This window comes from Lissotriton vulgaris, chromosome 10 (assembly GCF_964263255.1).
Source record: "Lissotriton vulgaris chromosome 10, aLisVul1.2, whole genome shotgun sequence".
NCBI classification, from domain to species: domain Eukaryota; kingdom Metazoa; phylum Chordata; class Amphibia; order Caudata; family Salamandridae; genus Lissotriton; species Lissotriton vulgaris.
The window spans coordinates 588,058,898-588,203,076 of record NC_141698.1 but is presented as its reverse complement, the minus strand read 5'-3'; positions in this window follow the sequence as shown (position 1 = coordinate 588,203,076).

The window sequence follows — 144,179 nt, the reverse complement described above, 5'->3', positions numbered from 1 at the left end:
GCCTAAATTAGCTTCGCCACATTGGTCGGATTTCATTGATAATTTCGACATTTGCCTCTTTCAAGAGACTTGGTCTGTTGACCCTGTGTTCAGATTGGGCTACTTGAATTTCTATGTACCAGCTGTGAAAGGGCAAAAGGGTCCCCCAGTAGGTGGACTGGCGATATGGGTTAAGCAGATTCTAAAATGTAATACTCAACTTCTCCCGGTGTCAAACTGCGATATTCTTGCAGTAAGATTTAGCTTCCCGTCTAGTCTAAAAATGTATATTATTAACGTCTATGCCAGGGGCTTACCAGGTGGGAAAAAATATGATGTAATAACAGTACTGGAAGATTTGATTGAGACCCAGCCAATTAATGTACTTCCTTTGATTGCGGGAGATTTTAGCACGACTTTCGAGCTGAGTCTAGCACTTAAATCTAAAGATCCCAGCAAAGTAAAAGTGGCCTGAGGTAATTACAGGAACAAACAGTTTGAAGCACACAAGGCATGGGAAGAGTGTAAGTGGCAGGATCTCAAGTTGGCGTGTGCGTCTAAAAACCCAAAATCATTTTGGGATATTTTCAAATGGGATAGGGGTGGGTGCCTCGCTTGCCCGCAGAACAATGTAGATCAAAGCTCATGGATTGATTACTTCAAGCCACAGTATGCTAAAGGAGAAGAAGGTGGAAGTGAGGGCAATTTTGTCCCCACATTTTATAAAGAGGCCGCCTTCAGTTTAGGAGATGCTGACAGGGCGTTAGACTCAGTAATTGAGGGACGTGCCCCAGGTATGGATTGCGTCCCCGCTGACTTATTTTTAAATTATAAGCAAAGATGGAGATTGTATATTTCTCATTTAGCAAATGTCATAGCCCAAGGGATGGCTGTCCCCCATTCCTGGAAAGGAGTAGAAATTGTGCCTGTATGTAAAAAGAGGGACAAGTCTTTAGCAAGCAATTATAGGCCTATTAGCCCAATAGATTCCATCCAGAAATTTATGGGTCGCTTGGTTTGGGGGAAAATACAGACCTGGATGGAGGAAGGGAACATCTTGAGTCCTCTCCAGGTCGGGTTTCGCCCGAAAACAAGCACGATAGACCAAGTTTTTCGGTCTTTCATTCTTTATTGGCGGACTGTGGTTTTGGAGAAAGGAAAATTGTATGCTGTATTCGTCGACTTGAAGGCGGTTTTTGATCGGGTGCTGCGCAGTAAACTATGGCGAGTCCTGGATGAGCTGGGGATGGCCCCTGAGTTGTTGACCTTGGTCGTCCACTTGCATGAGGACAATTTTGCTCGGGGTCGGTGGGGCCGACAGGGAGAGGTTACGGAAACCTTCCCCGTTGAGCAGGGAGTGCGGCAGGGTTACGTTATGGCACCTACTCTGTTCTCACTCTTCGTGAACAGGGTGGCTCGCACTATATATGGAGCCCCTGGCCCAAAGGATACGCCAAAACCCTAATTCGACGGGAATACGATGGGGAGGTATACCCACACAATTAGCCTCTACGCAGATGACATAATACTAACACTAGCAGATCCAGGGAGGGCACTCCCAGCATGTGTCGCAGAGCTAGAGGCTTTTGCGACTGTCGCAGGAACCAAAATAAATATGGGGAAGTCGGCGGCCCTCGATGTGTCGTTGACCGCTGCCACACGAACTGAACTACAGAACCTCTTCCCCATGCACTGGTCTCAGGACCTGGTGCCTTATCTGGGCATCTTATTGGCACCCACCTTGCCCGCTATGGTGACCGCCAACTATGCTGCCCTGGGAAAGAAAATTAAGGAGGAACTGAGGCGTTGGAGCAGAGGCACACTATCTTGGCTAGGCAGGATAGCCGCGGTTAAGATGACAATCCTACCACAGGTTCTGTACCTGTTCCGCGCTCTGTCACTCCAACCCCCGAAAGGGTGGATCCAGCAGACTCAAGCGGACCTTGCTCGTTTCATCTGGCAGGGCTGCAAACCCAGGCTAAAGAGGGCCTTATCCACGCTAGCCCCTGAAGCAGGGGGACTAGGTATACTGGATTTACGCAAGTATTTCCAGGCAGCACAACTGCGATATTTTGTGGAGTGGAGCAGATGGGAATCAGATAAACACTGGCTTTTCCAAGACCAGGCGGTGGCGGGCCGGCCTCTACAGGAGGTCCCCTTTCTGCATAGGGCTCACCGTCCCCCTAATCTGTACGCGTCTTTCATCACGCGAGTCCCGATAAAAGTATGGGATGCCACTAATGTTGTGCATGATCTCACCACATTCCCCTCGCCGTTCACGCCATTGGTCGAGAACCCAGACTTTAATCCCAGGATGGAACAGGGGGCCTTTACGCACTGGCGGACTGCGGGATGCAGGACGCTATTCCATATGTATACTCCAGATGGCGTCATCCCGTTTCAGGATTTCAGGCGAGACTATCAACTGCCCGAAACGGAGAGAATGGGGTATATGCAAGTGCGCCACTGGGCGCTGCAGCCGCAGGTGCGTGAATCAGCAGACAGGAGGCTCCTACATTATGAGAAGTGGCTGGTCTCGTAGGGGCAGGCAGATTGCAATAGCACTGGGCTCAGCAGTTCAAAACATCCTCATACACTGGCGCACCACCACACTCCCCTCCACCACAGGTTGGCTGCATAGATTATGGCATGTTCTGGGCATGGAGAAGTTGTTGCTCACGGTGGCAGGAGAGGTGGAGCAGTTTAATGACCTGTGGCAGCCGTTTCACTCACTACTGGTTACGGAATTTAAAGAACTCACATGTCCACGATACCTCCGATTGTTAAGATTAACATCACCTGCAGATTCAGCTGATCAATGAGTCCCAGATTGGAACCGGCTGAGACGGGAGGGCGGCATAGGAGGGGTGAAGCGGGAGGGAGAACTTAGCACTGGACAGGGAGGGGAAGGGAGGGGTCCGAGGGGGTGGGAGTGGAAGGGGGAGTTATGAGGGGGGTTGTTTATTTTTGTGTTATTGTCGCAGCATACGCATCAAGCGCCGAACCCTGATGGGCATTTAGATTGAAGAAACTTTGCGCGCTGGATGCGCTCCTACATGGCTGTGCCATGGCACTGATTTCTTGCGGCAACTGTTTTCTATTTTTATAAATGTCTCAATAAAATGCTTTAAACCTAAAATGCATGTGCCCAATGAGGATCCTACCTCAAGGACTTCCCCTGGTTCTATACAATCACTACCAGTTAATGAAGGGGCAAATGAAATAGCATGTGTGGGGGGTGAAGCATTGGTTGATCTGGGGCCATCATTTTGGAAAAGACTGGAATGCACCTTTAAGAAGTTATGTCACCCAATATACGATAGATTGGACTCTATTGAAAATAGACTTGTGTGCCTTGAACTTTCACTTGCCTCAGTCCAGACGCGGGCGGGAAACCGGGGTAGTGCTCTAAATTGCATGCAGATCAATGCGACAGGGCAAAGTGTTGTTGACTCTAATCCTTCTGTTCCATCAAAAGGTAGTGATAGCACCACACAGAAAGATCTTCCAGTGCCTTGTGTCGCATCTTTATCCATTAACTTGACAGGGGCTGAAAAAACAGTTCAGAGGAACAGGTTTCATCAAGAGGATGTTAGTAGATCTGCAATAAAACTCCAAACACTGTCCAAATCACCCCCTGTTCATACTGCAGCCACCTTACCAAATATAGAACTCCCCCCTGAATCAGCCCCTTATGTGGTGGTCTTGGTGGTGGTTCCACCCCTGGTTTAGGGAAAAAGGGAGACATATATGGAACTCAAGAACAAGTGTATCTTTTGGCTTAACGCTAACTGACCACTGCCGAACCACATATCTGCTGAAATTCTATTTGCTAGAAGAGTGAATTGGGTGGGTAGGAGGCCAAAGTCTGTGGTGGGGGACTGCATCATTATTAATTTTAGGGACAGGAGGTGTGTTGAACACATCTGTAATTGGCCCCCAAATTACTTATCGTCCTTGATCCAACCACTACCCTTGTCCTATTTCAATGTATTTCCGCAGCTTTTACAGAGGGGAACTTCTCCAAGGGGTGAGGCGTTGAACCATTGTGCCCTAGGGAATAGAAGGCTTTTCAACAGACTTGATGCCCTATCAGGGTTGGGGGACTGCGATTGACAGCAAGTCCCTGATTGGCGTACCAGGGCTAGTATAGTACCAGAATTTAATGATGATGTAGTCAGGAGTACCGGCCAATTGATTGATAATGAAAGTTCCAAGGGAGGGGCTGTTGGTCCTAGGCCAAACAATGATAGTGTATGTACCGCGCAGAAGAGTAGCAAAGAGTCACTGTTGAATGTGTCGAGTAGGAAAAATCCTGTGCCTTCCCCCGGTTTGGAAAAGGGTCGCCCAGTAGGTGGACTGGCGATATGGGTTAAGCAGATTCTAAAATGTAATACTCAACTTCTCCCGGTGTCAAACTGCGATATTCTTGCAGTAAGATTTAGCTTCCCGTCTAGTCTAAAAATTTATATTATTAACGTCTACGCCAGGGGCTTACCAGGTGGGAAAAATATGATGTAATAACAGTACTGGAAGTTTTGATTGAGACCCAGCCAGTTAATGTACTTCCTTTGATTGCGGGAGATTTTAGTACGACTTTCGAGCTGAGTCTAGCACTTAAATCTAAGGATCCTAGCAAAGTAAAAGTGGCCTGAGGTAATTACAGGAACAAACAGTTTGAAGCACACAAGGCATGGGAAGAGTGTAAGTGGCAGGATCTCAAGTTGGCGTGTGCGTCTAAAAAACAAAATCATTTTGGGATATTTTTAAATGGGATAGGGGTGGGTGCCTCACTTGTGGGCAGAACAATGTAGATCAAAGTTCATGGATTGATTACTTCAAGCCACAGTATGCTAAAGGAGAAGACGGTGGAAGTGAGGGCAATTTTGTCCCCACATTTTATAAAGAGGCCGCCTTCAGTTTAGGTGATGCTGACAGGGCGTTAGACTCAGTAATTGAGGGACGTGCCCCAGGTATGGATTGCGTCCCCGCTGACTTATTTTTAAATTATAAGCAAAGATGGAGATTGTATATTTCTCATTTAGCAAATGTCATAGCCCAAGGGATGGCTGTCCCCCTTTCCTGGAAAGGAGTAGAAATCGTGCCTGTATATAAAAAGATGGACAAGTCTTTAGCAAGCAATTATAGGCCTATTAGCCCAATCGATTCCATCCAGAAAATTATGGGTCGCTTGGTTTGGGGGAAAATACAGACCTGGATGGAGGAAGGGAACATCTTGAGTCCTCTCCAGGTCGGGTTTCGCCTGAAAACAAGCACGATAGACCAAGTTTTTCGGTTTTTCATTCTTTATTGGCGGACTGTGGTTTTGGAGAAAGGAAAATTGTATGCTGTATTCGTCGACTTGAGGGCGGTTTTTGATCTGGTGCCGCGCAGTAAACTATGGCGAGTCCTGGATGAGCTGGGGATGGCCCCTGAGTTGTTGACCTTGGTCGTCCACTTGCATGAGGACAATTTTGCTCGGGTTCGGTGGGGCCGACAGGGAGAGGTTACGGAAACCTTCCCCGTTGAGCAGGGAGTGCGGCAGGGTTGCGTTATGGCACCTACTCTGTTCTCGCTCTTCGTGAACGGGGTGGCAGACTACCTCTCCTTGGTCCGCACTGATGCCCCTGCGATGGCTGGTAATCGAGTTCCAATCCTCATGTTTGCGGACGATACCTTGATAATCTCAAAAACTAATTATTCCCAGTTGGAGTGGGTTGACGCCTTTACCTATTGGGGGTCACCCTGCAGAGGGATATGCGCTGGAATAGCCGATTAGATCTGGCTACACTAAAGCGCCAGCAACAGGCAGGACTTCTTCTGAAAAGGTTTATAGCTTCATCGACAAAACCAATCAGCCCACTTTTAGAGATTTATGGGATGAAGGTGCTAAGTTCAGCCCGTTATGGGTCTGAACTATGGGGGTTTGAAAATCTCAAATGCCTGACACTAGCGGAAAATGAGTTTTTGCGAAAAGCTACTAGTGTCCCGCAAAGTACCCCCTTGACACCATTGCTGTGGGACCTGGGAAGGAAAAGATCTAGCCACTCTACGCCCATTATTGTACTGGCGTAGAATATGGACCACAGAGGAACTTCAGTATTATGCTGTGGGCTAAAGGAAATTATCGAAAAGGATTCCTTCCATAAAATATATTGGTTGAAGGCAATTAGATCCCTGTTGGTAAGAATGGGAATGGGAGAATTGTGGGATGATCCCTCAAATGTGGTATTTCCATCTAAAGAAAGGATGAAGGCCAAATACTGGGAGATGGTTAATTTAACAGCATGTACTAAAGCCCTTTCCTCTCACCTCACAGGTCGATTCCTTGAATTTAAGGCTCAACCAAAGCTGGAATTGTATTGGGATGCCATAGAGAAACCGTATGACCGCAAACTCTATTTTCAACTCAGGGTAGGCACCCTCCAACAAAGTTATTTACAGCTAAATGGGTGGGAGTAATTGATGACAAATGCCCTAGGTGCAGGGACCAACAAGAATCTATAAGTCATCTTTTGTTTTTTGTCCCTTATATGTAGCATCTTGGAAAATGTGGGTGAAACCTATCTGCCAACTAATTGGCACCCGCAGACATGAAGAGGCATTGAGAATCTTATGTACAGATCCCAGTCCCCCAATTGCTATGGCCATGGCTACATTTTTTAAATGGGCTTGGGTAATTCGATCAAAACAGCTAAAATAGTAAAACGAGAATTGATTTATCTAGTCCTCCCGAAATTAAGTAAAAACAAGAAGGGTATACTTTATCATGTTCAATAGAGTTTCGAGCAATTATAGTTAGTCTGCATATATTGTAAATCTGAATTTTTTTTTAAAGATTTTAATTGGTATTTTAAGTGATTAGTATATTCGGCATTAGTCTCATGGAGTTTAATTATGTCTTAAATATTTATACAAATTCATCTTGTCATGTTATTTTATTCTGCAATGATGTATGTTTTTATGCAACACTTTTATGACTTAATTGTGAAATCGGAGTGAGGCAGTTATAGTGACTGAGATTGAGGAAGAGACTTAGAGAAGGATGGATGAAAGGGGAGTGAGGGAGGAAATAAAGGAAGGGGAGTGAGCAAAAGAAAGTGAGAGAATAAGAGAAGGGGGTAACTGAAAGTAAGTGAGGGATGGTGTGAAGGAAAGAGAGTGAGGGGGAAGAGAGAAAAGAGTGAGGGATAGAGCAAAAGAAGGGTAGTGATGGAGGAAGAAAGAAAAGAGAAGTGAGGGACCCAGAGAGGAAAGAGGGAGCAGGAGAAGGTAAGTGAGGGTGAGGGAAGGGTACTGATGGTGAGGGAATGAGTGTTAAGGTGAATTAAGGGGAGTAAAGATTCCTACTATAAAAATATCAAAAAGGCCAGGAAAGTAGGCCTTACAGCCCAAATTGAAGAGGCAGGTAACTCCACAAGAGAGCTTTTTAAAATCATCCAGACTTTCACTAATCCTGAGGTGTGTGAGAGCCCAGACACTTTTACCCAGGCCTTGTGTGATGATATATCTCAGTTCTTTGAGGACAAAATAGAAGGGATATACAAAAAAATCACTGCAGTCTCAGATCCTTTGGCCAACGAGGTCCCTGTAATGTCCCCTATACTGACCCCTGTAATGACCCTTCGGGTAATTCCAGCAATAACTTTTGAGGGCCTGACCATACTCATTCATCAAGTAAAGACTGGCTCCCCCACTGATTTGCTACCTGCCAAACTCATTTCCCCTCTTATTGACATAGTAGGACCTTCCATCCAGAAATTACTTAATCTCTCTTACACTGAGGGCTTGCTTCCATCAGCCTGGAAGGAAGCGGTGGTGAACCCCATACGCAAAAATTCCATCTTGCCCTGGTCTGAACTCTCCAACCTTCGTCCGATTTCTCTCCTTCCTTACATCAGCAAACTGGCAGAGAAGCATGTAAATACCATTCTTTCCAGTTTTATCGAAGCGACAGGGGGCCTGGACCAATCACAATCTGGGTTCAGGCCCAACCACAGCACTGAATCAGCCCTTCTTTCCGTGACTGATCAGATCAAAATGTCACAGGATAGAGGTGGCTCTATGATTCTAGTGCTGTTGGACCTGTCAGCAGCCTTCGATACCGTGGATCATAACATCCTTCTCAGCCGTTTGCAAGGAGCAGGAATCGGAGGCCCTGCACTATCTTGGTTGGAGAGTTTCCTTTCCGGGAGGTCACAATCTGTCAGCCTGGGCCCCTTCCGCTCCACCTCTAGGGGGCTCACAAAGGGGGTGCCACAGGGCTCGTGTCTTAGCCCAACATTGTTTAATGTATACGTGGCCCCCCTAGCTGAGATTGTGCGGAAGTATGGGTTCACACCGATCTCCTACGCTGACGACACCCAGCTCCTCTACCCTTTTAATTCCCTTGACTCTAGAGTCAAAGAGAATTTTGCTGAGGGCATGAGGGCGGTGTCACACTGGATGGCGACGAACTGCCTCCAATGTAATGTCACAAAAACTGAGGTCATGCTCTTTGGTAAAGCAAGCATTCTCTGGTCCCCTGACTGGTGGCCGGTAGATCTTGGCCCTGCACCCATATCTAAACATCATGTAAAGAATCTCGGAGTGAAGCTGGATCAAAAGTTAACCCTGAAGGAGCACACCAACTACATTGCAGGATTGTGCTTTTATACTATTGGTCTACTTAGACGTGTCTTCCCGTATCTCCCTGCCACCTACAGAAAGACACTTGTGCAGGCTTTAGTGACCAGTCGTCTGGACTACTGCAACGGCCTGCTGACACTAGCAAATGCTGATGCAATAGGTCGCTTGCAGGTGGTCCAGAACACGGCAGCAAGACTGGTCATGGGCGCACCAGCTAGAACCCCCTCCAAACCCCTGCTGAAGGAATTACATTGGCTTCCCATACGTCAGCGCATTGATTTTAAGATCTGCTGCACGGTCCATAGGTGCATTTATGGTGTAGGTCCTAAATACCTGTCTCAATCTCTGGTGTTATATCAGCCGAGCAGGTCTCTTCGCTCAAGCAACCAAACGCTCTTAAAACCTCCGGTCACAAAGAAATCCAGACAAGGAGACCGTGCCTTTTCATCGGTTGGACCTGCCTTATGGAACAATTTGCCACCTGATGTTAGATCAATTACTAACTACTTATCTTTCAGGAAAACATTGAAAACCCTTCTTTATCAAGAAGCATTCCTGTCCACTTAATTCCCCCAGATGCACTGACTGAGAACTCTATAGCTGGCTCAGCGCGGAGATACCCTTACGGGATTGATTCCAGCGCTATAAAAGAAATTAAAATTAAATTAAAATTAAAGAGAGTGAGGGAAGGGGAGTAAGATGAGCAAAGAAAGTGGAGTAAGAGACAGAGTGACCAAAGTGAAAAAGGGAGAGAGAAGTAAGAGAGTGATGAGAAAGTATTTTTTGTTTGTCATACTTACCTTATAAGTAATGAACAGTTATTAATATATTTTTTATGAATATAATATCTGTGGAAGAGAAGAAAACATTTAGTTAGAATATTATGGCTGAGATACCCGCCACCCCCTCTCAACACAATCCCCAAGAATGGGAATACGGAAACGGTTCTGAACTTTTGGAAGGCGGGAGGGAGTTACCCTCCCGGCCGTATTTATTAAAATGTGAAACAAAATTAAAACATTAAAATAACAGTTTCATATCATGTACAATTTCATTTCCACATTACGATGTTCTTGGCTGACCTTAACACATCTCTAATACAAAGGTTCTTCTAGCCGATACTAAACATCCTGCAAATGCATTTCTCAAAATTGAAATTGTACATCCTAACATTACGGGCCAACGGCAAGGTCGTAACCGGTGTCAGATCCCTAATACCAGAACTCCCCCCTCACTTGTGAGGGGCGGTCGCACAGAGGACTGTACCTTTGTGCCTACTTCCAATTTCCCTTGTCTTAGCGGGGGCCCCTGTTAACTCAACGCCATCTTAGTGGTCGTCCGAGGACTCGTGTGAGGTGTCTAGAAGGTAGCGTAGACCCCCCTCCCACCCCACACAACTTACCACATCTGCCGTCGCAGATGTCCTGGCCCCGGGAAATTCCCAGGAGGGGCCCGCAGCCCCTCCTCCCCAGTGAGGGGCCTATGGCCGCCTTCCCTTTCGGCGTCCCCATCCTTAGAGGGGACCGCCTCCCCGTTTGAGGGGCCAATGGCCGCCTCCCCCCGGGCGCTCCCATCCATAATGGGTGACGCCCCACCTCTAGGGATCTTCCAATTACTGCTCACCGATCATGACCTTACCGCCCGACCAAAATAAATACGACAATCTAAGACTAAAGAGGAGAAAAGACAATTATACTTAAGCAATTCAAAGTATAAACTCTACAGAACATCACTGTTCAACTCTGGTGCAACTATTTTGCTGAATAAAACATGCTGAAAAAGAAAATGATCAACTTTATTTCATACCAAATCACCAACTTTTATTCAGAACAACCTGTAAGAGAAACAATACCACGTCAAACGACTTTATTCAACCAAATCGCTGTCATCAGGGGCTGGTGGGTGGGTCAAAATTGGCTCTTCGTTCCGTCTCGAGCTCACGTGCAACGGGGAGGTGCAGCTTCAGAGCACAGGAACAAGAGGATGCTTCCTTGGCTTGTCGCTCCTTTTATCCTTCTTCGGGTGGGCGTGGACCCACCTCCAATCCGCCTCTGGGGCGTGGCTAGCGGTGTCGGTGTCTAGGACAACCCACTCTTGGGCGGGAAAAGGCGCGCCCCGGCTACGCCGCTTCGGGCATACCAGCCGAGACTCGCCTCCCGCCCAAAATGGCTTCCCGGGGGGATCGGGGTACTCCACCATACATTCGGGGGGACGAGTGGTCGCCCCTTTCCATATGGCTGAGATACCCGCCACCCCCTCTCAACACAATCCCCAAGAATGGGAATACGGAAACGGTTCTGAACTTTTGGAAGGCGGGAGGGAGTTACCCTCCCGGCCGTATTTATTAAAATATGAAACAAAATTAAAACATTAAAATAACAGTTTCATATCATGTACAATTTCATTTCCACATTACGATGTTCTTGGCTGACCTTAACACATCTCTAATACAAAGGTTCTTCTAGCCGATACTAAACATCCTGCAAATGCATTTCTCAAAATTGAAATTGTACATCCTAACATTACAGGCCAACGGCATGGTCGTAACCGGTGTCAGATCCCTAATACCAGAACTCCCCCCTCACTTGTGAGGGGCGGTCGCACAGAGGACTGTACCTTTGTGCCTACTTCCAATTTCCCTTGTCTTAGTGGGGGCCCCTGTTAACTCGACGCCATCTTAGTGGTCGTCCGAGGACTCGTGTGAGGTGTCTAGAAGGTAGCGTAGACCCCCCTCCCACCCCACACAACTTACCACATCTGCCGTAGCAGATGTCCTGGCCCCGGGAAATTCCCAGGAGGGGCCCGCAGCCCCTCCTCCCCAGGGAGGGGCCTATGGCCGCCTTCCCTTTCGGCGTCCCCATCCTTAGAGGGGACCGCCTCCCCGTTTGAGGGGCCAATGGCCGCCTCCCCCCGGGTGCTCCCATCCATCCATCCATAATGGGTGACGCCCCACCTCTAAGGATCTTCCAATTACTGCTCACCGATCATGACCTTACCGCCACAGGCCGGATAGTTGACCGGCTATCCGGACCCCCCACAAAAACTCCTACTTAAAGGTCATGGCTGCAAACTCTTTAACCAGGCTACGAGGTCTCCTATGAGTAAAGTATTCCCCACCCGGGACAAATGGACCCCATCCTCTAGATACATATGGTCCCCCCTTATACATCCATGAGGAATAGAATGCAATGTACTTGTACGGAACAATCTACCAAGTTTGTTATTCACTTTCTTCACCGAATGATTTACAGCAGACACAGAATTAGCCCCCCGCCACACCTTCCTGGAATCATATGGGACCATGCAATCGTGCACCCCGGAACCCTTCTCGCCAACCAACTTACTGTGGATAGTATCAACTCGAGAAGTACTCGTCGACCAGTGGTCACCAAATCATTGCCCCCAAGATGCACTATGATTACAGATGGCGGTGACCTTGTCCGCCCTAACAAACCCTCCATAAAAGTTTGGAACTGGTCAATACAGAGCCCGCCCCTTCCGTAGAAGGTCACCCTGTACCCGTATTCCCCAGCCATGTGAATCATGTCACCTGCATTGAATACGTCTGCGGCACGCCTCACGTATGAGTGGCCCACGACCCACACCACTCTTTCCTCAGCCGGTGATCTTTGACCGCTGGTTCCCAGGTGTCGGGTCCACTGCACAGTCCGCCCCGCCTCGTAAGCTCGCGAAACTGTAAACCAAACAAAAACAAGAAGCGTGAGTGCATGACATTAGCTTCACAACATGTGCAACCGCACATACCTTTTATAACAATTCGAGGACCAACGCCCCAACTGTTTCACTTTTTCCACACTCAGACCCCTGGCTGTAGCCTCTGTAGCAGCCCCTATCCGGAAGGAATGGGTCCCAAACTCGCACGGGTTCAAGCCCGCAGCTGCGATTGCCATTGCAAGCACCCGCTGGAACTGAAACCTAGTCAGTGGGGTGGCGTCGGCGTGCCTCAGCAAGCTTCCCCCCATGATGCCGCCCTCTGCGCCAAATACTCCTCAACGCATGCTACCGGGCACATGGGAGATCCCGGAATCTGCTGGACTACTACACTGTCCCCGATCGCTCCCTGATCGGTCTTGGACCTGGCAAATGAGACTACCATTGTCTCCCTCTTAATTTGAATGTGCTCTCGGCACAGACCTCCCCCGTATCCTGCTTGTTCCTTGCTACCAGTTCGCTTACCCGCATAGCCCCATGGAATGCTAATGCAAAAGCGGCCCGGAATAGCACTGTCTCTGATTGAGATGAACATGTCGCAGGGAGTACGGATAGCAACAGGGCCAACCTTTCCAGACCTATCGGGTGCCTCTCATCCACTCTGCGACTCTCAAGGCGTTGCCACCCACGCAGCGCTTTTTGTACCAGAAAAGACGCTGTGGGGTCCTGGATACCATGAGCCCGTGCCATGAAAGAAATGGCGGCCCGGTGCCTATTGGCCGTAGCCACTGATTTGCCTGCCTGATGTAATGATAACAGGAATTTCAGGACATACTCCTCTTGGCCCCAAAGCTCCCCCCTAGCTGAACCCAAAAAGGACCAATAGGAACGGAACGCCCCTTCATATGCCTTCCTTGTCCTGGGTGCTAGACTCTCTCCCACGAGGTCTTGTAGTCCGGGGCACCGAGAGACCAGAGAGCTTCGGGAAATGGTGCCGCCACCGGGTCCGCTGTGGGCAGAAAACCCCAGAAGGCCTGCATACGGGAACGAGAAAGCGCATCAGCTGCCTGATTTAACACCCCTGGCACATGTCTTGCCCTAAAGTGGACGTTTAGTCTCATACACAGCAGAACAATTTCCTTCAGCAATCTCAAAATCCATTTGCAGCGTGCTGCCTGACTATTGATACACTCAACCACGGTCATATTATCAGACCAGAACACCACAGAGCGATCACGAAACCCCTCAGGCCATGTTTTTAAGGCCACCAGAATAGGGAACAGTTCGAGAAACCCAATGTAACCTGTGAGCCCACTCTCGTGCCACCATGACGGCCATGTTCGTGCTGACCAGTGATTACCAAATATGGCGCCAAAGCCCACACTCCCTGCCGAGTCTGTCCACAACCCCAGCTCCTCGGAGGAAACCGCTGGTTTGTTCCACACGACACGACCGTTGAAATCCGCCAGTAATGCCAACCATATGCGCATGTCCTGGCGAACCTCTGCCGAGAGCCTTGTGTGGTGGTGCCCTTCCTTAAGGCCAACCATGGCTTGAGCAATAGAGCGGGAAAAAGGGCGAGCCATTGGTATCACTCTAAGGGCAAAATTCAGCTGACCCACAGCCTGCTGCAACTGATGCAAATTTACTTTCGTCTCGCTAATACATGTTTCAAGCGAGGCCTTAAATTTCATTACCTTTTCCTTGGGCAACCGGAAGCACCCCTCTTTGGAATCGAGCTCTATTCCAAGAAACTCGAGCGAAGTAGACGGCCCCACTGTCTTACCTGGTGCCAATGGTACGCCAAAGCGTCTCATGAGATCACAAAATTCATTCAAAGCCTGTGCACATTCCGTGTCCCCGGCTGCCCCCAGGAACAGAAAATCGTCAAGATAATGCATACCATGCGTAAACCCCGTTGTTCTTGTGAACGCCCATTGCAGAAAACTACTGAATCTTTCAAAATACGCACAAGAGATGGAGCAACCCATTGGCATACATTTATCCATGTAATAGCGTCCCTGAAACATGAAACCAAGGAGACGCTGATCATCTGGGTGTACCGGGAGCAACCGGAACGCCGACTCGATGTCTGATTTAGCCATCAGCGCTCCGGGCCCCAGGCGATTCAAAATGGCGACGGCCTCATCAAAAGATGCGTACCGCACCGAACAAACCCCCGGGTCAATCGCATCGTTCACCGAAAGACCCCTTGGAGCTGACAAATTATGTATCAACCTGAATTCCCCTGGATCCTTTTTGGGGACCACTCCCAGAGGCGAACAAACAAAGTTAGCAACTAGCGGCATGTCATAAGGTCCAGCAACCCGACCTTGGGCCACCTCTTTCCCAATCTTTGCTTGTATCACCGCCGTATTCTGCTGAACCGATAGTTGGTTCCTACATTGTGCTTTTCCCTGAAAACCCCCCGCCGGGATGCGGAAACCATACGAAAAACCATCTCGCAACACCCCAGCGGAGACATGACCTGGGTATTCGTTCAGCCAAGGAATCAGTGCCATGATATCAACAGGGGTAGGTAGAGGCGCCCCTCGGACTATTTCAGACCTGTTTGGCGCCTCCTCTACTTCCCGTATCACCAGTCTTGGCTCTGCACATAGTCTCGGGATGCGAGGACTGTCCGCACCCTGCACATTCATGCCTGAACTTGCAAGACCCCTGTGGCCTAGTACATTTGCCTCTGTTAAAGCTCCAGCAGACCCCTTTTTTACCTGTATTGCCATTATTCCTTGCGTTCTGATCATTGCTTGATCCTGCCTGAAAGGGCGCCCCTGACGAATGGCGGGAATACTCGACCATGTTTCCCCCTAAAGCTGGCGACTTCGCCGTGCCTGCCTTCTCCATTTTTTGCCAGGAAATGGAGTTGAAACAATCCCACGTCAGGGATGAGTCGTGCTCCTTGGACTTACGAAATATGCTATCATAACAAAACCATTGACTACCCCCATATGTTTCATAAAATTCCATGATACGAGTCTGATACACGGCTAATTCCACCAATAATTCGGGCCTACGTTCCCCCATAATTGCAGTGAACATTCCAAGCGCTCTGCCCCAATTGCCTATCGATTTGTCAACTCTAAAAGCGGCCATCTTTGCGCGCAATACACCAGGATGCAAAAACTCCTTTTGATTTTTTACATGCTCAATCTCATAGTGATCGGTCAACAAGGAAAACATGTTCACATATTTATCCGCCCATATCCTTTCTTTTACCTCAATCGGGATATGCTGGACAACTTTTTCCCTCCTTGAAGGTACCGATCCCTCCCCCGCCATCGGCAATGGCTGCTTACCTGAACCGGTAGCTGTGACCGTAGTCCCTGCCGAACCAACGCCCGATACTGGTTGTTCCACGGGAGCCTGCGGGGAAACAAAAGGACACGGTGCCTTCGCAGCATCTTTCGATTGCCGCAACTGCTTCATTATCGACCTGGCTTCTTCAGCCGTGGCCCCCTCGTTCTCTTTGCCCAACCATGCCGCCAACTGGGCAGCCAGCTCAGGAGGCATATCCTCCCCGTTCACATGAGTGACCACCACAGGGATTGGTTGTCCCGCGTTCGGGACCGGAGTCGGGGCCTCGATCGGGGTGACCGGGTGCGTTGGAGGTGCTTCGGGAACCGGGGCCTCCCCACCCGACGCTCCCCTCTTGGCCCTTCTACCTCTCCCGTTAGGGACCACTCCCGGCAATGCTGGTCCAATGACTCTCTTTGGTCCCCCCGCACCATTCATTGCCGCCATCTGCTTCTTCATGTCCGCCATGTCCTTCACCAGCATACGAAGCATCTGCTCGGTCCCGACCCTCTTTCCGACCTTCTTGCCAGGCATCGTCCACGGATACTCCTCAAGGTCCTAGGTCAGGAAGCTCTGAACACGCTGAAAGAAGAAACACAAAATTAAATTCTCAAAATTGGCTCTTCGTTCCGTCTCGAGCTCACGTGCAACGGGTAGGTGCAGCTTCAGAGCACAGGAACAAGAGGATGCTTCCTTGGCTTGTCGCTCCTTTTATCCTTCTTCGGGCGGGCGTGGACCCACCTCCAATCCGCCTCCGGGGCGTGGCTAGCGGTGTCGGTGTCTAGGACAACCCACTCTTGGGCGGGAAAAGGCGCGCCCCGGCTACGCCGCTTCGGGCATACCAGCCGAGACTCGCCTCCCGCCCAAAATGGCTTCCCGGGGGGATCGGGGTACTCCGCCATACGTTCGGGGGGACCGAGTGGTCGCCCCTTTCCAATATTTCACAATACAAAATAATTTGTACAATATGTTATGTATTTTATTTTGCTGTTCTCAGAATATATTGAATTTCACTGAAAACAGTGAGTACAATAGTACTCATCATATAACAGCGGGCAAAAAAAAGACAATCAATAAGATTGTGTTTAAAAAAACATTCAACATTTTCATTAAGAAAGTAAAAATTAGAAAAAAACATATCTTAAATGTTTTTTTCGTACAACAATTTCTTACGTAAGTATGGGATATTTCCAACAATCACAAAGTAACAAAACATTATTACTGCTTTTTTATGCACTCTAAATAAAGTTATGTACAAACATATGCTAACAACATTTACCCGAAATAGTAATTTTTTGTTTCAAATACCATTCCTCATGGCCAAATAGTATGTGTGAAATCCTTAGTTTGGAAGATACTTAATAGTACTCTTAAGAGTCCGTTTCCCAACCTTCTGAATTAAAAGCACCAACATCTTTTGTACCATCTAACAATGGTTATACCTCTACCCGATGCTATTTATCATGTACATAGAACCTTAAACAACTAGCATGCTATCAGAATCTCAACATCATCTGGTATGTTGATGACACTCTGTTCATCCTTTATCTTAGCAAGGAGCTGTATACCATTAAAAGAAACCTCTACAAGGGAATAAAAAATGTCACCAACATCTCCAACAACTACAACAAATCTAAAAACACCTCTGCCTCACTGATGATCAACATCTCCTGTGATAGACACATCACCCACCATCTGAAACACTTACACTACCTCTACGTCAACTACAATAATTTTTTTAACCTGATCACCCTCACTCACATAGTACTTTTCAACACCAGACTACTCTTTCTTACCAGCAGTAATTTTCCCAGGCCAATTATTTTCCCTAAAATTTGGGTTGTAAAAACACTAGGTAAGAATTTGGTAAGTCATAAGGCAAACGTTGTTTAAAAATCAATTGAGCATCATTACAATGAGTCCAGCCTTTTGAACATTTTAAATAAGCTGTGTAATGTCTTGATGTTGTAGAAAGACAATCATGGAAAATAATTGCTACAGTTACAAAAGTTCTTCTTGATATTGATAGTTGAGAAGCCACAATTTTTTTTATTAAAGTTGGCAGTTTTCTTCCATCAGGTCTGCATCGTTGCAGCATTAAAATTTGCAGTCTGGTAAAGTCAAATATATAAATCTTTCAGTGTCTATTTTAGTACTACTTGAAAACGAACAATTGTCACAGTCATGTTGCCATTTATAAGAAAGGCCTAAAAGACTTTCAATATCTATACCTTCATCTTGCAATACAACAAGCATATACATTAGAAATTCCTGACAATCTTGCTGAATATTCTGTGAAAGTTGATTTAAACCAGAACATATGTCTAAAACATTTCGAATATCAGAAACACTTTCTATTTTAGTTTTATCACTATTACATTTCTGAAACACAGAATTCAACAAACAACAAAATCTTTTGTCCCAGTTTTCAACAATTTGTTGTAGTAAAGTTTCAAGGAAAAAACAACATTAACCACTACATTAGCATAGCAGTTGACACTAGAACTGTTTTCAAACTGAAAACCAACAACCTCTTCAATAAAATCCTTTTTCTTTTTGGTTACTATCACTGGTTCATCTAGTTTTTTCTTTTCTCTACAACCTTGCTACAATTTTTCTCATATCTTCTTTTTCCACTTACCACATGCTTTTCAAATACTGGATATTGAGGTAAATTGGAAGCATGTTCTCTTCTCAACCTATTATACTCTTTAACACAAATTACATCTGCACTAATCTTTGTGTCATCAAAATCAATCAGGTATAATACAGTACTTCCAATATTCACCAAAGCACAATCTACACTTAAACCTTGAGATTTTTGAATAGTCACCGCATATGCCAAACAAACAGGAAACTGTTTTCGGCGGACATATAAATCTTTTACAAGCAAAAATCGAGCTGAGCAATGACTCAATTGTTGTACTTCTTCAATTTCATCAAATTAGATTTTCAAAAATTCAATGTCATCTCTATTTGGGTAATTAACAAAATCAACAACATTACTTATTGCTCCATTTACTAAACCTCTTTCCACATGTAAATTACGTCGTAAAATTATCTGACAATTTATACATCCATATAGATTCTTTTCTAAACCAGCAGTTTTAGATATTGATTTCTCTAAAGAATCCAATTTTGACTTCCCCTTCTCTGACAAAATAATAGTAGCTCCTTCATGCTTTATTCTATCAAAAGCTTCCAGTTTAATAATTTCTTGATTTTCTAACTTTAACATTTTCTCATTGAATATTGAACATTCTTGCAGAGTTGGCATCAAGCATATCACTGATTTCTTTTCTGCAATTTTTCTATATATATTCTCTGGAACAATATTTTCGTTTGGAAACAAATTTGTAAGTAATCGTGCCTGTAAAGCTTCTTTGCCATGTTCACTCACTTTTCCAATTCTTATATCTTTAAGAATACTTTTATAATCAGCGTCCTTTGCCAGTCGCATATTTGTAATGAGTTCTGAATATTCGAAATATGACCAAATATCAATGCTTCCCAGGCACTTTCTGGTGTCTTCATGTGTAACTGTTTCAAATACTGGCTGTCCTTTCACAGGAGTTAGTTGTAGTAGATCTCCAAAAACCATGACGTGTTTGCCTCCAAATAACACATCATACTCTGTTTTAAGGATTAGTTGCATTCTTAAATGCACAAAGGCAAGCATTAAATTTGATACCATGCTTACCTCATCAATAATGAGAAGTTTCATTTTTTTCAAGACTCTAGAAACTTCACAACAAGCTTCTCCAGATAGCTTGCGGTATTCTAATTTATTTTCATGCTCTACTGGCAGCATCAATAAACAATGTAAAGCAATCCCTTTAATGTTATGTGCTGCCAACCCAGTTGAAGCAGTAACAACACAAGAGAGTGACGATTCAGTTTTTTTCCTTAGATAAGTTGCAATTCCTTTAATTAGAAAACTTTTTCCAGTTCCTGCTTCTCCACTCACGTACAGTCGGACAGGTTTAAATGCCGTACATGAGCACTCTTTTTTCTCATGATAAAAACCATGTTCAATCTGTTCTGTCACTTGATCGTATATTTGTTTTTGCTCAACATTTAGTTGTTTTTCCAATTCTTCTAAGTTTATTACATCATCTTGAGCTTGTTGCATTGCTCTTTCCACCTCATACATGGCAGTTGCTGCTTCATTTAGGATAATTGGTTCTCCTAGTGGATTCTGACTCAACGAAGCAGAACTTTGACTGTCTTGAGAACTGTCTCTAGCAATCTCTGCTGCAATTGTAGCTTCTTGCTGTATTTCGTTGTTCAACATTTTCAGATAATTAGTAAAAACAGGACATTCTATAGTATTGTTAGTTGCGTTGAATGACTGTCAAAATCTCCAAGTAGTTCCAGTGATTGTTCTAGATTTGGAGTATAGACTTGCAGATGATAAGCGATCTGAACATTCATATGCTCCGATTTCTCGATGAGACAACATCTTCAAACTGTAGCTGTACAATTTCTTACTTAGGCTCTTTTCATGAGAAATTTCTTCCCACATTTCCTTTAGTTCAGTTTTTTCAGATTTAGTAATGTAAGACGTTACATATCGAGCCACAGCAATGGAGTTGTCTGCAACATATTGAATATCCATGTTAGCATTCCACATGGATAAAATGACTAGGCTATAGTCATTTATGTATTTTGACTCTACATTTCTTCTTAAGTTGTAGGTATTTTTCGGTGATTTTCTTGTGACAGTATATCGCAAAGATGACATAAAATTGTTCACTCTTCCTTTTGATAAAACTGGACGTGGAAATGCAAATCGACATTTTGTGTAGAACTTATCCTTAGATTTGTACTTTCGACAACAGTATTTTCCACAACGATGGGTTTGAAACCGTAAGACTTGATGTCTTAAATTCTTTTGTTCTGTACTTTTTGGTACAGCACATGTAGAATATTGTTCAATAAAACTCATCACTGTGTCATCTGAATCTGTTCCAAATTTGGGGGCATCTTTGATCCATAGCAGCATATGTATGTGAGAAGCACCTCTTGCTTGATACTCCTTTCTCCAAAAGGAATCCAGAACCTCTCCAAGAGGAAGAATTTTTTTGTTTGTGATAAAAGACATCATAGCTTTAAATCTATGATTTAAATACCTGCATATATTAACTGGATCCAAAGAGCACAGTTCTCCAGGTGTCTTGTATTCTATATTTTCTATGTTTGCATTTGCCTCTCGAAGAAATTGAAGTAAATCTTCCTAAGCATACTCCGCACAGCTTAGAGTAAGGAACCATGTAGGAGTTCCTAAGTTTCTTAGCATACATTTCAATTCCCCATGACGATGGTACCAATACTCATTAGTATCACGCTGACATGCCATGAAACTTATTAGCTGAGATTCCAAAACAGTATCTTTCTGTTGGACTTTATCCATAAAGTCCTTTGCCAAAACTCTTTGCAAATGTTCTCCACTTTTTAGTATATGGTTCACTGCATAAGAAAGTCCAGACAAGTCACTCTCAAACAGAAGATGAAACAAATATGGAATACATTGTTGAAACCTTGGATCTTCTACATATCATCTTGATGTCCGATATTCAGATTCAGGAATCTGCACAGGTCGTTCATCATATCGTCCACTCGACTCATAAGTATTTAAATCCATCAGTTCAGAAGGAATATTTACCAACTCAAGATTCTTATGTACATCTCTAGCAAGCATTTGGTTTTCATTTAATTTTTTATAACAATATTTACAAATACGTTGATCAGAACCCAAATCAAAACAATTCTTTACCAACAAATAAGTTGCAAATTCCTTCCACTCATTATTATTCTCCTTTTCACTTTTTAAATATAGATCAACTAACCTGGTCTGATTTTTATAATGAATTTGTCTACAACAAATACAAGAAAAGTTTGGCTTTTCACCCGAAATGACCTTAAACCTTGTAATTTCTTGCTCAAAATTTTCTGTACTAAAATTCTGTACATTTTCTTCCACATTGCTTGCTATTAATGTATCTGTTTCTGCACTGTCTTCTTCAGGACCAAAGTAACTAACCTCAATTTCTTCACAAATGTTGAATACATCCAATACCGATCCATGCAAAAGAGCACTGTTTAACTGTTTTAGCTTAAGTGCTGGAGTTTTTGCATAATACAACCTTCTAACTAATTTCCTCACTTGAGTATGATGCACTGGTAACATCCTGAAATGGTGAAAAACACTCTGACATGCTTTTTTAGAAAGACAAGCCAGAGAATGACCTTGCAAACCTGTTTTTTCTCTCACTCTGCAAGGGTCTAATTCTTGCAACATCTTTATCTTTTGTTTAAAACTTTTCTTACTATACTTACGTGAGAAATTGCGAAAAAAATCAATTGAATCCTGTCGTACACTACAAATTCTACTACAATTCCAAGTGTACACTGGAGCCTTAGGACGTCTCCCTAAAACTTCATCAGCTAACACCTCTTCTGCGTTTCTAGGGACAATTTTCTCTTTTTGAATCGGACAACCATTCTTAACCTCATAAGCTCGACCACTGGTGTCAACTGCATGCATCAAATCATTACTCTGAAGGAAACTCTCTTCATTAAAAAACGGCTCACAACTTGAACTATGTTTCCATTCTCCAGAAAAAACATTACAAAACGTAGTTCTATTAATTAGTCTTTTCCACTTACTTTTGGCCTTCATAACATTGATTGGCTTATCTAGTGTTCGAATCCTATTGATTACTAAAATAAATATTTATTTTTTTATTCCAAAGCTGTTTTTCTTTTACAATTCTTTATATTTTTCAATAAATTTAAAACAACTCTGTTACAAAACATTCGCTTACGAATTTCAACAAACTGATTTTTTCATCTATTACTATACACTATATCTTTACCACATAGTTTTCCATCATTTTTCTTTTTTGTGTGGTTTTTCTTTGTAGTTACAGATTTTTTTTCCTGATTCTCCACACTTTTTTTAGTTTGTGTTATTTTCCTTATAAAAACCTTTGTTGTCTTACCAGGAGCTTTCTTTGTTTTTACCACACATTGTGGTTTAGATAAATGTTGTACTTCTCATTTCTTGGAAAAGTAAGCCTGTTTATATCTTTTTTTCTCACTCTTCGAAGGCATAATGGTTTTTCTTTCTGAAGATAATTAAAATCTATTGTGAAGAAAAAAACATGTTTTTTTTTCTTTTACAATTATAGACCACTACTAGCATACTACATAGCAATTAGAAGCACTATATGTTGTAAAGTGTGGTTCACTCCATAAGTAAGTTTGAAGCACAGCAGCAGTGTACAGGCAGTGTAGGAGATCATGCAGAGAGTGCTGTTTCAGGGTTTAGGGCAGTGCAGTGGTGTTTCAACATTATAGGGACATTCGCTAAGGATGGTGTTTCTGGGTTTAGAGCAGTGCAATAGTTTTGAAAGAGCTTAGCAGGTTTTGCTAGGGATGGTGTTTCAGGGTTTAGGACAGTGCAGTGGTGTTCAGGCAGTGTAGGGGGTCAAGGTGGGACTGAGAATATAGAAATGAGAATTCACTGAAATGATTACTACATGCTACAGAGAAAGTTGCTATGGCATTTCTACAGCACACCCAGGATCTTTATTACACAGCATGGAGACTATTTGGGTATTAAGAGGCCTGACACACATGCTGCATAGAACTTTCTAGCACTAAATGTCCTAAGGCCTGACTCACTCCATGAGTACATGTAAATCCATATTTTTGAACACATCAACTAAGCAAATTATTCTGCCACAATTTTGTGAAATGAAGACTGACTCACACTGTGATCTTAGACACATGACAGTATGCCTTGCAATTCAGTAAAATGATTACTACAGAGAAAGAGAGGCTTGCTGGGAGTGCTGTTTCATGGTTTAGGACAGTGCAGTGGTGTTCAGGCAGTGTAGGGGGTCAATGTGGGACTGAGAATGTAGAAATGAAAATTCACTGAAATGATTACTACATGCTACAGAGAGAGTTGCTATGGCATTTCTACAGCACACACATGATCTTTATTACACAGCATGGAGACTATTTGGGCATTAAGAGGCCTGACACACATGCTGAATATGACTTTATAGCACTAAATGTCCTAAGGCCTGACTCACTCCATGAGTACATGTATTCCCGTATTTTTAAACACATAAACTAAGCAAATTATTCTGCCACAATTTTCTGAAATGAATACTGACTCACAGTGTGATCTTAGACAAATGACAGTATCCCTTGCAATTCAGTAAAATTAACTAAATGAGTGCAAGAGGAGTGACAGGATGTTTGCTGGAGTGTTTAAATACCGACTGGGGAATTAAAAGTGTGAAACACAAGTGTGTAGGTGGTTAAAGAACTGCATGTGAATGGGAGAGGGGTTTGTAGCAGTCTATGTGTTAAGGCCTGGGTCACTGCATGAGTACTTGGATACTAACTGATTGATTAAAGTACTGCAAGGAGAGTGCCTACTGAATTTTAAATAGCTTAATTTTTTACCACAGTGCATACAAAAAGACAGTCTGTTGAATAGCTCTGTACAATACAACATCAACAATCTCAGAGACTAAGGGGCAGATGTATCAAGAAACCATTTTGCACTTCTCTAATAGCGATTGTTAAGGAATCGCTATTTGAGAAGTGCAAAATGGTATGTATGTAGAATTTCGCTATTTTTTAGCGATTCCTTAAAATTCCTTAATTGCAATTAGCAAATTGCTAATCGCAATTAAGGAATAATTTTCCCATTCATTTCTATGGGCCAGGAGGCCCATAGGAATGATTGTGCAGTAATTCTCAAATTGCGAATTCGCAATTTGCTAATCGCAATTTGAGAATTATTTCAAGGGTGCAGGGGTGTCTCAAAGACACCCTGCTGCACCCCTCAAATCTACATGTGTGTGCATGTGGCACACATACATGCCCTATGGGCATGTATGAGTGTCACATGCCACCCTTACAAATGACAATTAGGGCATTTATGTAAAAAATCGCAATTTACCACCAACTACAAGTTGATGGTAAAATGCGATTTTTTTGCACTAATTCGCACCCCAAAAATGTGTCATACATATCATTTAAGGAATCGCAAAATTTGCGATTCCTTAAATGCTATGCAAAAGAAGGAATCGCAAATAATTGCGATTAAATAAATTGCGATTATTTCATACATGTGAAATATCGCAAAACGGCCGTTTGCGAGTCGCAAAGGCCGAAATTCTGCGATTTTCAGCCTTTGCGAGTCGCAAAAGCCTTGATACATCTGGCCCTAAAAGTCAAAAGTTATACACCTGGAAATAAATACTATGCTGTAAGACTCAGTTTATACCACAATAACTTGGCTACTAGCTCAAAGATTACAATTGTACAAGAAGACTCTCTCAAATCATTTTTAATTTTTGATCATAAATTTATTCTTGTAACATTTCATATTGTAATAGAACATCTAGCATGATTTCATCAGGAATTTCATTAGCTTCTTTCAAAACTTGTGACATTAAACTCAATATAATCTAATGCTTCAATGAAGTCATTGTCCAAACTTCCATCCAAAAAATCACAGGTTATATCTCCTGCGCCAATAGGTTGTTCTTCATTGCTGCTGTCCACAAAAGGTACATTTAAGTCCTCTATCAGTGTGTTAGAAATTTCAAAAGTGACTTCAATGTTCTTCTTCTGACTTTGATCCATAATAAATGTTATTATGTTGCTGTACCTTGCAGAAAAATATAAACACTACATTTTATCATTTTCACAAATAGATAATACAAAACTAGCTTTATCAACTTCATGAGTACATATATTCCCATATTTTTAAACACATCAACTAAGCAAATTATTCTGCCACATTTTTTTTATATGAATACCGACTCACACTGTGATCTTAGACACATGACAGTATCCCTTGCAATTCAGTAAAATTATTACGACAGTGAAAGGGGGTCTTGTTGGGAGTGCTGTTTCAGGGTTTAGAAAACTACAGTAGTATTCACCCAGTGTAGGGGGTATACAAGGGGGTGTTCTTTGAGAGTTTAAGCCACAGCAGCAGTGTTCGGGCAGTGAAGAAGATCACGCAAGGAGTGCTGTTTCAGGGTTTTCTCACCCTTTCACTTTCCCGTTCCCTTTTCCTCACTCCCCCTCGCTCTCCTTCTCTCACTCTATTCCTTACTCCCCTTCTCTCACTTCCCTTTACTAACTCCCTCTATCCCCTCACTCCACTTCTCTCTCCCTCACTCCCCATCGTTCACTTTCCCTTACTCCCCTTTTCTTATCCTCATACCCCTTCCATCACCGTCACTCCACTTCTCTTACCTTCACTCCCTTAACCCTGCTCTACTTCTCCCTCTCCGTCTCTTACTCCCCGTCCTTGCCTCCGTCCCCTGCTCCCCTTTTCTCACTCTTCCTCCCTCACTTTCCTTTCCTTACTGCCCTTCCCTTACTCTTTCACTCCCCTTACCTCACTCCACTACCCTTAGTCCCCTTGTTTCAGCCACTCTTTGACTCCCCTTTCCTCACTCACCATACTACCCTTTCCTCACTCATTCCATGAGCCCCTTCCTCCCCTTCACTCAGTCATTTCAGTCATTCATTTATACACTACACATTCATTCAAAAAAAGTATGACACAGTATATAAGAGATATAGCTCTTCTTGGAGAAGTGAAGTTAGTTCTGAAAAAAACTGTTTTTTTCATCTTTTTGGTTTTGTATTTTTTTGTAGTTTTTTAACAATTTTATATTTTTGGGGGATTTTTTAGACCAAAAGTAAAAAACAGGTAACTAAAAACTTCTCAACAGGAACAAAAATTATTAAATGAAAAAAATTATTGGCGGGAGCATGTATGCTGGGTAATCTTTAGCTCCATTAAGTTAAGACTCTGCTCTCCATAACAAAGAATCTCATTGCAGAAGTTGAAGCGGAGGTGGACATTGTCGAAAAGTGGTCGGATATTTAGAGCAGTCGATGAAGGAGATGCATTTACTTTCTTCTGCCCCTCTGGAAAGGTGAAAAAGTTCCAGATAAAGAACTCCTTGACGTGGCTGCTCTTCAACAAACTCCACATTTGAGTCACATGATGATGTATCCTGTGGCTGCTGTTGCTCTGCCATTTTGCCAAAAAAGCTGGAACAAATCAGCAAAGATCCTTCTCCCAGAAAAGTGAAAGAGATAGTGAGGGAAGAGGGTAGTGTTTTTGAAGATTCTGGAAAAGAAACTAGTATAAACCAATCAAAAGTGTTGTTTTCAAGTCACATGACTTTGTTTTCAAGTCACATGTCTTTACGTGTGCGCACGGGTGCGTGCATGGGCGCGCGCATGTTGCGCGACCGTCGCATATGAATGACGTATTACCTGATTTTCGTAAATACATTTAAAAACGTGAAAAGGTGGCAGGGAAGAGACTCCCTGACCCCCTAGGCCTTCTCATAGGGTCCCTGAAGGACCTCGAAGGGCAAAAAAACATGTTTTTTTTAAAATCACAAGGTGCGCGCACATTGTACACACCCTCGAGGCAGAAGTGAGTGAAAAACAATAGTGGAAAACATGAAAAGAGGGCAGGGTAGAGACTCCCCGACCCCCTAGGCCTTCTCAGGGGGTCCCTGAAGGACCCCGAAGGGCAAAAAAAAATTTTTTTTTTAAATAGCGAGGTGCGCACAGGTTGCGCGCAAGTTGCGCACACGTTAGAAAAAAAAAAGTTAAATGACAAATTTGAGTGCTTACATGTTGATTGAAGATGTAACTATACTGTTCAACTTTATCCAAATCATAAAAAGTAGCTGTGCCGTTGCATATTACAGGATACAGTCAATGTATTACAACATATAAAGGCAGTTTGTGGAAACATAAATATATAAAAAATATAAAAATTGACACAGAAATTAGCATTTTAAAAACCTTTGAAGTTCACTTAAAAAACCATAGGTTTCACACACATCAGAGTTAGGAATTAGCATTTAAAAAACCTTGCAAATTCACTGAAAAAACCACAGGTTTTACACTCGTTATAGTTAGGAATTAGTATTTAAAAATCTTTGTAAAATCACTGAAAAAACCATACATTTCACACACGTTATAGTTAGGAATTAGCATTGAAAAAACCTTTGAAATTCACTGAAAAAACCATAGGTTTCACAAACGTCATAGTTAGGAATTAGCATTTAAAAAACCTTGCAAATTCACTGAAAAAACCATAGGGGTCACACACGTTATAGTTAGGAATTAGCATTTAAAAAACCTTGAAAATTCACTGAAAAAAACATAGGTTTCACACATGTTATAGTTAGCTGGACATTTCACTCATACAAAACCTTTGAAATTCCCCTGTTATAGTTAGTTCAGCTAACTATAACTCGCGCGACCGCAATGCATTTGATGATGTCACATATTACATCACTCATGACATGGTCAGTGACATCACTCATGACATCACTGATGACATGTCAAATGACATCACTGATGATATCATCCTTGTGACAAAGTGGCAGACCTCCTCTCAGCGTTAAATAACCTTTGACACACACATTCAAAAATAGAAACTAACATTTTCCTAAAAATGGAGATACCAATACGAATTACAACAACCTATTAGGTAATTCCAATATCTACATACACATCCACTCATTCACCAACAGTTCTATATACTCACTCATACATGTACTTACTCATCATATGTACTCCAAAACCTATACATCCTGTTACACACTAATACTCATCCATATAGTTTCTCACACACATATTCACACATGCAAAAAAATATCAAAAATCCATTTACTTGATTATACTGCAAAATACACACCACTACACGTACTTCTACAGAAACGTGCACATATTTACTCTCTTAAACAATCAATTATAAAAACACATACTTATTTATATAGGTACTCTTCCAAACTGTCACTCTCACATATACTCAATTATATACATCAATACTCACATATACTAGTTTAAAACATATGTAGTTACTCATGAATACACTATTGAGACAGTCATTCACTCACTAACCCACCCATACACACAATCATCCACCCATACAGTCTTGCACACATGCTGTCTTCAAAATACACTCAAATAGTGTGTCACTCAATCATGCATCTGTGTGCTAAGTAATATCCCACCGAACCATACAGACACTCATACTGATACTCAAAAAAAACAAAAAAAAAACATAAACACACTCATGTAGTTACTCACCAACCCATGCAGCCACTTATACACAAAGTGAGACACTGATAAATATTTTTAAATATTTAAACATTGCTCGCTAATACATGTATTCGCTAAGATACACTTAATAAGTCAGTTAACCAATCATTTAAAAAAACATCCATTTAGACACTGTTTTACCCGTTTATTCTTCCATCGACCTTTAGATATACACATATAAAAAATATTTATTTTTCAGAAAGACACATTCATTGGATGATGTCATCAGTAATGTCATCAGTGATGTCATATGACATGTCATCAGTGATGTCATGAGTGATGTCACTGACCATGTGATGAGTGATCTAATATGTGACATATGTGACATCATCAGCAGTGCATTGCGGTCGCGCAAGTTAGCTGAACAAACTATAATGGGGGAATTTCAAAGGTTTTGTATGAGGAAAATGTCCAGCTAACTATAACATGTGTGAAACCTATGGTTTTTTCAGTGAATTTGCAAGGTTTTTTAAATGCTAATTCCTAACTATAACGTGTTTGAAACCTATGGTTTTTTCAGTGAATATATATATATATATATATATATATATATATATATATATATATATATATATATATATATATATTTATATTACCTACCTATGTGTGTCTATATATATATATATATATATATATATATATTCACTTAAAAAACCATAGGTTTCAGGCCTTATTTAGTTAGGAATTAGCATTTAAAAAAACATTGAAATTGCTCCTACATAGTTAGTTGTACTAACTATATTTTGCGCACCCGCAATCCACTGCTGATGATGTCACATATTACATCATTCATGACATGGTCAGTGACATCACTGATGACATCACTGATGACATCTCAAATGACATCACTGATGACATCACTGATGACATCTCATTTGACATCACTGACGCGTACGGTGAGCGCTTATAGATATATAATTTGCTCAAATTCAACTACTGGAGGGAATTTCACCAAATATAGAAAAGGCACTACTGCATACATGTCCCTACCATTTTGCCAAGTTTGGTGTAATTCCGTTCAGCCGTTCGGGCTGTAGCCCTGTCTAAAGGTCCCATAGAAAATGCTGTTTGAAAAATTTCAAATTCAATTTTCTCAAGAACTACTGGAGGGATTTTCACTAAACATAGCAAAGGCACATGTGCTTACCAGGCCCTACCATTTTGCCAAGTTTGGTGTTTTTCCATTCAGCCGTTCGGGCTGTAGCCGTGTCTAAAGGTCCCTATGGAAATTAACATGGGGAAAACACATTTTGGGACCCCCCTTTCGGCCCCCGTTTGACGAATCATCCCATAAACTTTCAGAGAAGGAGCAGATTCCTCAATTGGCGCCAAAGTTATTCCCAATAAAATGTTGAGCGCATATAGATATATCATTTGCTCAAATTAAATTTTCTCAACAACTACTGGAGGGATTTTCACCAAATAAAGAAAAGGCACTACTGCATACCTGTCCCTACCATTTTGCCAAGTTTGGTGTATTTTCATTCAGCCGTTTGGGCTGTAGCTGTGTCTACAGGTCCCATAGAAAATGCCATTTGAAAAATGTCAAATTCAATTTTCTCAAAAACTACTGGAGGGATTTACACCAAACAAACAAAAGGCACTGGTGCATACCAGTCCCTACCATTTTGCCAAATCTGGTGTAATTCCGTTCAGCCGTTCGAGCTGTAGCCTTGTCAGAATGTCCCTATGGAAATTAACATGGGGAAAACACGTTTTAGGACTCCCCTTTTTTCTCAGCCCCCGCTTGACGAATCCCCCCGAAACTTTCAGGGAAGGAGTGGAGCGCAGCGAGGCAAATTTAAGGAAAAGTACAGGCAGATCCCTCAATCGGCGCCAAAGTTATTCCTAAAAGAATTTCGGGATTTCCTATGGTAACTAGGTCCTAACTATATATATCTACTGGCGACCGCCAGTAGGTAATATATATATATATATATATATATATATATATATATATATATATATATATATATATATATATATATTTATATCTGTGTGTGTGTGTGTATATATATATGTATATATATATATATCCAACCCTGAAGTTGTCATATTGTCCTTCAAAAGACAACAAGTTGAGGCCCTTGTGCATTTACGGTGAAGTTTATTTCACGCTCACACCCAACGCGTTTCGCAGCCGCAGCCGCTTGAACACGAGTGAATTCAAGTGTTTTCCCCATGCAATTTTCCATAGGGACTGTTAATCACAGCTACAACCAGAACTGCTGAACGGAATTACACCAAATTTGGCAGAAAGGTAGACCGTGGTTCAGAGTCGTGCCTTTTGCTTAAATTGTGTAAATCCGTTCAGTAGTTCCTGAGAAAATCAAAATCAATATCACATATATATCTATGGCCGCGTTGGATCCGCACACCCTGAGAGCACCCTGCCGATCACGAGCTGGATTCTAATTGGCTGTCAACACTCCAAATCAGGAAGTGTTGGCAGGCATCTTGTGCCTCGGTTCTACCTAATGAAAAATGCGCAAAACGCAAAAAGGGGGCATGGTAAAAAACACCCTGACCCCCTTGGCCTGCTCAGGGGGTCCCACAAGGACCCCCAAGGCCAAAAACAAAAAGAAAATTCTGTAAAAAATCTACAAAATTGGCGCAGAATGCGCGGATCTTGCTGATAAAAAAAACGAGTCAGTCATCAGTGATGTTATTTGAGATGTCATCAGTGATGTCATCAGTGTTGTCACTGACCATTTCATGAGTGATGTAATATGTGACATCATCAGCAGTGGATTGCGGGTGCGCAAAATATAGTTAGTACAACTAACTATATAGGAGCAATTTCAATGGTTTTTTAAATGCTAATTCCTAACTATATAAGGCACTGACCATGTCATGAGTGATGTAATATGTGACATCATCAGCAGTAGATTGCAGGCGCGTGAGTTATAGTTAGCAGATCTAACTATAACAGAGGAATTTCAATGGTTTTGTGCGATTGAAATGTCCAGCTAATTATAACAACCCTGAAAACCTATGGTTTTTTCAGTGAATTTCTAAGGCTGGTTAAATGCTAATTCCTAACTATAACATGTCTGAAACCTATGGTTTTACTTTTTTCAGTGAATTATATATATATTGTTATATTTATATCCATATACAAATAGAATAAAGCGATCACTCAGAGTAGAGTTGTACTCTCATCAGAAAATGGTTTATTCAGTAATGTGTTTCGCTTGCACAGCAAGCTTGTTCACAATGCATATATATATACATATATATATATATATATATATACATATATATATAATATTTATTTATAGTTAGGTTATATTACATTTAAATTAAAATATTTTATAAAGTTAAACAATCATAACATATATTCTTTTTTTATTAAGGGCCTGACTATGACTTTAGCACAGCTGCGATGGCGCAATGCCCCCTCCGCTGCGCCTCCGCTGCGTAAGCACCGCTGACTGTATTCCGAGCAGCAAAGGTGCAACTCATAATACGGTTGGTGGCTCTTTGCCTTTCCCATTGCTGTGCCTGCAAAACAGGCACCGCAATGGGAACAGCAAAAATTTCCAGTATGGCATGGACTTGGACGTCCATGCCGTGCTGGAATTTGGTAGGGGTACAGCCAGGGGGGAACATCTTGTGCCCCCCCCTGAATGTATATCCATGGCAAGGTGGCATGTGTGCCTGCACCACCAGCCTTTTCATGGCCAAGAAAAGGCTGGCAGTCCAGGAACTCATAATATGCTGAGTAGGACTGAGAAAGTCCCCACTCAAAATATTGCGTTGTGGCGCTCATTCGCCACCGCCAGTGAATGACTGTTCCCTGGTGCAGCCAATGGTCCACCACCACAACAACTTTAGAAGTCGTAGTAGTGTGGACCACCACTGCTCGTCTTCATGAGTCTGGTGATCAGAAGACCACCAGACTCGTAATCAGGCCCTAACCTTTTAACATCTTAATAAAGATGTACAATTATTTTAAATTGATCAAAAACGAGACATACCTAAATTTACTAAATATTAGTTACATATTAAAATGCTGGTGGCTTAGAGATTTTTTTTACAATTATGTTTAGAAATAGATACAAATTAATTAATATATTGTACTTATTAACTTATTTAATGGACATTTCATTTGATGAGCTAGTTTAATTTTATTAGTTCTTGATGAATAGCAATTATTTTAATTGGATTGCACTTCTATTTTAATTTAGAGTTTATTTGTTTTTGCTCAGCTAATTAAAGCCATTACAAATTGATAAAACCTATCAAACAAAAATGGGTAAGTATGACTTCAAATAGCCGTAAAATATAATTCAGTGCAATTTTAAAAATTGTTTTTATAAATTCATGTCACATATAAAAATGTCTGCTTACGATAAAAGGAGCCTTGGGCAGTGACTTTGGACAAGGTATAAAATCAATTACAAAACTGTCAATATCTTGTAAATGAATTAGTAGTAATGCATGTTTGTTTAAATTCTCAGTCACTGCTATGTCACCTGTTATGATGAAATTTGAAATGTCAATGCGTAAATAAAAGTAAGCACATTCCACAAGTGCAAGATTTTGCTCAATTCATGCATGAGATAACTGTCTGATAATCAGACAGACATATAGGGGCCAATTACGATGCCCGCCACAGTAACGGTAAACAGGACGACTGCCAGAGGTGCGGCGGTCCCGCTGTGCCCATTAGGATATGACCGCCACCCTGGCGGTCGCAACCCGCATATTTAACATTTTTGTGGGCGGTGCTGTAAGCAGCACCCGCCACAATGTTAAAAATGCGTGTTGTGCATTGGCATGCAGAACGTGACAGGCACAGCGTGGTGCCTGCCACCTTGTGAATGCCAATGTAGGGGGGGTACCAAGTGGAGTCCCTCACCCCCCGGGGGTCCGCAACGGGCCCCCAAAGTAGACTCTGCATGCCTTTCCATGGCGGAGTCTCCACTGTGGAAATGTATACACACCGCACACATCATAATATGGATGGCGGTGCCTGCAAGGCACCGCCATCATATTATGGGCTTTTCCGCCCGTCAAGCTATTGTGACGATTGCCTGCCCGCAGCAAAGCAGTGGAAGGTCTTTCTGTCCGCTGCGGTACCCCCTGCCATGCAAATGTGGCAGGGGTAAATTGGCGTCTGGTGGGGTGTTTTGGCAGGCGGATCACCACTGCCGGTCCGGCGGTGGCCATCCGCCTGCTATGATAATAGGCCCCTTAGTGAGCATTCTTATTTAATTACCCATGGATCAGTGCTTCATGTATTTATGCAAGAATAAAAGTGTAAATCGTTGGTGGTAGTTTGCACACAACTACATTTTAAATATAAAATCTCATATAGGAAGCAGGATGGGGAATACAGTATATGTTCCATAAGTGTCCGGCAGAGTAGCAGCTCATAACAACTTGTCAGTTTTATTTAGGAATTTGATCTAACCGCAAATAGCTTGAGGGTGAGGGTCACTAAGCAGGAAGTCTATTGCTTCTTTAATTGCATGTGTGTAATCCATATTTGACGCAGGAGTTTCCTATGGTCATTGATTAGAGCTGGGCAAATACGGAGAAGGTGAGATAGATTCTCCTGAGATTGACCACATAGCCGACACTCGGTTCATATTGGGCATATTGACCATGGTGGTAAAAGATCAAGTGATGTGAAGTTTCCCATACTAATAAGACAATACTTAATTTTATAGTGCACAACGAAAGTGTTTGTAAGATATTTTTTTACCTTTTTATGTTGTAACTTCTTTGTAGTAGGTGAGCATGCTTTCGGGTCATAAGGGTCAGACGATCTTGTGCAAATGATGCTTTTTTGGGTTATTCGGTTTAACATTTTTACATTTTACATTAATATATTTAAATAAATATTTATTTTTAGTAAGTAATAATGGGGCATATTAACAAGATGTGCGTTAAAAAACGCACATCGTACATTTCACTATCGCCGGCTATTGCCGGATTTTTTCGCCGTGTTAGCGCGTTATTATCAACCCGCAACACGTTGGCGATAGTAAATCCTGCGATAGCCGGCGATAGTGAACATTAGCGCGTGAAAACAAGTGTTGTTTTCACGCGCTAATGTGTGCCTTGATAATATGGAGGGGTGAATTCAGCTTTATGATCCACACCCCCCATGTTATCAATGCTTAACGCCTTGTCAGAGCAGGCATTGGGAGACCTGCGATAAACGAGTTTATCGCAGGTCTTTTCCTCCCAACGCCTGCCTTGGTGATAGGGTGTTCCCACCTCCAACCACATTTTACATGTGGTTGCACGTGGGAACGCCCACTTTGCATGTCATTAGCGATGTTTCTCGCTGAAATGCAAAGTGGGCTTGAGGCAGGCGTTGCAATGCCCTTGTTAATAGGGCGCTGGAAGTATCCCCGCTTTCTCTGCGAATTTTGCCGAGAAAGCGTTAATACTTCAGCTTCTTAATATGCCCCCAAGTTCAATATTTTTCCCGATATTTTTCATAGACAGATCTCCAGACCAGTGCTGGATATCTCGTCCTATGAGTGAAAAGTTAGTAGTAGCAACTTCACACTCATAACCACTTCCATGCTCATGACAAGGTCAACTCGTCATGGGTTTTACCTGCCCTGTGCTTATGACGAGTTGACCTTGTCATGAACAATGGTAAATCTGAAAATCCAGCACCGGGGGGAAACCCCTTAGCAGCCAAGGTGTTAGATTAAGTCGTACATTTCTATACCCCCTAGTTTCGTTGATGGAGACAGTAAGTCTAAACTTAGGTATAGATCTATCATCGGAAATGTGAATAGCAAAAATGTGTAGGTTTAAACTTGAGTAAATCTACACATATAAACATACCTTTGTGAATGGAACCATTTATGTGCATTTATTGTAACATCACATCATATAGAACAGCAGTTGTATTGTTATAAAGTGGTGTCTGTATGCAAATGTAAATGATTTGCATTTTTTATAATTGCTTTTTTAATGAATTCAAACTTGTGTACCACTTGTACAAATATTCCGATCATCTGATATTTATGTATGCATGGAGTATTTCTACATGTATTCTGCTTGATGCTGAATTGACTATTGCCGTAAAACTGTGCTGATACAAGACACTTTTCCCCATTTACGACACCACCCTAAAAGTAGGCAATAATGTTCTATAGTATAGCGCTGCCGTATAGCCCACTATTTCCCATGCAATTCTATGAATACAAATGTTTAACAGTTTAATTTTCTTGTTATTGATCTTCATATTTCAGTATGAATTCATATTTAAAGAATCAGGAAGCCTACAAATAGAGGTGTACATTTTTACTACAAGCCAAACTATAAAGGTAATATGCCCTTGTCACAAAGTTATTTTTGGTCTTATGCATATGTTTATGAATAAAGGGATTCCTAGTGGGTGTGAATGCTTAAGTTGAAGTTTATTGTTTCAGTTAATTAACACCATAACAATTTCACAGGTTAAACATTGTAATTTATTACACTATGTAAACATCATGAATACATCCAACACAATTCAAAAAGTTATTCAGCTGGTAACTTGCTAGTATGCAATTATTTTAAGCAGATAAGCGAGTTGAAACCGAACATGAACTTGTGCAACATTGGCAAGCATTAAAATTAAACAATCACAGCAAGATAACAACAGTGTTTCAAATTTGAGCTTTAAACACGTCCTGCCACAGAACACTTTGAATGATTTGGCGGTTGGGGGCCGGTTGAGTAAATAGACCTTTCTCCAACGTTGAAAGATTTATTAATAAAACTAGCAGCGCTAAGTTAAATTTGATTAGAGAGATGTTTTCCAAGCAGATGTGGCTTTGTCCAGCCTTAGATTTGGGGACGACCCTGATTGAATGAGGGCTACAATTTTGCTTGTAATGAGACTCAGATGCCTATCAGAATGATGGCTTCTGGTTAAACTGTTGATGGTACCATTTACTAGGGTGACAGTTTCCTATCTAGTCTGGCTTCTGTTTTGCTGATAGTAATTTGTTAACTGGCAGTGGGAACTTGGCGGCCCTGCAGAAGAGCTGAATTGAATGGCTGTTCAGTGATGTCATCAGTACATGGGGACAGGAACTTATCTTGAAGTAATTTCTGTCGAAATTGGTTGACAGCAGGACAAATGCTTAGAACTTTAACTGGTTTTCCTCAAATTGACCACATAAATGGCAAAGGGAATTCAGCTAACCTTGTTTCCAGGGATGGGCCTGATCTTTTGAGGGGGAAAACATTGATATGGATTAGTAGGAGAAAGTGTTGGATGGTTTGAGAAATGCGGCATTTGAGGTATGGTTGGTGGCCTCAGTTGGTGTACAATTATAAAACTGACCAGCCATGCTTTTTCCCAGCCATTTCTGCTTTGTCGAGCATCCAGGATTTTAACTTAGCGGCTTTATTAGCAATTTTTTTAAACATTAAACACCGTAAAACTGATGTTCAACTCCCAGACTTTGGAGAGAGCAAGGGTTGTTGGAGCACTGTTGGCCAATCGCTTTTTTGGGTGTGCTGGCTCTCCAATTCGGGCCAACACAAGGCGGCCAGTGTTTCGGGGGGTGAAGCTCTCATCTTCGAGCACAGCTTTGTTATGGCGGCCATCCTTACTGGAAGTTGGTGGAAAAGCCCATTTTCCAGGCACACTTGTGGCTGAGAAATGTGTTGTGGTAAATGGAGGGTGCGATTGCCTGGAAGGGACTATAATGGGTTTAAGTCTTTGCCCTTTAGCAGCACCGAGCCATTGGTCAATCAGGGTAAAAACTTCACCCCGATAATCTGTAGCAGATATGATTGCGTCAAACTCCCCATCTTTTTTTTTATTTGGTTGAAAGTGAAGTATAGCTCGTTAGCTAGAGCCCTTATTTGTACTAAATGATGTTTGAAATGTAATTTTGTGTCCATTTCCACCCCTAAGTATTTGTGTTTACCAAGTCGAGGCTGTTCCCTGATGCTTTCCACTTGAATTTTATGTTTTGCTGGCTGGTTTTTGATGAGAAACAGATGATTTTTTGTTTTGCAATAATTTAATTTCAGTCCTGATGATTCAGTGAATTTAAGGAGAATTGTAATTTGGCGCTGGAGGCTGATTGGGTTCTCGCTGCATAAAATGATGTTGCCTGCATATTATAGGCTGTGCACCAGTCTCTTTGCTAGTGTTGGTGGGTCACTCAAAGCTTCAGATAGAAGGCCATCCAGGTCTGCTGTATATATATTGAAAAACAGGGAGCAAGAACACATCCTTGTTTTTGTCCGATGAAAGTGGGTATCTTTTTCCATCCTTTCACCCCCTACCTATTTTGACTCGTACCCAGGTATCTGTGTATAAGTTGATTATTACTTTGAGGAGTTTCGGTCATGCACCCCGTCTGGCCATTTTTGGCCAGAGCAGGTCCCTTGGGAGCGTGTCGAATGCAGCTTTTAGGTCAACAAAGCAAGTGTCTAGGTTTGAGGATTTGTGAATGGCTTTTTCAATGAGAAGGCTGAGGGCAAGAAAAATGGTGGTTGTGCTCATGCCTGCCCTGAAACCCATTTGTGTTACTTGGATTATGTTTTTGGCTGATGCCTAAGCTTCCAAATCTCTTAACAGATTGGCAGCATAAAGTTTGGCTCCGACATCTATTAAGGCAATTAATCTGTAGTTTGCTGAGTTTTTCCGTGAGCCTGACTTGAAGATGGGATGGAGGATGCTTCCACCATTTCCCGCTGTGGAAAGGCATATGGTGTTTTCTTTGGGGGCCTGTTGCGGGCCCCCAGGGGTGAAGGGGTGGTGGGGGGGTGCACATGGGGGGTACCTATGGTACCCCCCTGCCTTTGCGTGTTCGTGCATGCAAAGGTAAACATGCATTTTTTAACATTGCGGCGTGTGCTGCTTCAAGCAGCACCCGCCACAATGTTGAAAATACAGGATGTGAACGCCAGGGTGGCAGTCACATCCTAATACGCACGGAGGGACCGCCGCTGCCCCTGCGGATGGTCCCTCCTCCTCTGGGGTGGCGGACGGACGCAGGTCCGTCCGCCATCCTAATAGTCCCCCAGGATGGCCCTTTGGTGGATGGTTTAAGGGGTTGCAAGCAATTGCATGGCCAGGCGGTAGCTAGTGCTGCAGGAAGAGATTCCCATTGAGTCCACTGCGCCTGCTCGATTTCCGATGGATGGGAAGTGAACATGATTATGTAATTCATTATCTCGGCAGAATCTTCAATTCCAGGCTATGCATTTTAGGTTGTAGGCACATGGTGTAACCATCAGATCGTTGGTGTGGGGAACTTTTGCTGTATGAACTTGGAGCTCTACATGCTGGGGGAGGTTGTTGCTCTCTACTCTGGACATTAAGCAATAACTCATGATTTTATCAAATATCTGTGAGTCGACAAATATATAATCCAGTGTTGAATGAGTTTTGTTTGAGGTCCTCTGACAGCTGGTTGATCTTGTCGAAGGCGGCTGTTAAGTGAGCACAGGCCAATTTCTTCAAAGGCGGCTTTGCAGATTAACCAATAGCGGCATGTTTTTTGAAGATGTGCAATTACTGGTGGTAATAGTTTCATAGCTGTCACATTCTGTTGTTGTTTGGGTAGGTGGCTGTTTCTTTGTAGGAGGTGCATGTTGAAATCTCCTGACAGAATGATTTTGTGCTGGGGAACGTTTTTTGCAGTGATATTAAGAGTGTTTTCAATGAAGCAAAAAGGCTGGGTTTGTTCTTCTGGCCAGGATGGATGTAGATGTTGCAGATTAATAAATTGGCGTAACAGGTTTTGGGATTTAATCTTATATCACTGTGCAATAAGAGTTTTATACATTGAGCCCATGCTAGGCTGATATCTATACGTTCTTGTTGCCACCAAATGTGAGTTTGTATGTAATTTGAGAGACCTCCTGCAGTTCTGCCCTCTCTTGATTTTTAACTGCATCCAGTTGATACTCCTTGAAACCTGTGATTGGTGTTGGATTCTTGTCCCAGGTTTCTTGCAGTAAGAGGATGTCGAACATTTGGAGGAAAATGATGAAATCGGTCTCCTCTGCCTTGCTTCGCGGTCCAGGAGCACAGTTTTAAAAGGAGGTTGGTGGGTGATACTACTGTATTCGGTTTTAATCATGCGGTTGTGGGTGTGAATACCTTTAGCACTGCAGATTACGCTGCAACAAGCGAGAGCGGAGACATCAGTGGTAAGTGAGCATTACAAGGAAGGGTTTGCCTTGGAAGTTTGGATGCAGGGAAAGAGCTTCAACACACAAGAACATGGGCAAAATCACATGACATTCCCAGAAAACTGTCTGGAAAAATGTGCCTCACGTAGTTTTCCAGGCACGTTACTAGGAAAGTTTGTACATCACAAAAAAGTGAGATCTAAGGGGCATATTATCAAGCACAGCGATAAAATTATTCTCCGCTTTAGCGCAGGAAAATGACGCTAAAGTGGTCATAATGGGCTTATCGCCGCTTTAGCGGTTGTTTTCTGCCGCTAAAGCAGCGATAATTTAAAGGCCCGTCCTTGATAATATGCTCCTAAACTATACACACAAATTTATGTTTTCCATTCGGAACCGATCCTAACAACTGTAACAGCTGTTACTTCGATACATTTTATATAGTTTACTCAGTTATTTTTCAACTCAAGGCTGTACGCTTCCACTCTGCCAAATGTATATAAGCAGAAATATGCAAAATTTTAATAAAAACAGTTAGTGGTATTTCACAGTTTCCATCAGATAGTCCTAGAAACTCAGTTATAGAGAACTGCACAAGCCAAATTCACTCACTCTTTCGGCAAGTTTCCAAGTGGCTCTTTAGCAAGGTGTGGTGCTACATCACCCAGTATTACCAACACTGGACAGTAATATCCCACCATTGCCCAGTGATTTCATATTTTGCATTAAACGAAAATGGTCAATAACATGAGGAAAGTGGTGTTACTTCATAATTTTCCTCATGAGTTTCCAGAATTAGGGACCAATTATTCAGACGAATCTTGCCCAGAAATACCAGGACATTTGTAATCGCATTTCTACCCAAAACAGTGGTTTTAAGGAGAAAACGGTATGAATTGCCTTTTTGTAATCGATCTCTAAGTACAATAAAGAGTGTAGAGAAACTTTGTGAAATCCATCAATGTAAACCTATTATTTGAGTATAATTTGAATTAAATTTAATTTGAAATCCCAAGTGATTAATGACTGGTTACTGACATGGCCTTGTAAATGCAAATGTTTAAATAAAGGTTCAAAACTACTTTTTTGTAAGTTTAAAAAGCTTTATTTAACAATTGTTAACTTATACAAAACTTCAGCAGAAAATTAATCATAAAATGTGATTGAGAAGGGATCCAAAACTATGAAGTGCAGTGCAACAATAAATCCCTTTGTGGTTCTAGAAAGAAACTAAATATAAATACAATTGTTAAAACAATCCTAAAACTCAAGTTCATTAGAGGCTTAAAAACGTTGTAACTATTTTTGGAAGAAGTAGGACGGCGAGGGGAATATGGAAAGAAGAAAAAAAACATCAAGTGAATAAATCTTATTTTAAATACTGTTTTTTTCTGCAAACTTATTTTAAATTGAAACGATAGATAATCCTAAAGAAGGTTAGTCCTCAATTTGTCACAAACCAGCTTTAATTAGAAGTGTCTCGCCTGGTGACCTTTCACACATCCTCAAAGCTTTCCCTTACCGTGGTTTTTGCAAACATTTAGTTTTGCCTAACTGGGTTGTTGGCTAGAATCAGTTGTTTCAGCTATCTGTACACATACCGCATTCAAGATTTGTATGGTCTGTTGAAGATTCCCCTAGTGACTTATTAGCTGCGGGTTTTCAGCCTGAGAGAGCATGCGGCGTATTTTATCCAGACACATAAAGAAATGCACCTAGAGAATTCCATGATTAAATTCGAATAAGAATAACCCGCAGCATTAACTTTTTTTCCAGCGAAATCAGCATACTCAATATTCAGTCGCATTCAGTCTGGATTTTTTTGTTTCAGACTCTCTCTGGCTTCACACCTCCGGCTGCGCATTTTATACCATATACATAATTCTGTCATTTTTATTTCTTTTCGACTGGAACTCGTGTAGGTATTCAGCATCCCTGAACAGTGCTGCACATGAATACCTGCTTAGTACCCCCGAGTAATGCTGTTTATGTTTATCATCAAACTTTTTATGATCAAGTCTTTTAAAATGCAGTGGGGCATTGCCTGTCAAGGAGACATTGGCCTGGGACGCATCTGCGGTCTGTGCTTTAGTTTGTGAACCACAACGCACCAGACCGGATGTGGAATGGAATATTGTCCTCGAGACAAGCATCTCAACTCTCCCTGGCAGATGCACTTTGATTCACTTGACTGCATTTGTTAATAATAAGGAGGCAAGATGTACTTTATCAAAGGTTGTGATTCATTGCTCTGCTCCAGTCAAATCCACAGTGATTTATCCCCCACCACAAGAATTTGCATCATTTTACAATTGTGTTGGATTTATTTTGGACCAAACGTTTTACTGTATTATACTGCTTGAACGCTGTGAAGCCAAAAACACCCTTTGGGAACTGAGGAAGAAATACAGATTTGTAAATCAGATGAAAACAGACATATAGCACAAGTAAACAAAAATTGGTCTATGTTAGTGGTAGTTTAAGCCAATGAACAATTAGAACGTTCGAACCTTATTTGTCAAACTTTCAGGCAACGCAGCAAGACACCTTGCTGGGCTGCGTGAAAGAGGGAGGGCTGGAAGGAATGCGCCATATCTTTCAAGATATGCCGCATTCCTGTCCTCTGCCTGCGCTGGCGCACAATTAGCGCCCTAGAGCCAAAACAGGCACCCTTGCGTCCTGGTGCAAGGATGCCTGTGTTGTAGACTGGATTGTGTTTGTGCAGAAAACAACACCTTCCTGCACAAAAACAATCCACAGAGGCAATTTCCTCTTTCTATGTGTGCTGCAGAAAGATATTTCTCCTTGTTATGTCTAACTGTTTGGTGCAAAGCCTTTGGACGCATTCGAGGTCTTCCACAAATAGTAAGTCTGGAAATGCGCCACAATCCATGGGTAGATATGTGGGAACACCCATGTTCCACCCATGAAACACCTTCCTGGTCCAGAGTAATGCAAGGCAGCGAGTTGTGCTGCTTTGTAATAATACAGACTCATCAAGCCATGCAGTGCCATGCACGGTGGCCTTGCGTTGCTTGATCAATCTTACTTAGGTTTTGCGTCACCCTTATGACCCTCTTGCCTAGTGCATGGGTGATGCAACGCCTTGATAAATCTGGCCATTAACTTTGCAAAACAACAGTAGCAAGCTGACAGGCAAATGAACATTTCACAGCTACAACAAAGGCCTTCAAGCTATATTCACAGAGCACAACTATTTGATAAGAAAGTTTATTATGAAGAAGGACAGAATGAAAAAAAAACTATTTAGTTTACTGTAACTGCAGTAATCAAACATCAGACCACATAAACTGCAAGTGCTCTACTAAACCATACCACTTATGAAAAGAACACCTCGTGAAGTAGAAAAAGCTGTTCCCTATCAAACATCACACTGACTGATGCAGTTGTAATATGCTTGGAGGGACCGCAGAAGTACCACCAAGCATATTGTGGCCTCAAGACCGCCGCGCCATTGCCAGGGGATCTCTGATCCCTGGCGGTTGCAGCAGTGCAATGGCAGTCGGACCGCCCGACTTGTAATTGGGTGGTCAGGCCGCCAGTGCGGGGATGGCTGGACTGCAACCTCTACGTCACCATGAATCTGGTGGTCCGTGGATCGTCAAACTCATAATCAGGCCCTTAGTGTTTGAATCTGACAGGGAGGATTTTCCCCACTCAACTTCAAAATACTAAGTAACATGGCTTAACTTCCCATGCTTTATAGAGGGAGTGGAGCAGACTGCATTTTAAAAATAAAAAAAATGAATTGGGTTTTGAATAATAACATTCTTTGTGTCTGTTGCACACATTACCATGTTACCCACTTAAAATGTTGCTAGTGTGAGCGAAAGGTCTAGCCCTCTCTTAGCAGAGCTCTCTGGGAATCACAATCAATACCTTTACTTCACATTTAATTATCTTTGTAACAATCTATTGCCCAGTTTAAAAGTCTGTGAGAACTATATTTTCTTGGAAAGAGCTGTTGCCTCAGCCCACATGCCTCATCTGCCAGTAGGTAGGAGCTTAATTTGCTTTCTTGGAGTAGAAATGACCTCTCAACCCCAGCAGAACGCTTCTTAGAAGATATGTCATAAATTGAGAGATTTCTTTGAGCCTCTGCAGATGAAGTTACCTTGTTTTAATTGGAACTTTGTGGGCTAGTGGAGAAGTGTGGCTCACTGGTTAGAGCAGGCAGATCCTGAAGCAGAGGTCAGACCTGGGACCAGGGTTCAATTCCCGACGTGGCAGGGTCTTGAGCTCAAATGTCCATGGACTCGATAATTCTCGCTTCGGTGCCTGACCTAATCACGGGTTCACACTCTGCAACTCTGGGCATTAAGCTTGCTTAATCTCCACAACGGCCCCCCGCGGCGGGATGCCTGGCTTTCACCTTGGGGATGCCCTCTAGGGGCTTTCTCACAGAGAAAAGCCACGACGGGTTCCAAAGGCAAGCGCGGAGATACCCCTTCGGGGGTTGATTCAGGCGCTATATAAGAAATATTATAATAATAATAATAATAACTTGGGTAGAACTGGAAAGAAGTATGGAGAAGGTTAAGCACTTTCATTTGTGTAGCATCTACTAGAAAACGACTGAATTAATGTTATGGTGAAAAACCTTTGTAAGACAGGAATTGGATCACAATATAATAAAACGTAGATGAGAAAACTGTATGGAATTTAGCTTGACTTCACTAGCTGTTGTTGCTAATCTGCAACAACAATTAGAGGAATCAAGCCAATAATGCTCCAATTAAAAATTCTACAAGGTGCTCCCTATGGAAAGAGCTGGTCAAGGCAAATAGGACTGTCTGAGTTGCCTTGAAGAATTCTCATCTGTTTGATAAGGGTCTGTGGACAGACTTGCCTCCAGGTTCACACTCAATCTTTAGGATTGGAATGAAGCTCCAAGAGGTAAGGAGGACAGCTTCTTGCTGACCCGTATGGATAACAGGGTCTGCTCCTGTGTCGAAGGAGTCTGTTTGTCTGTTGCAGCTTCTTTCCTCAAGTAAGAGAGTGTCGAAGAACCAGGAAACAAAAGGAAGTTGTGTCCCAATAAAATACACAAATCAAGAAGACAGAGACAATTGTACATTTTCTTCAGCCAGCCCATGTGCTATTTCGTGTGAAAGTCTGATGGGAGGAGAAGCCCTACAGATGTAGAAGTTGTAGTTGGAGCTGCTTCAAAGGAAATCTGGGAACCGGTTGCAGCTGAATACCTGGCATTTCGAGCAGTCCCAGAGGCCCTAGGTTTGGCTATGGTCACACCTACGCAGCACCAGGGTACCATACTAGTGAAGGTTCACTCTAGATATTTGCATAAAATAACATCGCCCCTAGATTATTCATACAGTTTCCTGCATTGGAAAGCCCCCAGTCAAGAAAGAATCGGAGAAAAAAAATGAGAATAAGAATCTGCACCATTCTTCTTCCTCAGTAACATGCGGGGCAAGAAGCACTGACTACTTGAAATGTATGAGGCTAGAAACGGATAGCAGAGAGGATAGAGAGAAGAGGGAAGCTTTAACTCTAAAGGAAAGAGGGGTATGTCTGTCCCTGTGTACCTTGCCTCAAAAGCAGAGAGTGAGAAAGGTGGAGCTTGATTCCTGGCAAACTCTAACACCCAGCGCTCATGGAAGAAGGGCGAGTTCAGTGAGTGGAACAACAGATCTGGGGGAGCCAAAAGCCTACTTCTCAAATGAGGTTGAACCCCTTGAAACATTGGGTTATTGCATGGTTAGGATCTTTGCAGTAGTGATTTGTGGGTGATTACCTGTCAGAAGGCTGGAAGCTAGTGTGATGTATTCACAAAGCAGAGCACACATTTCAAGTACATGGAGGATGTTTTAAAAGAAGGTCCAGACTGATCTCTGACTGAAATGTCTGGGTATGTATTGGAAAGCATTAAATGACTGGATTAAAGGCAGTAATGTAATAACTTAACATAAATTGGATAATTTGGTTATAAAGGTGCATATTCTCAACAATGTCTTTTCTGTTGGACTCACAGTTCACTGATTCCAGAGAATTTTAAAGAGTGTTGAGTACATGATTCAGCACATGAGTTACTACTATAGCATATAGAAAGTCCCATGGGTGGGATGATCGCAAGTGTGGGTCACCATCCCGGTGATAAACCCATGAAGAGGTTGGTGTCAGGGAATGCTGCTAGTAAATAGAAGAAATTCTCTCTATTTTGGGCCTGATTCTGATGCGGGTCGGAAAGCTTCCCGACTGAATCAGTTTAGAAATGGTTTCCAACACACTCGGATTGGGAGAGTTCGACCGACAGAGTACGATGCGTCCGGATGCTTCCAGATACGATTTGGTTGGACTCCCGTTGACTTCAATGGGAGCATATGTTCCTAACCGCATCATAATTTGGCCCTGGGTCAGGAAGACATGTTCCCGATCCGATTTGGAAGGAGCACATGCCATTAGGAGGCCCTAGGTGGGAATGTTTTCCTAACCGCATCAGAATCAGGCCCTTAGTGTTAAAGTTGAGACAGTCAATTCTGAATGTTGAGGCAAGTACTGCCATGCGCCTTATTCAGAGTATGGTGGGAGACTAGGGTGTTGGCTTTTCCTCCCAGGTGGAGGACCGCTAACTATATTTAGAGATCCCCCACCAGGAATGTGGTGATGTCACTGACTTCAGTGGAGCAGTTACAGTGACAGGTCAACAACAAGCAGTGAAACTTTGCTGAGAGGGCATCATATTTCAAGACTAAACTGCCAAAGTGTGAGTTTATTCTTGAAAATAGAAAATAAGGGGTCATGAAGCACAATAAGTTTGCTTTCTGTGCATGACTGTTATTGAAAGATTTGCCTACCTGGCACCATAGTGGCACAAGTGGTGGTGGTGGTGGGACAGTAGGAATTTTAATTAGGGCTCTAATTAGCCATGTTTAGGCCAGGTCATGCAAAATGACAGGCGTTAATTTTGAAAGAAATGACACTGAACCTTTCTCTTTCATCACCTTGCTCACAGCTGCAATTGGGGAGGAAAATGAACAATGAGGCTTAATTGACCTAACAACGTGGTTGACTACAGTGTGGAATATAGCCTTACAGCATGCATCTAAGGAAAGGGCAGAAGTTGTCCTCCTCCTCATGGATGGCATCTGTAAATAAGAAGAGGTGGGAGTTTAGTGCTTAGAATGCAGCCCAGTGGCGAAATCTTAGTGTGTCCAGTAAAGAAAAACCCCTTTCAAGAGCTATGCCAAACTTAATTGAAGGCCAATGGTACATTCTATTGATTTGGAACGTCACAAGGTGTTCAGAACGTCATGTGTCACCTTAAAAGCAAAAACAACCTTGAGAATACATTTGCAGAACTTGTGCTGGGTGCAGAGATATCAAATCTCAGACGAATGCTTGCGGTCGATGTATATCCCACTTACATCTGGAGAAAAATGCAACATAGGCTTAAAAATTACTTATGCAGCTGCAGAGATTTTCTGGCTGTATTAACAACGGAAGATAGCCTGTTTTTGCAATTAAAATTTCTGATTGAACACATTTGTAGGTCAGCTGTAAATGAGGACCAAAACTTTGATCAGCTTCTTAGCGCAGGATGACACTGTATTGTACACATCTTAAATAGATGTCACTAACTCAAAGTTGTAAAAAAAATTACCACTACATCCCATTTATATGTATATATATATAAAATTGAATAAACCACTACACCAAAAGTTTCTACATCCTATTTTTTTACGTCATAGCTAGTAAACATATCTATAAATATGAGTTTTTTTTCTCAAAACCAGCAGTTTTTATTATATTCTATGGTATTGATTGTTTAAAGAAATTCTATAAGTAAAAACAAAGATGGGTAAGAGGCCATGGAAATACAATTAAAAATATCAAATTAGCAATATTTCCAAAGTGTTATATATGGAATATATAATAAATAGGTTAAATATGTAACTTTATACAATTAAAAAAATATATTTTGAAATGGCAATATAAGGTGATGCTCTGTGAGCTTGAAGTCATCACAACTAAGGAGACCAGTCACGGTAATTGATTAAGTTTTGTCTCAGGAACCCTCTTCTGCCATCTGCATGAATAGATGAGGGAGGCAATCTTATCAATTTCAGAATCTTAAATAAAATCAGCCAATTTTCTACTTTACTATTTTTCCTAAAACATGTATACGAAACTTCAGTGCAGCAGATAACACAAAGTTTAGGGATTTACCATATTAGAAAATTAATCGTTTTTTCAAGAAATCAGTATCGACATTGAAACTTGAATTATGCGTTTCTGTATTCAGAAATAAAACCTATTTTCTAGTTAAAAAAACAACTGGACAACATATATATATACAAGCATTTAAGGAACAATATTAACAAAAAGGTTCTACTAAGAACATTAACATTAATAACTATACACCATTCCGTTAACCTATGTCTTTTACTTTTTATCATACAAAAAGCATAAAAAAAGGAAATGTCACAGTGAACACAGAACAACATCAGACAATGAAGAAGTTAAAAACAACTACAACCAATCCAATCATGTAAAAAAGCAAACCACTTCAAATTTAACAAGAAATGCACACTTCAAATACACCCGTCATCAGCACAACTCACCACATTTAATAACAAGAAAAACTACAAAACCTGTCAGCCAACTACATTACACAGATTCCTGCGTTTACTGAAATCTATTTTATTTTAATTTACAGCATTTTCCTGATGGATCGTACTTTTAAGGCTTGTGCACTACACTTCACACAAATATATACAATTCAGAGCAAGATGTAAATAAGAGCATGGCATGTGGTGAGTGAGTTTTTGTTTGCATGTCTTTTGTGCTAGTTATTAATTGATGTCCTAACAACTATAACTTGCAAATTCCAGTGGTTCCTCAGATTTAATTCTCAAGGAAACATCCACGTTAACTGTGTTTTTGTAACTGAATATGCATACAATGGTGGTCGTACTCTATAGTTATGGTACAGATGATGTGTTTGTGTATAACTTTTGACCCTGTGGACAGAGGTGCATGAATTGGGCCAAACCACTAGCTAAGTAAGCAAAAGTCCAGCAAGCCAAGTCAAAGTGTATGCACATCGATATAGTTGAAAGAAAGTTAAGGAGTTGGGCAGGGTCAAAAAGATGTGTTTCCAGTTTTAGCTTCTAGGGTAAATTTTGCTTGCACCTACAGTTCAAGCCTCTGAATGGATTTGCACCAAACCTGGAATTATAGTAGCACTTTAATAAAAAATTATGCTGTTGTTGGATTGGTATCCATCCATCCAGTAGAGTAAGAGATATTGGCATTTTAAAACGTTGCCTGATGGGGTTGAAAGGGTTAACACTTTTACAGATTTCTACTGTTTAGGCATCCTAAATCACAGTAGAATTTTTCTTCAAATGTGATTGCCTGGAAGAGCCACATATTTTATTGTATGACACAACCATGCATGCCTTAACCACACCATCTTTACAATGACTGCATATTTACCCTGCATGCCTTTTTACACAAATGCCTTTACAACAAATTTCATTGTAAAGGCATGATTGATAAAAGTATATGTGTAGTAAAGATCCCACCCACCCCCTCTGGCCTGAGCCCTAAAATGTAGCCGTCCTGCTTTATAATCTACCTGTCCCAGCCATATTAACTACTCCAATCCCTTACCCTGAACCCTAAAACCTGGCCCCCTAACCCAAAAGGCTAGCCCTGTAAACCGCCCTTTCCCCCCTCCCCTGAGCACTACAACTCACCCCTGCCCTAAAAACTACTCTGACCCCTGCCCCCTGCCCCCTACCCTGAGCCCTAAAACTACCCCACACACCTCAAACCTACTCTCACCCACCCTCCCAGCCCCAGCCCAACTTACCAAGCAGCATCCCAGTCCTTCCTACCACATCCAGTTCCTCACCCCACTCAGACAGCTAGAACACCGACTGCCTTAACCACACATATGCATGGTTAAGGCATAGGCGTGGTTAAGGCAAGCATTGTTCAGCTTCCGGATAAATGGCCCATGTTCTTAGCCCTGCTTTGTAAAGGCTGTTAACCCACATATTTATGTAGCAGCATCCATCCATTTTGTGAAGAGTCTTGATTCAAACATGAATGACGGGACACTCTACGGAGTAGCTGAGCACAATATGAATGTATTTAACATAACATAACATAACTGACAATTGTATACTCAGACACATAATTAGGTGTTCACTGAGTGATCTATATGCTCACCATCCTTGACTCCTTGACAAACTAGTGTAGTGAAAAGCACTGTCAGAGTCACACGCAGGACATGTGTTTGCACAGTGCTCTTAGATGCACATTTAGAGGCACAAAGTTAGAAATTATAGTGCTCACCGTCACTGATCAATGACATACCTGTGAAGGCAATGGCACAGTCACATAGTGCCCGATTATGATCCCACAGATAAGCTGTCGGTCGTGGTCCTTCCGTCATCCGAGGCTGCAGTCTTACCGCCGCATAATGATGTGGTCGGTTAAGCACAGTAGGCGAGGGACCGACCAACGCCTCCGACAGGCTCAAGAAGGCCATCGGAGCGTAATCCCTACAATTGGGGTGGTGCCTGCGGAGGCAGTGCCATAGGGATTACAATGTCCCGTTATCTTCTACCTTTACATGATGGTCCAACCCCCATGTAAAAGAAGGTGGAATGAAACTTTGGGGGCCCCTATCAGGGCCCCTGTCCCCCTTTGGCCTCTGCTATGGGCCAAAGGGGGCACATATTGTGCTTCCCTAAACATCCAAGCACTGTGTGCCGGGGACCACATGGTGCCTGGCACATAGTGCATGGATGCATTTGAACTGCCACTTTCCACTGCAGCTTGTGCTGCAGCCCTTTTCTAGGGCCACACCACACGCCACAATGGAAAAGAGCAGTTTTCTGACCACCTGCACAGTGTGCGCATTGTAATCAGGCAGGATGGGCCGCCAACATATAGTCGGTCAGACACCTGCCCAAGGTACCTCCACTCATTCAAGTGCACATTGAGGTACATACTGATAAGCCTGAGCAAGGGCACCGTCATTGACTTAGTCAGTCACAATGGACTGAAAGGCATAAGGACATAAAGTCACCCACTCAGGGACACAAGTTAGGATAAAAACAAGCTCACTGTCATTGACTTAGGATCATACCAATGGAGTCAAAGTCATAGTTACTAAACATGCTTTATGTAATCCAAAATAACAGGTTTCGAAGATTAAAGGAACATAGATTATCAAAGAATTAAGGTAAAAGAAACAAAAAAAGATAGTAAGATATATATGTTCAAAAGTATGAAATTCAGCATTATACCATATTGAATATGTTCATTTAACCTTCCAATTTGTTTAATTAAAAAACAATGAAAGTTTTAAATTCCCTGAAGAAAAAGCATTTTTTGTGTGTTGCTAATAACTTTGGCTCCCTTTGATAAATCTACTAGAACACTTTAAAAAATGTGCTACATTTTGACTAGTTTGTACATCGAAAGTTTTGGGTGATCAGAAAAAGAAGGGGGTGGTCCGAAAACCAAAATCCCATGCAACCCTTTTTTGCAGGGCTACAGAAAAAACTGCTGAATTGAAATGCACCAAATGTGACAGGAATCCAGATTGTGCCCTTCAGATTGTTCTTTTTAGGATTCTGTGCAAATCTGTGAAGTCGTTTTGAGAAATTAAGGTTAAAAAATAATTGTACATCTGTTCTCATGTTGCTGGCAGCCATTACAGGACTCTGGGATGTAATCCCATGTCCTGAACATGTTTAGAAAAAATATAAGGGGGCAGGGTAGAAATACCCTGAATGCCTAGAGCCCTTTGGGGAATTCAAAGTCCATAAACTGAGAAAAGCAGCTACAATTCCAGTGCTCTCATAGGACTCCCACTGGATTGTAAAACAATAAAATGGTAGTTGGGGCCGCTTTATTTTGATAATGGTAAAGGTGTGTATGGGGCCCCCCTCCCCTAACCTTTACAGGGCCTTGGGAAGCCCACACCAAGGCTGAAGATGAGATATATATGTGAAGGAGGGAAGTGAGGCCTACCTCCCTGAGCAACCAGCAGTCCCAGGGAGCACAACACAGGGGCCAAAAACATTATGTATGAAGGGATGAAAATCCACCCTCCCCGAACCACCATAGACCTCATCCTCTATAACTTTTCTTTATATACAGATCACACCTAAGGAATCTGACATACCTTTTCTCAGTTTTCTGATAAGGCTTCTAGCCTTCACCAATGTCTTGACACTGTACACCACACAGGCCTACTGAAGTGTGCATAAACTGGAAACCATAATGTAAACAGTTGTAAAATTACGGATATGTACCAAATTACAGACAGCAACACAATATGCAACCCCTTTAAGTAGGTCTAACAAGAATCAGCTCAAGAAAATTCTGCTCCCAGAGTTTGTCAGAGTGGGTGACCAACGCTAAAAGCCTTATCTACTATGGTAATTGCTGAGATTACATGTAGCCACATTCCTTTCTACAACCTGTAACATAATGTGACAACAATCCATTGTTAGCTATTGGACGTTGAGAAAGCTTTTGACTGGGTCTCCTGGAACTTCCTGTGGTTTATCTTAGAGAGGGCTGGTCTTGGGGGTGGGTTGGTGAAAGCACTACAAGTATTATATGTAGCCACTACTGCCCGCATACGGGTAAATGCTGAATATACACTCCCATTTCAGATTAAGAGGGGAACGCGACAGGGGTGTCCATGCTCCCCACTCCTGTTTGCGTTATACATGGGCCCCTTTATACGGCGTATGGACTTAAATTACAATATTTCCCCATTAAATACCTATAGGGGACAGTGTAAAATACTGGCGTACGCTGATGAACTCGCGGTCATCACTCCTAACCCTACAGAGGCTATAAGACTGGTGGAGGCAGAAGCGCGATGGTTTGGGGATGTCTCCTGTTATGCCTTGAATGTCTCTAAGACTCAGATTATAAAAAATAGTCAAGTAGAATGTACAGATCCTCGAATGGTGCAGAGTGGAGTATATCTAGGGGTAACATTAACGGCTGAATTGGACACGTTAGTAGAGGCAAACTTAACACGAGTAATAAATAAAGTCAAGAAGGATTTAGATAGACTACATAACATACATTTTTCAGTAGTAGGACGAACCAACATAGTTAAAATGATTTTTCTACCGAAAGTTCTTTATTTATTTAGGGCCATTCCTTTATTGTTTGAGGCGAAGTGGTTTAAAATATTAGAACACATGATAAATTGCTTTGTTTGGTCCCACGGAAAAACCCAAAGAGCTCTGAGGTTTATGGCACTCCCTCGGGAGAGAGGCGGGTGGGCTCTGCCCGATTTAAGACTATACGATTGGGCAGCATTCATACAGTACATGACGGGTTTATTGGGAGGAGCAGAAATGGAAGGACAAGACGAAATAGGAACCTTAGCAATTTATGCTTTGGTGCTAGGGGCGGACGCAGAGAGCATCTTCCTGAAGTTTACTGAACATAGGTATTTTAAAAGGACTACATTTAGGACTGTGATAGCAGCACATAAGATCCGGATGGCGTTTGCAAAGAAATATGGCTTAGGCAGATACAATGCGTACACTAGGTTGGGTAAGAATGCTACACTTCCCTGCAATATATTTGGAGATGCTGTGTTTATAGAATGGGGGAAACATGGGATAAGTAAAATTGGGGATGTGTTGGGAGCACGGGGGTGATGCAGTTCAATGGTATTCAGGCAATATACGGTTTAGATTCAAGCCACTTTTTTAAGTATTTTCAAATTAGAAGTTTTATGTTAACAAAAAAGGGTGGATCAGCGGGATTTGGCACGAATTCCATCTTGGATATATTATTCAGGAGGGTACAGATTGTACAATTTTATGCGGAATTGACAAAAGACAAAACAGATGATCTTGAAAAGTATGAGGATAAATGGGTGCAGAAGATAGGTATAGAAAAGGAGGCTTTTAATAGGTCATTGGAATTGGGGCAGAAAGTTCTATGCTCTGCACCACTTCAGGCGCAACACTATAAAACATTATATTTTCTGTACTACACACCTTCAAGAATAGCCCAATGGGGAGGTACAGCTGGTATTACATGCCCTAGGTGTGATAGCTCTGAGGCGGACTGAGGCGGACTTAGTTCATATGTTCTGTACATGCACCCATTTAAAAACAACACAGAATGAACTAGAGGTATTCCTTAAGAGATCATTAAGGATAGAGATCAATTTAACACCGGCAGCGGTGCTACTTGGAGTACTTGACAATGATAGTCAGACACAGTATGGATTGTTTTTCTTCGTGGCCATGACTATATTAAGGCTGTGCATTGCCACAGCATGGCTGGACCGCATACCACCGGCATTTCTTCAATGGTTAGCCAAATTGTTAACAGCATACAATCTTGAAAAAGCAATTTATGCAAGGAGAGGTAGGAAAGGCAAGAAATGGAATTGAAATACGGGAGCCTATACAAAAATGGAAGGAGGGAGATTCGGGGTAATATGGAAAGGAAATGATCATGAATATGATAATGAGTATAAATAGATAGAGACACTTCTAATCAATTCTTAATTCTAGTTATAATTTATTTATATATAATGTTCTTTCTTTTGTTCTTTTCTTTTTTATTGCCTTTACCTGACATTTTCATTTTTCTATGTATATTGTATATTTTGTTTTTATGGACTGTATGCTTTGTTTTATCCTTGCATATCAAATTTTCTTGTGATTGAATTTATTTGCCCTGTACAAAAAAAGGGGGGGGGGGGGTAAACTCGAATAAAAATATTTTTAAAAAAACAATCCATTGTTAGAGGCCTACTAGATTTACCATCTGCTTTTTACTATAAAATAAAACAAGCCATAAAGCCTTTTTAATAGCGTCTCTTCATACAGAGGCCAGACCTACAGCATCCGGCATAGCATTTCCCTGCACACCAGTCAAGCATATAGCTAATATTATTGGCTAGTCACCATAACCAACTCAAGCCTACTGCACTGAATGCAACCTTTTTTGACAAGGCAACCACCATACAGTCATAAAATTGCAAATGTATAGAAAATTACAGTTATCATAGCAAAATACTATCTCTTCCAACAGAGATTAACAATAATTCTCACAGTGCAAATCTTCTAGACTCATGGTTTGTCCAAGGGGGTAATCAACAGCAAACCCATGCTTACTTAAGTAGTCTGTGAGATTCCATGTAGTAAAACAACTCAGTAGGCTTTAATTCAGTGTAAAAACAACCAACCCTCAAAGGCCTATTGATTTTAACATATGCTTTTCAAAATCAGTATGCCAGACCTAATGCCTTTATCATAACTTTTCATAACAAAAATCAGGCCTATAGCCTGTATCATTGGTTTATCACCAAAACCAACTCACGCCTACTGTACTGAGCACAAGCTTGCTCCATAGCAACCATCAAGGATACATCCATAAAAGTATGAATGTATACAAAATTACAGTTGGCAAAGCAAAATACTATCTCTCCAAAGAGAGTCTAACAAGGATTATTGGAGTGCAAACCTTCTATCCATGCAGTCTGTCGGATGCAAATCACCAGCATCAAACATCTTGCCTCCCATGGTAATCTGTTCATTTACATGTAACAAAATGTCTGCCTGTGGGCTTCAGCACAATGTAAACACAATTCATCTGTAGAAGCCTTTGTGTTCAACACATGCTTTTCAGAATAAATAGGTCAGACCTCCTGACTTTTTTTTAACATTTCATAATGAGCAGATCAAATTTCTGAAATGTGGCAGGACCTTTCCCAATAAAGCGATGAACTCTTCACCCTTTACCATTGGCTCTACACCTCACCCAACACAGGCCTTTAAGTGGACTTAAACTTGCAACTATCATGCATACAGCCATACAATTACAAATATGTAGAAACATGCAGCTTGAAAATAATCTACAGCCCCACTGAATGAGGCCTAACAAGAAACATCACACTGAAAACGCTTGGGGTCTGTGCGAAAGAAAAGTCAATGCCAAAACCCTTTGCTACTGTGGTAAACTGTGAGATTACATGTGATAAAATACTTATCAGTAAACTTATAATTAAATACTAATATAGAGTAATACCTAATTCACACTTAGATGCTTACTGACTTTTGAGATATGCTTTTCGCAATAAATATGTCAGGCCTAGTGTCTTTATCGTAACATCATATAAACAGAATAATGCCTATAGTCACGATCTTTATGTTGTCACCATAAACTACTCAGTTCTGCCGTATCAAGTATAACCTTTATCACAAGCCAAAAAGTGCCATACAAGAGTTGGTTTAGTAACGCGCACACAAATTTGGCCCAATCAAATCCTGTATTGCAGGGAACCAACATGTGGATGGAGCTTGGACCATTTCTCAGTATTTTTCTGAAAATCTGAAAATTATTTTTTTTGTTTACTACATAAGTTTCCAAAGTAGTTGCACTGTTAAGCCAAATGTAAATCCAGTGTACTTTAGTGTAGCCCTGGACATCCAGTACTGCTCTAAATCACAAATCTGCACTCTGAAATCAAAGATTAATGATGGAAGAAGAGGTTGCTGGAACTTCAATACCCTCCTCATGGCTGCCCTTCTCCCTTTTGTGCTGCTGCCAGAGAAAGACAAATTCCATAAATTATCTAGTTATCTAGCACATGTTAACAGCATCACAAAGTCACTTGTGTCACCCTTAAAGTTCACGCTCAGGATGCTGGATAAAAAGGGAAAGAACATGTTTGTGGATGCGCACAATTTCCACCCAATCAAAACATGTACCCCAGCTACCAACATGTGAGTGGCCCCAAAGCCTCTCCTAGGGATTCTAACATAATTGTCTGGCTACAACTGATCTGTCAAGCCAGACCATAAATACTAGGAACGAAATAGAGGGGCATGGAGTTCAGATTTTACAGGATGCCCATTTGAATTAACCCCTTCCATGCGGCCGCGATTCTGCGCCTGTGCGGCAGAATCGCGAGTGGGCAGGTTCATGACGGCCCCCAGCCGTCATCAGCACACGAGCACCGTAGTGCATGACGGCTGGGGGCCGCCATCAGTATGGAAGGGGTTAAGGAAGCTACTTTGTAGTATCGATGTCCATTGGACTGATTCTTTGAGTTAAAGGCAGTGGCAGCCGATACATACTGACAGTGGTGAGGCGGGTGGAGGGAGCGTGGTGGGGACCGTGGGGATGGGCTATGGGGGGAGGGAAAATAAAATAAACTTACTTCATGCTGCTTCTGCCATCTCATGCCTCGGAGCTCCTCTGCTTCCTGGTCCCAGCATACACTGGGACAGCAAGCAGCAGATTTCTCATCCAATCCCTGTGCTGCTCTCATGAGTCTAAGCTGTTTCTCCAACCTGGCTGTGCAATGCGGCCAGGTTAGAGAAACCTAACTGGGCATGTCTGTTTGGCCGGCCTAAAACTGCCGGCTAAACAGACATGCATCGTTAGAAGAGCACATCACTCCGCCCCCTCCCATTGCCCGGCCCGGCGCTGCCCATCCCCACCCACGCTGACTCAGCCAGCAGCTAAAAAATAAAGCAATAATGTTTTATTTTTCGGCTGCTGGCTGAGGCAGTGGGGAGACGCTCTGCCACCATTTCGGAGAAGCCGCCCCTGGTTAAAGACAAAGCTCCCGCTGCACACACACATTGGCAATATTTCCTTGTAAGTACACATAATTTCCAAAAATTGGTTTGCTGTTTCCCCTAGACATATTCTACAACTGTTCTCTTTGTGACTTAGAAACAGGATGTATGTTTCAGCATTTCTTTCTTGAAACACATTCGAAAGAGATATGAAAGCAATGATTTTGTGAAAATATACATACTCAAAGCCATGGGAAGTAATAGTATTCGAGAAGTATTCGAACACCCTTACACACAGCCCCTGTTGAGAAAGTTTAGAGTTATTGATCAAAACTGCACTTCATATAGCTGCTCATTCATTCACCTCTGAAAAGAAATTAACTGTATAATTGTAGTCAAGCATAGTACCCATAAGACTGCACTCAGCAGAGAGAAAGGGGAAACGCTGTGCAGTATCCTCTGATAGCACATTTTCATTAAAAAAGGACAAACGATGTCTGTGTAGCTGAAGCATGAATAATGCTCACCTCCAATTAATTTATCATATTACGCAGATGATAAAAACATTTGACAGGAGGGTTAGATTTTCTGTTTTGGGGGCATATACCAGAAATTGATAAAAGAGAGCTTGTAATTTGTTCTCTGTGCAATTGTACAATTCAATCATGTTTTTATTTAAATTGGGCTGTATACTACACAGTCTATTTACCAGGAGCGCATTAATATTTTGCAAATTGCATTTTTATTATGTTTTACTAGATGATGAATAGTATTATCGGGTTCTATTCTCTTTTCAGTTTTTAGCATTGTCGTGTCTTGGATAATATTATATTCACATTGAAGAACTTAGCGAAAGGCGTGTGGGGCTTTTAAAAGATAAAAAATGAATGGGATACGGTCTCACAGATTCTCGTGCTTTTAACACCAGATAACCTTAATGTTTTTTTGTTTTATAGCCGTCTTATCTGCACATGCAGTATGTGATACACTATGTTGAGTTTCACTTGCAAAATCGCAAATGTATGCCAAATGGATTTCATTAGACACACAGGCTTTATGTGCCCCCTTGTAATGTATGTGGGTACTTCCAGGAACTGAACATAAAACTGAACATAAAACAAACTGTGGAGGGTGTGGGTGACGTCAGCAGCAAATGGAAATGCCTAGCCTAGAAGTAACCGTCAATGAGGTCATGTCCATATAAATAGGGCCTGCTATCTGTATTCATTCCCTCGAAATGCTGAATCTTCCTTAGAAATCTGCCAAAGAGAGGAAACACATCAGTTATTAAACCAGGCTATTCACGGTTTAACTCTGCGGAGTGTCTGGGTGGATGGGGTGACTGTCTGTTCTCTCAGATACCAATCAGGGTCTTTTTGGAATAAAGAGCTAAAGAGAGGTGAGAGGTAAGAGTTCTAAAAAGGATTGTTTAATCAGTCATTCATGCCTTCCTTTAAGAAATGACCAATATTGCCAATAGGATAGTGTGTTTTCTCATGGTGGATATACTTTTGATCTTCATAACTTTTTTCCTCAAAGTTGAGACGGTTTGTACCAATGACAAAAACCGTTCCTCACACCTCATCAATTTTGGGGGTGGAGCATTCCATTCGTTAACTGGAAAAATATACCTCGGCTTGCTTCAATATATGTAAATCCACAACAATAAGTAAGGTGGTCATAGGCTGAGGAAAAGATTGTGAATACTGGCAATCAAGCACCTTTGTGGATAATCTCAGATTATCTGGGAAATGCCTCTGTTCTGGGGTGGTGAGCATCTACTACACTCATTTAGAGTAGTAGATACTGTCTAAGTCCAAATTAACCTCAATATTTTGTTGTACATCCTCTAGGAACTATGGAACGTTTTCATTACTGCTGTGGCATGGTTAGAAACATTATTGATTCCATGTTTTCATTGTTATCACAATGAAATATGTCAGTTATTGTGCAATTTAGCAAGATACATGCATCAATATAATAGGTTGACCCTATGGATATTATTGCCACTACAATATACTGTCTCAGTATTATGGGCATTGTGGTGAGGATGTTAGACTCATTCATTAGCTTAGCCTGTCATCAAATATTTTGTGTTTATAATGATCACGTTTATTAGCCCTAACTTGACTAGGAGAGGACCTGTGCTGAAGTGTTGTAAGCATTCATTCAACTAACACTTACAAACAAAAGCAAACAAAATTAACATATCCAAAGCACTTGGATAACTACACCAGCATCAAAGAAATGAAAAAAATAAATGGTTCTAAATGCGTTCACAAACATTGTAGGTGCAAAGTAAATTGTACACGTATAACCATGATAAAATATAAATCACAGCCAATAATATATTTAATGGACTGCCCCCTAAATAACTATAGAAAGAGTTTCCTCTGAAGCCTTGTGCATCTCTCTCATGCTATGATATAGCTCTCTTTTATGGTTGTTTCCAACAAATGTTCTTTTCTCTCCCCGACATAAAACTCTCTACATATTCTCTCTTTGCCCCAGCTCTTTGTGCCTGCAACCTCCTACTGTAAATCTCTCTTTCAGCTCATATTGTCAGAGCTTTCCCTTCATCTCAAACCTGCTCGTTTCTGTCTATCCCTTTTTTTGGAATTTTCACCTAATTGTTTACATGTCTTAATCCAACCGAGTGTTGGAATTCTGTTTCTGCTGATGTGTTGGCAAAGGAGAGGCAAGACTAACAGGAGTTCATGCATGTTCTCTGGAGAATTCACCCACTCAACATAGAATTTCCTTGAAGTGACTGGTGACCAAGTCCTGTATTGGCCAGGGTCTTTCTAGAAGTACATAAGCCTGAATATGACTGATCAGCTCCTCCAGGTAGCATGAACTTCACTTGTTGTTTGTAGAATCCAACTCAATGTTACCTATGTTACTGTAGTGTTGTGTGATCATGTGCAGTAGGACCCTTGTGGTCCTAGGCAGATGCCTTACAAAGGTATTTAATTAGTTGAGAGGCGGTTGGGTGTGCCAGGGTGTGGTCAATAAAGTCGATGTTCAGTTAACAGTTGTATGCTGAAGAATAAAGATGTGTAACAGGGTGCCATGTGTGGTGTAGTTATTGCGTGCTCCAGCACTGTAATGGAGGCTACAACTAGTGATGAGTAGAGGATAAGTGCCCCTAAGAAACACAGAGAAGCACACTCAGAAAGCCTGCCAGAAGCCTTCTGGTAAGGCTGAAAGATGATATACTGTGCCACACCGTAACACAGAACCATGATCCATACAAAGCGGGAAACATCCTTTACAACGCAACTTTTACCACGCAGTGCTTTTACATCGCAACTTTTACAACTCAAACCATTACAACGCATTGCGCTGGGGGGCGCTCTAGGATAGGGAATAGATTTAATTTACTATCCAACACCTTCCCTACTATCCACGGGGACTGGAGTTGGAATAGTAAATTAAACTATTCACTATCCAGCACCCCTCAACACTATACGTTGTAAAAGCATACGTTGTAAAAGTTGCGATGTAAAATCATGCGTGGTAAAAGCATGCGTTGTAATGTCATACATCCATACAAAGCTGAAATTCTAACAGTAACAAGCACCAGGTATGAAGCACAAAGTTGAGAGTGGTGAAGACCATCTGTGAGAGACAAAACTGTTACTCACCATTGAGAAAGAAGATGGTGCCATACAACTTCAGCCTGGGCACGATGACCCAGATATAAGCATGCGGCTGATGCTTACAGAAGGAACAGGTCGAAGCAAGCACCTGGACAGGATATACTCTCAAGGTCTATGAGTATCAACACCAGTTATGATGCTGCTGTGCATCTGACATCACCACTGCCATTCAATACCGCAAAAAAGCTGAATATTGACACCAGATGGACTGCATGAATCGAAACATTTGATGATGGTATAGATGCTCTAGAATAAGTACATAAGAAAAAAATTCCACAAGTACTTAAAGAACCTGGCAGGTGATGGAGTGAAAAAACTGATAAAGAAAATACTACAAATTGATAAAATATCATACCATCAAATCAAAGAAATATTGGAAGCCAAGTTCAATCCAATGTTGAATGTCGACTATGAAGACAGCAAGCTGGTGAAACTATAGATGAGTTTTTCGAAAGACTTAATACACTCATCAAGCTTTGCAAATTCAGTGAATTCAATGACAAAGAAGCCATGTGTCTCAGGGTCATCAATGGTTGCCTCTCCGATTTGTTCAGATAAGGCATGCTGTCTAGAAAAGCTACTCATGGCTGTGAGAATTGAGGAATGTGCAGATCGACAAGCTGCTGATATAGAAGCTGGAACAGTGCATAATGAATCACATTGATGATGAAAAGTAAGCACAAACACAAAGTGGAGGCCCATAATACAATGCCTCCAAAGAAAAAGAAATTGTGTTTCCGATGTTGATTCTCATTTCCACACTAAGGTAAATGACCCGCCATTGGGCAGATATACAACAGCTGTGGCAAAGAAAACCATGTCACAAAGGTTTGCAAAGCGAAACTATGTGTGTCATGACTAGAAGAGAAAATGGGCACCATAAAGTTTCAGAAAGATTCTATCCATGCCCACATGGCCAAACTGCAACATCAATTGAGTCAAGTAGAGAATAAACAAAGTCGTTCAACATCAAATAAATTTTTCAGTGGCTCTTCAATGTCATCCTTGAGGAGAGTAAAGAAGATGGATGTGCAATGGTGATGTCGACCTCAGAACAATGTGCCCATGTTAGATTGACTGCTTGCAAAGAAGAACACAAGTCAAAGAGAGATCACCATGTAAAGTGACCAAACTCATTTGGTCAATGCACTAAGATCATGCCAAAGGTAAATGTCTGCCCTATAACTTTTATTACAGACAATGGTGCATTGATCAATATCATGCCAGCAGAGCAAAATAACAAATCGTCTTCGGTACCATGACTAATGTCATCAAAAACAAAAGTGTGCGCATGAGCTGCTTCTACACCTGTTTTGGGGTATCACCCTTCATCAGCAAGGATAGCCTGAATCCAGTGGAATGGCTGGAACAGGACCTACGTCTGGGCATACCCGTCCCACTTAGGGTGACAAATGCAAAAATGTCACCCCAAGTGGGGGAAGGGGGATGTAGAATTCAATTTAAAATGATATCTCATGATCTTTGATGACTATTATTTTTTTACCTTATGTTACAATATGTTTGTTATTACTTTATAATATATATTATGTTGTTTTATGCTTTGTTCTATTGTTTTTTCCTAAATGGTGTTTATGTTTTGATTCTTTTTCTTTTTTTTGTCCTCAGAAATGCCACCAGAAAATATCAACTCTAGATGGGCTTTCTCCGGGCCACTAGCACAAACCAATTTATTCCGCCCTGGAGTCTATGGATAGCCTACGGAGGTCACCCAGAGGTAGGTCGTCTCCTAGTCCAACACCCATTATCGATGTACCTTGCCTCTTTGGGAGGACAGGACCACTTAACCTCTGGCATAATCAATGGACTCATTGTGTGTTATCTCTCAGACCATGCTTTTAAAGAAGACCAGATCTTAATGGCACTTTCCCCGCCACACAACATGTCTAAACGACTCACAGCCATGATGTTCCTTAGGCAGTCTGCGAATCTGGGAGGGTTTACGGACTTCCATTCTCTGCATATCTCCCTCCTGGCAATAACAAGAACATAGAAGATAAACTGTGAGGTACTGTTTCTAATATTATAGTCCTGGGGAAGGCCGAAAAGAATCAATCTGGGACTACAAGTGATCGATGTTAGTACTACCTCCTCTAAGAACCCACACACCTGTCTCCAGTAACTCGTAATTTCTGGGCAGTCGACAAGCATATGCCTGTCGTCTGCGGCAGGGAGCCTGCATCTTGGACAATAATATTCTTCTGCTGAGATCTTGGATAATTTCGCTGGAGTCCAGTACACCCTATATGCCGTAAACAGGTGGTTCCTTCTAAGGTTGGATGGCTTTATAATTTTTTGTGAGAGTGTAAATGAGTCTATCCAAACCTTCAACATCTCTTCGGGGTTCTGGATTAAGAGATTGTCCCATAGCTTGGTAATTTCAGCTTCCAAATTATATTTCGTTCCCACTAGTGAATTATAACAAAATGCGATCTCTCCCTTCCACCCTCTCCCCCTACTAACTGATTCCAGGATTAGGGTGTCCTCATCTTTTGCCAGACACTGCCTCCCCCACCAAGAAGACAACTGATAAAATTGAAATCTTGTAATGGAGCCCTCTGTTAGATTTGATAGGGATTCCCAGTCTAAAAGTACTGAGTTATTACACAGGTCCCCCCATTTCGTGAAGCCTGCTGCTCTCAATGGGAGAGCCAGCCGATCTAATAGGCAGTCAGGGGTATCCGGAGAGTCCCATATTGGGGCCTGAGAATGGTAATAGGGGATCTCGAAAAGTTTACGTATTGATTGCCAAATATTAAGTGCTGCCTGTAGAAGCTTCAGACTGACCTTTTGAAAAAACGTCTGGTCCCAAAATTTATATAAAAAAAATCTAAGCCTGGTGGCAGGTCTGATAACAGAGCCTGAAAGAGGCGACCATGCGATGAGGAGTCCAACTTATTTGCCAAAAGTCTAAAATTCTTAAACTAAAAAGCATAACAATAAAAAAGTAAATCAGGGAGAGCCAGCCCACCTAGTTTCAATCCCCTTCTCAATTTCCTCCAGGCAATCCTGGGGGACTATGTGGCCCAAATGAAAGAACCGATCCTCACTTGAAGGTTAGAAATATCCTTTTTATTAAAATTTAGGGGAATGGAGTTAATTAAGAAGGTAATTTTAGGCAGAATTGTCATTATGATAAGGTTCACTCTACCATAGATGTTGAAGGGTAGAGTGTTCCATCTGGTCAACAGCTTCCTTACCTCCTTTACCACCGTTTGCAACTAGTTTTCGAAACATCCTCCAATTTATGGGTGAGGTATATTCCTAGGTATCTGATTTTTAGTGTAGCTTCTGGTATCGGGGCAAGGTTGTTCCGACTCATTATATCAGTTTTATCTTTATTGATTCTGTACCCCGACACTATACCGAAATCTTCAGCCAGTTCAAATAACCTGGGAATAGCCTCAACAGGATTGGTCGTGTAAAGGAGAAGATCGTCAGCGTGTAATGCTGTCTTCAGCACCAAATCCCCCATTTTAAACAATGTAATTATTGGATCTGATCTCAAGGAGCAGACAAAGGGCTCGATATAAATATCAAAGAGGAGGGGAGACAGAGGGCAACCCTGCCTTGTTCCCCTTGAAATATTCAACCATTTAGTCAAACTACCGTTAACTAATACTTTGGCCCAGGGACCCCTATATAGTGTCTCAACCCCTTTAATGAATGTAACTGGGAACCCACATTTCCATAAGAATCGCCAGTTAAGCTGGTCGAATGCCTTTACTGCATCAATCGCAACAATGGCAAGCGGCAGTCCTCTCTCTATCGCTATGTCTTTTGCTCCAACAACTTGAAACGTAAGTTCGGTAAGTTGACGGCCTGGTATGAACCCCCTCTGGTCTGGATGAATTATGGACTTAATTACTTTCACCAATCTAGATGTTAATATGCCGGAATACATTTTTAAATCTGAATTAAGAAGGGAAATAGGTCTGTACGACTCGATTTTTTTAGGATCTTTATTCGGCTTTGCTATCAAGGTGATGGTGGCTTCCGACCAAGAAGCTGGAGTATGCTCTCCCTGCATGAAGATTTTATTAAACATTACCAGTAATGGGGCTAGGATTTCCTCCAGATTGTCCTTATACACCTCCGTCGGCAGTCCATCCGGACCGGGGGCCTTGTTTCTAGACATCTTTTTCAGCTGGGCCTGTATCTCCCCTTCCGTAATCTCGGTGGCTAAAGAAGCTTTATCAGACTTGCTCAACTGGGGCAGATCCCTCGAAGCCCACCACTTCTCCAGCTCTTCCAGCCCATGTCTGCTATTTCTTGATATAATTCCTCCATAAAGTCTCTAGCCTCTCTCCTGATCTCAACATCTTCTTTTAGGAGCAGCCCCGAATCTTAATGAATTAATGAGCTAATATTGTTTCTGCTCCTCTCAGTCCTAGCCTTCCAGGCCAGGAGGGAACCGCACTTCTCTCCATAGTCAAAATTCCGAAGCTTACTAACTTCCCACTTGTCCTTAATTATCTTATCAGCTCGTGCTTTGAAGCCTGTCTGCAAATCTAGAAGCTCTTTTTCGAGTGCCGGAATCCTTCCTCTATCCTCCACAACTGCTAACTGTAGTTGTTGTTCCTTTTTTTTTATCAGATCAAGATCATAAATGTCTTTTTCTTTCCTGAGTTTTCTTTTCAGCACCATCTGTGAGCCAAGAATACCTTATAAGTAAGACTTAAGTGTTTCCCAAACTATTTGTTCTGAAGCTGTACCACTATTAAATAGGAAAAACTCCGACAAACTCCCCTTGATTTTGATTTTGATCTCTTCGTCTAAAAGAATTGTTCTATCTAAGGTCCACCTATACTCTAAAGGGCTAGTCTTAAAATTAATTTTTAGCTCAACCGCAGAATGGTCCGACAGACCTGCTGGGATGTATGAGATTGAAACAATATCAGGCAAGAGCACTTGGTCTAAAAGAAAGAGATCTATTCTGGAGTATTGTCTATACTTTTTACTATAAAAAGAATATTCCCTAAGGGTACCGTGCTTAACTCTCCAGGCATCCTGTAAGGTAAAGTCCTTCATAATATTCTTCAAAGCTAAAAGAGATTTATTTGGGGGGTTATATTTAGTTTTAGAGGTACGATCTAACTGGCTGTCCAATATAAGGTTAAAATTGCCCCCTACTATAACAGGAGCTGTGTGCTGTATCATACACTCCTCTAACTTTCGAAGAAAGCTAGGGTTGTCTTCGTTAGGACCATAATAAACAGTACACGAAAAGGTGGAGCTACCAATGGAGAGGACTGCCACCAACCATCGCCCAGACTGATCAGTACCCCAATTCTGGACCCTGATCCCCTTTTTAGCACGAACAATTATAGCTACTCCCCTAGTGGAACCCTTTTGCTTTGAACAAAGAACTTCCTGCGCCCAGCTAAGTTTTGCAAACACTTGACAACACACTTCAGCTTCTAAATGGGTTTCTTGTAAAAGTTATACATGGGCATCGATATTTTTTAAGAATTCGCACACCCTTAATTGCTTCTTCCGGCTCCCTATACCATTCAGATTCCAGGAAAGGAATTTACTATTGGTTACCATACCAGAAACCATTGCCTAATGCAACCGCACCAGTAGCCAGCAGTGGCCAACTTTCACTTTCTAAACTGGAAACATAAGGATTTATGGCATATGAGGACATTTTTATATTCTCACCCCCTCCCCTGTGACCCCTCCCTCCCTCCCCCGAGGAACCCTCCCATCATGTCAGGCGTGAACACGCCTTAGGGGGCCCGCACTCCTGAAACACCACCCTACGTGAAAAAATGTTTTCCCTACTACCTGACTTATCCTTCTCGTTTATAATATATTATATTTATTTATTGAACCCCTTTACTTTTACATTCACCCTTTTTTTTAAATGTGTTTTATCACCTGTGGTAAAAAGATCTATACCATTCATATATCTTATCTGCTAACTGTAGGTGTATTAGTGTGTGCAACCAGTGTATATTTATATTTAACTGCCTCAATTTCGTGAGAGTGCAATGTACAATTCACCCTTTTATTTTGCGTATTTCTTAATTGCTTGGAACTGGTTATTGCTTGAGACTGGCTATTTCCTCATTTTTAATAGCAACTTGTGGGTGGTTGCAGTTAAACATCTTATTATTCCACATAATCTTAAGTAGAGCGGGGAATTTCATGTGAACTTGAGCCCCTAGAGAACGAATTTCTGGCATCCTAGAGCCCAACTCCCACTGCCTTTGGGCCGTCTTCCCCTCTATATCAGATCTAATTTGATAGGGGTTAGCATGATAGTGGAGAGAAGAACGTGCAAGACATCTGCTGAGAATAAGTTCCTTAACCCTGTAGGTTTGAAAGTAGACCAGAATCTTCCTTGGTGCTGTGAGGTCCGGATGCAACCTAATGGGGTCTCTGTGCACCCTCTGGATCTCGGCCTCTAGGTCAATGTCCAACCGATCCTTCAATACACCTTCCCGTAGTAACCTACAGACAAACCCCTTAATGTCCTCGACTTCCTCTCCTTCTGGTATTTTTAAGGATTCTAAGATTATTCCGCCGACTTTGCGTTTCCAGTCTCTCTATGTCCACCATAAGTGATCGATTTTGTACCTTGAGAGCGTCAATATCTTTAGAGTTCCCTGTGGTTGTTTCTGAGAGCGAGGTAACTTTACTCTCCAACGAACTGGTTCGAGCAGTTATTCCCTCCAGCTTAGCCTCTAGTGCATCAAATCTGTCATGCAGCCCCTTTTGGTTGCTCTCAGAAATCTCAAACTTTCCTAGTAAGTCCTCCCTCAGTGTTTGGAATAGGAAACCAAGTCTATCCCTCTCAACCTCAACCTCAGCGGACACATGATTAATAGGTGAGGCAGGGTTCTGGGTAACAAGATTACTAGGGGGAAAACACTGAAATGGGGATTCGGTTAAAGTTATTTGGGGAATCTGAGGAATGGAGTGGGCCGCAGAGCTCAATGAATCCGGGACAGTAGCAGAAACAGAAGTTGAACTTGCAGAGGCTAACACAGCAGGAGGCCCCTGTGCTACTAATGATGAAGAAGAGGGCACCTGAGAACTGAGCGTACTACCATCATCAGGACCGGAGTGTGGCGTAACCTCTAAACCCTCCTCGTTAGGAGCCGACTCAAGTATGGCATACCTATTCTTCAGGGGCAAGATAGGAGGAGTAGCCACTTTATCTAGTTGAAATGTATTCCCAGTACCTACTGCTCCAACCTCTTCTGCCTCTTCTACCCCTTCTACTGCTGCTTCTGCGTCTGCGTCTACTGCCTTTACTCCTGGCTTTTCACCTGGATTTTCTTTAGAATTTGCCACTTGCTCCATTATTTGGAAGTAGCTTTTAAGCGAGGGAGTGTTCTTTTGTGCTTGGAACTGTTTGATTACATTAGCTGTTCCACCTTTCCTTGTCCCCCCCTTCTTTTTCTGTTTGTATGGGGATAAAGGCGTAGGACCCCCTCTCTCTCCTGTCTCTACTTGGTCCCAGACCCCGTGCCTCCTGAAGTCCTGCTTAGACCTGAGCTGATACCTGTTCCTAATCTCTCCTCCTCTCTCTTTAGGTACAGGGTGCTCAGATTGGTTGGAACCAGCAATAGGACCCCCCCTGGCCTGTCTGTAATGGTAACCCCACCTCTGCACCACTAGCCTTGGTCTCTCTACTCAGTCTGCTGGAACCTATTTGATGAAATACAGATGCAGCTACTGTCAATGTATCTGCCTCCATGCAGACCTCCCCTCTTAGAACCTCCTTACTGCTGTACCGCTCTCTCAAAAGTCTTATGATTGAAAGATGTCCCCAGCACACCGGGCCTCTGAAGCGCTGGAGAAGTGCCCCCCTGGAGCGATGCCAAAGACTCCTTCGACTTTCGAAACCTTGGTCTCGAGGTGTTTCTTGGTTTCGCCTTCCCTCTACAGACCAAAGCAGGGTCCCCTTGTTTGCTGCAACAGCCGCTTCAACTCCCCAGCGGACACAAACACCAACTTGCTCCAGCTCCCCCGTCTTCCGCTTCCTAGTGTAACGCCGCTCGCACATTCCCCCAGGGTCCTAGCGCCCGAGAGTGCATACCACCAACCTCAGAGAAAAACACAAACACGGATGAGAAAACTCAGAAATGCCCTCAATGCAACTCCCAAAACGATGCCCTCCACTCCTCACTGCATATTTTCAGAAAAGTCAGCTCCTTAATAGGGAAAGCTCATACAAAAAACTGCCTGTGGTGCCTCCAGAGCGAGGAGCCCCGCAGCAGCCGTCAGCCTGCCGCCGCCATGTTCCTCCCCTGAAACCCTGGTAGCGCTATGTTTTGCATCTTGATATTTTTTGTTGGTTAAAAGGGGAAGGGAGCAGCGGTGGCTCCTCTGCTTAGGCGGAGAAGCATCACAGTCGTGCCAGCACTTTTAAAAGTGTGAAAAATAAAATAATAATAAAAGGGGTTTGAAACCTGTTATATTTTTCCTTGTGCTGAGGCTTGGGGGCGGGACCAGGGTGGTAACAGGCAGGGTGAGGAGTGCTGGGCACTGCCTTCACTGAGCATGTGGGTTTGGCTAGCCATCTCAAGCTGGCCAAATCCACAAGTGCAGTGACCCGCTTTCCAACCCCATCTGCATTGCTGGGGTTGGAGAGAGCAGGCATAGGCTCCCAGTCTGTCCTGGAGCGTAAATCAATGGTTTTCAGGCCAATCCCGAAGCTGCTCTCTAGATGAGAGCAGCTTCAGGATTGGCCGCAGGCAAGGATGGGTGCCTGTGCCTTCCGGGCAGTGGAAAGGAGAGGTCAGCAGAATAGCGTGACACAAAGCGAGCATGGAGGGTGCAGGTAAGTCATATTTCATTTTTTTCCTATTTGTCTCTGTGGTACCCCATTTTCCACTACCACCCTCTTCCCCGCTCCACCTCTTTTCCCAACACAACAGCTCCTGGAAGATAGCACACTGCCTCACATTTCAGCACTCTGTTCGATTAGAATCATATGGTAAATGCAGTGCATGGTATTGCGTGGGGTGGGGGAGGGGTCCCTGTTCGGGCGCCAGAATAATGGGGGGAGAGGCACTCGTAATACTGAGGCGCTGAGGAAGGAGGAGAACACGCTACACGCTACCTGCCACCAGCCACCAGCTACACGCTTCCTGACAAGGCTCCTGGGTTGCTACCGCTGCAGTCTCGCCGCTCCGCATTGCTCAATCTTGCGGCCCGCGGCTGGAGACTACAGCTCCCAGGGAGCCTAGCGGGGGACTTCCGGTTTCGCCGCTACATCAGCGGGAGGCTTCCTCGGTGGAGCGGGGGAGAGGCACTCGTAATACTGAGGCGCTGAGGAAGGAGGAGAACACGCTACACGCTACCTGCCACCAGCCACCAGCTACACGCTTCCTGACAAGGCTCCTGGGTTGCTTCCGCTGCAGTCTCGCCGCGCCGCATTGCTCAATCTTGCGGCCCGCGACTGGAGACTACAGCTCCCAGGGAGCCTAGCGGGGGACTTCCGGTTTCGCCGCTACATCAGCGGGAGGCTTCCTCGGTGGAGCGGGGGAGAGGCACTCGTAATACTGAGGCGCTGAGGAAGGAGGAGAACACGCTACACGCTACCTGCCACCAGCCACCAGCTACACGCTTCCTGACAAGGCTCCTGGGTTGCTACCGCTGCAGTCTCGCCGCGCCGCATTGCTCAATCTTGCGGCCCGCGGCTGGAGACTACAGCTCCCAGGCAGCCTAGCGGGGGACTTCCGGTTTCGCCGCTACATCAGCGGGAGGCTTCCTCGGTGGAGCGGGGGAGAGGCACTCGTAATACTGAGGCGCTGAGGAAGGAGGAGAACACGCTACACGCTACCTGCCACCAGCCACCAGCTACACGCTTCCTGACAAGGCTCCTGGGTTGCTACCGCTGCAGTCTCGCCGCGCCGCATTGCTCAATCTTGCGGCCGCGGCTGGAGACTACAGCTCCCAGGGAGCCTAGCGGGGGACTTCCGGTTTTGCCGCTACATCAGCGGGAGGCTTCCTCGGTGGAGCGGGGGAGAGGCACTCGTAATACTGAGGCGCTGAGGAAGGAGGAGAACACGCTACACGCTACCTGCCACCAGCCACCAGCTACACGCTTCCTGACAAGGCTCCTGGGTTGCTACCGCTGCAGTCTCGCCGCGCCGCATTGCTCAATCTTGCGGCCCGCGGCTGGAGACTACAGCTCCCAGGGAGCCTAGCGGGGGACTTCCGGTTTCGCCGCTACATCAGCGGGAGGCTTCCTCAGTGGAGCGTGGGAGAGGCACTCGTAATACTGAGGCGCTGAGGAAGGAGGAGAACACGCTACACGCTACCTGCCGCCAGCCACCAGCTACACGCTTCCTGACAAGGCTCCTGGGTTGCTACCGCTGCAGTCTCGCCGCGCCGCATTGCTCAATCTTGCGGCCCGCGGCTGGAGACTACAGCTCCCAGGGAGCCTAGCGGGGGACTTCTGGTTTCGCCGCTACATCAGCGGGAGGCTTCCTCGGTGGAGCGGGGGAGAGGCACTCGTAATACTGAGGCGCTGAGGAAGGAGGAGAACACGCTACACGCTACCTGCCACCAGCCACCAGCTACACGCTTCCTGACAAGGCTCCTGGGTTGCTACCGCTGCAGTCTCGCCGCGCCGCATTGCTCAATCTTGCAGCCCGCGGCTGGAGACTACAGCTCCCAGGGAGCCTAGCGGGGGACTTCCGGTTTCGCCGCTACATCAGCGGGAGGCTTCCTCCGCGTCGCGGGATACACACGGGCGGTGCCGGGCGGAGCCCGGGCAGAGGGCGGGCCGTCTGTGGCCGTCCGTGGACGGTAGAGGACAGGACAGGCCGGATCCCTAACATCTACTACACGAATATGGGTAAGAGAAAACTCCAGACCTCGATTACTGGGGGCACTAGCAAAGTTAAAATAGCCCGAAAAACTAATACTTCTGAAAGCATCTTGACGTATTTAACTTCAGCGGTGGGGAAGCTAAACAAAGAAATCGCCGAGAAAGAACGAGAACTTGGTTTGGAAGGTGCAATTGGTGATTCAAATGAGGCAAGAATACCACTAGAACCAAATGTCATTATCTCCACTGCTTATGATATCGCACCTGATCACCAAAATACGGAGAACCAGGAGGATCCAATAGTGGTTCCCGAGACTCTCGAGTGTACCCAATTACCGGAGGGGGAACTTAAAATCTGTAGAAACAGAAAAAGAGCGAGACCTAACAAGACGCAAACCCTACGGTATAGAGCCAGTACCAAAACACGACAATCTTCAACTAAGCTCGAAGGCTCAATTAAAGACATACTAGAAAGGGTACTTACAGATTCCATCGAACCTATGCTGATAAAGATCTCAAGTGACATAGTAGAAACCCTAAAAGATTGTGTATCTGGTATTCTAAGTAAATGTGAGAGGATGAACTCGCTATTGCTGCAAAAGGTAACGGACCACCTTGCTCTAGACCCACAACAGACTCTGAAACATCAAACCCAACCTATGGAGGGGTCCACCAGTGCAGAGATTATGCCTAATCCAGTACATTTGCCTCTTATCCCTACCACAAGCGCCACAACTCCCTTACCTATTTCTAAATCTGTGGATAAAACCCTGCACTCTATTAGACAGAATATATCTGACCCTACAAATAGCCAAAGACCCGAAGTCAGAGAAGATGTGGCTGCACAAACAGTCTGTCATAGAACGAGCATTGGACAATACCCTAGACCCATGGTAAATCTACCCCCTGAGGCTACACCGTTCGTGGCAGTACTGGTAAATGTACCATGCCTAAAACCAGGAGAATCTGAAACACAGTTAACCCTCATGGAAAATGTAAAGAGATGGTGCGACAATAATTGCTCAGGACCTAATGACATTTCTGCATCTATAAGCTTGGCGAGAAGAGTAACCTGGTTGGGGCCGACCGCAAAACGCTTTTCCGATGACTGTGTTATTATCAACTTCAGAAACCCACATGTCTGCTCAAGGTTATTTTGGGACGCTACAAACATTACTCATGGGCAAATTCGTGCGGTTCCACTAGGTTTCTTCTACCCCCGCCCTGCTCTTCAAATCCCCCTGTTGTCTAAAAACATTAAGATAAATACCCCACGTCCCAATGTGCATTTAGCTAACTGGGCAACTGAACCATTAAGCTCCCAACTGTCCCAAACAAATAACTATCCTGCGACCTTGTCTTCAGGCCTGGAACTAAGAAACAGCTTTGATGTCCTAACTAACCTCGATGCTAACATCTGACTGTCCAAGCAGAAGGGGGTGGAGGATCAGCTCGCTAATAATACTGATACTCGAAATGTGAAACTAATGTCATGGAACATTTCTGGTCTTCAAGCCAAAAGGGAAGACACACTGTGGCTTGAAATAATAAAGCAACATGATGTGGTTTCATTACAAGAAACTTGGGACACTGAATGCAATTTTTGGGTTGAAGGCTACACATCCTTCTTTGTAGCTGCACAAAAATCGTCTAGGGGTAGAAGCAAGGGAGGCCTTGCGCTCCTAATCTCTGTAAACCACATGGGGGTGATGAAAATGTTAAATGTTAACTCCCCCAATTGTTTAATAGTGGAGGTCTTGAAAAATTCAGGGGAAAAAATTCTCTACGTAAATTTTTATAATTCCACAGAGGGTACACAAGGTAGTGAAAATATCATCATGTTGACAGATTTTTTAAATGATTATAAAAGGAGTCAATCTACATTTGTTCATTACATACTTCTAGGTGATTTTAATACACACATATGTAATCTTAATTGTTATTATGATGTTTGTTTGGAAGATGATTATTTGACGCACCCGCACTTTGAACATTCTGCAAAAGGGGGAGCCCTAGAAGAACTGCTGATAAATTTAGACATACCAGAACCCGTGTTTGCGAATACTAAAGACAGAGTAGCAACATATAGTGCCAGGGGTAGCAACACCATCATCGATTTTATCTTTGGGTCTCCCAGCATTCTTAAAAACGTCATTTTTTATAATGCAATGCAAACAGCATTTAGTGACCATAATCCGGTTATTATGGAATTAATTAACTCAAATCCTACCATAATAAACACCGGACCGCATTCAATTTACCCCACCGTGATCCGGGCTCATGATCAAGGCAGAAGAGTTAAATGGTCTAGAATTATTGCCGATGACTTTTTTAATGACCTGTGTGACAAAGTAAATTTAGAATTAAACATCTGCAGGAACCCACTGACATCCGGAGGGAATCTTATTAAAGCCTTTGAAGTAATCTGCACATATGTTGCACAGGCTCTTACGTGCAATCCTAATAACAAGACACGTAAAGCGCAAGGGTGGTTTAACGCCGATTGTTCCAAGGCACATAAAAACTTATTGGAAGCCTTGAAATGTACACCGCGTAACACAACAGAAGTGTCAAAACTCAGGAAGGAATATAAAATAACGACTGAGGCACGCAAAAGAGAAATTAAAGACAAGGCCTGGGAATCACTATATGATAAATTAACACTGAGGGACAGTGCTAAGTTCTGGGCTATAGTGAATTGTCCTCTGTTTAACGGCAGAGACAATGAAATACAGGAGGTTAACATTACCGAGAAACAATGGCTGGACCATTTTGAAACCATCTATGGCAGTAAGATTTTTATAACTCCTTTCACCCCTACTGAACTTATAAATTCAGACACTCCACTAAAAATAACGGTGAAAGAAGTACAAAATGCCATAGAAAACACGGCTGGCTGAAAGGCCCCTGGCCCGGACGGGGTCCCCGCCGATATGTTCAAGACACATTCTCATGTGTGGTCCGTGGTCCTCGCAAATGTTTTTGACTTAGCCTGTATGGATAAATCTAATATTCCTACCTCTTGGTCACACTCGATTATTATACCAATTTTTAAGAAGGGCCAAAGGGGTGACCCAAGGTGTTATAGACCGATATCGTTGCTCGACTCGTCATTTAAGATTCAAGGCAAAGTCATTTTAAACAAAATTAATAAGTGGGAAAAGGAAAACGAAATTTTATGTAATACCCAATATGGATTCAGGGTGGGGAGGGGTACTGAAGAACAGTGTCTTAACTTGTATATGACTATATGCAAATATACTATTGCTGCTAGGGGGTCAATCCATCTAGCATTCATGGACCTGTCCACAGCGTTCGATCTAGTCAATAGGTCGAAACTGTGGACAATACTTTTAGAGATGGGTATGGACCCTGCTTTGGTAAATTTCCTAGCCTATTTGCACAGTGATTTGACCGCATCTGTGCGTATGTCATTAGATGGTAAATGCACCGCTGGCTTTAGATCAGCTAGAGGGGTAAGACAGGGGTGCATTTTAGCGCCCATGTTATTTTCATTGTATATAAATTCATTGTATTCAGTTTTATCTACAGCTACACCTGATATACCTAGTATGGGTGGGTCCCCTCTGCCTGTACTGATGTATGCCGATGATACGGTCCTCATTGCCAGAACCCCCAATGGTCTACAGTTGCTCCTTGACAGTTTCGGGGTCTTTATGCAGAAATTGGATCTGGTTTAAATATGGAAAAGTCTCACGTAATGTCAATTGGGAAAGGTAAAGACAACACAAAAACCTTGAGATGTAACGGTGTGACATTGTCTAAAGTAAAAACATTTACATACCTTGGTGTAATTTTTGACAATTTAGGCTCCTGGACCCCCCAGATTACTAACAAAGCGTTGGCTGTACGAAGATCTTTTGCAGCCATTCTGAGCTTCGCCAAGAGGCTGGGAGGGAAACCAATTGAAGCTATTCTTTCCCTGTATAGAGCCAAAACTCTGGCCCTGGCCAGATATGGGGTCGGGATTTGGGGTCATAAGGATCTAGACCCAATCCAAAAAGAGGAGAATAGGTCTATGCGTTCTCTACTGGGCCTACCACAGTCCACCCCCTCGTTCTCTGTCCTTACGGAACTGGGGCTAGGTCATATTGAGGATGCCCTTAATTTGGCACCATTACTCCTCTGGGTGAAAGTATGGCTGAACCCTAGTCTGTCCTTAAATCGAAAAATTATCACCGACTGTATGGGGAGAGATAGAGTCAAGGATATTAAATGGCTGAAACACATTAAATCCCTAGCTATACTATTGGGCCGCCCAGAACTGTACAGTAACCCGGAAAGGCTTAGTAAAGATGACCTTAAATGGATTAAAGTCCAATTTTTGAACTTTAGAAATACTCATCGGGAAGCCATAGAAATTGAAAAATCTACAGTAAGGGCACATTATACGGTAATTTCTACCATGACCATTCAACCATACCTAACGGTAGTTAATAGGCCATATCACCGTTGGCTATTGACGAAATTCCGTTTTAATCAGATGCATCTTCTTTTAGGTGAATATCTGAAATGGAATAAGCCAAGGGATAATGCCCCGTGTAAATGTGATGCCTTTAATGACCAAGATTTAACGCATTTTGTATTTTTTTGCCCCTTTTTTGTTGAGGGGAGGAAAAAATATATTTTACCACTTCTGAGGGACAAGGGATTCAAGCAAGTAAAACCCGCGCTGTTGCTTTTACAACTCATGGAGACCCCTATTGTTATGTTTGGGGTTGCCAGCTTTTTGGTAGCGGCAATGCGTGCCAAACGGAAAGAATACTGAATTCTACAATGATGGAATGTGTTTTGGATTAGCCAAAACTGGACTGATTAACTTTTGCCATCATGATTAACTTTTGCCATCATGAGTTGTTCATTTTCACCCTGCTGTGTCTAGATTGTCAGTAAGAAGTGATAAGATAATGAAATTAATATACAATCAATCTGATGATTTATAGGGTATTATGTATTTTTCCAAATGCTTAAATTGTCCCTGACTATTGCCCACTCAATTGTTTTAACTGTTTTTATCTGTTTTTTACCTGTTTTTTTAACAATTGCTTGTAAATTAGAAAGTATCATTTGTGAATGTATGTAGTATACTTTTATGATTTTAAAATAATCGAATAAAGTATTTTTGACTCTGACTCACTCTATTGCTGTCCTTTTTCAGTAGAAACCAACAATTGCCACTCACTGAGTGCAGGTGTTTCAACCAGGGCAGGCACTGTGTTACCTTCTCCTTTTGTGATTGGCTCCTATGAGTTTGTTGGGCTGATGAGCTCTAGGATGCTCCTGCACTCTAGGAGTGGTACAGAAACCAGAAAAAACTGTGAGCAGAATTGCCAGCACCCCAAATCTCACCTGTTACTCCTGATTGAAGAAGAACATCCATCCTGAAACACATGTCTAGAGATGCACAGAAATGACTGCACCAACAGTAGTGATTAATAAAGACTTTCAACTAAAGTAAATGTTATTGTGCACTGTATTTACCATGGTGCTTTTTTTTGCTTTTGCAGTTTCTGGGGTGAACGGTGGAAGTCTGACTCTCTGTGTTCAGCCGGTGTGGAAGGACTGGATCCATTCTAGGGCTTTGCCATGGATGCCAGTGTAGCAGAGAAGTGCACAGAGGGTTTGGTGGGAGACGGTGTTGAAGACGGCTGAGAGGTCCAGGAGGATGAGGGCAGCAGTTTTGCCTTGGTTGAGGAGTTTGCGGATGTCGTCTGTAACAGCGAGAAGAATGGTTTTGGTGCTGTGGTTGCTTCTGAAGCCCAATTGGGAGAGGTCTAGGATGTGGTTTGTTTTGATGAGAGTTGGGAGTTGATGGCTTTCTCAATGAATTTGCTGGGAAGCGGAGCTCTGGGAAGCACCTGTGCTCTTGGAGTGGTACAGAAACTGGAGAAGAATGTGAGCTGCATTGCCAGCATCACCGAATATCACTTGCTACTCACTGCTGACAAAAGACAGCCATCCTGAAATGTGTGTCTAGAAATACCCAGAAATGGCTGCACCAAAAATGGTGAATAGTTTAAAATGAAGTGAGTGTTATCATGCATTCCATTTACCACAATGCATCTGGGCTAATTGTGTGCTGTTATGTCAGGTCATGTGTGCCCTCATCCTCTTGTAATTTTGTTGGCATTCATCTGTTTTGTGGCATTTTATGTCTTCTTTCGTTTATGCTATTTCAAGTTTTATTTTTTTATTTTAGGTGTCATGGTCTATGTTATTATGTGTTATATTATTTTAGGTCATTGTATTGATGTTATGTTTATTTTGTTCAGTTTAATATATGTCTATTTTGTTTTATTATATTTTTCTTGCTATAATATACTCTACTATGTTGTACATTGCATCCTATAACATGGTGCATATTCAAAAGTATTTTATGTTCAATCGGTTGCCTTTTTATTCCCTTTAATTTTATGGCATATTTTAGCTCATTCTATTGTGTTTTTATTATAATGTTTTTATATTTTAAGTTTTATTATGTTGCATATTTTATGATGTATGTTGTTATTTTATCTTTTGCTAACATATTTTTCATTATTGATTTGTGCCAATATAATGTGTTTGCAGGTATTTAGCATCATGTTCTTTTAAGTTTAATTTTTTTTTATCTAATTCATATAATGTTTTTCTGTTTTGCTGTTTGGGGGATTTTTTAGTAAAGTGAGATTGGGAAACAATACTGATAACAAGCAATCAGGGTAAAAATTAACGCCAAGAACAAAAAAAGGGGGGCTGGACTAATAAGTGTGAAATGGTTAGTGGACGGAGTATAGTTAAGGAAAAAGAAAAAGTAAGGGTGAGTGTTTAAAAATGAGAAGAGAATATGGAGAGAAAGACTCAATAAAAAAAGCGAGAAAGAGGGATGTACAAGCATTGCCCCATCTTTGAGATGTAATGTAAAGAAATAAAACTGACACTAGGTTAAATCAAAATTAGCGATCAAACTGGAATGGTTCAATTAAAATACAAAGAGGATCAAAAAATGTAATACTCTGAGATTAATATCCCAAGATTATTCACAAGGTGATTATGGGATCCAAAATATTCATGCACAATTGTTTATTATATTATTTTCATTTTGATAATTCTTGTATTAGGCTACTTTATATATTATGTTATGTTATTTTATGTTTTAGTATTATGATAAAATGTAGTATATATTTTAAAGCTATATTATTAATTTAAGGTCTAACAAGGCAATAATTGCAATCACATTATGCAACTCATATTATGTAAAGAAAACAAAGAGCAGTAAAAGAAAATTTGTTTTTTTTATCCTCCTTGGGGTTAACCTCATTGATGGATTGCTGTGAAAGAAACCCTCAAAAGGTTCTTTTTTAAGCATGCGTAACAGCAGGAGATTGAGTACTTGTCTATTCTCAAGCAATGTTACCATACATATGGCAATGGCTAAAAAGATTTGTTTGTAGTGTTGACATCCCTACCAATCTATGAGTGCGTTTTTATAACATTGGGTGGAACTGCACTTGTTATATGGTGAACACGCGTATTTACCCGATTATTGGCATCTGAAAATAATTTCATTTTTGGACAGAATGCAAATATGTGAACGCAATCTGCTTGTGCAGTTGAACATCTCAGACAGCATGAAGTACACATTCTGACCCACTTAAGCATGATCTTTGGAAGTTAGTAAAGATTGAATAACGATAAGTCTTAAAATACTGCAGGTGGTATTTAGCAGCAATATTATTGTCTGTTTGTTTGGTACGTTTCATCAATTTTTCGAATACCTACTTCTTGAGAGGATTCTCCAGAGCCTCCCAGTCCCCAGCAGAACCTAAAGCCCAGGACAGATTATGTGGCAGTTAACAAAATAAAATCCTGTAATTGATCAATTATGTCCTCAAAATATATGAAAGGTTTGTAAAACTGTTTCAAAAAATCCTTTTGGTCACATGACACAGAGCTAAGTAATGATGCTTCTTGAGGAATTTGAAAAACGGCCTGGCTGGAATCTGAAATTCCTGAAGGCATCATACCTCCCTTCCAATGATCTGTCATGGCCAATTCAAACATTTTGAGTTTCATATCTCATTTTATTGTTATATTTGATGTTTTTGTTAGAATAGTATATGCCTTTCTGTGAGGAATTGGGCTGCTGGTCGAGTGGGGTGAAATCCTGCTCAAGCAACAGCAATAATCCCTGTCAGGGTGAACCACTAAAAGTTAGTAAATTAACCTGTGCTTGACTCTCCAGCAGTATGGCGCAAAAGCAGTCAGGCTCCCCTTAGTGCTAATGTGTAAAGCATTTATGCATTAGACAAACTGTAATAGAGTATGTTAGACGGGGACCCGGAGCGTCGGCTGAGTACAGGGGGAGATGCCTCCAGTGAGGGCCGTCTCCGGCGATCGTACAGACAAGTAACTTCCCCCCCACAGATGGACACCACACAAGGATAAGTTCACCACACTTTATATAAGAATCTTGAGGCAAAGTGATAAACGATACAGCGGGGGCAGGACACGAGGATCCTCCCAATTCTAGTCTCTGTAGGGGAAAGGGGTAGCGGGACAGTCTCAGTACCGGTCCGGTACGGGAGCAGCAAGAGGGAAGCTCACAATCCTCGAGCTTGGGGGTCCGTAGAGATGGGCCGCGGCAGCGCCAGCAGGCCAAGACGATGGTTCACGTTGCAGAGGGCCGCGGCAGCGCCAGCAGGCTTCGGAGATGGTTCACAAGAAAGGGCCGCGGCAGCGCCAGCAGGCTATGTAGATGGTGCACGACGAGGAAGGCCGCGGCAGCGCCAGCAGGCCTGGACGAGGGTTCACGATGACGAGGGCCGCGGCAGCTCCAGCAGGCCAAGACGATGGTTCACGTTGCAGAGGGCCGCGGCAGCGCCAGCAGGCCAAGACGATAGTTCACGTTGCAGAGGGCCGCCTGCAGCGCCAGCAGGCTTCGGAGATGGTTCACAAGAAAGGGCCGCGGCAGCGCCAGCAGGCCTCCAAGGATGAGTTCCTCTCAGTGTCTCTCGACTCCAGGATACAACTGCCTTCCTGCTCTGGAGCTGCCCCAGTTATAGGTCTGGTCTCCTTTGATGTCCGGACCCTCGCACTTGGAGGTCGGGAGGTCCGGGATGAGAGAGTCCAGACACCCAGCAGGGGGGGTGGAGCCAGCGCCCGGGGAGGCCGGGGGCGATCGACACCTGGCGGAGGAGAGTCATTGACACTCCTTCTCCCATTGACCTGCCAAGTGGTCTCTTCACCTCCTGGGTGGATGGTGGTGCCTCGATGTCGGGGCCTGGCCAGGCCCAGGGTTGGGGTCGAGCTGAGGCCACGCGGCCTTAGTTATGTAGTGTCCAAAGATGGCGGCTGGGCCGGGGCAGTGGTGCTGACGGGGGCCCAGGCCAGCCGATACTGGGGTGTTCAGGGGCTGGAGTTCCGTTGTGGACGGGTCGGGGGTAGCCCCGGTGGGTTGCCGGGATGGTTCTTGTCGGGGATACAGGGATAGCAGGGTTCCGGGCCCCGTCATACGGGGAGGGAGCAGGCCTTCCACGAGGCCTGTCCAACAGAGTACATTTTTACAAATTATCTGACACCAAAATGACAAAAATTATATTGGTAGAAGCAGAGTTATGAATTGTTATAGGTTTAGGGTGGGAGGTTCCGAGGAGAGATTCGGGGTCGTACGTTGAAGTGCATCTTGCAGCATCGACTCCAATGAGATGCTGCGAGGCAAAGTTTGCATTGAGTTGCATCACGCTGCATGTGTGCCGATTAGGCGCTGCGAGGCTTGCATCGAGCTGGTCATGCTGCGGAAATGCAAAAATGCTTTGAGTTGGATTGCATTGTGCTGCGCTGCGTTGATTCTGATGGGGACCAGAGTTGGGCTAACAGAGAACCTTTATCCACACTTCCAAAGGTCCAAGACTGGGGAGGCACCACTTGGGGGTTAGGGCTCACAGCAGGCAGAGTCCCGGAGCAGGGTTCAAGATGGTTTAAGCCTTTTCTGTCCCTGAGGCTCTGATCAGTAGGCCAGCCAGTTAGAGCTCTTGGAGACACTCTGGTGGTCCTCGGTTCAAGATTCAGGTCCAGTCCTTCTTACTCAAGCAGCAGGGCAGCAGATCAGCAGGGCAGCAGAGCAGTATTTCTTGCAACAAAGCAACAGAGCAGTCCTTCTTTTGAGTCTTCCCAAGGTCCAGAAGCGATTTAAAGAGTGGGTCTGAGGGTCCTATGTTTATACCTGGTGCCTCCTTTGAAGTAAGAGGGGTTGCCAGAGGTTCCCCTTTAAACAGTGTTTGGAATGTCTGCCTCCTTGCAGTGACTCCAGCCTTTCTACAGGCACATAAGGCTAGTGTGAAGCTCAATGTGTGTGAACAGGGCACTTCCTATTTATGTGTAAGTGGGAGTGGGACTATGCACAGCCCGCCCCCCATCGCTCCAGTGATGGTCTATTCAGGCACACCTAGTCCCTTTATTGTGGTGCTGTCTGGGAGGAATATGCAACGGTTAACTGCCACTTACAGGATTTTAAGTTAGAATTTCTCAGACACCAAACATGGCTTCCCTACCTGTTCCCAATCAAACTGTATTGCTTTTTAAATGTCATAAGGTAACTCAATGCTATCCCACAGGACAGGTAGGCCTGACAGTAGCAAAAAACGAATGTGAGAGATTTCCACTACCAGGACATGTAAAACTTAAAAGTACATGTCCAACTTTTAACTTACAATGCACCCTGCCATATGGGCTATTTATGGCCCATCTTAGGGGTGACATATGTATTAAAAATGAATTATTAGACTAGCAAGGGGGTTATTTTGCCGAGTCAAATTGGCAGTTAAAAACTGCTTACAGGCTGCAATGGCAGGCCTGGGAAATGTTTAAAGGGCTACTTAAGTGTGTGGCACAATAGATGATGCAGGTCCACTAGCAGCTTTGGTATATTGTATATTGTATACCACTTTATTAAGGACTTATAAGTAAACTAAATATGCCACTCAGGTGTAAGCCAGTTTTACCATGTTTTAGGGCACAAACACTTTAGCACTGGTTAGCAGTGGTAAAGACCTCACAGCCCTAATTCCAACAAAGATGACTTCAGTAAAACAGGAGGGGTGAAGGCAAGACGTTTAGGGGGTGACCCTGCAGAGAGGTTCAAGTCCAACACTGGGACATGTTGTTATTTTGCTTAGCATATTGCTATTAAAATTTTGTGAATTTGTTGTATGCAATTTTATGTTCCATGTTATAGCATTTTATGTTTTATGTTATCAAAGGGATAATTTATATACATTTATATATGTTTTGGTACAGTTTGTCTTTTTTTCATCTTATGAAATTTTAATATCTGTTAGTACATTTGTATGCCTCTTGAACCTTTGTATATTGTCAGTTCTTGTATTTTGTATGTTATTTCATGTTTTGCAATATTTCACATTTGTTTCCACTTTCTTTTGTTTAATTTAATGTGATGTTTATTTTATGTTCGGTTCAATCATGTTAAGGTGCTTTATGTTTTATGTCTTGACAGATTATATTATTTTATGTTGTAAGTACAAACCACAAACACATTAAATTATTATCCGTCATGTATACTGAATAGTTGTACAGATTAAGACAATGTTGTGAGACAATATTTTAGCCGTGATCAGTAACAAAGAGATCACATATTTTTCAGATAGCCCATCCTACACACAAGGCCTACTTTTATAGAGTACATTTTTGAACCCCAAGAGACATTTCAAGCAAGAGGTTCATTTATTGAAACAATAATAATGATCATAACCACAACCACATCCACCACCACCGCATCCACCACCACCACATCCACCACCACATCCACCTCCACCACCACATCCACCACCATTACATACACCAAATCCACCACAAACATATCCACCACCACATCCACCACCAACACATCCACCACAACCACCACACCCACCACTACTGCATCCACCACCACATCCACCACCACCACATCCACCACCACATTCACCCCCACATCCACCACCACCACATCCACCACTACCACCACATCCACCACCACATCCACCACCACCATGTCCACCACCACCACGTCCACCACCACATCCACACCACCACCACATCCACCACCACATCCACCACCACATCCACCACATCCACCACCACATCAGCCACCACATCCACCACCACCACATCCACCACCACCACATCTACCACCATATCCACCACCACCACCACATCCACCACCACATCCACAACCACATCCACAACCACATCCACAACCACATCCACCGCCACCGCATCCACCACCACCACATCCACCACCACATCCACCACCACATCCACTACCACATCATCCACCACATCCTCCACCACATCCACCACCACATCTACCACATCCACCACCATATCCACCACCAGCACATCCACCACCACATCCACCGCCACATCCACCACCACATCCACCACATCCACCGCGCAAGTCACTCCCAGTCTGGTCCCTTTCTTCTGTCTACAAAACTGGTCCTTATATAGAAAGATGTTATTTTTAAGGATCACAGACATGCATTCAACCACCAAATCCTTGTGCACACCCTCAAGATCTAATTTCTCCAGAACTTCCCATACAACTTCTATTGTTCCCTCCTGGGGTTTATTACTGTATGACACTCAATGTCTAGGGTCACTAGACATTGAGTTGAAGTGTTTATTTTCCAAGAGTGACATGATATGGATGGAGTCTCTTACCTAAGATTTCAAACTGATAAGATCCAGACGTAAAAAACAATCAATGTATTTGCTGAGGGGTATTAAAAGAGAATCTATGCTACTTACAATAGGCCTCATAGGCCAATCTAAGCGATTTTTATGAATCTTTGGTAGTCCATGCAGGGCTGATATTTTTGGTTCTGTATTATTGAGAAACTTAAATTCCTCCTCACAAATCCAATTGTGATCCCTAGCTTCAGTGAGAAGTTTTAGACAGTCATTTGATAAAGCAGTAAGTCGACTTCTTTGTGTTGGTTCATAATGTTCTTTAACTGTCATCATTCTATATATTCTTCTCTCACAGTTCTGTGTGCCAAAGATCACCACCCTGGATGGCCTTCCTTTTTGCTTTTCTTAAATTATGAGTATTATAGTATGTTTCGAATAGAACTTTCTGTACCCCACGTTCCACTGCTCGTTCAAATACCTCTACACTTTTTCCACTCGGGCCGGAGAGGTTGTTAAAGTAGATTTAGGTTTCAAACCAGATACGTTAACAGAATCTCTCGGTGGACGGCCCTCAAACATCCTTTTTAGTCATACCTTCCTGAAGAATAATCTTAGATCTTTCTCAAGTCAAAAATGTGTTCACCTTTGTGGAGGGAACAAAACTGAAACCTTTACCTAATAATGTCTCTTGTGTGTGTTCAATGTTTTACTTGATAGGTTCATAATGGGTGCTCTGTTTGCAGCCAATATCTCTGTTTCCTCATCCTCATGTACTCTTGTGGAAGATGGCCTGTGTATGTTGGCCTCTCCCTTGGTTCCCATTGTATATCTGTCCTCTTTTCGATTTTTGGTCTAAACAAACCCGATATTCCTTGTTAGGGACCCTACTATTATTTGTTCTCCTCTCTGGATAGGTTGTCTTCATCTCTACTAGAGCCTGAGGTATTAGAGAAGGTAACCTGTTTTCTTCACCCTCTATAGTATATAGGTCTATTAATAGGCCTGTTCTAGCCTGGTTCATATCTTGGTTGATAATAATGTACTTTTAGTAAGGGATATGTAGATTCATAGTTGAACCTATTGATATCTACTTTTTAGTTTGTTGGTCTTCCTATTTATGAGTCATTCTCTATAGCCCTAAACATCCCTATTAATCTCATCAGGTTTCTTTTTAGCATCTTCCAGTGCAGTACAATCTCTGAGCTCAGTTTCAAGTTGATCAATGGCTTCTTTTTCTAAAATTATTATCTCTTGTGCTGTTTCTATAATGAACAACATCCAATCTCTGCTGCATCTGTTAGAAATTTGGGTCCAAGTCTAAAAAAATGTCCTGTTTTCTACTGATGGAGCGAGTTTCAGAAATGATTTTATTCTGGCTCGTGATGTTAAACTCTCATAACTTGATTTAATATATTAATGGGTTTTTGCATGTTTTGTATTGCTAAATCAACTTAGAGTAAAATTCCATACACCATTACACGGGACTAACGTTATGTGCTTTATGTTGCATTTGCAAGTATGTTTTATAATACATAACTAATGTTGTTTTGTTTGTCCTATTGTCTTTGTCAACACTAATGCGACTGATTAATTAATGGCATGTGTTTATTTTATATGTGCTTTTGTCTATGTTGTGTCTGTTTATCTTTTTTCAGATATATGAAGAATCCTGCTAGACATTATGAAGAATGGAAGATTTTTATTAAATGCCGCTTTTCTTTGTGCTTTTGCTAGGTGACATATACTAATGGGTTAATATTAGCAATGGTGGTTGGGTAACAGAATGACTTTTATGACCTGAAATTAATTATTCTTTTGTGTTTGTTTGGAGAATTTTGGTTAGCCTGACAGAGATGAGCCAAGCACAGCCACGATGGAAAGCTCTTCCATAAAGACATTTCTTTGAGTAAACTGAAGTCTAAACAAGAACTATTATGCGAGATGTGCTCTGAAAAGTTATTTTTCCAAGGCTAAGGAAGTGACAAGTGGCGGTCCGGCCGAGCTATGGAGGAAACTGTGAACTGTTTTCAGTAAAATGTTACAAACCTCGGAAGCTGGTGTCGCTTCACGTGAAAGGACAATGGCAATGACGTTTTGGTGTTTTGAAAAAGTGGCCTCAAGATGGTCTGACGACTAGCAACCAATCAGGTTGCTGAAAGACATTTTAAAAAATAACATTTTAGTTAGATTAGTGAGTTAGAAAGCTATAAAGACTTAGCTCTTTGAGAGGAGCGGGGCTGACTGTTCCTGAGGGCGAAGTGCTGTCCGATTTCTTGGGACACATAAGATTGATTAATGCATTTAAATGTCTTTCCTTTTTCAGGTCAGAAAGCTTAATTTAGGGAATTAGGTTTATGTTTGCTTTAATTCATGATTTTGAGCAAATTTGAAATGTCAGACTTTTGTGCCTTTAACCTAAATAAAAAGATTCTAATTTAATAAAAATGTTTGCAAATAATAATATGAGCTAATAAAGTGATTTGATATAAAAAGCTTTAACTTTTAAAATAAAAGACTTAAAACGTCAAGCTGGTCTTGATTAATTTAGTTGTTACCATCAGTTGATTCATTGGCCAAAAGTGGCTTAGTTAATTGCTTTCATTATTTATCAATGGTTTGAATGTTATACTGCAGTTGTATATTATGTACATATAAAGTTTAGATAGTTTGATTAATTAGGCCACATGATTCAGCTGCTCAATTTCTGTCTCGGTCATATGGGCCTTGTGTGATATTATAATATGGTGAGTATTAGGTAGTGAATAGTGTAGTTGAGACAGAATTTCTATAGGGGCGCTGGATCAATTTCTCTGGTAGCAGAGTTCGGTTGCTATGGTAACTGACATGTTACATGTTAATTACATAGGATACATGTCTAAAATATGTTGTTAAGTTTGTTCACTTGTTGTATGTAGTCGAAAGGATTTTTCCTGCAGTTTGAAAAATTCTTGGTTATTGCCGGCAAAAGAGTAGTGTGACAGGTGAAGTTACACAGTGCATTTGATCTGTTTCAAAATTGTGGTATATAATATATCACAAGTGTTGCGGACGTACAACACAAGTTTAGGGACCTTAGATGTGACTGGTTAAATGTATAGTGAGGATTGTCTATGAAATTGTAGCATTAAGTATAGGGACCTGGTGAGCCCGTTTTAAAACTTTCTGTGAAAAGAGTAATAGAACTATTCGAGCTTGAGTGAAGGGTAAGGAGGCGTCGTCTATTCTTATTAGCGACTGAGGATTTCTGTGGTTGGTTAAAGTCCTGCCAGGATTTCGTGTGTGCGTGATCGGGGTTTTCCATTTTTGAATGCATGAATGATTTTGTGAAAATAGCGTCATCTATTTTATGCAGGAGGAATTCTGAATGTCTGTAAAAACTATTACTTTACTTAGCGAAACAAGTGGTTTGTTTATTTGTAGTTACTAACTGAGGTTCATTGAAAAGTATTGTTTAAAATTGCGTTGTGAAAGGTTTTCGTGAAGGAGGGGTGAGTTTACAGAGTAACACACAGCGAAGCTGTAGCAGCAGTGTATGTCATTCGGTTCGCACTGTGATTGGCTAACATACGTCACAACAAGCGCACTGATTGGTTCACGTGACAGTGACGAGCTGATTGGTCTGATCTGAATACAGTATTTCTATTGGTTGAGCAAGGTGGTGACGTAGCTTAACTTGATCGGCTTGTTGGTGTCTTTCGCGCACGGATTGGCTGAAGTAGCAGAACATCAAGAAAACATTACGATCTTTTAAGAATAAGCAATTTTGCTTTAAAACATGAGTTATTGGTACGATAGAGAGAAAACGAAACCTTCATGGTTTCAGAACAATGAAAAATGTATTTACTCCTGATAAGAAAATTGAAACGCGTGGTGGAAAATTACTTCATAAGTACAAAACACCCGCAGCCTATATGGAAGGCGAATATGGTTATTATACTGTAATTTGGTTTGAAAATTGGATGCATTATACAAAAAATGACGGCGTATTAGCATGGCCGGAAGATGGATCATTTAATATGAAGATTTTGAGAAACCTGAGAGAAAAAATGATGGCTCTTATGCCAAAGCCTAGATAACACCATTTGAGGCTTTAGTTGAATGGGAAGTTGAGATGATGGAACTTGAACATGAAAGCAAATGTCCAGCACCTAGGAACTCAAAATATATTGTAAATAGAGAAACACATGAAGATAAAGTGAGACGCTGGAGAAAAGCAAACATGTATGATGGTCTGTACCCAGTGAGAATAATGATTACTGAAGATCCAAGTCAAAAGAAAATACAAAAGAAAAGTAGACTTGATGAGAAATAAGATGATGCAGTTTTAGAAGACATTTATTCTACTAAACGCAAACCTCCACCTTATCAGGCCGATTCACAGTCTACCCCGAGAGTTCCTACAGGAAATTCTCCAAGTGCACCTATTAGGGAAACTGATGAATGTTCACCCAGATTTTTAAAATTACCTGAAAGAGTAGGGTCAATAAATAATTCTAGTACACCCAGAGAAAACAGAATTCCTGAACAGAGAAATGATTTTCTGAGAAACCCAGAAAGACTTGCTGATATGCCATAAATTTCAAATTATAATAGAGCAAAAGAAGATTTAATTTAACAATTAACAAAAGGCATGGAAGCAGTGACAGTACCAGTAATGATTAGTGCTGTTGTATCAATTTTTGATCAGGGAGAGAATAGACACTCAGCTTTGACGGTTCCATTAAATGCAGAAATTCAAAAGGTGGCTGAGAAATTTTATTCAGAACTTTCAGAAATTCATAGGGAAAAATCTATGATGCCAAATTTAACTTTTAATCAAAGCTTGACAGGTTGTCAGACACCATCTGTTGCAGAATCTGATTCAGCTACTTCAGAAAGAAGCCTAAATAAAATAGATTTAACGCAAAATGCATTATCTCCAGAATTTCCTGAATTTAAAAAGCTTGATGTTGCAAAATTAAAAGCTGATTAGGCATGGGCGGAAAATCCGTTACGCTCGCGGATTTTGTGGATTTTCGGTAAATTCGCAATCCGCGAACGCTCGCAAATTTACCGAAAATCCGCAAATTCGCACGCAGCGGATTTTTTTTTCTTGGTGATACAATTTTGCGGCGTGCGGTGTAAGTTTGCAATTGCGAACATGTAGGTGCGGCGGGCAGCAACAATCTTGCACTCGCGAAATTACAAAAATTGCAATTCTGCACAAGAAATCCACTAGCAAGCAACATAGACCTTCTGAAAATGATGATTTTTATCAGAATAACTCCTCAGGTTGACATTTGCCTGCACTTTTTTTGGATTTGAGGCCTTTTGACTTTCTTTGGATCAGTTTTGGATTAGAAATCAACTTTCACAAGTAAGCTTGTTTGGGGCATTACAGTTGCTGTAATGCTGTTCTGCAGAAAAACGAGTTTTGCAAAAGTGAAAGCATTCAGCAGGTGCAAAAGTTCAAACTCATCATTAGTAACCATTCCCTGTAGTGCTTCCTGACTGGGGCCCCTCCAGAGTTCAGTTGCTAGTTGCAACAATTGTATGACCCTGCTCTGACCCTCACAGCAGGCTCATAGAATAGCTACAAGTAGGCCCCAAAGGTCCTGGAAAAATAATTGCACTGCAACAGAAAGCAAATTGCAGATAAGGAAGCAGGTGCCAGACTGGAATTTTAAAACAGTGACACATTAATAAATCAACCCCAAATTAATTCATGTCAGTTGAAGCAGGGCAGGTGTGCTTGCTTTTTCCCCCCATAATCTACAGTGATGATGAACCAGAGGGTGGCATTGATGACCCAGAGGGCGGCATGGGTAACACAGAGGGTAGCAGGGGTGAAACAGAGGGTGCTGGGAACCTGTGATGATGAACCAGACGTAGAAACAACATAATCGCGACCGTTGCGAGCTGACATGTAAGTTCGCAATTGCGAACTGGTACAAAACCCTCGCGAACTGGCAGAAATCCTTGCGAGCACAAAAAAAACCATCCGCAAATTCCCAGTTCAGTTGCTAGTTGCAACAATTGTATTACCCTGCTCTGACCCTCACAGCAGGCTCATAGAATAGCTACAAGTAGGCCACAAAGGTCCTGGAAAAAAAATTGCACTGCAACAGAAAGCAAATTACAGATAAAGGAAGCAGGTGCCAGACTGGAATTTTAAAACAGTGACACATTCATTAATAAATCAACTCCAAATTAATTCATGTCAGTTGAAGCAGGGCAGGTGTGCTTGCTTTTTCCCCCCATAATCTACAGTGATGATGAACCAGAGGGTGGCATTGATGTACCAGAGGGTGGTATGGGTGAAACAGAGGGTGGCAGGGGTGAAACAGAGGGTGCTGGGAACCTGTGATGATGAACCAGACGTAGAAACAACATAATCGCGACTGTTGCGACCCGACATGTAAGTTTGCAATTGCGAACTGGTACAAAACCCTCACGAACTGGCAAAAATCCTTGCGAACACAAAAAAAATTCCGCAAATTCGCGAGAATTCGCGGATTTTGCGGATTGCGAGTTCTCAAATTTCTCAAAATTCGCGAACGCCAGATTCCCAAAATTCGCCCATGCTTAAAGCTGCTTTGGAGGAATTAATTATTGACACAATTGGTACTGACAAGTTAAGATTGTATCAGAATGATGAACTTCTTTTTATTTGCAAAAGCATTTAGTGGAAAACGAAAAACAGGTATGAACAACTGGAAGAAATGGCTGCTGAATTAGAAATTGACTTAAGCAAACAGAAACATTTGCAGAAACATTACAGAGTGGATTTTTCTGTGAAAGATATTGATAACCTCAATACTTCTGGAAGAATAACCCATATTGGAGAATTGATAGCTTTTCTCAAAAGATTAGGTGAATTAGGCAAAAGGAGAATAAAATTGTCAAAGAATAAAGAACAGGGCAAAAGAGTTAGAGGTGAAACAGTTTCTGAATTTCCAATGAGGGAAATAGCAGGTGGAGGATATGTGCATGTCCCTTGGTCAAGACAGGATATTCTGTTATTTACTAATGATTTTCCTCGGCTGAGAGAAAAGCCTGTAGAATGGTATCGTCAGGTAGACAGATTCATGAAAGTGTTAAAAAAGTGTTGTGGATCGATCTGGATGGATTCTTTGACATTGTTGTCCCATCAGATCTTTGGATAGAATGTAAAATTTCTGTGAGTTGGCCAAAAGAAGAACCTGCTCGAGACACAATTACAGGTGCCCCATCGAAGGATGTCATGGAAATATACAATAAAGTAATTTATTGGCTGAAAGAAAAAATTCCCCCGAAAGAAGTAGATTGGGTTAAAATTGACAGAACAAACCAAGAGCCAAAAGAGTCAGTACATTCATTCTATGAAAGGCTACTGTTAGTCTTCAAACAATACAGTGGCTATGAAAAATTAAGTGAAAAAGACATGAGCCACTTTATTTACAGATTTGTTTTTGACCTGAAATAAGTGAAATGATTAAACATGGAATTGTGGGATGGCAATCACTTTCAGTTGATGATATTCTGAGAAAAGCAAAATATTGCAGTGATGAGATAGATGCCAAACAGAAAAACCTTAAGGAAAAGGCAATGTGGGCACAAGTGAAGGTAGCTGAGCAGCAGCAGATGGCCTTTGAAAATAAAATAGTGCATCAGAATCAAGGGAAATTTAAAAATAATTTTAATAATAAACCTAAATTTAATGTGAATATTGAAGAGCTAAAACAGAAGCTCCCATGTTTTAATTGCGGCGAAATTGGACACTGGAAGCGCGAGTGTAAAAATCCGCCCAGAAATTTAAAAAATACCTCATTGAATTCACAGATGCAGAGTGAGATAAATCAGCAGCAACAGCTACAGCAGCAGTTAAAAGAATTAAGTCAGCAGCAACAGCTACAGCGAGAGGTAGCGAATCAGCAGAGCCAGATTCCACAAGCACCATTTCCAAACTGTGTAAATGCTCAAAGGTGTACACCAGAAACAGGTTTCTGTGGAGGTAATCAGGTAAACAGTTTGTCAAAAACAAATGTGTCAAATGTTTCTCAACAATTTTGGTTAAAGGATAATGAAGTGAGTGATTCATCAGAAGATTACTCATGACGTTGCATGAGAGAGGAAGAAGAGTGTGTGCTTGGACCCACTCTTCAGGTAGACCAGGCTGGTCCATTTGTTAATGGTAAAGTGAATGATGTTGATGTCACTTTTCTTGTGGACACAGGTGCTACCTGTTCTACTGTTAGATCAGCAGAAATTGAAAATCTTCCTCTCTCTGGTGAGTGCATCCAAGTTGTAGGTGTAGCAAATCAGCAGATAAAAACAAGTCTAACTGAGCCTGTAAAAGTTGAGATTGGGAATTACAAAGATAAACAGGTTTTTAGTTTGTGACAGTAGTCCTGTAAATTTGTTAGGTCGTGATATACTGTGCAAGATGAATTGTAGAATTTATTGCTCACCGGATGGTATTGAGCTACAAACTTCAGAAGTAGATGGTCTTTACAAATTGACAATGTTGATGGTCGAAGAGGAAAGTACATTATTTCCTGCTTTTGACAAAAACAATTTGCCTGAAGAGCTTAAAAAGCCAGTCAATCCTGAAATTTGGGACTAAACTGGAAATGATATGGGCCTCATGAAACATGTGGATCCGGTAAAAATTACTGTAAAGCAAGGAATAGATTTCCCGAATGTTCCTCAGTATAAAATGAAAGCTGAAACAATTGAAGGAGTCATTCCAGTGATTGAGAAATTCATAAGTCAAGGTGTTCTAAAAGAGATTGAAAGCAGCCCATGTAATTCACCGATTATGGGTATCAAAAAGCCAAACGGAATATACAGAATTGTTCAGGATTTAAGGAAAATTAACCAGATTGTTGTTCCATGTTGCCCAATTGTCCCAAACCCTGCGGTAATTCTTTATCAGATTCTGCATGATGCACAATGGTATACGGTCATAGACCTATGTAATGCCTTCTTTACAGTTCCACTGCATCCATAAAGCCAACAAATGTTTGCGTTTAGGTTCCAGAACCGCATTTTAGCATGGTGTTGTATCCCACAGGGGTATACTGAGAGTCCATCTATCTTTAATCAGTTATTAAAGAAATCCCTGGAAGATTTGATTTTACCTGGAAATTCAACATTGGTCCAGTATATTGATGACTTACTTGTAGCTGCAAAGACACAAGAAAATTGTGTAACTGACACCATTACCCTTTTAAATCGATTAGCAGATGAAGGACATGAAGTGTCACCTGCAAAATTACAATTTTGCAAACAAGAGGTAAAATATCTTGGTCACAGGATTGCAAAGGGAATCAGACAAGTGACTATAGAAAGAAATAAAATGATTCGAGCAATACAGCCCCCAACAACACAAATTCAGGTCAGAATGTTTCTGGGAATGGTTGGTTACGGTCGTCAGTGGATTAGTAGATTTTCGGTGATTGCAAAACCACTGCAAAGACTGACAAAGGCAGACATAAAGGATCCGATTAGATTGACAAAAACTGAATTAGAGGTTTTTGAACAGTTAAAAAGAAGTTTGTGTGAAGCTCCAGCCTTGGGAATGCCAGGCTATGAAAAGGAATTTGAGTTGTACTGCAGTGAAAGGGAAGGTTGTGCACTGTCTGTCCTGATCCAGAGACATGGAAAACTGAGAAAGCCAATTGCTTATTTCTCAGCTGTTTTGGACCCTGTTGCAAAAGCTTTGCCAGTTTGCTTAAAAGCAGTGGCTGCAAAAAGTGTAATCCTTGAGCAGAGTGAGGGAATCATTATGGGATTTCCTGTAAAAGTATATGTACCTCATTCGGTTGAAATTCTTCTTACCAGAAGCAAAACTCAGCATTTAACTAGTAACAGACTGACTAAATATGAGAAAACAATTCTGGGATCAGATAATGTTTCTATTGCAAGATGTGTGAATTTAAATCCTTCCACATTGTTGCTGGATGGTGTTGTTACTGAGGTTAATAATGAAATTGACATTGATCATGAGTGTTTGGATGTTGTAGATTACTGCACCAAACCCCTGCAAGATATAAAAGATTTTCTGTTGCCTGAATCTGATTTGGTTTACTTTGTTGATGATTCCTGTCTAAGAACAGACGAGGGCATTCTGAGAGCAGCATATTCAGTATGTACAGTCTCAGATGTTGAAGAGGGTTCATCTCTTGAAGGAATTCGTTCAGCCTAAATTGCAGAATTAGTTGGTCTAATTCGAGCTTGCGAAAGAGCAAAAGGAAAAAAGGTTACCATAGTGACTGATAGTCAATATTGTATGGCGTAGTTCATGAATATGGTCAGCTCTGGTCCCAAGGGAGTTATTTGACTTCTGCGGGAACGCCAATCAGAAATGCAAAATTGATCAAAAGATTGATCGATGGCATTCAGTTACCAGAAAAAATTGTTGTCGTGAAATGTGCAGCTCATAAAAAGGGTGAGGACTATATTACCAAAGGTAATGCTTATGCGGACGAAATTGCAAGGTATTGTGCAAAGAATAATTATTCAATCAATCGGGAAAAGACAAAAGTCCCATTTTGCACTCTCTCATGCTAATATCTGTAGTTGAAACATGGCAGGGAGTAAAAGAATTACAAGATGAAGCAGATGAAGAAGAGAAAAACATATGGTTGAAAGCAGAGTGCAGACAGCGAGAGGAAGATGGAGTTTGGGTTTACAAAGATGACAGACCAGTAATGCCAAATTGTATGATTGCTGACATGGCACGGATGTACCATGGTCCAGGGCATTTAGGAAGAGATTCCATGATCAGATTAGTCAGAGAAACATGGTTTAGTCCAAAATTTAGAATTATTTCAGAATCACTTTGCCAAAGATGCTTGACCTGCCAACAAATGAATCCAAACAGGAAAACTGTTGTAAGTTGGGAAACCATAGGACGGGAGGGTGGTCCTTTGACCAGGTTGCAGATGGATTTAATTGACAGGCCACAGCACAATAAGCTCAAGTATGTGCTTGTGTTTGTTTGTCTGTTTTCAAGATGGGTGGAAGCTTTCCCAACTCGTCACAATGACTCAGTCACTGTGGCAAAATTACTCTTGAGGGAGATCATACCTAGATATGGTTTTCCGGTTACTATTGAAAGTGATTGTGGAACACATTTTGAAAACAGATTGTTACAATTGATTTGTGAAGCTTTGGGCATTGAGCAGAAGCTACGTTGTGCATACAGACCAGAAGCGTCAGGTGTTGTAGAGCAGATAAATGGAACAATCAAAAATAGAATTTCAAAAATGTGTTTAGCTACAGGAGTGAAGTGGACAGACGCTCTGCCACTTGTTTTGATGTCTTTGAGAAGCACTCAAGAGAAAAAGACAGGCCTTAAGTCCCCATGAAATCTTAATGGGCAGAGTTATGAGGCAAGCATTTGTTCCAGTTAGCAAGCTTTTGAGTATTAATGATAGTGCAATTATTGAGTACTGTCAGAATCTCTCAGATGTAGTTAATTCTTTATTTCACCAGGTGGGAACAGATGTGATTACAAAAGAGAAAGAACAAGCTCATGATCTGTTACCAGGAGATTGGGTCAGAACAAAGGAGAATCTGTTTAGCACCTAGATGGCAGAAGGCAAGACAAGTATTTCTTGTTACAACAAATGCTATAAAGTGTAGGGGTCTGAAAAGGTGGGTGCATGCAAGTCACACTATTCGTGTACCACCTCCTGATAATTCTGATGAAGAAAGTGACACAACAACTGTTTCAGATTCAGAAGGAGATCCTGAAGGTCCAGAATCTGATGATCAGCAAGAAAATCGACATCTAGAAAATATACATGCGAATCAGGCATTGAGTGAAAAAGATCTGGAAATTGTGACTCTAGATCAAGAAGATGGGGAAAATCTGTTAGAAAAAGAATCTCAAGCAGAAAAAGAAAATTCTGAAGCGGAAAAGGATTCGGAAGCAGAAAATGTTGAGCAAGACGATAATCTAGTCCAGGAGAGTATTGAAAAGCAGAAGAGTAGCTCTGAATGTGGGAACAAAAGTTCTGAAACTGGGAAGCTAAAGGTGATTCCTGAAGAAGAGGAAGAATTACCAAGTACCAGCTATAAGGATGATGTTCCTAATGGAGTGAAGCTGCCGAGTAAAGAAGTTCCTAGGTACAGCTTTGAAGTCTCAGAAACAGATACGGATGGGAGTGACGAAGAGTCTGAAATAAGAAAATTCAGAAAAAGAGCTTGGAAAGCTGAATGCAACGAAACTGTGCCAAAGAAGAAAATCTTGAGGAAAGGAGATGTTTGGCGGAAAGAAAATCTGAAATTCAAATTGGTAAAGAAATCAAAAGAACAAATCAACGAGACTTCTAGTCAGGGAGGTGACTCTGAAAGGAAAAACGAGAAAGGTAGGAAAATTGAAGTAATTAGTGGTAAAGCAAAAAGAGTGGTTAAGCCTAATCAAAACTACAAGTCCCCAGAATGGACATACACTATCATTCCGCCAATTGTTGATGTTGGAAGTAGCAGTCAAGAAGATTTGGAAGAAGCTAGTGACAATGATTGAAGTTGTTTTCTTTTAGATTAGGGTTTTAATTTCCTGGCATAAGGCTGAAGAAAATGTGTTAGATGACACAAGGTCGAAGAAATTGTGTTAGCTGGAAAGACATGTTCATGTGACACAAGGTCAAAGAAAAGCTGTTTAGGGTTACTTTAAAAAAAGAAAATTAAAAGGGGAGATATAGTTTGATTACTTACATTACTTACATTATTCACAAATTTAAATTTTTTTGTTTTTGATTTTTGTTTACTCATTTTAAAAATGCCTAGTTCTGATACTTCAAGGTGTTTCATTTTGAGAAGGTGTGGCAAAATGTCTTCAATTTGTGTGGTTCTTTTAATACTGGTTTGGTTAATTTTAGCTGTTGTTTACACCTTTGGTATTGATAAGCAGAAATTTGAGGCTAATATGACAAGTAAGGCAGAGACTAAACAGGAAAAACATGCTAGCAAGTCTAACAGAGTTACTGAGCATAATCCAGAGATCCATCAAGATAGATCTGTTGGAGATTTTTCTAGCAATTCATTTTCTAGGCTTTTATCTGAGTATGTTAAAGTGATGAATGTGAAGGATTGCTATGTCTGTGTGAAGCTTCCTGCTTCTGTCTCAGAGGGGGTTACTTATAACATGTTACCCCTCACTTATGGCATCACTTGCAGTGTGATTGCTAGTTTGTTTTATCAAACAGGTCGATTGGAGTACTATTACTCAGATTTTAACGAGGTTTTTGCAAACCTCAAAGTTGTAAATAGCTTAAACAAAGTCAAGCCTGCGAAACAGATGAGGGAATTCTTTTTGGTAACTAATGAGCTTAATTACGAATATGCATACAGAAACAATTTAACATGCAAGATGAGAGCAGAAGAAAAAACTTTCCTGAACATGGTTGAGGAGAGAAGAGCAATTTATAAAAGAAATGAGGTGCTTAAACATGCTAAGTCAAAGTTTTGGCAAACAGAGGATGCTAAGCTTCATGGAGTTAACACAAATGCAGCTATACACATTGATGAGCCAGTTAGTGGAAAATTTTGCATTAGAAGTGATAACCCACTTTATGATAACTTTTTTGTTGGTGCTAGTCAATGTTAGGATACTTATCGTATCATAGGGGGATGGGGATTTAAAGGTGGAAAAGATCCAATTTTCCCTGGAATGTATTTTATCTGTGGTAACAAGGTGTATTTTAGCCTCCCTGACCATTGGTATGGGACGTGCTACCTTGGATTAGTTTTTCCAAAGATTTTTCATGTTGACAGAAATGCGAAGGGTACCTTTGAATTTGGTGAACACCTGAACAGGTTTAAGAGGGAACGTTTTTCAGAAGTCATGGGAGACATTTTTGGTGCAATCATTCCCATGGTAGGAATAACCATGAATTCAATTAAAATTAGAAAGGTTTCTACGATTGTAGATAGATTGTCAACAGATACTGCAAGTGGTTTCCAATTAGTCAACACAGAACTTGTAGGTACTAGAAGTATGGTTATGCAGAATGGTCTCGCATTAGACATTCTGCTTGCAAAAGAGGGAGGAGTCTGTGGGGTTTTAAATGTTCAGCATTGTTGCACATATAAAGAGACACTTATTAAAAATATCATTGAATTTCACGCAGCAATAGAATCCCTGGAAGAGGAAAATTTTACTGAACGATTAGCTAAAAGGATTGAGGCAATTAAAGATTGATTTTCCGAGATTGGTAGTTCAATCATTGGCAAAGTGCTCTGTTCAGTAATTGTCATCATTATGGTGATACTTCTGTTAAAAATTAGTTGCATGATCCACAAGAGGAAAAAGCCTCAGAAGGAAAAGAGGAGGATTTATAAACTTAGAAAGGAACAAGAGAAGGAAATTGAATTGGAGGAGATGCGGAGGGTTCAATATGAAAGTATCGAACAAACTGCTGAGACAGGAGTTTAGGGAAACTAATTCTGAAAGAAGTCAAAATGTGACTTCTCTAAATTTGGTTAAAAATTTTTCTAAATTTTGGGTGTTGTTTGGTGATTTTGAAATCACCAGATGAGGAAGTTGATGGAGCGAGTTTCAGAAATGATTTTATTCTGGCTCATGATGCTAAACTCTCATAACTTGATTTAATATATTAATGGGTTTTTGCATGTTTTGTATTACTAAATCAACTTAGAGTAAAATTCCATACACCATTACACGGGACTAACGTTATGTGCTTTATGTTGCATTTGCAAGTATGTTTTATAATACATAACTAACGTTGTTTTGTTTGTCCTATTGTCTTTGTCAACATTAATGCGGCTGATTAATTAATGGCATGTGCTTATTTTATATGTGCTTTTGTCTATGTTGTGTCTGTTTATCTTTTTCAGATATATGAAGAATCCTGCTGGACATTATGAAGAATGGTAGATTTTTATTAAATGACGCTTTTCTTTGTGCTTTTGCTAGGTGACATATACTAATGGGTTAATATTAGCAATGGTGGGTGGGTAACAGAATGACTTTTATAACCTGAAATTAATTATTCTTTTGTGTTTGTTTGAATACTAGCCCGAGTGAAAGGCTTGAGGCCTGTGATTTTGGGAGAATGTTGGTTAGCCTGACAGAGATGAGCCAAGCACAGCCATGATGGAAAGCTCTTCCATAAAGACATTTCTTTGAGTACACTGAAGTCTAAACAAGAACTATTGTGCGAGATGTGCTCTGAAAAGTTATTTTTCCAAGGTTAAGGAAGTGACAAGTGGCGGATCGGCCGAGCTATGGAGGAAACTGTGAACTGTTTTCAGTAAAATGTTACAAACCTCGGAAGCTGGTGTCGCTTCACGTGAAAGGACAATGGCAATGACGTTTTGGTGTTTTGAAAAAGTGGCCTCAAGATGGTCTGACGACTAGCAACCAATCAGGTTGCTGAAAGACATTTTAAAAAATAACATTTTAGTTAGATTAGTGAGTTAGAAAGGTATAAAGACTTAGCCCTTTGAGAGGAGCGGGGCTGACTGTTCCTGAGGTCGAAGTGCTGTCCGATTTCTTGGGACACGTAAGATTGATTAATGCATTTAAATGTCTTTCCTTTATCAGGTCAGAAAGCTTAATTTAGGGATTTAGGTTTATGTTTGCTTTAATTCATGATTTTGAGCAAATTTGAAATGTCAGACTTTTGTGCCTTTAACCTGAATAAAAAGATACCAATTTAATAAAAATGTTTGCAAATAATAATATGAGCTAATAAAGTGATTTGAAATGAAAAGCTTTAACTTTTAAAATAAAAGACTTAAAACGTCAAGCTGGTCTTGATTAATTTAGTCGTTACCATCAGTTGATTCATTGGCCAAAAGTGGCTTAATTAATTGCTTTCATTATTTATCAATGGTTTGAATGTTATACTGCAGTTGTTTATTATGTACATATAAAGTTTAGATAGTTTGATTAATTAGGCCACATGATTCAGCTGCTCAATTTCTGTCTCGGTCATATGGGCCTTGTGTGATATTATAATATGGTGAGTAGTAGGTAGTGAATAGTGTAGTTGAGACAGAATTTCTATAGGGGCGCTGGATCACTACAAAAATACCTGGTTAGTTATGAACCTGTAATTCAATTGGTATTGTAACTGACTTAACATATTCAATTAGGAAGTCTGTATGGGCTACTGTTCTAATTAATTTCTATTTAAATTCACTAATTTGCCCCAATTCTCACCCCTCCCTGAGATGATCATAAGCTTGTTGCCCTTCTTGGCATTGATAATCTTGTTAAACTGGTCTTCACTATAAACACAAAGGTTTTGAATTGATCCATATACTCCTATACAGTAGTCTAGTTCTTCTAACTCTATAAGATTGTCCAGAAAACCTGGAACTCTACAACCCAAAAGCGGTGTGCACGTAATTCCCAACAAAAGGAGAGGGGCCCTTTTCTACTAAAGGAGTAGGGCACCGACCAGACAATAAGACACAAAGTAATGCCCTTTTGGGCAACTTAACCGTTCAGCTGTCACTCATTCATACAAAGGACCAACCAATATCACCAAAACTAAAACTAAAATTCATATATATATATATACATATATATATATATATATATATATATATATATATATATATATATATATATATATATATATATATATATATATATATATATATATATATATATATATATGGATGGACATCGTGCCTGAATAAACTTTGCACTACGATATCTGTGGCCACAGCTCCTTTGTTGGTAACTCTTCAGGAACAAGGTGAGTTCTCACATTGGTAACAGTGTGTGAGATATAGAGGGGGTGGCTACCCCAGCCGTGTGCCCGCCGGACTTGAGGCTTGGGTCGGCTAAACTTTCGTGACAAATATAATAATGTTTGGGAGTGACCGCGAAGCCCCGGGATACCCGCTTACATTGCCGGTTTGACAGCAGGATCCGACTCAGCGCTGTGACGGCGGTCTCAGGCTTGGGTTGTTGAACTTTCTCGAGAACACGGCGATCTCTTTTTGGACACATCCCGTGAAGGAGTACTTTTCCACGTTCGTCGGTGAGCGGTATTCATCCAACAGCCGATGAACTGTGAGTAACGCAAGATTGTGCGTGTGTAACATTGTATCTTTAAGCAACATGGCAGCTGGCGCAAGAAGAGGGAGGGAGGTGGCAGCCCTCGACGTATTTGATGATTCCCCGGCTGGGGGGTCGCATGTGGCAGGTCCCACTGAACAAACAAATGACGGTGCCTTAAATCTTCGCAACATCTTTAAAAAGCTGGAAAAGCTGGTTAAACGGGAACAGGCAAAGTGGTGGGAGCACCCCTCCTTGAGCAGATATCTCGAGGTCGACCGTATACCAAGGGGGCTACGAGTGATGCTGGCCCCAAGCTATGATCAACCAGACCCTGAAATGCTCAGAGAATGGGCTGAATGTAACTTGGCTTCTTCTAAAAGGCTGGTCCAAATTTTAGTACGCTATGCTGAATCAGACCGGATCAAAATTCAAAAATAAAATGAGGAATTGAATTTGGAAATTGATAGTTTGGGTACTGAAAAAGCGGCGGAATGTCAAAAATTAAGAGCAGAAATGATGGTCCGAGTTCAAAAGGAGGAAGACACGATTATCAAAAGGAAACAATATAAATTCCAGCGTGACAAGAATAACTATCTTGAAGGGCGCATTTTCACGTTTGCGCGCAAGTATGACGCTAGGAAATTGTCTCAACCTCCTAAAGCTCGGAGGGCTTCCACAAATGAGGGGGTCCAGCGAGCAGTTTCACCAGCCAGTTCCTCAAATGCTGATCTGAGTTCGAACATTGACAGCGGTTCGGAATATGAAACAGGTAGAACCCGTTCGGGGTTGGGGTTTACTCGGTTCACCCTGGCTCAGGAATTGGAAGTAGTGAGCCAAGACAGGCGGGACACACTATGCCCCAGGGTGGACCCTCAATCAGCTACAAAAGCCCCAACGCCAAACGAAGAGAGCACCGCAAAGCAAACGCAAGGCGCTATACCAAAACGCAAACCTTACAAAAAACAGTGGAGCAAAAAGAAGAAACAGCAATAGAGGTACCAGCAGTGTCAAATTTTTCTATTATTAATCTCACCCCCATGCAACTTTCATCTTCTTAATTAAAGACTTTATCCATGGGGCTATCCTTTTGCCCCCCAAGGAACTTTAATTATGCGGACACGCGCATTGACTTATTTAAATTCACGCGCAAGTTAAAACTAAGCAAACACTTTGTGAATAATAAGTCACGGAAAGCGGAGGTGAGAACAGATAAGAGCGATCCAAATAGCCCTGCCCTCATAGCCCATGACTTACCACTTTTGCAGGACTTAGAGGGTTTACGATATGAACAATCTTTGTCACAAAATCTGGATACCTCTCCCACTGTGGCGTTGGGTGGCCTTACAAAGTTCAAACCTAAGTCTACTTACACACCTCAGATGTTGCATGATAACATCGATATTTTCCAAGAAGCAGCAGTAAAAGACATTAAGGCACTATACACACAAACATTGAAAAGAAACAAATACAAGAACAATTGCAACAGAAAGTACACAGATTTGGTGGCAAAAATCCAGAAAAGTGTAAATGTTATTGTTCGCCAATCGGACAAGGGAGGCAACATTGTTTTATGGGCGAGAGATCTTTATCTGGAGGAAGCTTCATCACAGTTGAATGACATCTCCTGTTATAGACATTGTGATTTGTCAGTCATTAAGAAATCCCATACTACCTTCTATTCAATGTTGATGGGGTGGAGATCATCGGGCCTCATTAGTATGGATGAATTAAAGTATCTCAAGAATGACCACCCCATAATGCCTGTCCTCTATTTGATCCCTAAGGTCCACAAGAATCCCGAAAGGCCCCCAGGCAGGCCTATTATCTCTGCATGTGGGGGTCTGCTGGAGAAAACTACCATTTATGTGGATTCATTCTTACAAGACTTTGTTTGTGGGCTACCCTCTTACATCCAAGATTCTAGTGACTTTCTGAGGAAACTCAGCGAATTACAATGGGATCCGGATTGCTTGTTAATTACACTTGATGTAACAGCATTATACACGAGCATTATCCATGTGGATGGGTTGAGGGCGGTATAACATTACTTGGGTCAACGCCCGATCGAATTGGTTGAACATAACAAAATGCTTTTGTCTATGATCAGTTTCTGCCTGAATAACAACTATTTCATGTTCAACAAACAACATTACCAGCAGGTCAGGGGAGTAGCCATGGGGGCCTGTTTCTCTCCTAGTTACGCCTGTCTTCATATGGGGTACTGGGAGAGACAGGTCCTCAGTGGTGAATATTCTGCCATATGCAGAGATCACATCGTTCGGTGGTATAGATACATCGACGATGCTTTTATGATCTGGAAGGGAACACGAGAACAGGCAGAACAGTTCATTGCTGAGTTGAATACTAACAATTACAACTTGGCTTTCACCTCTGACATTAGCACAACACATGCACAACACATGCCACCTTCCTTGATGTTGCAATTGATGTCAACAATGGGCAATTGGAAACATCTCTGTTCAGGAAGCCCACCGCGGGCAATACAGTACTGCATGCTCATAGTCACCATCCACCACATTTAATCCGCAGCATCCCTTATGGGGAAATGCTGAGGATTAGAAGAGCATGCAGTACTGAGGCCCAATGCAACATAGCGCAACAAGCCAGTAGACTGAGGTTTTTGGCACGCGGCTATAGTGACAATATAGTTGCAGCAGCTATACGCAAAGCCAATACAATACCTCGAGGCCTTACTCCACAAAAAATCACGAATTCCAATGGTGACACCTGTACAGCAACCTGTCAGGTTAATATGGTCTTTCAACAGCCAACATGGAGCTCTGAGAAAGATCATTAACAAACACTGGGACTTAGTGAAATGTGATCCGGTTATTGGAAACACCATGCCTAAAAAAACGGCCATCACTTACCGGAAAGCTTATTCCTTACAGGATGCATTGGTAAAATCTAGCCCTGAAATTGAAATAAGGAGAGATTGGCTGGCAAGCAGCAAAGGGTTCAGGAAGTGTGCTTCCTGTAAAGCCTGTATACATGAGGTGAACAAAACGGAATATTGTACCCCATTTTCCAATGTTCCGTACAAGATCAGCAAAAAGCTTACCTGTAAAAGTGATTTTTCGGTATATGCGTTGGAGTGCCCATGCGGCATGTCATATGTGGGCAGCTCCAAATTACAAGCACACAAAAGAGTCCTTCAACACCTTAGAGCTATTAAAACTAATGACCCAGTTTATCCGGTGGCTAGGCACTTCAGGGAACAACATAACAGCAACAGCGCATTACTGAAGTACTATGTCATTGACTCTGTCGCACCCATGAGAAGGGGTGGGGACAGGGAAGCTGCATTAAGGAGGTTAGAAACCAGGTATATCCTAATGCTGGATAGTAAGGCACCTAATGGGCTTAACGCTTCGGAAGACTTTTACACCTGTCTATAAATCAATCCGATTTTCTGTAGCAGATATATGTCCTTATGCTCTTCAATTACACCGCTAAATAGTCTACTCAATAGGTGCACAAAATGGATTGATTCATGTAATTCCAGCTCGCCAGTGTACTTATTGTTCTGATCGGTGTTACAGTATTTTGTATAATGTTCATTCACCCTGTTACGGCGAGTGACAGACGTGGTTCAGTCTGATTAACATCTGTAACTGATGTAACCAAAAAATTAAGTTTTTGTCTTTTTAGTTTACACAACACCCAGCACTTTTATACATATTTATTCATTTTATATCCTAGGGGTGTGTTTTTTTCGAACATATGCAAGGGAAAATACAAGTTCGCATATTATGCCGATTGTTCCACCATTTGTGCATATTATTGGTTATTAATTTTTTAATATATATTGATGAATGGGATGGTTTGGCAGATATGGGATTTGCAATGTGAAGGTTTTTTGTTCAAAAGTATAAATATGTCTAAGGGTAACAGAATACTTATGAATTATTGTTGATCTGTTACACGAATATTGACGATATTATATATTTGTATCTATATTTATATTTATACTTAGATGGCAACCATGAATAGGGTTGTTTCCAAATGGATTTATCCAGGAATTATGTTTTCAAACTCTTTCACATTATTGCATTTAAATAAGCATTATGCAAACATATTGGTTTAACAATGCAATCACAGGTAATATATGACCTTGAGGGATTTATCCCAAAACTTTTGTTCGGGGTGTCACAGTGGATTGTTATTTTAACATTATGGTAACGTGTAGTATGTTTACTATGTCTAATGCGCTGTGTTTCACACTTCTACGTTGATTGGCTAATGCCAATTGTATGAGCACTTTAAATTTCTGCCATTCCCCTCTGGGATGCCATGTGACCAAGGCCTCTGGGAGGCCGAAACGTTATACTGTCCGTGTGTTGCAGAATAAATTAATTTTCTCACGGAAAATACTGGGTCTCCTGTTTTCTGGTGGCGCTGCAGTGATATTGAGACTACGGCGCTGCTTGGGAAAGCTCGTGTGGATGTGTGGATATATATATATATATATATATATATATATATATATATATATATATATATATATATATATTATATATATATATATATATATATATATATATATTCACTGAAAAAACCATAGGTTATAGTCGATATATAGTTAGGAATTTGCATTTACAAAACCTTGAAAATTCAATGAAAAAACCATTGGTTTTAGGCCATATATAGTTAGGGATTTGCATTTACAAAACCTTATTTTACTCGCATAAAACCATTGAAATTCCATATATAGTTAGATGCGCTAACTATATATCGCGCACCCGCAATCCACTGCTGATGATGTCACATATTACATCATTCATGACATGATCAGTGACATCACTGATGACATCACTGATGACAACATCCAGTGACTGTATGTTTCTGTAAAGTTAAAATATGTCTTACATATTGAAGAATGAGTGGATGTATAAATGTCTGGATGAAGGATTTAGTAGGTGCATGACTGATTGTATGAGGGAGTGATTAAATGTGTCTCACTGAGTGCATGGGTTAGTGATTAAACTGTATTAATTTGTGCATCATTATATCTGTTGTTCTGTAAACTGCTGCATGTGTTGATCAGTAGCTATATGAATAACTATATGGGTTATTGATTGGTTGCTCAAGTATTTGTATGGGAGACTGAGTATGTGTGTGGGTGGCTGGGAGGTGTGTGACTCTGTGCATAGATGTGTAAGCAGTTGATTCACTAGGTGTATGAGTTCAAGAGTGCATGTGGAAACAGCTATATGGGCGGTTGACTGTGTGCATGAGTGTATTGGTGAGTGAATGGATATCTCAGTGCTACATGTCAAAGTAAGTACATATGTAAAACACAGTACATGTGAGAGTTAACATATATAAATAACTGTGCATAAGAGCCAGTGAATGTGTGAGTGGCTGTATGGATCATTGTGAACATGTATCAAGGATTGTATAAGAGAGTAAATATGTGTTAGAATATGTTTCAATAAGTAAGGTGTGTATAACTGTATAGTTGAGGAATTGGAGGTGTGTTTGATTCTTTGCATGACTGTCTGTAGAGGTTCATCGTATTAACACATGAATGATGTCATCTGTGATGTTGTCAGTGATGTCATTTGAGTTGTCATCAGTGATGTCATCAGTGATGTCATTTGAGATGTCATCAGTGATGTCATTTGAGTTGTCATCAGTGATGTCATCAGTGATGTCACTGACCATGTCATGAATGATGTAATATGTGACATCATCAGCAGTGGATTGCGGGTGCGCGATATATAGTTAGCGCATCTAACTATATATGGAATTTCAATGGTTTTATGCGAGTAAAATAAGGTTTTGTAAATGCAAATCCCTAACTATATATGGCCTAAAACCAATGGTTTTTTCATTGAATTTTCAAGGTTTTGTAAATGCAAATTCCTAACTATATATCGACTATAACCTATGGTTTTTTCAGTGAATTTCAATGGTTTTTTAATAGCAAATATGAAAAGCTTTAAAATGTCAAGTACGTGATAGATAAAAATATTTTCGTATTTATGCACGCTGATGTGCTTTGAACGCTGCACCCCCCCTCCCCTCTTTTCTCTTAGTAGTACTCTCTCTTTGCAGATAGTGAACGGTAGTTAACGCAGGCCTTTGCCCCCGTTGTAATCCGTCGTGCCTGCTTGTCTCTCCATTTGATTGATTGTTATCCAAGCATTTACTGTTTTAGAATTGGTTCTCTTTGGATCATTCTCTATTTACAAACAAGCACAAAGTCGCAATACTCTGTTTAGTCTTTGCAGATAGTGAAAAATCGTGTAAAAAAATAAAAGTAATCGAGCAAAATCAGTAGGCCACTAATTGGATCTCTTTTTGACCTCGCTAAAATAGAAATATTAGGAACAACCCTTCATGAGAAATACGAAAATAGTGAGATGAACTGAGCTCCACACCATGAGGGCTGCAAGACAGCTCGACTCCGTCACCCACCCCGCCCAAAATAACGACAAACCCTATGCAAATATTTAAAATATGACCAACACACCAGCAAAGAAACAGGGTAAAACATTTTATTAAATAACTATTTACATAACTATTTTATACTTTTTATTGCCCGATCCGGCTAGCTCAATCGATCGAGCATGAAACTCATGCACTCTGATAGCAAGCGTTGCTACTGATGCTATGCAGACCAAAACTGGTTTTCAGTTTGTACATTTTTCTAGATTTTTCAATCCAAGGTTGGTTGACTTTGTAGAACGATGGCTTCAGATTTTCAACATACGGTGTGGTGGCGCGGACTGGGAGGGGGCGCTTCGCTCCTGCCCCCTCCCCAAGTAAGATTTTCATACGTGAAAGTACGTTAATGGTTTTGGCCCCTGAGTTGCTTCAATGTCACTGCCATTCTCAAATGGCATAAGTTCTGGATGTTGGGTGCCATAGTTCAGAGTTCTGAGCAGCGCTTGTAACACTGTCTGAAGCTTATTTCCACCTACTGCAGCTTCACTATTCTCAAAGTAAGTGAGTGTCGTTTGTGGACCTGACTGCATTTGAAAACAATGTGATATGTTACCTTCCTAAACAGCTTGACGGAGGCCCCCGAGGGGCGGTGTGATGGCCATGGACTCGGAGGAGACGCTTGGCTCCGACCCCCTCCCCGAGTCTTATAGCACTGGTGTAGCCTGAGATCGCCCCCGACATAGGCGGCCGGCTCCCGGGGTCCGGCGGAACTTTTTGCCTTTTGATGACTCTTCTATTCTGGACCTTGTCCCACAATCCGTTTGACCTGAAGACACGCTGTAGTGGGGCGCCCCTTTACCGTTTCAGTTGCCATTCCGCCCGCTTTTGCTACACTGTGCCTCTTCCGCCATTCAGCTGTTTACCGCCCGCTCTTGCGACTACAGCGTCTCGCTCACCATGTAGTTGAGTTGCTCCCGCTCTTGCGGTGCAGCGATAGGCGGCTGCCACAGGACTCTCAAAATGGCGGCCGGCTCTTCGGTTTTGGGCCTTGTCCACTAAAATGGCCCTGGGACACCTTTGAACTCGGACGCTTCCCTGATAGGGCTTGGGTCCCATTCTCGAAAGCGTCCCCTCAGCCGTGAAGATTCTACAAAAGTCTTGGGGGCCCCCGACTCCCGCAGGCTTCTGGTGGGGAGCGGCTGCCATGTCTGCTCGTGGAATGGCCACGACGGAGCTACGAGATGGTAGTGCTCTCATGCTGACGCCAGCTTTAGTCTGAAACATCCAGAAACACTGTAGACTACCAATTCGATCAGTTCCGGTAGCGCCCCAACATGACCCGGAAGAGAAGAACTTGCCCTCCCCTCTTTGACTGATGGTTCTTGTTGCCTGTCCCCTCTGTTGTCATTTAACAGAACTTTTTGGACTGCTGAAAGGGGTTGTGTTCCGAACGCTGGTTGGTGGAGACATTTTGACTATATTCTTGACCTACGTTGTCGCGCAATGCGTTATATGACACGCCGCGTTAGCGCACCCGGAAGTGATCCGAGGCGCGGCGCGCAGCGCGTAACGTAAGCATAACAGGTCATGTGACTTGTTAATAAAACTTTTCATTGGTTCATTTTACTTTTGTTATTTTAATGATGAAAAGCTTGGTCATATGACCTAAAAATTACGCTTTTTATTGTTTTCGAACATTATTTTTTTTTTAAACATATGTTATAATATTCCAGGCTAATGTACTTTCCCGGAAAATTTACAACTGTCCTGCAAGTAAAATATATTCCTTTTTCGAGAAAAAGGGCGTTTCTTCGTTCCATGACGGAGCCGTTGAGTAAAAGAGACTCGGCCTGCTGTCTTAGTCGCCGATACGCCTGATTATCAGATTCTTATCGATCACTTTATGTTGCAGAAATGAAAAACACAACTGCCCTTGACCATTTATCTTTACTGCGTTCCTACATATTATACCTTTTATCCGTCATGTAATTGGACTACTTTATTTCACTTGCCTTTTACTGATTCGAAAACAGTGACTAAAAGTAAAAACTTTACCAATGTAAATACTACTACCATGTTTTGTTTTAAAAACCTTTATTGTGAAAATGTCAGTATACAAATACGGGCCTATAACCACGTGGGCCGGCCACGGAGCAAACTGGAATCGTATATGATGAGGAGACATTTACATTATGGAGGAACGTAACGAACGAGCCATTAGGTTGCAAGAACTAAGGTGTCTAACAGTTGCGGAATCAGTGGACGTACATTTTGTAATTAAAATACGACACGGCCACTTACAAAAAAGTTATCTAGATATACATTTGCGTGCAAGTACCATGGGTGACGTTAATTCGAACTTTCAATAGTACAGTAATCAATAACACATCAGAACTTAATATCAATAGGGATGTCGAAATATTCAATCAATTCTCGTCCCCGCCCGCCATGAGCATCAAAACTGCATTCATATCTCGTGATATCAAGGTTGTTCAACTAGTACACAACAATGAGTTACGAGTCCCATTTATACCGGCGCCATTTTGGGCGAGGCCGGGCAGGTCCAAGATATAGTCAAAATGTCTCCACCAACCATCGGCCAGACCAGAACCCCTTTCGGCCCTTTATGCTACAAGATGGTGTCTTCCATTCAGAAAATATTGTTGGCAGCATTTTTAAAGGAAACATAAACAGCCGTTCTCCTAGTGAGTTTCACATTGTTACATTTAGGAAGAATGTTGAAGAGTAGTATGTGGAAAATCTGAAGCCATTTTTCTACAAACTCTCAATCAGCCTTGGATGGAAAAAAAATCCTGAAGAATGTACAAACTGAAAACCAATTTTTGTCTGTATAGCATCAACAGCAACGCTTGAGTCAGCTTTGTGTCAAGCCGCCATTTTCATTCACTCAATAGCGTCCCCCTGCACACATTCAGGGACCTGGTCGTGTTTTCAGATGAAACGGATTGTAGGACAAGAAGCAGAAAAGAAAAGGAAAAAAGTTCCGCCGGACCTCGGGAGCCGGCCGCCTATGTCATGTGCGACCTTTGGCCACACCAGGGCAATAGTGAAGCTGCAGCAGGTGCAAATAAGCTTCAGACAGTCTTACAAGCACTGCTCAGAACTCTCAACTATGGCACTCAACATCCAGGACTTGCCATTCGGATCTTGGCGCCTTGTGCTGGTTCCGACCTATTCACACATCGGTCCACTACTGACATCACCTCATAAGCCAACGGGGCACCCCACGCCGACTTTCGGCACAGCATTGTAGGATGGCCACACCAGTGCGGCAACTTGCTGGACACCACCTCGGTGCCATCCGGATCTCGGCGCGTTCGAGTCACTGTACCGCAAGAGTGACCGCAACTCAGCTGGACACGCCGTCTTTCGGCGCAGCATTGTAGGATGGCCACACCAGTGCGGCAATTTGCTGGACACCACCTCGGTGCCATCCGGATCTCGGCGCGTTGTGCTGCCTTCGGCCTACTGTAGCCGCAAGTGCGGACGCAACTCAGTTGAACGGCGAGTGAAACGCTAAGGGGCGCCGCACTGCAGCCGAGGAGCCTCCATCTTGGGGGAGACGCACAGCCCCCACTGACTGACGCGACCTCACAGGCCAACGGGGCGCCCCACGCCGACTTTCGGCGCAGCATTGTAGGATGGCCACACCAGTGCGGCAATTTGCTGGACACCACCTCGTTGCCATCCGGATCTCGGCGCGTTGTGCTGCCTTCGGCCTATTCGCACATCGGTCCACTACTGACGCCGCCTCACGTGCCAACGGATTTTCTACGCTTTTTGTAGCCCTATGCCGCATAACAGGTCATGTGACTTGTTTATAAAACTTTTCATTGGTTCATTTTACTTTTGGTTTCCTAAAGATGGAAGGCTTGGTCATATGACCTAAAAATAACACTTTTCATTGGTTTAGAACATTTTTTTTTCCCAAACGATGAAAGCCCCACCTTGTTTCTGGATGATTCAGACTGAAGCTGGCGTCAGCATGAGAGCACCACCATCTCGTGGCTCCGTCGTGGTCATTCCGCGAGCAATCATGGCAGCCGCTCCCCACCGGAAGCCTGCAGGAGTCGAGGGCCCCCAAGACTTTTGTAGAATCTTCACGGCTGAGGGGACGCTTTTCGAGAATGGAGCCCAAGCCCTAGCAGGCAAGCGTCCGAGTTCCAAGGTGTCCCAGGGCCATTTTAGTGGACCAGGCCCAAAACCGAAGAGCCGTCCGCCATTTTAAGAGTCATGTGGCAGCCGCCTATCGCTGCACTGCAAGAGTGGGAGCAACTCAACAACATGGTGAGCGAGACGCTGTAGCCGCAAGAGCGGGCGCAACTCAGCTGGATAGCCACCACCTGGGGAGGCCCGTTCACGCCGCCTCCCCCACGCCCCCCCCCCCCCGGGCCGCCCCACACCAATTTTCGGAGCAGCATTGTAGGATACCAAAACCAGTGCGGCAGTTTACTGGACATCACCTGGGTGCCATCAACATCTCAGCGCGTTCTGCTGCCTTGGGACTATTCGCACAACAGACCGCTACTGACGAGGCCTCCCCCCGCACCACCCGGGACGCCCCACGCCAATTTTCGGAGCAGCATTGTAGGATACCAAAACCAGTGCGGCACCCAGGCGACATCACCTGGGTGCCGTCCAGAACTCAGCACGTTGTGCTGCCTTGGGACTATTCGCACAAAAGACAGCTTCTGACAATTGTTGCTTTTTTGGTGAAAAATGTTTAAATGTTTTTACAGTTTTTGTTCCGTTCATTATATTTAAAAGTTAATAAAGTTTTATAATCTTACTTTGTTGGAGTGTTATATATTTTTTTTAAAACGGGTGAATGGGGCCTTGAATCGGGTTATTGTCATGTGTGGGCTTTGCAAGTGTACTGCTACAGGATCGGACATTTCAAACTCAAATGCACGTTCTTTTTCTTACCTTTCCGAAGCATGGAGCGCAATAGCAGGCAGAGAAAGGGTGATGCAAGTGCTGAACACTGCCTAGCCTGGAAGTTGCTGGCATTCCCCCCCCCCCCGCCCGCTCCTGAAAGAGGACACACACACACCGCCGCCCCGAGTACTTCACAGATCTTTAAAAGACCATGCGCTTGTTTATGAGGCTTAAATGGTTTATCACCCCTTCTAGAACCCCTGCATCGACCCTCTGACGTTTCCTGGAAGAATTACCACGTAACACAATACCAAGCCCTGTCAGCTGAAACCCCCGAGGAATCATGGGGCATATTATCAAGGGGGTTTATCTCCGCTTTTTTGGCTTTAAAAGCCAATATGGCCGAGATACCCGCCACCCCCTCTCAACACAATCCCCAAAGGAGGGAAACCGGAAACAGTTCTTGAAGTTTTTGGAAGTGGGAGGGAGTGACCCTCCCGGCCGTATTTATTAAAACAAAAAATTAAAACATTAAACATTTCATATTAATGTACAATTTCATTACCACATTGCGATGTTTGGCTAACCTTAACAGGTTCTCTAATACAGAGGTTCTCCTAGCCGAACTAACATCCTACAAAACATTTTCTTGAAATATTGAAATTGTACATCCTAACGTTTAAGGGCCAACGGCAAGGTCGTAACCGGTGTCAAGATCCCTAACCAGACATACCCCCCCCACTTGGGAGGGGCGACAGCACTGAGGCGTACTCAAGTGCAACTACTACCAATTTCCCTTTGACTTGACGGGGGCACCTATTAACTCGACGCCAGTTAAAGGTCGTTCGAAGACTCGTGTGAGGTATCTAGAAGGTATCGTGGACCTCCACCCCAACCCCACACAACTTACCGCATCTGCCGTCGCAGATGTCACTGGCCCCGGGAAATTCCCCAGGAGGGGGCTGTAACCCCTCCTACACAGGAAGGGGCCTTGACCGCCTTTCCTTTTCTTTCGGCGACCCATCCTTAGAAGGGACCGCCTCCCCGTTGAGGGGCCAAAGGCCACCTCTCCCGAGCGCTCCCATCCGTGTTGGGTGACGCCCACTCATAGGGATCTTCCAATTAGTGCTCACCGATCATGACCTTACCGCCCGACCAAAATAAATACGACAAATGCTAACTAAACTAAAATTACATTGGCCACTATGACCGAAAAGCATGTTTATAAATGGACGTCAAATCCGGATTTCTCTAATCATCAAACTTACAAAATTAGACCAATCTTTATTACACATTCAACATCAATACGATACAAACACAACCTGTAACGAAATGGAATTATCGATCAATTTTATTAAAACAACTGGCTGTCTTCAGGGGCTGGTGGGTGGGTCAAAATTGGCTCTTCGTTCCGTCTCGAGCTCACGTGCAGCGAGGAGGTGCAGCTTCAGAGCACAGGAACAAGAGGATGTCTTCTGGTCTTGCGTCCCTTTTTATCCATCTTCAGGGCGGGCGTAAACCCGCCCCTGCCTGCCCCGAGGGCGTGGCCGGCCGCGTCAGTGTCTAGGCCAGCCCACTCTAGGGCGGGAAAAAGCGCGCCCCGGCTACGCCGCTTCGGGCATACCAGCCGAGACGCGCCTCCCGCCCAAAATGGCTTCCCGGGGGGATCGAGGCACTCTGCCATACGTTCGGGGGGACCGAGTGGTCGCCCCTTTCCATATGGCCGAGATACCCGCCACCCCCTCTCAACACAATCCCCAAAGGAGGGAAACCGGAAACAGTTCTTGAAGTTTTTGGAAGTGGGAGGGAGTGACCCTCCCGGCCGTATTTATTAAAACAAAAAATTAAAACATTAAACATTTCATATTAATGTACAATTTCATTACCACATTGCGATGTTTGGCTAACCTTAACAGGTTCTCTAATACAGAGGTTCTCCTAGCCGAACTAACATCCTACAAAACATTTTCTTGAAATATTGAAATTGTACATCCTAACGTTTAAGGGCCAACGGCAAGGTCGTAACCGGTGTCAAGATCCCTAACCAGACATACCCCCCCCACTTGGGAGGGGCGACAGCACTGAGGCGTACTCAAGTGCAACTACTACCAATTTCCCTTTGACTTGACGGGGGCACCTATTAACTCGACGCCAGTTAAAGGTCGTTCGAAGACTCGTGTGAGGTATCTAGAAGGTATCGTGGACCTCCACCCCAACCCCACACAACTTACCGCATCTGCCGTCGCAGATGTCACTGGCCCCGGGAAATTCCCCAGGAGGGGGCTGTAACCCCTCCTACACAGGAAGGGGCCTTGACCGCCTTTCCTTTTCTTTCGGCGACCCATCCTTAGAAGGGACCGCCTCCCCGTTGAGGGGCCAAAGGCCACCTCTCCCGAGCGCTCCCATCCGTGTTGGGTGACGCCCACTCATAGGGATCTTCCAATTAGTGCTCACCGATCATGACCTTACCGCCACAGGCCGGATAGTTGACCGGCTATCCGGACCCCCCACAAAACTCCTACCTAAAGGTCATGTGTCAACGATTTTAACCATGCTAAGAAGTCTCCCAAGAGTAACTCATTCCCCACCCGAGACAAATGCACACCATCCCCCAGATACATACTGTCATCATTAATACAGCTGTGAGAAATAGAATGCAATGTCCTGGAACGGAACAACCTACTCACTTTGTTGTTAAGCTTCCTAACAGAATGATTCAAAGCAGGAATAGAGATAGCCCCCCGCCACACCTTTCGTGGAATCAAATGGGACCATGCAATTGTGCACCCCGGAACTCTCCTCGCCAACCAACTTACCGTGGAAAGCATCGCCTCCAGGAGTAGTCGTCTACCGGTGGTGACCAAATCATTGCCCCCTACATGTACTATAACTATAGACGGCGGTGACCTTGTCCGCCCTAACAAACCCTCGAAAAATGTTTGAAACTGGTCAATACAGAGACCGCCTCTTCCGTAGAAGGACATCCTGTACCCGTATTCCCCAGCTACGTGAATCATGTCACCTGCTTTGAATACGTCTGCGGCACGCCTCACGTATGAGTGGCCCACGACCCACACCTCCTTTTTCACAGCCGGTGACGTCTGACCGCTGGCCCGGTGTAGGGTCGACTGCATAGTCCGCCCCGCCTCGTAGGCTTGCGTAACTGAAAACCAAACAAAAACAAGAAGCGTGAGTACATCATTACAGCTTCACAACATGTGCAACCGCACGTATCTCTTATAACAATTGGAGGACCAACGCCCCACTCGTTTCACTTGCTCAACATTAAGACCCCTGGCTGTAGCTTCCGTAGCAGCCCCTATCCGAAAGGAATGGGTCCCAAATTCGCCCGGGTTCAAGCCCGCAGCGGCAATTGACATCGCAAGTACCCGCTGAAACTGGAATTTCGTCAGTGGGGTGGCGTCTGCGTGTCTTAACAAAGTCCCCCCCCATGATGCCACCCTTCGTGCTAGGTAATCTTCTAAACACTTTACCGGACACATGGAGGACCCAGGAATCCTGCGTATGATGACGCAGTCACCCATCCCATCTTGATCAGTCTTGGACCTTACAAAGGAGACAGTCATCGTTTCTCCCTTGATCTGAACGTGTTCTTGGCACAAACCCCCCGCCACATCCAGTTTGCTCCTTGCAACTAGTTCGCTTACCCGCATTGCCCCGTGAAATGCTAGCGTAAAAGCGGCTCGGAACAGCACCGCCTCAAACTGAGATGAACATGTGGCCGGGAGTGTGGCCAACAACTGGGACAATCTATCCAAACCTATCGGGCGCCTTTCATCTACTCTGCGACCCTCAAGGCGTTGCCACCCACGCAGCGCTTTCTGTACAACGAAAGACGCTGTTGGGTCCTGGATAGCGTGTGCTCTGGCAACAAAGGAAATGGCAGCACGATGCCTCTGGGCCGTAGCCACCGATTTCCCAGCCCTACGTAAGGACATCAGAAAATTCACTACCCATTCCTCGTGACCCCAAAGCCGCTCTCTATCAGTCCCCAAAAAGGCTAAATAGGCCCGAAACGCCCCTTCGTATGCCTTCCTCGTCCTTGGTGCTAGACTCTCTCCCACGAGGTGACGAAGTTCGGGGCACCGAGAGACCAGAGAGCTTCGGGAAAGGGTGCCGGCTCTGGGTCCGCTGAGGGGAGGAAACCCGAGAAAGCCTGCATTTGGAAACGAGACAATGCGTCAGCAGCCTGATTCATCACCCCTGGAACATGCTTTGCTCTGAATAGCACGTTCAATTGCATACAAAGTAAAACAATTTCCTTAAGCAGTCTTAAAATCAGTTTACAACGTGCTGCCTGACTATTGATACACTCGACCACGGTCATATTGTCAGACCAAAATATGACAGAGTGATCTTTGAACCCCTCGGGCCATGTTCTCAGGGCCACCCAGATGGGAAACAGCTCCAGGAAAGCAATATTACTCGTCAGACCATTCTCATGCCACCATGTCGGCCATCTTTGTGCTGACCACTTTGTGCCGAAGATGGCGCCAAAACCTATGCTTCCTGCTGAATCCGTCCATAGCCCTAGCTCTTCAGAGGACACGGCTGGTTTATTCCAGACGACACGACCATTAAAGTCTGCCAGAAATGCTAACCAAATACGCATATCCTGGCGGACCTCAGCCGATAGTCTCGTGCGATGATGGCCCTCTCTTAGGCCGACCATCGCCTGGGCAATTGAACGAGAAAAGGGGCGGGCCATTGGTATCACCCTCAGGGCAAAATTCAACTGTCCCACCAACTGCTGTAATTGTTGCAGCGTAACTTTAGATGCCGTTATACACACTTGCAGTGCTGCCCTGAACTTCAACACTTTGTCAGCTGGCAAACGGAAACAACCCTCACTGGAGTCCAACTCGATCCCCAGAAACTCGAGGCAAGTCGTAGGACCCACTGTTTTACCCGGCGCCAATGGCACACCAAACTGTTTCATTAACACACAAAATTCGGCCAAGGCCCGGCCACATTCTATATCCCCGGCTGCCCCAAGAAACAGAAAATCATCAAGGTAATGCATTACATGTTTGAAACCCGTTTTCTTTGTGAAGACCCATTGTAGAAAACAACTGAATTTCTCGAAATAGGCACAGGATATAGAGCACCCCATTGGCATACACCTATCCATGTAATAACAACCCTGAAACATGAATCCCAGGAGACGCTGGTCGTCTGGGTGTACCGGGAGCAAACGGAACGCTGACTCGATATCTGACTTCGCCATCAGCGCCCCGGGCCCCAGGCGATTCAAAATGGCTACGGCCTCATCGAAGGATGCGTACCGCACCGAACACACTTCTGGATTGATTGCATCATTTACGGAAAGCCCTCGTGGAGCTGACAAATTATGAATCAGTCGGAACTCTCCTGGGTCTTTCTTGGGGACTACCCCTAAGGGAGAACAAACAAAATTCTGAACCGGTGGTACACTAAACGGGCCGGCGACCCGACCTCGTGTAATCTCTTTACGGATCTTATCCTGTACTACGGGCGTATGCTGCAGGACGGAAAGTTGATTTTTGCACTTCTCCACACCCTGAAAGTCCCCTACCGGGATGCGGAAACCATACGAAAAACCGTTCCGCAGCACCCCAGCAGAAGTACGATCCGGGTATTCACTGAGCCAGGGAATCATCGCCAGGGTATCAATCGGGGTTGGTAAAGGCGCCCCTCGGACTACGTTAGACCTGTTTGGCGCCTCCTCTCCCCCTGTTATCACCCGTTCTGGCTCTACACATGGACTCAGGATGGGACGACCCGCAACCACTACATTCATGTTTGAATTTACACGATCCCTGGGGTCTAGTACATTTACCTCTGTTGAAATTAAAGCAGAAACCCCTTTTTCCAGTATTGCCGGCAGGTTTCGAGTAATCGTCGGTACCCGTACCTGATCGAAAGGGCGTCCCCGCATATTGCCGGGAGGATTCGCCAACATTACTTCCTACCAACGGCATTTTTAACATTCCTGTTTCCTTCATTTTATCCCAAGTCAAAGAATCATAACAATCCCAGGTTAAACTTTTATTATGCTCCTTTGCCTTTCTGAAAAGATTATCGTAACAGAACCAATGGTTACCCTGGTGCGATGTCGAGTACCCCATGATTCGTGATTGATAGATTGGAAACTCGGAAAGCAACTCAGGCCTACGTTCCCCCAAGATTGACGTAAAAATTCCCCAAGCATTGCCCCAATTGCCAATATTCTCATTCACTTTAAAGGCGGCCATTTTTGCACGCCAAACACTCGGGTGCATGAGGTCCTTCTGACTCTTAACATGCTCCACCTCATAATGATCAACAAGCAACGAGAAAATGTTCACATACTCCCCTGCCCAAATCTTTTCCTTAATTGCCAAAGGAACATGTTGACCCAACTTTTCTCTACGAGAGGGTGTTGACTCATCCCTCGCTATCGGCAATGGCCGCTTACCTGCACCGGACGCCGCCTCTGTGGTCGTACTCGTCCCTTGTGGCTTGTCTACTACTGCAGCCGGCGCGGACACCTTGGCTGCATCCCGTTTATCGCGCAATTGTTTCATTAGCGCCTGTGCCTCGGCAGCCGTGGCGCCCTCACTACTGTCGCCCAACCACGCTGCAAGCTGTGCCGCCAGCTCGGGCGGCATATCCTCTTTGGACACGGGGGTGACCACAACGGGAATCGGATTCCCCTCCTCCGGCACGGGAGTTGGTGCCTCGAGCGGGGCACTGGGACCCGGGATGTCTTCTCCCACTGCTCCCCTCCTGGGCCTCTTGTTCTTCCCTCCCGGGGCTGCTCCCGCCAAAGGACGTTTTGGTCCCCCTTCCTCGTTCTTATCCACCCGCTTCTTTAGTTCGGACATCTCCTTCATGAGAACACGCAGCATCTGTTCAGTAGTCATGCGTTTTCCCACCTTCTTCGGCATTCTCCAACAGAGTAACTGTAAAACAAACAAGAACGATTAAAACGCTCAAAATTGGCTCTTCGTTCCGTCTCGAGCTCACGTGCAGCGAGGAGGTGCAGCTTCAGAGCACAGGAACAAGAGGATGTCTTCTGGTCTTGCGTCCCTTTTTATCCATCTTCAGGGCGGGCGTAAACCCGCCCCTGCCTGCCCCGAGGGCGTGGCCGGCCGCGTCAGTGTCTAGGCCAGCCCACTCTAGGGCGGGAAAAAGCGCGCCCCGGCTACGCCGCTTCGGGCATACCAGCCGAGACGCGCCTCCCGCCCAAAATGGCTTCCCGGGGGGATCGAGGCACTCTGCCATACGTTCGGGGGGACCGAGTGGTCGCCCCTTTCCAGAAAGCGGAGATAAAATTATCTCCCTATTACCAAGCTGTCGCTAACACCAGTTAGTGACAGCTAAAAGGAGATAGCGACCATCGTGGGCCCCGCTTTGCATGTCAGTGATAGTGCCCTGAGCAGTTCTTAGCCATGTTATCCAATGGGAGGTGGATAACATGGCTAAGAGCATTTGCTCGATAATACATGAATATCGCTGACTTTTCTGCGATATTCATGCATTGCGGCCGTTTTTTATCGCATTTGCGATAAACCTTGCTAATAGCAAGGTTTATCTGCGATAAAAATCGCCGATGTGCGGCGATAATTTTTGTCTCTAAACAAGTTAGAGACAAAAATTATCGCTAGTTGTTGGTAATATGCCCCCGGATTTTTGCTTGCAGAAATTGGGAGGCGGGAGACTAGCACTGAAATCAGTAGTCTCACGCCTGAATCGGGAAGGTTGGCATGTCTGGATTCTCTACAGCTGGGGCCATAAACTACATCCGCAGGGGCAGGTGATAGCCTGGGACCAGCCTGGCATCTAAAATGGCTGCCGTGCACGACAAAATTGTGGCATTGGAAAAAAGGCAAGATGGCGCAGACAATGTTTATCAATAAGGATTCATTTATAACAAAATATTTTATCGCAGTGACAAATTGGCGGTCAACACTTCCTGATTTCCATCGAATCGAACGTTAACAGACGTCACGCAGCAAAAAAAATAAAAAGCTCACGCACAGCCGCTGGAAGAGATGTATCAACATATATGAGCCTCCTCAGCCACCCTCATGAAACATAGGGGATTAGGATACGTCTCCCGCACCCCCTTATACCTAGTAATTTAATTAAAACGAAGCACAAAATGGCGAATTCCCGTTTCGCTACCAGTTTGCGGCCCAGTTCGCGGCCCGTGAAGCGCTTCTACCGTGAAAAATCATTTTTTTTTATTTTCCCCACGGGACCCTTTAATAACCCCAACAACATTCCTAGGGGGTCAAGAGGGGTATACCTTGCCCCCTTTCATTAAATTCCCCCTTCGTTTTTTACCTCTTCTTCTCTCTCAATCCTACCGAGAGATAAGATGGCGGCCGCTCCGGACTGTTTAGAATGTTGACAGACACCGGACAGCCAATCAGCTTTCTGCGCTCAAAGTTCCGTTTCGCGAAAAGTAAGCGAACCGGAGCGCAGCCTGGAGCGCTGTTACAGATATATATCTTGTTTTAAACGTTAATTTCTCAAAAACTACTGGAGCACATATATTGAGACCTAGCAAAGGCACATCGGGCTAACAGTCCCTACAATTTTGCCAAGTTTCGTGCAAATCCATTCAGCCGTTCGAGCTAAAAGTGAGTCCAACCGCCCTATGGAAATTAACATGGGAAAAACGCGTTTTGGGACCCCCTTTTTTCTCGGCCCCCCCTCGATAAAACCCCCCCAAATTTCCAAGGGCTGCTCAGAAACAAAATGTGCCATTTTCCTGAAAATTTCAGCCGATTCCGTCCACAAACGCCAAAGTTATTAGACATAGAATTTTCAAAAATCCCATAGGGAATAAATCCTAACTATATATACCTACTGGCGATAGCCAGTAGGTAATATATATATATATATATATATATATATATATATATATATATATATATATATATATATATATATATATATATATATATATATATATATATATATATATATATATATATATATACATATATATATATATATATATATATATATATATATTCAATGAAAAAACCATTGGTTATAGAACATATATAGTTAGGAATTTGCATTTACAAAACCTTATTTTACTTGCATAAAACCATTGAAATTCCATATATAGTTAGATGCGCTAACTATATATCGCGCACCCGCAATCCACTGCTGATGATGTCACATATTACATCATTCATGACATGGTCAGTGACATCACTGATGACATCACTGATGACAACATCCAGTGACTGTATGTTTCTGTAAAGTTAAAATATGTCTTACATATTGAAGAATGAGTGGATGTATAAGTATCTGGATGAAGGATTTAGTAGGTGCATGACTGACTGTATGAGTGAGTGATTAAATGTGTCTCACTGAGTGCATGGGTTAGTGACTAAACTGTCTTAATTTGTGCATCATTATGTCTGTTGTTCTGTAAACTGCTGCATGTGTTGATCAGTAGCTATACGAGTAACTATATGGGTTATTGATTGATTGTCGAAGTATTTGTATGGGAGACTGAGTGTGTGTGTGGCTGGCTGGGAGATGTATGACTCTGTGGAGATTAATGTGTTCTTGAATCAATGATTGTATAAGAGAGTAAGTATGTGTTAGTATATGTTTGAAAATGTAAGGTACTCTATGTTTAACTGTATTGATTAGAAAATGGAAGTGTGATTGATTCTTTACAGGACTGACTAGGTGTGTGAGTAACTCCATGGATGAATGGCAGAGTGTGAGTGTCTGTATAGGTGTATGAGTGCATATGATAGTGTTGTAAAGATGAGTGATTGTATGTATGAATGATTGTATGGGTGAATGAGTGAATCTGTGTGTAGACATTGGAATCAGTGAGTGTGTATGTAGTAACTAGTATTGGTGTGTCAATGGTTTAAAAAATTATATTCTGTATTTTACACTGGATGTAACAGAGGTTATATTAAAGTGTGAGGAGATGCATTGTATTGTCACATGAATGATATCATCAGTGATGTCATCAGTGATGTCATTTGAGATGTCATCAGTGATGTCATCAGTGATGTCATTTGAGATGTTATCAGTGATGTCATTTGAGATGACAGGGATGTCATCAGTGATGTCATTTGAGATGTCATCAGTGATGTCATCAGTGATGTCACTGACCATGTCATGAATGATGTAATATGTGACATCATCAGCAGTGGATTGCGGGTGCGCGATATATAGTTAGCGCATCTAACTATATATGGAATTTCAATGGTTTTATGCGAGTAAAATAAGGTTTTGTAAATGCAAATTCCTAACTATATATGTTCTATAACCAATGGTTTTTTCAATGAATTTTCAAGGGTTTGTAAATGCGAATTCCTAACTATATATGTTCTATAACCAATGGTTTTTTCATTGAATTTTCAAGGTTTTGTAAATGCAAATTCCTAACTATATATGGACTATAACCTATGGTTTTTTCTGTGAATTTCATTGGTTTTTTAAAAGCTAACATCTGTAGCTGTAAAATGTATTCTACTTTAAAACCCAAAATATATTTTAGATGTTTATTGATAATTTTAATTGAAATATTTTTTTTCTTCGCTTCCGGTAAGCGAACTGGGAAGCTTTCCGTTAGTCCATCTTGATGCCGCGATCTAGTACGCGAACCGGTAAACGTTACGCTAGCGGAACTGTGACGCGTCGCGGAAGCGCGACGTATAATTGTCGCGAATGCGTCTTATGACGCGCCGCTTTAGCGCTCCCGAAAGTGCTCGGGACCGCGAACCGAAAACGATGCGGGACGCGGCGCGCACCGCGTAACGTGAGCGGAACAAGTCATGTGACTTGTTTATCGAAGTTTTCATTGGTTCATTTCACTTTTGGTTTCCAAATGATGTATGACTAGGTCATGTGACTTAAAAATAACACTTTTCATTGGTTCCGAACTTTTGCTTTTCCAAAATCACGTAAACCCCTTCTTCTTTCCTCACTCTGACTTTCATCTTGGTGAGAGAAAGACCATTTTCCATTTTGATTACAATGGCTTCTATCTTTGCTTCAGCTGGTGGACCCCCACCACCACCTCAACCTCCTCATGACAAGAGAGGACCACCATCTCAATTCATCTCAAACAGAGAGGAAGAAGAAGACGACTTAGAAGAAGAGGACACTGATGAACCTGAATTTATTCCGGAGTTGCCCCGTGTTTCCGGAAGGAAAACAAGTTTCATTTGGCAATTTTTCTCAATTTCTCGAGGGGAGAAGAAGGTTAATGCCAAATATGCCACCTGCCTAATTTGCAAAAAAAGATTATCTCGAGGCACAGAGAAAAAGTATAGTATGGGCAACTATACTATGCATCGCCATATGGTCAGGTGGCATCCATTAAATTACAGCAGGGCAGAGTTAAGGGATCTGCAAGATAATCCCCCGACAACTCCTGTGGCCAAATCAACTTCTAATATAAATTTGACTGTAAGAGAGGCACAGGAAACTGTGCCAAACATACAGCCAAACTTCAAGCACATGAAGTTAACGTGCATACATTGTGGTGCTATGCTCTCATGTGGCAACATGAGCGTAAACTTAATAAACTTGGTGTATGATAACCATAACTGCCCTAACCCACCCAAGCAGTAATTTTTTCTTTGCTCCTGTTGAGCCCTTTTCGATGCCTGTTTTTTTGTTGTTTCCCCTCCATGAAAAACACAAAAAAACATAAAACTGTTCTAAAAATACAAAAAAAACGAAAAATGTTCAGAAAAAAAAACAAAAAAAAAAAACAACAAAAACATTAAAAATAAGTTCTTTTCAGAACTACCTCCCCTTTCAAATAAAATTGCTAGAATGTTTAACACTCTAGCAAGCTCTATTTCTTTTGGTTCGCTTCAAGTTCGCTGACCGGTTAGCGAACTTGAAGCGAACCAAAAAAATATTTTTTTAAAAAAAAGAAGAGTTAGTATAAGGGAAGTAAACAGAGAGTAATGTAAAAAGAAAGACAGCTATAGAGAGTAAATCAGAGATAGTGTCAGTGACATCATCAGCAGTGCATTGCGGGTAAAAAGAGTAGAAAAAATTTACCTTATAATTCTTGTTCCCTTTTTTAAATATTTTTTCATACTCTCAATCTGTAAAAGAGAAAACATACATTTCCAAAAATATTACTACATGTATTTAAAAATTACAAAAGAAAAGGGAAAAGGTTCAAGAAGAAACACTTTTTCAACAATTTTGACATTTACAGAAGCCTCTGCTTCTCTACGTCCCCTACACAATACTAAAGATATATATTTTAAATAAACAGTATCTTCATGCTGATGAACTGAGACCTATTTTTGAACATGGTACTTCTTTTGCACTGCTGATGTCTCACAATAGTGATGCAATAGCAGCGCAAAAAAGATGTAAAGCCATCATAAAATTGTCTCTAATATTTTAAATGATAGTTTCAGGATGCAAATAAGATGTCTGCATTGAAGAGATTTCTTTGAGGTGAGGCCTATTCCTTTTTTTAAAAGAAACAGTACCCGGAAATACAGCACTATATGGCTGAGATACCCGCCACCCCCTCTCAACACGATCCCCAAAGGAGGGAAACCGGAAACAGTTCTTGAAGTTTTTGGAAGTGGGAGGGAGTGACCCTCCCGGCCGTATTTATTAAAACAAAAAATTATAAACATTTAAACATTAATGTACAATTTCATACCACATTGCGATGTTTGGCTAACCTTAACAGATTCTCTAATACAGAGGTTCTCCTAGCCGAACTAACATCCTACAAAACATTTACTTGAAATATTGAAATTGTACATCCTAACGTTTAAGGGCCAACGGCAAGGTCGTAACCGGTGTCAAGATCCCTAACCAGACATACCCCCCCCACTTGGAGGGGCGACAGCACTGAGGCGTACTCACGTGCAACTACTACCAATTTCCCTTGACTTGACGGGGGCACTTATCAACTCGACGCCAGTTAAAGGTCGTTCGAAGACTCGTGTGAGGTATCTAGAAGGTATCGTAGACCTCCCCCCAACCCCACACAACTTACCGCATCTGCCGTCGCAGATGTCACTGGCCCCGGGAAATTCCCCAGGAGGGGGCTGTAACCCCTCCTACACAGGAAGGGGCCTTGACCGCCTTTCCTCTTCTTTCGGCGACCCATCCTTAGAAGGGACCGCCTCCCCGTTGAGGGGCCAAAGGCCACCTCCCCCGAGCGCTCCCATCCGTGTTGGGTGACGCCCACTCATAGGGATCTTCCAATTAGTGCTCACCGATCATGACCTTACCGCCCGACCAAAATAAATACGACAAATGCTAACTAAACGAAACTACATTGGCCACTATGACCGAAAAAACAAGGTTCATAAATGGACCTTACATCCGAAGTTCTTTAATCGCAAACTTGTAAAATTAGACCAATCTTTATTACACATTTCAACATCAACACAACACTAGAATCACCTGTAAACGAAATAGAATAATTGATCGAATTTATTAAAACCACTGGCTGTCCTCAGGGGCTGGTGGGTGGGTCAAAATTGGCTCTTCGTTCCGTCTCGAGCTCACGTGCAGCGAGGAGGTGCAGCTTCAGAGCACAGGAACAAGAGGATGTCTTCTGGTCTTGCGTCCCTTTTTATCCATCTTCAGGGCGGGCGTAAACCCGCCCCTGCCTGCCCCGAGGGCGTGGCCAGCCGCGTCAGTGTCTAGGCCAGCCCACTCTAGGGCGGGAAAAAGCGCGCCCCGGCTACGCCGCTTCGGGCATACCAGCCGAGGCGCGCCTCCCGCCCAAAAATGGCTTCCCGGGGGGATCGAGGCACTCTGCCATACGTTCGGGGGGACCGAGTGGTCGCCCCTTTCCATAAGCATTAAAATTGACACTTACAGAAGACTCAGTTTTTCCATATCTACCTCACATTTCTAAATGTATATCATAAGTACAAACAGAAGAACATTAATTATACATGTTTTATGGTTTATTTTTGCTGTTCTCAGAATGTATCAAATTTCACTTAAATCAGTGACTTGAACGTATTCATCATGTAACAGCGGGGAAAAAAAACACAATCAAAATGACTGTGTTTAAAAAACCCATACAACCTAAGAAATCTGATTTCAAAACTCCTTAAAATTAACTTACTTTCAATGACGTCGAAGGATCTCCTATGAACAGCATTCACTCTGTTGTGCTATAAATATTTTCAGCCCGCCACTTTCTGAAAGAAAACCTCCATCGATACGAAAAATATGTTACATAGAAGAAAACAGTTCTCTCATTCTATCACATGTTTCCACTAGGCCAAATCATGTTGCCGCGATTCGCTACTCTTGTAATTCTTCCAATCAAATCCCGACATTTTCTATTTTCGCAACTTTCTAAAAAAAAACATTTGAGATTATATTCACAATCCTGGACTACTAATATCTTACCCTTCTTTGTCACTCATGTTCTCCTTTTCCTATGACACTTATACTGCTTACTATGAAGCAGACTTACTTGCATCAGGTTTATATAGTTGGATTTTTAAATTGACATTATAATTAAAAGTTTTGGACCAATAATCTAGACAGCATTGCAGACTTACATTCCCTCTACTTCATGAACCTTTTGCAATTCTTCACAGAAAATCCCGAGATTCTTTCATTAAAATTTTGGTTTTAAAAACACCAGGTAAGAATTTTTAAGGTCAAACGGCAATTTTTTTTTGAAAGTTACAACGGAATCATTGCAGAATGACCAGCCGTTTCGAGACTTTAAATAAGCTGTATAATGTCCTGATGTTGTTGAAGGACCATCATGATAGATAATTGCTACAGTTACAAAAGTCCTTCCTGATATTGAAAGCTGAGAAGCCACAACATTTTTTATTAAAGTTGACAATTTTGATCCATCAGGCCTACATCGTTGAATCATTAAAATGACATACTCTCCATATCTACGTATAAATAATGTTGACATCATTTCAGATTTACATTGGCTACACTCCATGTTGTGATCCGCTGCATTTACTAGCTTATTAAAGGAGACTGATTTACTGTCTGGCAAAGTTAAATATATAAATCTTTCTGAGTCTACACTAGTAGTACTTGATACCCTACAATTCTCACACTCATGCTGCCATTGATAAGAAAGCCCAAACAGGTGATCTACATCTACACCCTCATCTTGCAATACATCAAGCATATACATTAAAAACTCCTGACAATCTTGCTGATTATTTTCAGAGAAGTCTGTTTGCCCTGAACATTCATCTAACAGATAACGAACTTCAGACACACTTTCTACTTTTGTTCGATCAGTGCTACATTTCTCGAAAACAGAATTCAATAAACAGCATAAAATTTGTTCTGAATTCAACAGAATCTGTTCTTTTAAACTCTCTAGTGAAAAGAGAACATTAACCACTACATTTGCATAGCAGTTGACACCAGAACTGTTTTCAAATTGAAAACCGACAACATCTTCAACAGAATCCACTTTCTTTCTGCTTACAATTTTTGGTTCATCGACTTTTGGTCTTTTTGCATCAACCTCCCTACTATTACTGATATTTCTACGTTTGCGGCCTACCACACGTTTCTCAAACAAAGGATATTGAGGCAAATGTGGCGCATACTCTCTTCTTAACCTATTGTATTCCTTAACACAATCTAGATCCGCACAAATGTTTGTGACATCACAGTCAAACAAGTACAATCCTGATAAAGTTCTTACTCGTGACAATGCCACATATGCCATACCCTCCTTGAACACAGAACTGCCAATATTCACCAATGCACTGTCTACACTTAAACCTTGCGATTTATGAATTGTTACCGCATATGCCAAGCAAACAGGAAACTGTTTACGGCGAACATATAAGTCTTTAACAAGCAAAAACCTAGCAGAACAACGACCAATTAGCTGTACTTCCTCAATGCCATCAAATTTAATTTTTAAAAATTCTATTCCATCTCTATTTCTGTACTTCTGAAAATCAACAACATTACCCATTGATCCATTTACCAGACCTCTTTCAACATGTAAATTTCTTCTCAAAATGATTCGGCAATTTAAACACACATTCAAAGTCTTTTCAAAACCCGCTGTTTTAGATATAGTCTTCTCTAATGAATCCAATTTTGATTTCAAATTTTCTGACAAAATAATTGTTGAGCCCATGTGCTCTATTTTGTCAATAGCTTCAAGTTTCACAATCTCTTGCTTTTCTAAATTCAACATTTTGTTGTTGAAGATGGCACATTCTGCAAGAGTTGGCATCAAACATATTCCGGATTTCTTCTCAGTAATTTTCTGAAAAATATTCTCAGCCACCATCTCTTGTTCGGGATATAAATTTGAAAGTAATCGTGCATTCAAAGCTTCTTTTCCATGCTCGGTCACTTTTCCAATTCTAATATCTTGTAGAATATTCTTGTAATCTTCATCTTTTGCCTGACGCATATTTTCATGCAGTTCAGCATAATTGAAGTTTAACCATATATTGACGTTGCCAATGCTCCCTAGGCACTTCCTGGTATCTTCATGCGTGAGTATTTTGAACACAGGTTCTCCTTTTACTGGTGTCAGCTGCAGAAGATCTCCGAAAACAATGATGTGTTTGCCACCAAATAACACATCATATTCAGTTTTAAGTACTTCTTGCATTCTCAAATGCACAAAGGCAAGCATGATATTGGAAACCATGCTTACTTCGTCAATGATAAGTAGTTTCATTTTCCTCAAGACTCTTGAAACTTCAAAGCAAGCATCCCCAGATAACTTGTGATATTGTAATTTGTTGTCATGCTCCACCGGCAGCATCAGTAGACGATGCAAAGTAATACCTTTAATGTTATGTGCTGCAAGTCCAGTAGGAGCGGTGACAACACAAGACAGCGATGACTCAGTCCTTTCCTGCAAATAGCATGAAATTGCTTTAATAAGGAAACTTTTTCCAGTTCCCGCTTCTCCACTCACATACAGTCGGACAGGCTTCAACGATGTACATGAGCACTCTTTCTTCTCATGACTTAATCCATGCTCAATTTGCTTGGTAACTTCTTCATATATTTTCCTCTGCTCAACATTGAGTTGTTTTTCCAAGTCTTCTAAGTTAACTGAATCCTCCTGAGCATGTGCCATGGCTCTTTCCACTTCATTCATAGCAGTGGCAGCTTCATTTTCGATAATAGGTCCTCCAAGTGGATCTTGACTCAATGAAACAGAACTCTGACTGTCCTAAGAACTGTCTCTGGCAATCTCGGCTGCAATCGTTGCTTCCTGCTCAATTTCCAAAGTTAGCATTTCTTGATATTTGGGAAAAGCAGGACATTCTATGCTATCCTTAGCAGCAGTGAAAGAGTCTTCGTAACAGAGGAAATCTCCAAGCAGTTCCTCTTCTGCACGCCAAGGCTTGAAAAGTTGCAAAAGTGCTAAATAGAAAAACTCCTTTGTTTCTGAAGATTCGCCACTCAATTTTTGATGGTTTACTAATTGGCATTTTCTTTGCTTGACCAGGCACCCCTCACTTCCAATTACAGCATACACTCCTTTCTCAATATCTTCTTTGATGTTCCTCTTGAATATATAATTTTGTAGAACCTCATATAGACAAACATTCTCAAGGTGACTGCTTCGATTTGGATAATATGTATCCAACATGTTGGTCTTCAAAATGTCGGTACTGTTTGGTTCCTTTTCTGCCAAATATTCAATTTCCCGGACAGGTTTTAGAACCCGATTTCGCGTTGCAGCAAGACCAAGACTCGCCCAAACAATACTCCTGGATTTGGCATAGAGACTTGCTGAAGACAATCGATCTGAACATTCGTAAGCTCCGATTTCTCGATGCGACAACATCTTCAGACTGAAACTGTACAACTTCTTGCTGAGGCTCTTTTCATGGGAAATGTCCTCCCACATATCCTTCAGTTCTGTCTTTTCTTTTTTGGTGATGTAAGATGTCACATACCGAGCCACAGCCATACAGTTGTCACCCACAAACTGTATATCCATGTTAGCATTCCACATGGACAAAATCACTGGGTTGTAGTCGTTGATGTACTTGGACTCTTCGTTCCTTTTCAAATTGTATGCATTTTTGGGTGATTTCCTCGTCACATTATGTCGCAGTGAAGACATCAAACTGTTCACTTTTCCTTCAGAAATCACCGGTCGGGAAAGTTGAAACGACATTTGGTGTAGAACTTGTCCTTGTTTCTGAATTTACGACGACAGTACTTTCCACAACGATGGCTTTGGAAACGTAAAACTTGTTCTCTTAGGCTTTTCTTCTCCGTTGCGTTTGGAACAGCACACGTAGAATACTGTTCTATGAAATTCATCACTAAGTCATCCGGATCTGTTCCAAATTTAGGTGCATCCTTGATCCACAACAACATATGTATATGAGGAGCACCTCTTGCTTGGTACTCCTTTCTCCAGAAGAAATCCAACACCTCTCCAAGAGGTGGATTCTTCTTATTTGTGATGAAAGACATCATAGCTTCAAATCTATGATTGAAGTACCTGCATACATTCACAGGATCCAAAGAACACAGTTCTCCAGGTGTCTTGAATTCAATGTTTTCAATATTTCCATTTGCCTCCCGTAGAAATTCAAGTAAGTCTTCCCAGCCATACTCGGCACAGCTCAGAGTGAGGAACCATGTCGGAGTTCCTAAGTTCCTCAGCATACATTTTAAATCACCATGACGACGGTACCAGTACTCATTAGTACCACGCTGACACGCCATGAGATTAATTAAGTGAGAATCCAAAATACTGTCTTGGACATTGACTTTATGCATAAAGTCCCTTGCCGAGATGTTTCGCATCTGTATACCACTTTTTAAGATGTGGTTAACTGCATATGACAGTCCAGACAGATCGCTTTCAAACAGGAGATGAAACAAATATGGAATGCATTGACGAAACCTAGGATCGTCTGCATACAATCGTAAAGTCCGGTATTCAGACGCAGGAATTTGATGAGGTCGCTCATCATATCTTCCTCCTCGACCTGTTGGAAATAGCTGTGGGAAACACCGAGCTTCCAAACTTTCCTCCCAAACACTAATGGGACTCCCTTTAGCTTGTTTCATTTGAAACAACTCAATAGCATTCCCCATGACTTCCTTGGAATGCAAAGGATGAACACTATAATGTTCATATATTTCTTCACTTTTAGAGGCTTCTACTTTCTCAATTTGGCCAGCACACAAATCGCTATCCTCTTCATCACTTATTTCCTCTTCTGGAACATATACATTCTTATAGTACTTATTATTTGTCTTCAAATACACTGTTGCTTTTTTGACTTTCCTAACATCCACTAAATCTTGCCATATTTTCTTATTCTTTGTCGGAACCCCATTAACTAAGATAACCAGAGGTTCCTCTTCCACTTTTTCTATTCCAATTGTGTTAATGTTTTTGTTCAAATCTAGAGGCAAATAAACAACTCTTCCCTTTAATCCTCGCTGTAAATCTGCTGGAGGCAACTTCCCTGTCTTTGGCTCCATTCTTACAATAGCCTGAAAGGGATGGATACTTTGAATCAAAATACATTCATAAGTATTTAAATCCTTCAATTCAGAAGGAATCTCAACCAATTCCAGATTATTATGTACTGCCCTAGCAGGCATCTGGTTTTGGTTTAATTTATTACAACAATAAGTACACACACGTTGATCCGATCCTAAATCAAAATAATTTTCTACCATCAAGTATGTGGCAAAATCCTTCCATTCACTAATATTTTCCCTTTCACTTTTTGCATATAAATCCACTACTTTAGTCTGATTCTTATAATAAGTGCGTCGACAACATACACAAGTGAAATTAGGCCTCTCACTTGATTTCATCTGAAAAGTGGCAATTTCCTTCTGAAAATTATCTGTACTGGAAACCTGTACATTATCTTCAACATTACCCTCTACTTCAGGGTCAATTTGAACATTCTCATCTTTACTACTAAAGTAACAAAACTCAATTTCTTCACAAATATTCTTCACATCTATTTCTGAACCATGCAAAAGAGCAGCACATAATTGTTTAAGCATAATTGCAGGACTCTTAGCATAATACAACATTCTCACTAATTTTCTCACTTTATTATGATGCACTGCTACCATCCTGAAATGATGAAAAACACTCTGGCATACTCTCCTGGAAAGACAAGCCAGTGAATGACCACGCAAACCTGTCATTTGTCTCACTCTGCAAGGATCTAAATTTTGCAACAACTTCATTTTCTGCTTCAAACTTTTCTTATTAAATGTCCGTATAAAATCACAAAGCAAATTGATGGAAACCTGTCGCACACTGCAAATAGAACTACACTTCCAAATGTACACAGGACCCTTAGGACGTCTTCCTAAAACCTCATCACTTAGCACCTCTTCTGTCTCTGTTGTCACAAGTTTTTCCTTTTCAACTGGACAACCATCCTTCACTTCATAAGCTCGACCACTGGTGTCAACTGCAAACATCAAATCATTATCCTGAAAATAACTCTCCTCATTAAAAAATGCCTCAGAACTTGAACTATGCATCCATTCTCCGGAAAAAACTTCACAAAAGTTACTACGATTTACTACTCTCTTCCATCTACTGTTTGTTTTGAAATCAGAAATTACCTTGCTTAGTTTCCTAATTCTATTGATTACCAAAATAAACAACTTCCGCTTAATTTCAAAAGCATGATCAATAATTTTCTCTACATTTTTCTTCTTCTTATAAAATGCCGCTTTCTGTTGGCCTTTTTTAATATTTCTTAATAAATTAACTATTATCCTGTTACGGAACATTCGATGTCGAATGTCCCTAAACTGTTGTTTCCTTCTACTATCATGCACAGAGTTATCTCTTCCTCTACCAATAACATTTTTGATGGGTCTTTCCTTTCCATTTAAATTACTCTTCTTTTTCTGAACTGAAACATTTTGGCGGAAAATACTTTTTTGACTAAAAATACTTTTTAAGAATGATTTTGTGCTCTTACCCGGAGCTTTCTTGGTGTTTTGATAAGTATTTGGGGAAGAGGACTGCTGCAATAAAACATCATCCTGCTGTCTTTGACGTTTTCTAGCCTTTCTAATTCTATTTTTCGTAGGCATTTTTCAAATTTAAAAAAGATCTGCAGTTGAATCTGTGGAAAAATATAATAAAAAATGTTATTAAGCACTATTACCAAACAGTAAATGAATAACAGTCATCAAAAACTTAACGCCCTACTTATTATTTAACATAGAAAATCTTTTGCACCAGCACTGCATCACAAGGACATTTTCAGTCATTTCCTCTTGAATGCAGATATACAATTGATTTATGTGCCGTGTTTATAAACGATTTTTTGAAATCAATTACATTTCTGGATATGTACTGCTAGAGCTTTATAGGTTGCTTTGGGTCATATTTATAAGGCCTATGAGTGTCTATAATGTTATTTTTCCTTTTTAAATGGAAAGCGTTGTTCATGGTGCAAGTTTCTTATAAATACGCTCCCACCTGCGAAACGGAACTTTGCACGCAGAAAGCTGATTGGCTCTCCGGTGTCTGTCAACATTCTAAACAGACCGGAGCGGCCGCCATCTTATCTCTCGGTAGGATCGAGAGAGAAGAAGAGGTGAAAAAAACGAAGGGGGATTTTAATAAAAGGGGGCAAGGTATACCCCTCTTGACCCCCTAGGAATGTTGTTGGAGTTTTTAAAGGGTCCCGTGGGGAAAATAAAAAAAATATATTTTTCACGGTAGAAGCGCTTTCCGAACACCGAACTGGGCCGCAAACTGCTGGCAAAACGGGAATAGGTATAAGGGGGTGAGGGAGACCATTTTGTGCTTCGTTTTAATTAAATTACTAAGTATAAGGGGGTGCGGGAGACGTATCCTAATCCCTTATATTTTCTGAGGGTGGCTGAGAAGGCTCATATATGTTGATACATGTGTTCCAGCGGCTCTGCGTGAGCTTTTTTTTTTCTTTGCTACGTCACGTCTGTTAACGTTCGATTCGAAGGAAATCGGGAAGTGTTGACAACCAATTTGTCAGTGCGATAAAATATTTCGTTATAAATGAATCCTTATTGATAAACATTGTCTGCGCCATCTTGTCTTTTTTACAATGCCACAATTTTGTCGTACACGGTAGCCATTTTAGATGCCAGGCCGGTCCCAGGCTATCACCTAGCCCCAGCTGTAGAGAATCCACACATACCAACCCTCCCGATTCAGGCGTCAAACTACTGATTTCAGTGCTACTCTCCCGCCTCCCGATTCCTGCAACCAAAAACGCGGGGGTATATTACCAACCACTAGCGATAACTTCTTTAGAGACAAAAATTATCGCCGCACATCGGCGATTTTTATCGCAGATAAACCTTGCTATTAGCAAGGTTTATCGCAAATGCATGAATATCGCTGAAAAGTCAGCAATATTCATGCATTATCCAGCAAATGCTCTTAGCCATGTTATCCACCTCTCATTAGATAACATGGCTAAGAACTGCTCGCAAATGCGATAAGAAGCGGCCGCAATGCATCAATATTGCTGAAAAGTCAGCGATATTCATGCATTATCCAGCATATGCTTTTAGCCATGTTATCCACCTCCCATTGGATAACATGGCTAAGAACTGCTCATGGTCCCATGAGGAACGCTTTCCATTTAAAAAGGAAAAAATAACATTATAGAAAAGAATCGTTTTTAAACACAACATATAAATCAATTGTATACCTGCATTCAAGAGGAAATGACTGAAAATATCCTTGAGACACATGAAAGCGTTTTCTGGAATGCCCTAGCACCATTTTCTGGACATTATTAACATGGCTATGTAACTCCCATAATCAAAATCTAAATTTGCCAAGCGCAGATAAGAGCGTATTTACAAGACACTTGCCCCATGAGGAATGCTTTCCATTTAAAAAGGAAGAAAATAACATCAATTACACTCAAATGCCTTATAAATATGACCCAAAGCTCTAGCAGTACATATCCAGAAATGTAATTGATTTCAAAAATGGTTTTTAAAAACAACATATCTGTTTCAGCTTACATAAGAGACCATGGAATGGGCTTCCTCTACAACAATAACTTGTGTTACTGCATGCCAGAATGCTACACCGAATATGCAATTACAATTTCTCAAAGTAACAAAATCTATTTCTATATCACTACAGACAAAGCCACAGTTTAAAAACACATCTTTCTTCATCATTTTCTCCTTAATTCATACTATTCTCTATCTAAAATAAATAAATCTTTTCTCACCTTAGCAAATACTTTTTGAGTTTTGAAAACAGTCTCAGAAATACACCAAATTGTCTTCAGCAGAAGAAAAAGTATGCACTCCAGAGGCTGCAGCTATTGAAAGCACAGAAATACAGATATTCATTTCACATATCTCTCATATTAGCCAATCATAACTCTTCCCTCACTTTTTTCAAATCAAAACCCTTCCCCCCTCTGCCCTCTCTACCTTTTTTCCATAGCAACGACCTCCTGGAAGACCTCTCATGTTTGCAAATTCACACAACAATGTTTCAATTGAACTCTGAACTCTCAGTGCACCTGCGTATCCAGTGCAATCTTTCATTAAAAGTTTCTTCCTTGACCATTCAAATTACATCTTTCAAAGAACACATCCATGCACCCTAACTTTCTGTTTTCAGAAATGGAAATACACCAATCACTGCTAATGAATCATTAGCATTGGAAATCCACAGTTTTTTTTCTTTACAAACTCCTACTGTTTCAACTGCCCTTTCATTACCACACTTCATCTGACTGCAGCACAACCTTCTCCCACCATGTTTAACGTCTGGATTGTTGGACATAGTTACATCCACTGGGCTCAAAGGTATGCCGAGAACAGAAATTTACACAACCTCAATTTACAAGATGTGGAAATTAAGTGGTTGGGCCAAAGAGGATTAAAATGTCACCAATTGATACCATTGGTGAAAACCTTTATGAATTTGCCAAAACCTGACCTGTTAATTGTGCACTGTGGAGGTAATGATTTGGGCACTTTGACAGGAGTAGGTCTGGAAATGCTATTAAAGGACACCTTTGAGCAATTAATGGCACTTTTTCCTCAAACTGCCTTGGTATATTCCAATATATGCCAAAGACAGAAATGGAGGTGGTCCAACCAATTTTGTCCACAAATTGAGAAGTCGAGGAAGCATGTAAAAAAATCTGTTTCAGCTTTCATGAGAGACCATGGAATGGGCTCCCTGTACAACAATAACTTGCGTTACTACATGCAAGATATCTACAGAGGAGATGGAGTTCACTTCTCAGATGAGGGCAACAGAATTTTCATTCTGAATTTAAGAATGTGCATTGGTACCTACTTATAAGTACCTAAATGAACCATAAACCCAAAAGCTCTTCTCAGAGCTACCCTTCATCTAATCACTCACAATTATTATTTTTTTCTAACTTTTTTCGCTAATTTTCCACAAAATACGCTCCCCGGTTCGCTAACCGAAAGCTAACCTCGCGGAATTTTTTGAAAAAATGTTTTTTTTCCGCACATTTAAACCTCCTCAGCCACCCTCAGAAAACCTAGGGGGTCAAGATAAGTCTACTGTGCCCCCTTCTACACATTCTGAACATTATTTGCCCTCCATCTTGTATCTTAATGCGACCGAAACACAAAATGGTGGACTCCCGTGACGCTTAAGGTTCGCTAACCGGGCCGCTTTCCAGAAAGCGATCCTAAAAAAAGGTGGGAAAGTAATTAGCAGAAAAACGACTAGAGACACTCTCACCAAATATAGATTACCTCATACTACATAACAATCCCTTTCATTCACACAAATTTGATTGAAATTTCATTTAGCCATTTAGCCTGTAGACCTATCTAAATACCCTGAGGTAAATTACTTCACAAAACACATCTAAAATATTGGAATTGACAACCAATGAAAACTTTACTTTCATTTACAATTTGTATTACCTGACATTTGATTGGTTATATACCTGAATATATATAAAGGAAGAGAAGGAAACACAGCCATTTTCACTGCTACTTCCTGAACTACATTTCAAGAGCCTTTTCACCTCCCTGTAAAGTTATTTGATAATTTGTAAGTGGCACTTTAAATTAATTTGTAAAAATGTTTATTGATAATTATTTACTGACCCCCTGCTATAGTTATAGATACAGATAACCTCCTCTGTTACATTTATTTATTGACTTACACTTCTCTGCTATAATTATGAATTTACTTACTTTAACTTCACTGTTAAAAAAACAGAACGACATGTCTGAACTTAAACCCAACAGTGCCCTAAGTCTTCTAATATAATTTTTTTTTATGCAATTTACAGCAAAAAAATGGAAGGGGAGCAAGAAGAAACTAATGTTTCCTTCGAGATTACATCCGAAGACATTGTAACTGAAGAAAATGTGGATGAAGATTTTATGGATCAATCTTTTGACGAACAATTTATTCAAACCTTACAAGAGACAGAAACATCCATGTTCAACGAGATACCAGATGATATAATGCTGGAAGTTTTAATGAACTATGAAAATAATAAATAATTTTTTTTAAAATCAAAATAAATAAATAAATAAAAAAACGAACAAAAACAACAAATAATTAACATACAGTATTAGAAAAGTCTATCATTCTTTTATCCTTAAAGTACGCTGCCCAGAACGCTTTCCGGTTCGCGAACTTGGCGCTTACCACGCAAAAAAAATATATATATATATTTTTTCTTTTGGACCCTCCTAGGCCCTTTTAAAACCTCCACATAAAACCTAGGGGGTCAACGAGGATCTACTATGCCCCCTTATGGTAATTTCCCCCTTTGTTTTTGCCTCCTCTTGTCTCTCGATCCTACCGAGAGACAAGATGGCGGCCGCTCCGGACTGTTTAGAATGTTGACAGACACCGGAGGGCCAATCAGCTTCGCATCGCAAAGTTCCGATACGCGAAAAGTTCGCTAACCGGATCGCTGCCCAGAGCGCTGTTACAGATATATATCTTGATTTAAACGGTAATTTCTCAAAATCCACTGAAGCACATATATTGAGACCTAGCAAAGGCACATCGGGCTAACAGTCCCTACAATTTTGCCAAGTTTCGTGAAAATCCATTCAGCCGTTCGGGCTAAAAGTGAGTCCAACCGCCCTATGGAAATTAACATGGGAAAAACGCGTTTTGGGACCCCCCTTTTTTCTCGGCCCCCCCTTGACGACCCCCCCCCAAATTTTCAGGGGCTGCTCAGAAACAAAATGTGCCATTTTCCTGAAAATTTCAGCTGATTCCGTCCACAAACGCTAAAGTTATTAGACATAGAATTTTCAGAAATGCCATAGGGAAAAAATCCTAACTATATATACCCACTGGCGACCGCCAGTAGGTAATATATATATATATATATATATATATATATATATATATATATATATATATATATATATATATATATATATATGAGAAAATATCGCCAAGCAATCCCAGTCCCGCCACGTTTCACCGAACTGGAAAGACAAACCCTTTTTTGGTGCCAAACAAGTGAATTTATTAAAGCTTGTTGTTGCTCAGCATGTCCGCCATTACGCGTTTCGGCAGTGTCCACTGCCTTGATCACATACATCAATATATATATAATTTCCAGCTCAAGTTTGCACCAGCAACGACAGGGCACTGGCGGTGGGTGCCGCTGACACGGTGGTGCGCCGTGTATAGATGCCGCTCCAGGTCTCCTCCCCAGCTGGGAAAGAAAAAAGCACCACTCGCGGGGTGTTTAGTCAGTTTTTCCAAGTTTATTCAAGCACTTCTCACAGACGCATTTCGGGTCAAGCCCTTTATCAATGTGTCAACACGAGTGTTGCACCGAAGGTCGTTTTAAACTGCAGCGTGTAATCTCTTACAGAAAGCGAGGTAGGACTACTCATTGATATTACACGAGCGCCATCTTGGAATGTGCAAAATAGGCAAAACCATATACACACAATTCATGATTAATAATGAGACATTACATAATATCAAAAATATATAAACTTATTAAAACATATAAAACGATGTTGCATTGAGCCGTGAATCTGCCTAATCAAGTCGTTAATCGACAAGACTTGTTTGACACTCATCACACGTGTTAAAAGGTTTTTAGAAGCATTCGTGATTATTAGCTTTAGTTCAGTTTCAAACCTTCAATGATATCCTCGTGTATATTTAACAATACTGATCTCAAAGTGTTAGCATTGAATAATAGTGTAAGATGGTACAGCCTAATATCAAGCACATCCTCATTAGTCAATCACAGAATCCTCTCATGACGAGGTTCCACGTCGCCATGAGAGGATTCTGTGAAGATTAGCCCCCGCAGTCTGGAAGCACTCCTGAGAGTTCAGCTTGTCCTTACCGGGCCTTTGAAAAGAGAACGGATGCCGATGAAGTCTCCCGTGCAACTCCATCCTTCAAACCCAGACAATCATCACGTACCAATTATTGGGAAACCATCCCTGCTGTTTAAACGTTGCCATAGGAAGCAAAAGTTATGAAACTCGACTCCTGGCCGGCCTCTGGTCGTTAGACGTGGCCACCAAGCGCTTGATTACATCAGTGTGACCCCTCAAAAACCGAGCATTGGATACTTGAAAGACCGTTTTGAATGGAGCTGTTTACCGGATTATTCTTCCATTGCCAGTGAAAGCTTGTGTGTTCCCCTCCCCCACCGTCTCACCCAGCCCTGACGAAGGTGCCATACACCGAAACGCGCGTTGGCGCTACCATCAAGAACGGCAACACTATTCAATCTAATTTGCCCTCTCATAGTTGCACCCCAGTCCATGCAACCATAAGTCCCGCTCTTTGTTGCAGGTCACGCGAGATCTACCCGTGTGAATTGGTTGAATATGTATGAGCATGAATGACCCCCCGAAGGTGTGAGTGTCTATTGAGCCCCCTGAATCGTCCCAGAGTGAGTGGAACACCTAACTTTTTGGAGAATGTCTTTCCCTATATGAAATAATTAACTTTTTCGATTGTATTTATTAATCTCTGAATCTGTTATCTGTGAATGTTTTTTAGAAATGACTGATTGCATAAAAATCAATAAAAAAAAATATATTTTACATAAAAATACGAATTGAATTCTATCTATTTGTTGTCTTGGGCCCTGGTATATGGTTAATATTGCTCCCTCCTTATCAGAATTGGATCCTGTAGAGGACCTCTTATTACCTACCTTGGCAGTGTGTTCTTTTCTAATTGTAACTTTTTGATCCCCTCCCTTCCTGCCTACATCCCGTATTGCCCCAGGGAACCCCCTTCTATTGTATAAAGTGCTGGAGTTTCCTGGAATCTGGCCGGGTGTGCTCTTTTCTTTGAATGGAATGTGTGCTGGATATATATATATATTCAGTGAAAAAACCATAGGTTTCAGGGACATTAAAGTTAGAAATTAGCATTTAAAAAACCTTAGAAATTCACTGAAATAACCATAGGATTCAGAGACGTAAAGTTAGTTGGACATTTTGACTCATATAAAACCAGAGAAATTCGCCTGTTATAGTTAGTTGAGCTAACTATAACTGGCGCGCCCCCAATGCACTGCTGATGACGTCACATATTACATCACTCATGACATAGTCAGTGACATCACTCATGATATCACTGATGACATCTCAAATGACATCACTGATGACATCACTGATGACATCATCCAGTGAATGTGTGATTCTGTAAAGTTTAAATGTTTTTCATACATATCTATGGCAAAGTCTATTGAAGAATAAGTGGATGTACAAGTGCCTGAATGGATTATTTAGTAGATGCATGACTGACTCTATAAGTCACTGATTGAACGTATGTTACTGAATGCATGGGTTGGTGACTAAACTGTGTGAATGTCTCTATTAGTCTGTCAGTTGGTGTGTAAGCAGATGCATGGGTTGGTGAGTAGCTACATCAGTGTCTATATGGGTTATTGATTGATTGTATGAGTATCAGTATGGGTGTCTGAGTATCTATGTGGGTGGGTGGGGGTTGTCTGACTCTGTGCATACATGTCTAAATTTTCACTCGTTCTATAAATTCAAAAGTGTATCTTGGAAGGGCTGTATGTGTAGCTGACTGTGTTAACAGGTGTGTTGATTAGTGAACTGATGTCTCAGTTGTATATATGTGAGTTGGAAAACTCTTCATTCTGCACTGTACAATCGGACACAGCATTTGCATTTTATTCCTGCTCCCTCCTGTACTGGACCCAGCACTCAGCACTTTACTCCTGCCCCCTCCCGACCTGACTGGACCTGCATGAGAGGAGCAGTAGAGTCCAAGCAACGCGAGGCAGCGCAGGAGCGCAATAAAAACAGCTGGCGCCTCCCGCAGCGCGGGACGAGCCTTTGTGAAACTCTTAATTCTGCACTTTACACCGAGACACAGCATTTGCATTTTATTCCCGCTCCCTCCCATACCGGAGTCAGCACTGGGCACTTTACTCCTGCTCCCTCCTGGCCTGACGTGACCTATGTGGGAGGAACAGTAGAGTCCAAGCATCGCGAGGCAGCGCAGGAGCGCAATAAAAACAGCTGGTGCCTCCCACAGCACAAGACATGCGTGGGGCGTGCCCGGCCCGGGCCAAGACCGGGCCAATACGGGCCCATCTTTGCCCGTCATCGTCCGGAAGAGGCCGGACTGGGCCACGGCTCTTGGCTGTCTGCTGTAGTACGAGTTTATGAAGGTGCTGTGTTCCTGATTCGATCCACATAAGGTGCAAGGGTACGGCCTTGTATTTGTATTCGGCCACCTGGAACTCACAGACTATTTTTGATTATTGATTATTGACAGTTACGTGGGCACCCCTGAAGTATTGACTGTATTTTTCTTTGGGATATTAAGATTGAGACTGATTATAGCATTTGCAATTAGAGGATTATATTAAATATATTCATAGATACCCCCCCAAAAAAAAGTTGAGGCTGAGCCAATATGGGGAAGAGAAAATCATCTAACATACCACATAAGAAAAAACAGAGCAAAGCGGGGGAAGGACCTTATTTGACACTATTAAATTATTTGACAGGTGCTATGGGTGCAATAGAAAAGCTAATTTTAACTGTGGAAGAGGCCATGAATCCAGTTAGGATTAATATTGCTGGTGGTCCTATCTTATCTGATAACGATAAAGGGTCAACTGATCTAGTGATTGAAAGGCACAGTGAAATAGATAAAACAAATGGTTGTGTTGTGAATGTTTCAGAACATATTATAGATAGTGATCCTGAGAGTGCTCCTCAACCGCCCTCTAAGCGTCCTAGAAATCCTGATATTTCATCCAAGCTGGACTGGGAAACTAGTATAAAGGGCATGGCAACCCTTTGTGTAACACAAAAAAGAGCCCCGAAGAAGGATAAGACACTGGCAACGAATAAAATATGCGGGTGGGAGAAAGCGTTAGCCAGCTCTAATTCCCGTACACAGAATAAAGTACTGAAATTGAAAAATAAACTAGATGCCCTCGATACCTATCATCGGGAGACTTTAAATAATTTGAGCAGAAGATTGGGGCAATGGAAGACGTTTTGTCTAAATGTCATAATAATTGTGAGCCTATTTTATCTAATTCTAATGACGCCCAGAGTACCTGTAGAGTGAGTACGAATCCCAGTATCCAGTTAAATATCCATACTCCTAGTGAGCATAGTAATAAGCGATTGACCCAAGATCCGCTAACACGTAATAGTGATATGGGGACACGATATAAGCGAATTACTTCAAGCTGAATTATAACTAATAAAGTGGAGGGGCCTAAAGTGATGAAAGAGCTAAGATCTATGGATGATCCCGAGTTTGAAAATCTGACAACACACATAGATCTACCACCAGCAGCAACTCCTTACCCAGTGGTATTAGCAAATGTCCCCTGATTGCGCCAGGGGGTGGTTGAAACCTTCGAGAATCTAAGAAATAAATTGTTATCTTGGCTCGGAACCAGGGCTGGCTTAACAGACAGACTCTTCTTAGAGTTCAAAATGGCAAGAAGTGTGAGCTAGATAGGGAGAGGAAGTAAGGATATGGCTGGCAATTGTGTCATATTACATTTCAAACTTCCGCAACTAATTCAGTCGGTTTTGAGCAGGGCTGGAAATTGTTCGTTCTCAGCACAACTTATGAATATTTTACTATTAGGATACTTTTATAATCCCAGTTATTTTAATTATATTAAACTAAGCAGGGAGGTCCCATCAGTAACTCACAACTCAATGTATGGTGTACCCATCCATAATTG